The sequence below is a fragment of the Pongo pygmaeus genome, chromosome 19 (assembly GCF_028885625.2).
Source record: "Pongo pygmaeus isolate AG05252 chromosome 19, NHGRI_mPonPyg2-v2.0_pri, whole genome shotgun sequence".
NCBI classification, from domain to species: Eukaryota; Metazoa; Chordata; class Mammalia; order Primates; family Hominidae; genus Pongo; species Pongo pygmaeus.
The window spans coordinates 20,862,662-20,981,395 of NC_072392.2; the positions used below are offsets into that span (position 1 = coordinate 20,862,662).

A 118,734-nucleotide genomic window follows, 5' to 3' on the forward strand; every position below is an offset into this window, starting at 1 on the left:
ATGAGAGCTGGTCTCTCGCCCGAAAGGCAATAAGGCGGGAGGGGGAAATCTGAGGGCAGCGGGTTCTCTCTTGGGAGCGGGAACACGGAACGATGCGCAGCGAGGCAAATGCAGGCTGGGGAGAAGCTTTGAGTAACGGACGTGCGAGGATGATGCTTGTGCAAGAAGGAAATGACCGCTGTCCCGGCTCCGCGGGAGACGAACCCCGGCTTCCCGCCCTCAGGGACTAGGTCTCCAGGGAACTGGGACGGTCAGTGCCGGTCAAGTCGAGGCAGCTTCTCGCTGAAGGAAGAAGCAGGGGACAGGGAAGCGAAATGGGGAGCGCTAGGCCTCCAACTCCGTCCATCTGGCCATGTTTGAAGAGCCACAAAATGGAGGAGGGAACCCCTCAGAGCGTGCCAGAGCGGAGACGGCTCTCCGTCGCAGTCGGGGCGCTTCCGGCCGGGCGCCCTCCGCCTGCTCCTCCAGGATTCCTCTTCGCCCTTTCTGGAGCCGCCCCGGGGCGCTCTCAGCAGGATGGCCAACACCTTCCCTCCATCCCTACACCCCGGCGCCCCCAGGCCCGTGGCCGCGCCTGGCTCCCGCACTGCTCACTCCACCCCCTACATCCCAGCCAGCTGCCACAGCCGGGGAGAGGGCGGGGGCCGCGTGGGCGAGGCCGTGGACAGCGGCTGTCACGTGGGCCGCCCAGGCCAATAGGGGTGAGGCTTTGGGTCGAGCTCACTCCTCCGCCGGCGCCTCGGACTGGCAGTGGGACTAGGCGGGCGTCGAGGTCGCGGCTGAGCGAGCGAGCCCTGGGCGAGTGAGTTGTGGCTGTGGGTTGACGGTGGGGACACCCCCCGGAGGGAGGCGGAGGGAAGGGAGGCGAGGCCTTGCACCTGCATGCTTCCCGCCGCCCACGCCCCAGCGCCCCCCACGCCCCAGCGCCCCCCGACCGTGCATTTCTCTGCAGGACCAGGCCATGGAGCTCGAAGTCCGGCGAGTCCGACAGGCGTTCCTGTCCGGCCGGTCGCGACCTCTGCGGTTTCGGCTGCAGCAGCTGGAGGCCCTGCGGAGGATGGTGCAGGAGCGCGAGAAGGATATCCTGGCGGCCATCGCCGCCGACCTGTGCAAGGTACGCACGCGTGCGGCGGGGTGTGGGGAAGCTGGCCCCCGCTGCGCACTTGTGGACTGGAGCTTCGGCTGGGCTTTGTTTTTGTTTTTACATTTCGGATTACTCCAGCACTGGGAGTATGATCTCCAGCAATACAGATAAAGCTAAAGTTCCCGCAGACTTTCCCGGTCCTCTAGCACTCAGAAGGGCATATGTTACCTAGCCTCTGTGGTTGCTTTTCTGCCTTTTCTATTCTTGTCCATTTTTCTGTTACATTTGTGGTTCTTTTCCTTATGATGTGTAGGAACTCTTTGTATATTCTGGATTTAAGTAATTTGTCAATTTCTCATATTGTGGATACTTTCTTTGGGTTTCTTTTCTTTTTTTTTTTTTAAGCCAAACTTAGCAGTGGGAGAGTTATATACCAACTTGAGTAACTAATATTAATAAGTTCTGAATAACCCATTACCATCAGACCAGCCGCTGGGTCTGTTTCTTGCCTTTTATCTTTGTTTATGGTTTCTTTGTTAGACAGAGTTTTGTTTTTAAGTTATAGTTGCACTCAAATTTTTCTTCATAACTTTGTGTATTATTAGGTCATTTCTCCTCAAATTTTAATGCACTAACAGTCACCTGGGGATCTTGTTAAAATGCAGATTATGGTTCAGTACGTCGGGGGTGGGATCTGAGATTCCAAGTTTCTAACAAGGTCCCCAGTGATATCATATGCCTCTTTTGGAAGCACGCTTTGTGTAGCAAAGTTTTTATTGTTTTGATTTGTGTGTGTGGTTTTTTTGTTTGTTTGCTTGTTTTGTTTTGCTTTTAAGACGGAGTCTCACTGTGTCTTCCAGGCCGGAGTGCAGTGGTGCGATCTCGGCTCACTGCAACCTCCACCTCTTGGGTTCAAGCGATTCTCTTGCCTCAGCCTCCTCAGTAGCTGGGATTACAGGCATGCGCCACCACGCCCGGCTAATTTTTGTATTTTTAGTAGAGATGGAGTTTCACCATGTTGACCAAGCTGGTCCTGAACTCCTGGCCTCAAGTGATCCGCCTGCCTGGGCCTCCCAAAGTGCTGGGATTACAGGTGTGAGCCACCACCCCTGGCCTGTGGTAGCAAAGTTTTAAGTAGTGTTTTAGGGTGTAAGTATATTCCTGTATGTTTTCTGATAATATTGTTACTTTTTTTTTTTTTTAAAGAGACAGGGTCTCCCTTTGTTACCCAGGCAGTGACTCAATCATAACTCACTGCAGCCTCCAACTCCTAGGCTCAAGCAGTCCTCCTGCTCCAACCTCCCAGATACTAGGACTACAAGCATGAGGCTATCATCTTTTTTTTTTTTTTTTTTTTTTTGAGGCAGAGTCTTGCTCTTTGGCCCAGGCCAGACTGCAGTGGCGCTCTCTTGGCTCACTGCAAGCTCCGCCTCCCGGGTTCACACCATTCTCCTGCCTCAGCCTCCCAAGTAGCTGGGACTACAGGCGCCCGCTACCGTGCCCAGCTAATTTTTTGTATTTTTAGTAGAGATGGAGTTTCACCGTGTTAGCCAGGATGGTCTCGATCTCCTGACCTCGTGATCCGCCCGCCTCAGCCTCCCAAAGTGCTGGGATTATAGGCGTGAGCCACCATGCCTGGCCTATCATCTTGTTTTTACTTTTTATTTGCATTACATGTGTAGCAAGGCTTTGCTCTGGGTTTGTGATTTTTCCCTTCCCCACAATCCCCTCTATCGAAGATTATTTTAATAAGTCGTAATAGTGGTAGTACTAGTAGCAACTATAAAATTTATTTTAGAGTACTTTTGGTGGAAAGGGGCTGTGATATTAAATAAACAAGATGGGGTAATTAAGATTCTAAAAAGTCTGTGTCATTTAATCATACTTGAAGAACTAAATGTTTGTGTGAGTATGTGTGTATATAGGATGACTCAAGAAATACAATAAGTTCCCTGTCCTCAAGAGTTTTAAACTTGGTTGGGAAACAGAACATACACAGATGAAATGTGAGTGATAGTTATAAACCAGTGTGTTAAGGATGAATATTAAGATGCAGGTCAAAAGCATGATTGCTGTAATATATAAAGTGTGTTCAGAGCAGATCTTTATTATTCAAGGAAATCTTCCTGAAAGAGGTAATATTTAAGCCTGGCTTTTAAAGGGTGTGGATTACTAAAGAAGGATTTACTAGTGGTATTCTACTAGTGTTACTACTCCCTGAAATAATCTTTGATTTTTTTAAAAGAAATATATTAGAGAATTAGCAAGCCCTTATCAGGGGTGTGAAGGGTGCAAAAGGAGTCTGAATGGCAAACAGCTAGTCTGATAATGCCAGTTGTTGTCACTGCAAGTGTACCTGGCTTGAGTGTTTTGACATTCGGGGCCAAGTGTATCATACTTACTCTGCAAGATTAACTGTGATTCTCTTACAACAGAGTGAATTCAATGTGTACAGTCAGGAAGTCATTACTGTCCTTGGGGAAATTGATTTTATGCTTGAGAATCTTCCTGAATGGGTTACTGCTAAACCAGTTAAGAAGAACGTGCTCACCATGCTGGATGAGGCCTATATTCAGCCACAGCCTCTGGGAGTGGTGCTGATAATCGGAGCTTGGAATTACCCCTTTGTTCTCACCATTCAGCCACTGATAGGAGCCATCGCTGCAGGTCTGGTGCCAGCTTATGTCTATATACCTTTTTAGGGAGGCTTATTTTCTTATTTTTTTTCTCTCCCTTTCTCTCTCTCTAGTTTTTTCTCTGTCTTTCTCTTTAACGCCATTAAGGACTTTTGCCCTTACCTAACCTTGGCAAGGAAAGGGTAGAATTCTGTATGTTTTTATTCTTGCTACTGAAACTGTGACCATAATCCTGAAAATTGTCTCTCAAGTTATTAGAATCTGTAGGCACTTTTTCTCCATTTCCTCTCCCCCTTTTTTTGGCCTTCGTATCCTGCTATCGCCTGTCTTTTTCTCATATGCACCCTAATGTCTTATCTGTCACCATAGAGGTTGTAAAATCATGAAGACCTGTTGGCCTAGCATCTGTTCTTTTTTTTTTTTTTTTTTTTTTTTTATTATTATTATTATACTTTAGGTTTTATGGTACATGGAGGCTTATTTTCTTATATTAATTGGAAATTAAGGATAGTGGCTAATTAAATACATTTACTTTGGTGATTTGCCTTTATTTACACCACCAGTGTACTGAGACTTCATACATACCATACATATTTTTAAATGGGCTGCTGAGGAGATTTGTGTGGCTATGTTTTGAAGCACCTGGGGAATGAACCTGTGGGAGTGTAAAGGTGTCTGAGTCAACAGGCCCAGGAGTTTGGAGTCAGGCATCCATGTTCTAATATGGTTTCAGTTGCTGGCCCTGGCTTTGGATGAACCATTTGATTCTGTCTGACCAATTTCTTCATTCAAATAAAGACTATGAGAGTAATGCTAGCTTGGGTGTATAGCAAATGCCAGGAGATTAATTTCTCACTTTGCAGGATCCAGGTAGAGAGATGTATATTGAAATGGCTCACTTGCCCAATAATTCCAGAGCAGAAAGGACAATCTAAGGGCAGAAGTGGGAGAAAAGCGATAGAAAGCTGGAGGAGTGGGAAAGGCTGATGGAACCCATTGTCAGTGACCTGAAGATGAGGACAGCTAAGGAGTTAGCCTTAGAAGAGAAAGTGAGATGAGCTCTTATGCTAATTATGAGGATATGCAGCATTGAGAGCTGCAGAAATAATTGGGAGTACCTAGCCTGTACTTCCCACTGAACATCATTTTGGTAGCTATTAAAGTTAAATATTAGATGATACTGTTCTGCTTTTTACTTTGTTTAGGAAATGCTGTAATTATAAAGCCTTCTGAACTGAGTGAAAATACAGCCAAGATGTTGGCGAAGCTTCTCCCTCAGTATTTAGACCAGGTAAGAATTTCTTGACCCATCTCCAACATATGTGTTTACTGTGGAAAACACACATTTGATTTTCTTGCTATTGCATGTTATTGCCGGCCAGGGACCCAACTGCAGTCTCTTTAAGCCTTGAACAGTTGGCTTAGCAAAACAAGTTCAGTTCCAAAATACATGGAGTGTATTTTGTGTGGAGTCACCCAGCTCTTGGGGTTACACAATATACGTAGGCCCATGGCTTCATGCCAAACAGATTCTGTCTGTTTGGGATTTTGGGTTAATTTTTGAGCTAACATGATTTTAGATGTTTTCATTTAATGGATTATTTAATGAGGGACTGGTACTGTGCTGGGTGCTGACATATTTCTGTTACTAACAATCTCTTTTGTTCTAACAAAATGTACTTTTCTATGATTATATAAGAGTACTTTTTTTTTTTTTTTTTGAGATGGAATCTTGCTCTGTCACCCAGGCTGTAGTGCTGTGGTGCGATCTCGGCTCACTGCAACCTTTGCCTCCTGGGTGCAAGCGATTCTTCTGCCTCAGCCTCCCAAGTAGCTGGGATTACAGATGTTGTGCCACCACGCCCAGCTAGTTTTTGTATTTTTGGTAGCGATGGGGTTTCACCATGTTGTTCAGGCTGGTCTCGAGCTCCTGACCTCAGGTGATCCGCCCACCTTGGCCTCCCAAAGTGCTGGGATTATAGGTGTGAGCCACTATGCCCGTGTGTCTGGAATTGGTGGGTTCTCGGTCTCACTGACTTCAAGAATGAAGCCGTGGACCCTCGCGGTGAGTGTTACAGTTCTTGAAGATGGTGTGTCCGGAGTTTGTTCCTTCTGATGTTCGGATGTGTTCAGAATTTCTTCCTTCTGGTGGGTTCGTGGTCTCGCTGGCTTCAGGAGTGAAGCTGCAGACCTTCGTGGTGAGTGTTACAGCTCTTAAGGCAGCACGTCTGGAGTTGTTTGTTCCTGCTGTCCGGAGTTGTTCATTCCTCCCAGTGGGTTTGTGGTCTCGCCGGCCTCAGGAGTGAAGCTGCAGACCTTCGCAGTGAGTGTTACAGCTCATAACGGCAGTGCGGACCCAGAGTGAGCAGCAGCAGCAAGATTTATTGCAAAGAGCGAAAGAACAAAGCTTCCACAGTGTGGAAGGGGACCCGAGCGGGTTGCCGCTGCTGGCTTGGGCAGCCTGCTTTTATTCCCTTATCTGGCCCCACCCACATCGTGCTGATTGGTCCATTTTATAGAGAGCTGATTGGTCCGTTTTGACAGGGTGCTGATTGGCGCGTTTACAATCCCTGAGCTAGACACAGAGTGCTGATTGGTGCGTTTACAATCCTTTAGCTAGACATAAAAGTTCTCCAAGTCCCCACTAGATTAGCTAGACACAGAGCACTGATTGGTGCATTTACAAACCTTGAGCTAGACAGAGTGCTGATTGGTGCTTTTACAATCCTCTAGCTAGACATAAAAGTTCTCCAAGTCCCCACTAGATTAGTTAGATACAGAGTGCTGATTGGTGTATCCACAAACCCCCAGCTAGACACAGAGTGCTGATTGGTGCATATACAATCCTCCGGCTAGACATTAAAGTTCTCCAAGTCCCCACCCGACTCCGGAGTCCAGCTGGCTTTGCCTAGTGGATGCTGCGCCGGGGCCGCGGGTGGAGCTGCCCGTCAGTCCCGCGCTGCGCACCTGCCCTCCTCAGCCCTTGGGCAGTCGATGGGACTGGGCGCTGTGGAGCAGGGGGCAGTGCCCATTGGGGAGGCTCGGGCAGCATGGGAGCCCACCAGGGGCAGGATGGGAGGCTTGGGCATGGCAGGCTGCAGGTCCCGAGCCCTGCCCTGCGGGGAGGCGGCTGAGGCCCTGCGAGAATTCGAGTGTGGCGCTGGTGGGACGGCACTGCTGGGGGACCTGGGGCGCCCTCCTCAGCAGCCGGCCTGGGTACTAAGCCCCTCATTGCCCAGGGCTGGCGGCGCCGGCCGGCCGCTCTGAATGTGGGGCCCGCTGAGCCCGCGCCCACCCGGAACTCGCTCAGCGCCATGCACAGCCCCAGTTGCCGCCTGCGCCTCTCCCTCCACACCTTCCCACAAGCAGAAGGAGCCGGCTCTGGCCTCGGCCAGCCCAGAGAAGGGCTCCCACAGTGCACCTGTGGGCTGAAGGGCTCCTCAAGCGCAGCTGGAGTGGGTGCCAAAGCCGAGGAGGTGCTGAGAGCGGGTGAGGGTTGCCCGCACACTGTCACCTCTCACCCAGCCTATAAGAGTACTTCTGCTTTCAAAAAAGACATGTCTGTGGCGTGAAAACATGCCACACATACACAAAAAGTGCCCTCCTGAACTAGAGGGTGGATCCTCACACTGACTTAACATGCTGGCATTTAAGAATATCAAGAACTGAATAAAGAAAACGATCTGCTGAACTGCGGGGTAGTTCATCTGTCTGAGTCAGAGGTTCTTATGCCTTCCTGGGGAGGAAGTTATGATGCCACAAAGAAATTGGCACTGCTGAGCTCTACATGCAGTTGCTACAGGGACGAGTCTTCATTTAGCTTTAAGTGAAGTACAGCTTAAAAATATCTTACCTGTATTCTGCACATCAACTTGTAATGGCTTGAGGCCAGTTCTGGTTCTTGGAATGACATCGTTCTCTTTGTTAGAACCATTTTGTTCTAATAGCTGTGATGATCCAATCAAGAAAGATGAAATGGAAGACAGTGAGATGTCAAGGATTGAATAGGACATAGAACCAGAAGATAGAGGTTGAAGGTACTGCTTTGCCCCTGACCAGGGGTAAATTCTTCAATAACTGACTCTGTCCAGATAAGGAGGATAATAATGCCCTACCAGCTTCAGTTACCGTGTTAGGGGATCAATAATATATGCTATGTAGATTAAGCCATAGAAAAGTTAAAGCTTGAAACATTTGTTGGGCAGCTGAACCATGAAGTGAATGAAACTAATTCGCCTTCAAGTGGAAACATGAGATCCACAAGCCACCTTTTACTTCACACTTCCACCTTGGAATCTTGAATACATCTGTCTTCCTTGCTTGCCATCTGTTCTCTTACTTTTCATGCTGTTATTGTCCAAGATGTTCTCTCTTAGAATAGCTGGTAAAGATAGCACAATGCATAGATGGGCTCAGTCCACAGAAGCTACGTGAATTCTCCCAGTAACAGATGAGGAAATTGAGGTTCAGAGATGTTCAGTAGCTTGCCTAAGGTTGCATAAGCTAGTGAGTGGCAGAGCCCTGATTCAAACCAGATACACTTCAAAAGCAAGCGCTCTCAGCTACTGTGCCGTGTATACCATTCATTCAGAATAGCGTGGGCTAAGCCCACTCTGTGTTGTGAGACAGAGAACATTCAGACTAAGACATGCATGACCTGTCCTGTGGGAGCCACTCTTCACCAGAGGCACTTCTGCACACACCCGCATCTCATGCATTTTCCCTGGTCAAATTCAACCATTTGTTCTCCTTAGTGTCTTTGTTGCTGAGCTCATGTAAAAAAACACTGGAGTCTCCAGGTTGGTTATATGTGGGTTCATGCTTCCCAGATGCCATTGGACTGTGTGTTCTCTTGTCCTTGGTCAGCTCCCTCTTCCATCCCTCACAGGGACTGGTCTTGACACTCTCTGGGTTTTACTGAATGTTACATGTTTATATTGAAGAGATTGCTGATGTTAGACGTTAGGATTAATTTGGCAGTGCAAGAGTTTGTGTTTCTCTTTCTTTCAGGATCTCTATATTGTTATTAATGGTGGTGTTGAGGAAACCACGGAGCTCCTGAAGCAGCGATTTGACCACATTTTCTATACGGGAAACACTGCGGTTGGCAAAATTGTCATGGAAGCTGCTGCCAAGCATCTGACCCCTGTGACTCTTGAACTGGGAGGGAAAAGTCCATGTTATATTGATAAAGATTGTGACCTGGACATTGTTTGCAGGTGAGTCTGGCTCTCTGATTTTCTGAGATTTTCCCAGCACAATGGAGACTTTTCCTGACAATGTTACTCTTTGTACTTGAACCCCATACCTTATGGCTCCAAGATACATTATTAAGCTTTGGTGGTTGATGTCCTCAAGAGTAACAGGAGTCTTTCACTGTCTCTTGGCGCCACTGTCAAAAATGGTGAGCTGTAAGTCCTGACATCATGTGGTTGTCCTTAGGAATTTTAAAAAAGTTATATCTGTTCTCAAGGTTACAGCTAGATCTAGCAAGAAATTTTAACGTTCTTCTGGCCAGTGATCTGTGAAGTACATAATCCAAAGTATTGTGTGTGCCTAATAAAATCTTGAAATGCCCATTTGAGAGGGTATTATGCTGATCTCTTAACTGAGATCCTTTGTGGACAAAACAAGTGTTCCTCATTTTTTAACTGCGAATAACATCTTGCATCTGAAAATTAGAAAATAAGAGGTTTCAGGTTCTCTCTGCTAAATCCGGTTTAGCTACTAAGAAGTGCCAAATCATAGAACTGACTCTGTGCTCTGGGTGGCGTGGCTATCTCTCCCCTTCATGACTCTGTGCTCTGGATGGCGTGGCTTTCTCTCCCCTTCAGAGATTCCAGGTGAGGGTTCCAGGTTGGCTTCCTAAGTAGAAATCCATTTGTCAAAACCAGACACCCTCAGTTAGTGAATGTTTAGGGCATGGGTTTCTGCCCATGCATAGGAAAGGTCTTCCCAAGTGGGGCAGGGCTCCACAAAGAGGAGGGTGGCCTTAGAGGCTGGCTGACATCCTGCTTTATACCTGAACATCTTGCCGGCAGAGCCAAAAGCCACAACCAGGAGAGTCTGTACCAAACTCCAGTCGTCCAAGACTTTCCTTTGGCTGGACTGGGAGAGGGGAAAGGACATTGGGAGGCTGTTTCTCCTCTTTTCCTGCAGCAGGCAATGGCTTCACTGTTTACCAAGTACTGTTTCCCATGAGCTGACCTGAGAACTTCCCTGCTATGTAAAATATTCCACCTCATTTGGAAAATACTTTCTAAGTTCCAAACAACTGATTTAGAAATGAGTTTTTAACTTTTTAATAAAAATTGCCAGATAAATATATGAATCTATTTTAGTTGCAAGACATTCAAACAACACAATGTAACAAATGAATATTTGACTGAATTATATAGCTGTTCTGAATGTTTTCCCCTCAGACGCATAACCTGGGGAAAATACATGAATTGTGGCCAAACCTGCATTGCACCCGACTATATTCTCTGTGAAGCATCCCTCCAAAATCAAATTGTATGGAAGATTAAGGAAACGGTGAAGGTTTGTATGAAAAACATCTGATTCCACTGATTTTAATAAGATAAGGAGTCAAATTAACTATTCACAGGCAGCATCCCCATTTGTTTCTCCCTTCAGGAAAATTTCAAAATCATATGTGACTCAGTGAACTTACTGACTAATATGAAAATGCTATGTGTACCTTTCATAGAATATATGCTGGGAGCAAGGTTGCATTGGTGTTAAATCTACTTAAGCTATCTAGTTGATTTGTTGATGGTTAGTTGTGGCATATACTTTTTTTAAAAAAGTTAAATAATTGTGTGTCCGTGGTTTTGAGGGAATGTTGCCAACCCTTTAGGTATAATCAGAGAGACCCTTTGGCATATTGGCCATTGCTGCTGAAGGTTATCAGTTTTTGTGTATGTAGAGGGCCTAGGGTGGCCAGTAGTTTGGAGGAGTGACTTAATTAAATAACTACTTACAGTGTACCCTTTATATAGTTAACAATCTTTCAGGGTGTTTAAAGTAAATATCTGCAGTGAGGGAACCAAGGAAGACTGCATGGTAGAGTCCTAAGCCAAGACTTGAAGAAATACAGGATTTAAGTTGGTAGAAAGGAATGGGGGCTGGGCACGGTGGCTCATGCCTGTAATCCCAGCACTTTCCTAGGGGGGCAGATCACTTGAGGTCAGAAGTTCAAGACCAGCCTGGCCAATATGGTGAAACCCTGTCTCTACTAAAAAGACAAAAAAATTAGCTGGGGGTGGTGGTGCATGTCTGTAATTCCAGCTACTCAGGAGGCTAAGGCACGAGATTTGCCTGAACCCTGGCAAGAATCGCTTGAACCCGGGAGGCAAAGGTTGCAGTGAGCCAAGATCACACCACTGCACTCCAGCCTGGGCAACAGAGCAAGACTCTGTCTAAAAAAAAAAAAAAAAAATGAAGAATGGGATGACCAGATGACCAGTGTGACTGAGTTCAGCAGTGGGTGAGGATCATTAACCCCTCAGATGAAAGAAATTATTGGAGCAGTCACTGTTTACTCGACAGACGTTAATTGAGCACTAAAAGGAAGGATCAAAAACACCAAAGAGTAATGCATGTGATCTGAAAATGAAAATTGTTGGCCGGACATGGTGGCTCACGCCTGTAATCCTAGCACTTTGGGAGGCCAAGGCAGGTTGATCACTTGAGGTCAGGAGTTAGAGACCAGTTTGGCCAACATGGCAAAACCCATCTCTACTAAAAATACAAAAATTAGCCAGGCATGGTGGCACGCACCTATAATTCTAGCTACTTGGGAGGCTGAGGCACAAGAATTGCTTGAACCTGGGAGGTGGAGGTTGCAGTGAGCCAAGATCATGCTACCGCACTCCAGCCTGGGTAACGGAATGAGATTTTATCTCAAAAGAAAAAAAGAAATGAAAGTTGTCGCCGGTTGTGGTGGCTCACTCCTGTAATCTGAGCACTTTGGGAGGCTAAGGCGGGAAGATCACTTGAGCCCAGGAGTTCAAAACCAGCCTGGTCAACATAATGAGACCCTGTCTCTACAAAAGAAAAAAAGGTTAGCTGGGCACGGTGGCACATGCCTGTAGTCCCAGCTACTCAGGAGGCTGAAGCCAGAAGGATCACTTGAGCCCAGGAGTTCAAGGCTGCAATGAGCCATTATTGCATCACTGTGCTCCATCCTGAATGACAGCGTAAGACTCTGTCTCAAAAAAAAAAAAAGAGAGAAAATTGGCTGGGCACAGTGGCTCACTCCTGTAATCCCAGCACTTTGAAAGGCCGAGGCAGACAGATCACTTGAGGCCAGGAATTCAAGACCAGCTGGGCAACATAGCAAAATCTTGTCGCTACAAGAAATACAAAAATTAGCCAGGTGTAGCGGCGTGTACGTGTGGTCCCAGCTACTTGGCAGGCTGAGGTAGGAGGATCGCTTGATCCTCCTGGGAGGCGGAGGCTGCAGTGAGCCAAGAATGTGCCACTGGACTCCAGCCTGGGTGACAGAGTGAGACCCTGTCTCAAAAAAAAAAAAAAAAAAAGAGAGAGAAAATTATGTACCAGGAAGTTCAGGACAGTAGTTCACTATGTGTTCCAGGCAGAGTAACTTGGGGGATGAGGTGCTAGGGTCTTGACATGGGAATTGGACTATCATTTTTAGTCATAGGACTAAAAATGGATCCAGATGAGCACATGAAGGGAGAGTTGCCCATATTCAGGGTATGTGGGAAGAGAGAGTGGTTAAAGATACTTGTGAGATTGAAAATATTTGGGAATTGGAGAATGCTTAGTTGAGTGTGGTGATGAATTCAATTTCAAAGGAATAACGGCCTCTGCCTCCCTTTGAGGCATTTATACTCTTAACACAGTGGTTCTCAAGCTACATGTTACGCTAGGGAGCCGTTTAAAAGCAAGTTTGCAAGCCTTACCCTCCAAAGATTCAGCTTGTCTGAGGCCTCCAGGTGATTCTATGATGCACTCAGCATTGAAAACTACTGTCGGTGACTCTGGAGTCAGAGCCCAGGCACATGCATTTTAGCAAGCTGCACCAGTGATTCCGACCATCCAGACTTGAGAATTGCTCTTGGTAGAGGTTGGATGAACAATGTTCATTTTGATTTGGGATGAAATTGAGAACTCTCACAAGGCTTTGAAGTGATGCAGCAATTCAGTAATTTTGTTTGTTTTACAAAGTAAATATTGATTGTATGATTATTGACGTTCTTTTACCTTGGTAATTTACCAAAGGTGTATTTTGATCCTTCGGGTGGTTTCACCATCATGTGTAAGTGGTGGAAATATCAGTTCAAAGAAGACCAAAACAACAAAGTGGAGCAAAGATTGGCAAATGGGTTCTGTAAAGGGCTAGATGGTAAATATTTCAGGCTTTGCAGATGTTAGGGTCTCTGTTGTAACTACCGAACTTACTGTAGGGGGAAAGCAGGCACAGCCAATGTGCGAACAAATAGGCAACTCTGATGGAGAACAAGACTTCTTTCCCCAGCCCGCTCCCACTGTCAGCCCCAGGAGGTGAAGGCCCGTGTGTGGACTGTAAGAGATCCATAAGAACCTTTGGAACTATGGACAGTGACAGATCTCTGTGTGTGTGCATGCTTTATTTTCTGGTCCTCGACCTGCCAAAAAGCTGAAACTTGCTACTATCATACTACTGTTAAATTACTTGAGGGGTGGGGTGTTAGATTCTGTGAGGATATAAAACCAGATTGATTTGGGGGCATGGCTGGATTTTGTACTTACTGAAATTGAATTGTGGGTCTTTGTGACATTTATATACTCCTGTTGTTATAAATAGGAATTTTATGGAGAAAATATAAAAGAGTCTCCTGATTATGAAAGGATCATCAATCTTCGTCATTTTAAGAGGATACTAAGTTTGCTTGAAGGACAAAAGATAGCTTTTGGTGGGGAGACTGATGAGGCCACACGCTACATAGGTAATGGAAATTCTCCTTTTCCTCTGGGAAGATGGCAATTTGGCAGTTTTTGCTGACACTACTTATTAACACTAAATAAACTATTAAATATATAGCATTTAATTGTTAAAGTACTAAATCCTGCTTTCTGGTATACTGTACTTGTAGCTTTTGTTATAAACTATTTAAAATGTCTGTGTTTCTATGTATTGAATGATGCCACCAGCGTTGCTCCAGTTGTTCATATTTACACCTAACTACTTTTTTCCTCCTAACAATCCTGAGAAGCAGAATAGAACTTGATGTAATTATCTGTAGTTTGTGGATGGGAAAACAGCGCAAAGAAGGAAATAGCTTGGCTGCTATTCCACAATTAACCAGTGACGGTACCATTCCAGAAATAATGTTTTGGTCCATCATGCTTGACCTTATTATTTGTGTACCTTCTTTGTGCTTTTTCTTCTTTGCCTTGAATATGTATTACTTTGAATGTTAAGCACATTTTTCTAAAGTAACATATAAGGTGACAGAAAAATTAGACACATTTGGCTGGCAAAGAAGCTGCACCACCTAGCTTTACTTATCCCCTTTATCAGATAAGATGCTATAAGTTACCAAAAAAAAAAATCAACTTTAAAAAAACAAAACTTAAAAATGAAATAATAAGCAGCATTGATTCTCTTATAATTAGCAGTCCCGAGGTTCTCCTGAGCTAGATAATTCAGTGGCTCCGTGGTACCATCAAAAAACCCTGATTCTTTGTACTAGGATGCAAAAGAAAACAATCCTTGTGCCTTCTGTCTCTCTTGGTGGCAGCCCAGATTGAATTGGGGAATACATCTGTAGAAAAAAGAGAAAACAGACTCTACTTGTTTCACCTCTCTGTTCTCCCATCCTCAGCATGTCCACATTGCCCATTTCTAGGCTAATGAATGGTAAGAGGAAGGGGCTATCCTGACTAGCTTATAGACTAATTAGGACTTTCCCCTGACTTCAAGCTGGGATCATCTTACCTGAGCATGGCTATGCAGAGGAAGTAGACACTCAGCCCGAATTGGTTCTCTGACCTGAGGAAGATGTGGGCAATGGATTTGGAGTGGCAGTTTATATACCCCTGAAAGTGGTGCTGCAAGAAGCTGTTCCCAGCCACATTGCCAAGATAACCTATTAGAAACTGGGGGTAAAGGAAAAGTGCCAACTTGTTATTGTCAGATGACTTCTCTTGGTTGATGAGCCAGTTTCTTATTTACAGCATCTTTTGGAGTACTGCTAGTTGGTGACTTACATTGGCAGCAGATGCTGGGACACTTTGTCTAGCCTCCCCAGCATCTGTTTCACCCTCCTTTCTTGTGCCTCTTCCCCATGGTAGATGGAACAGTGAACTAAGGCTTAGGGAATTTTGACCATTTAAGTCTGTTTTCTTAATCTGTCTAACAGGGTTGTAATAAAGGTTAATGAGATCATATATATGAAAGCACTCGAGTTAAGAAAAATAGTATTGGTTTGATTCACAGAGGAGCTGTCTTTGCTCCTAGAAAGACCTGTCCATTCGAGACCAGCCTGACCCAACATGGAGAAACCTCATCTCTACTAAAAATACAAAACTAGCCGGGCGTGGTGGTGCATGCCTGTAATCCCAGCTACTCGGGAGGCTGAGACAGGAGAATCACTTGAACTCCAGAGGCGGAGGTTGCGGTCAGCTGAGATGGCACCATTGCACTCCAGCCTGGACAATAAGGGCGAAACTCCGTCTCAAAAAAAAAAAAAAACCTGTCCACAGAAAAATGTTAAGTATAATCTACAGTTAAATATATGCATGGCTGTGAACAGGGTTCAGTGTGAAAAAGATATATTTGAGTGTGTATCATTCCCTTGGTTTGCACAAGTATCCACAGGGTTGTGATTCACAGGCTTTGGAGACATTGAGTATTTGCACAGTTCATCCACGTGCTCAGGATTTTTCAATAGATATGACTTGGGTGGGAGAGGGGAAGGCATGGATAAGTGACCCAATGAAAGAGATGTAAGATGAGAGTTGTGCATTTTTGTCTAAGAAGCATTTTCATTTTGTTTATTTTCTTTTTAGCCCCAACAGTACTTACTGATGTTGATCCTAAAACCAAGGTGATGCAAGAAGAAATTTTTGGACCAATTCTTCCAATAGTGCCTGTGAAAAATGTAGATGAGGCCATAAATTTCATAAATGAACGTGAAAAGCCTCTGGCTCTCTATGTATTTTCGCATAACCATAAGGTAAGCTTTAGAGAGAACAGCTTGTTAGCATAAGCAACTATCAAGAGTCATGTTCCTTCTTTGCTGTAAAACAATGCAAAAAACAATATGAAACAATGATGGTTTCTTCTGTGTCATATCAGAGTCCACTAAGTGAGGTTGTGTTCCAAGGTTGCTGTCTTGGTTAATGAGACTCTGGGGTTATCACAGCATCCATTCCCCTCCTCCCTCGGGTTAGATCTGAGTCTGCAGGGTTGAGTGTCCCAAGGTTTTTGATTCACAAACATCTCCTGTATAATTGGAAGACTTATATGTGCCAGCATTAAATGCTTTTCTGATGTTAATCCACAGGCCATTGCTGAATAACAGCCTGCACAAAATGGCATTCACACCCACTGTATGGGATGAAGACCCTGACACTGTCACATAAATGGTTGTGATATGATGGATTTTAGTTTCTCACATGATGCTAGCTTCTTATTAGAGTGGTGGAACTGCATCACCTGGTTGAACAGTTCTGCCACTTTGTGCATGGCTCACTCATTCATGTCACTAGGTGACCAGCCGCTGCTAAGAGACAGTGGCCCAAATGTTTTCTGGAGAGCTTCTGATGGTAATGTATAGATAGTCATGTGACAGCTTTTGGAGCTTGTGAGGCTATTGAGATACAGATAGCTACAGGTATTTGAAGTGAGACCAAATGTGTGGGGCTCAGTAAAGACTGGGTTATTAACAAAACAATGGTTTGACATTTAAAACCATGGATAATGTGGGCAGGAAGGAACCCTGAAGCTGGCCACGGTATAAGTCAGGTGTGGAGCACTTCCCAGCAGTGGGTCACCCGAGGTCACTACAGTCCAGACTTGACGTTTGCCATGAAGAATTGTCAAGGGCTAGCTGGCACCCAAGGGAAATGACATTTACTAGTCAAGTGTTCTTGTGCTTTTCTGAGCCTTAGGCCAAACAACCATTTATTTCTTAAAAAATAGGATGCTAAATCTAAAGTCTTAAATATTTTTACATTTCATAAAGACTAAATAATACCTATTAATCATGTGTTATAATTTAAAGCAGAAATAAGAAAGAAATAATAACAGTTTTTAAAGCTGGAATATAGTCTAAGCTGTCCCCAAGAGCCTTTTGCTGCTGTGTTGGGGAGTACAACTCCAGGTTGTGGCTGAGTAGGCCCAGAGGTTTGGAGCTGCCTCCTTTTGTGCACTAGATGTGTGTCTGAGAAGTTGGGTATCAGTCACTTTGCTAAATTAACCACAGTTGAGATTGTTGGTCTATCTGGCATTGTGTCCCCAAACTCGAGAATTTTCACTGACACAAAGCCAGAATGTGTGTGCTTTGAGCACATAACTGAGCACACAGCCCTGTGTGTGGTGGGGCCATGAGTGTTCCCTAAGGGGCAACTTCACTGACCTGGACACCTTTGGTCTGTCCTCAGCTCATCAAACGGATGATTGATGAGACATCCAGCGGAGGTGTCACAGGCAATGACGTCATTATGCACTTCATGCTCAACTCTTTCCCCTTTGGAGGAGTGGGTAAGTCTTATTTTCTCCTGCTTATAGTGGATATTTCAAAAGCACCACCATTTCATGAGTGGATTGTGCGGGCTGCTGAAATAGCCAGCTGTTGCGTACCCTAATTGTCCTCTTCTGAGGGAGGCCTTTCCTGGTCACGCAGTTGACTGATATTCCTGCTTCCCCACCCACCCCTCCAGCATAGGGCAAATGTCTTGTCACTCTCTTTCTGTCAGCAGCACTGACTGACCACAGCTGTAATCATTACTTTGTTCACTTCATTGATTTTGTTGTCCTGCCACATTTAGGAGATTTGGGAACCAAGAATCAAGTCTCAAATTAATTAAGAAGATCTCTCTTTGTGTGTGTGTGTGTGTGTGTGTGTGTGTGTATGTGTGTTTAATGAGGTAGCAAATGAAAGGTTTGGAATACCAGGAACAGACAGAAGGTAGAGGGGTTTTCTAATGTGCCTTTGTTTTCTGCTCAGTTCTTACCTGCATTCCCCAGCCCTTTGTTGGGAGGAGCAGCCTCTCCTTGAATTGTTTTGTGAGTTGAGTAAAACGGGACTCCCCCCGTTCTAGAGAGGATGGGCAGAAAGAAATTCATTCCAAGTGAAGCTTTGTAGACATAACCTGATCCTTGCTGTTCCCTTTAGAACATGACCTGCCTGCCTCTCCTACATGTGAGATGACTGACTCAGCTTTTTATTTCTCCTTTGGGACCTAGGCTTTTCTACTATCTACTAGAGCTGTTACAAAACAGCCGATATGTAAACATTCTCATAACAGAAACCCAACCAGAAAAGCCACTGTCTTAAAGCCCTGTTCTATCCTCTCCCTTTATAATACTGTAAGTCAGTTGCTCCCTGGGATGCGATGGACCAGTTTGGCAGGACCATCTGTTCCTGGTTAAGGAAACCTTGTCCTATGACCAAGGAGCCTTGACCTATATAGCCATAGTTCCTTGTCTAGGAGGTAAACATATTGCCAGCACCCAGCACAGTGACTGACATGAGTGAGGGACAGGTGGGAAGAGGCCAAATCGGTAGGTATTGCCAGATCCAAATTGGAAATGGTGGTGGCTTGTAGAGGGCGGTAGCAGGGGAGATAGTGGAAAGGGAAGGGGGTATTTTTGGGATCAAGCAGCAGGATTGGCTGATGGAGTGAATGTTGGAGGAGGGGGCGAATGAAAGAGGATGACTCCCGGGATTTTGGCTGGAGTAAGTAATAGTTTTGTAGCCCAAATGCTTAAAAGATTGGACTCTGTTGTCTCTAGTTCCCCAGCTCACCGCATAGGATCCTGGCATCCACTGTGCTAGTGTAGTAATCAACTCGGTAATTGTTCCATATGGTGTCTCCACTGCCCTCTAATTGCAAATCTAAGTGACTTGGGTTCAGTCCGTGTCCTACTTGACAAGATAGTCTGTAGCATCATTGACTATACCATCTTATTTAAAGCAAAACAAGACTGGGCGCAATGGCTCATGCCTGTAATCCCAGCACTTTGGGAGGCCGAGGTGGGTGAATCACTTGAGGTCAGGAGTTCCAGACCAGCCTGGCCAACATGGTGAAACCCCATCTCTACTAAAAATACAAATGTTAGCTGGGCATGGTGGTGCGTGCCTGTAGTCCTAGCTACTAGGGAGGCTGAGGCAGGAGAATTGCTTGAACCAGGGAGGTGGAGGTTGCAGTGAGCTGAGATTGTGCCACTGCACTCAAACCTGGCAAACAGAGCGAGACTCCATCTCAAAATAAATAAATAAATAAATAAAAATAAATAATAAAATAAAATAAAACAAAACAAGCAACCTATTATATACCCACAAAAATTAAAAATACAAAAAGAAGATGCAAAAGAAAAAAACAGGTTTACTCTCTTAGCAAATTTCAGGCATATAATACATTATTATAGTGGCCATGCTGTAAAAAAATAAAAATAAAAAATAAAACAAGCCTTGACCCCCAAATGTAAAAGGAATACAGGCTTTTTAAGAAAACTTGGAAAAGATAGAAGAGCCCAAAGAATAAACATTTATATTACCCATAACCCCACTATGTAAAGATAACTGGTATATGTCTTGCACACATATGCACACACATATACACAGTCATCTGAATATTCTATTCAAAAAGGTATCATACTATATATTGTTCTCTACCCTGTATGTGACAGAATAGTGTGACACTTTTCCATGTCAATATTCTTGCATGTCATAATTTTAGTAACTGCATACTTTTCCATCATATGAATGTGGCATATTTAACCAACTCCCAGTATTAGATTTTTGTGATTTCAATTTTTTTGGTATTACGATTCTTATATAATGTATCTTTATGTAATCTCTGATTATTTCTTTAGGAAAAATGTCTACAAGTGTAATTACTCTGTTAAAAGGGCTTATACAATTTTCCAAATTGAAAAAAATGCTTTTTTCTTCTAATTCTCAAAGTAATATAGACACAGTGGCAAAAAGTCTAAACAGTTAAACTTTTTAATATTTTGGCATATAGTTTAGATTTTTCTTTTTTTTTCTTTTTATCGAGACTGAGACTCCCTCTCTGTCACCTAAGCTGGAGTGCAGTGGTGTGATCTCAGCTCATAGCAACCTCCAACTCCTGGGTTCTAGCAATTCTCCTGGCTCAGCCTCCCAAGTAGCTGGAACTACAGGTGTGTGCCACCAGGCCCAGCTAATTTTTATATTTTTAGTAGAGACACGGTTTTGCCATGTTAGCCAGCCTGGTCTCAAACTCCTGGGCTCAAGAGATCCACTTACCTTGGCCTCCCAAAGTGCTGGGATTACAGGTGCGAGCCATCACACCCAGCCTAGGTTTTTCTTTAGAAATGCTTATCTTTAAGACTTTTGATACATATTTCAAGTGCCTTTGCAGATTTCTGCCACTTTATATTCCCATGAACAGTATATGAGTGTTTACTTCCTTATATCCCCAATTCTGGATTATTCCATTATTAAATTTCTAGACAGAAAGAAAAGGGTCTCATTTCAATTTTTACTCCTTTGATTATTAGTGAGTTTGAATTTTTTTTTACCACTCTCATGAATTTTCTATTTATGTCCTTTGATATTTTTGCTGTGTTCACATTTTCCTTATTATTGGTATATAAATAGCCTTTTTTATAAGTAAGAAAATCCTCAGTCCTATCTGTAACACATATCCCTTTCCAGATTTTAATTTTTCTTTTAATTTTATCTATGATTTGAAGCGTTTATTTATTTAGAGACAGAGTCTCACTTTGTCACCCAGGCTGGAGTGCAATGGCGTGACCTCGGTTCAGTGCAACCTCTGACTCCTGGCTTCAAGCAATTCTCCTGCCCCACCCTCCCAAGTAGCTGGGATTACAGGCACCCGACACCACTCCTACCTAATTTTTTGTGTTTTTAGTAGAGATGGGGTCTCACCTTGTTGGCCAGGCTGGTCCTCAACTCCTGATCTCAGGTGATCCACCTGCCTTAGCCTCCCAAAGTGCTGGGATTACAGGCATGAGCCACCACATCTGGCCTAAGCCTGTGTGGCTTTTTGTTTTTTGGTTTCTGATTTGGAAAGTAGGCTTAGAAAAGCTTTCCCTATTTCATTATTATATAAATATCATCTGTAGGCTGGGTGCGGTGGCACACGCCTGTAATCCCAGCACTTTGGGAGGCCAAGGCACCTGGCTAACATGGTGAAACCCCGTCTCTACTAAAAATACAAAAAATTAGCCGGGTGTGGCGGCACCGCCTGTAATCCCAGCTACTTAGGAGGCTGAGGCAGTAGAATCACTTGAACCCTGGAGGCGGAGGTTGCAGTGAGCAGAGATCGCACCACTGCACCTCCAGCTTGGGCAACAGAGCGAGACTCTGTCTCAAAAAAATAAGAATAAAATAAATAAATAAATAAATAAATATTATCTGTAGTTTCCCTCCCTCCCTCCCTCCTTTCCTTCTTTTCTTTTCTTTCCATTTAACCATGGAGTTGGCCAAGCATGGTGGCTCACACCTATAATCCCAGCACTTTGGGAGGCCGAGGCAGGTAGATCACCTGAGGTCAGAATCTTGAGACCAGCCTGGCCAACATGGTGAAAACTCATCTCCACAAAAAATACAAAAAAAAATTAGCTGGGCATTGTGGCATGCACATGTAGTCCCAGCTACTTGGGAGGCTGAGGCAGAAGAATTGCTTGAACCTGGGAGGCGGAGGCTGCAGTGAGCCAAGATCATGCCACTGCACTCCAGCCTGGGCAACAGAGCGAGACTCCGTCTCAACAAACAAAAAAAACACCCTGGAGTTCACTTTAGAATGCCATACACTGCATGATGTAATAATTTGCCTTTTTTTTTCAAAGAGTAAACTATGCTGGCACCATTTTTTGAAATAATCATCATTATATCATCAGTACTCAATAAAAACACGTTTGGGTCATTCTTCGGGTTTTCTCATTGGTTGCATTATCTTTCTGGTTTGTTTTTTCCATCAGCCAGTACCACAGTTTCAATTACAGTAGTTGTACAGTTAGCTTTATAAGTGACATTTAGTAAGTGCTTATTGTATGCCAGGTACTACGGTTGAATCCATGCCTTTACTTTTCTTTTTTTTCTTGTTTGAGATAGGGTCTTGCTCTGTCACCCAAGCCAGAGTACAGTGGTGCAATCACGGCTCACTGCAGCCTCAACCTCTTGGGTTCAAACAATCTTCCCGCCTCAGTCTCCTGAATAGCTGAGATTACAAGGGTGCACCACCATGCCTGGCTAATTAAAAAAATTTTTTTTGTATAGAGGCGGGGTCTCACTATGTTGCCCAGGCTGTTCTTGAATTCCTGGGCTCAAGCAGTTCTCCCACCTCAGCCTCCCAACGTGCTGGGATTACAGATGTGAGTCACCGCACCCGGCCAAATGCACACATTTTAGAGACAGACAACTAATAAGTAGTAAAGCCAAGAAATGAGCCAAAGTTGTCTGGCTCCAAAACCCACATATTCAACCAATCCAGTAGTTTGCTCTTTAGGACAAAGTACTATTTCAATATCTAAAAGTAAAAGCTCCTCATTATTACTGTTTTTCGGTGTTTTCTTGCTTGTTCTTATCTAAATTTATTTTTCTAGATGATCTTTGGAATCACTACCTCCTCCTACTTAAAACAAACAAACAAAACCTTCTGAAATCCCCTAGGATTTTTATTAAAATTGATTTAAATTATTTTGGGAAAAATTTATATCTTTAAAATGTGGAGTCTTAATGGGAATATGTTATATCATCTCTTCATTTATATAGCCCTTTTATATCTTCCAACAAAACTTTGTAATTTCCTTCATGTCAGTTTTTTGCTTTTTATTTATTTTTTGAGACAGGGTCTCACTCTGTTGACCAGGCTGGAATGCAGTGTGGCACAATCATAGCTCACTGCAACTTTGAACTCCTGGGCTCAAGCAATCCTCCTGCATCAGCCTCCCAAATTTTTCCCGGTTTCTTACTACCTTGGTTATGTCTTTGGCTCGCCCCTCCCTCATTCTTTTTTTTTTTTTTTTTTTTTTTTTTTTGAGACGGAGTCTCGCTCTGTCGCCCAGGCTGGAGTGCAGTGGCGCGATTTCAGCTCACTGCAACCTCCGCCTCCCAGGTTCAAGCAATTCTCCTGCCTCAGCCTCCCAGGTAGCTGGGACTACAGGCGTGCGCCACCACGTCCAACTAATTTTTGTATTTTTAGTAGAGACGGGATTTCACGATGTTGGCCAGGATGATCTCGATCTCTTGACCTCGTGACCCACCCGCCTTGTCCTTCCATAGTGCTGGGATTACAGGCGTGAGCCACTGCACCCGGCCCCCTCCCTCATTCTTTACCCTCCCTCAGTGTTAGGGTTTCTCATGGTCTTGTCCTTGGGTCTCTTCTCACACCAGGCCTGCTTCATGAATGATTCCTTCCTGCGGCCTGGCCTTGGTAAACTGCTCCCTGGCCTCTGGTCACCTGTGTCTTACATCACACATGCCATTCCCTCTGCCCAGCTCACACTGCTCCCCTTTGTGCCTGTCAGTCTGTTGTACACACAACGAATTAGAGAAACTGTCACAGAGCATGGCTTTGTGGAGGGCAGAGATTTACACTTGCTTATTGTCACCCAGCTGGCAACCCTGTCGCCCTGTCTTACTTTCCACAGGCTTTGAGAAAACAAGTGGGTGAGTGGGGCCATGGATGAATGAAGCCACATGGGATGGTGGGAAGAGAGCACATGTAGCATTTAGATAGAGTCTGATCCAGGTTCGGGTTCTGGCTTTGCCACTTACCAGCCGTGTGACCCTGGGCAGGTTAACTGACCCTGTAAGCTCCCTTTCCCTCTCTGGAAATGAGGCTGCTGATAATTCACCAAGTGGGATTGTGGTGAGAATTATCTTAAGAGAATGATTTAAACTCTTAGCACAGTCCCTGGCATAAATGAGAGCCACAGCTCTAGAAGAGGTGCAAGTCCTTGTCTTGCTCATGGAAAGCATCCTGTTTGACAGGGACATTGACTTTTCCAGGGAAGTTGGTAAGGACTTCCTGAAAAGAGATACTTCAGCTGGCAGAGAAGTTCAGTGGGGTTCCCAGGCATTAGGGAGTGCATTTGAGCTTTCCTGGTCGTTGTTAGACAGAAGTAGCTTGCATCATCTACAGTGAAGCTTGTTTTGTCTGTTCCCTTTATTTCAGGTTCCAGTGGGATGGGAGCTTATCACGGAAAACATAGTTTTGATACTTTTTCTCATCAGCGTCCCTGTTTATTAAAAAGTTTAAAGAGAGAAGGTGCTAACAAACTCAGATATCCTCCCAACAGCCAGTCAAAAGTGGATTGGGGAAAATTTTTTCTCTTGAAACGGTTCAACAAAGAAAAACTTGGTCTCCTGTTGCTCACTTTCCTGGGTATTGTAGCCGCTGTGCTTGTCAAGGTGAGTCCCTATTACCCATGAGTGCCATTCTGTCTGGTCCTGGCTGGATGGCTGTCAGATGCATATTCTAGCAGGACTCTACATTAACTTGTAGAGTCTAAGACAGGGTCAGTGAACCACAGCCTGCTGGCCAGCTAGCCGTTTTTGTCACTAAAGTTATTGGAACACAGCCACACCCACTTGTTTAATCATCCACAGCTGCTTTCATGGGATGGTGACAGAGCTGAGTAGTTGCAATAGAGGCTGAATGGCCCTCAAAGCCTAAATTATTGCAGAAAAGTTTGCTGATCTCTGGTCTAAGAGGTTAAAACAGCGTAGAACTTGATTGCAGAATTCTGAGCTGTCTGATCAAAGCGTTAGCCCTTTGATCCTTTTGGTATTGGACTTTCCTTGTCACTTACAACTTTGTTCTTGAATGTGCATGAAATCAGCTTACCACAGAGGTGAAGTCAAGAACTCTGGTTTAACAGCTTTGGTGAGGGATATTTTATTAGGCTTGAGTTTTTTTCCTCCAAAGTTCACTATCTGATAAAGTTTATCTTCGGTGATTAGTCATTATAGAGATGGGCTTGCAAAGAGGCCTTCATGATAGCTGCCTTCTCAAAGCAGTTTGCGTATTTTGAGATGAAAGAGGAAATCTGTAATTAAAGTTAAGATGGAATGAGGAAGGCAATTGTGTCTGTGGTGCCCTCAGCCGTTCAACTGAGGATATAACATTGAAAATATTGACCATATCAGTGAAGAATGGGCTTGGAAAAGGCAATGGTAATAGTTGTGTTTATGTTTTGTTTAAAATTTGAAAGGGGGCCGGCGCAGTGGCTCCCGCCTGTAATCCTAGCACTTCAGGAGGCTGAGGCAGGGGAATCACGAGGTCAGGAGTTCAAGACCAGCCTGACCAATATGGTGAAACCCTGTCTCTACTAAAAATACAAAAATTAGCCGGGCATGGTGGCACGCACCTGTAGTCCCAGCTACTCGGGAGGCTGAGGGAGGAGAATCACTTGAACCCGGGAGGCGGAGGTTGCAGTGAGCCAAGATCGCGCCACTGCACTCCAGCCTGGGCAACAGAGCGAGACTCCATCTCAAAAAAAAAAAAAAAAAAAAAATTGAAAGGGATTTGGCTTGTCTTACAGTATCCCAACCTTAGTGGAATTGGAGATACCAGTTGCATTTGAAATCATTTGGGTTTTCTCAGAAATACCAAGCTGTGCTGAGGAGAAAGGCCCTGTTGATTTTTCTGGTAGTTCACAGACTGCGTTGGTCCAGTAAGCAGAGATGAACACCAGATTTCAAAACCCAGCCCTGTCTGTTAAGAGTGAGGTAGGAACTTTTTGTTTTCTTTCTATATGTAAGGTGGGCCAAGTTGGGGTATGTTTTCTAGGGTTTTTTGGTTTGTTTTTTTGTTTGTTTGTTTTTGTTTTGTTTTGTTTTGTTTTTGCCACAGTTGGAGGCTTAAGGGTTATCGAAAAAAGAATGGGCCGGGCGCAGTGGCTCATGCCTGTAATCGTAGCACTTTGGGAGGCCAAGGCAGGTGGATTGCCTGAGTTCAGGAGTTCGAGAACAGCCTGGCCGACATGGTGAAACCCCATCTGTACTAAAAATACAAACGTTAGCTGGGTGTGGTGGTACGTGCCTGTGTAGTCCCAGCTACCAGGGAGGCTGAGGCAGGAGAATTGCTTTAACCTGGGAGGCAGAGGTTGCAGTGAGCCAAGATTGTGCCACTGCACTCCACCCTGGGCGACAGAGCAAGACTCCGTCTCCAAAAAAAAAGAAAGAAAAAAGAATGTTTAACTTACTTATCTCTAGACATTTTGGACCTGGGCCCAGAGTATCAGGGTGTTAAAACTCCACTTATCCACAATTTTAAAAGGGTGAAGTGACTTGCTAGGAATCTAAGAGAAATGTGCAGAGGCAATGGCTTAGCTGCGTCCGGGTGAAGCATACATCATTTCTTGGAAAAGGGCAGCCGAGTGTGAGCCTCATTTCTCTTCCCCTTCTACTCAGCTCTCCTGGGGGAAGTGCCAGCTGACTAATTCGGACTTGTCGCCATCTAGGCACTGAACTCTTTATGTCATAATTTAAGAATATGTTTTTTAAATCACTAAGTAGTTTTGATTTGTTTTCATTTTTAAAAAAAGGTTTGACTTTGGAATTCATGGCAGCAAATGTCGTGAAATCAAGGTGTAGTATACAATTTAGGGGCTACTTTCTTTGCCTTCCTGAGGCTGGAGGTGTGATCGGAAGCTTACTTGGGTCTCTGGTCAATATCTGTCTCTTTTGTTCTTTTCCCAAGACCTCAGTTCCTCAGTTTGATAATGCGTCTTGGTTAGGATAGAATATTTTAGCCTCATGGAAAATATGGAGGCCCAGGCTGAGTCTGCATTCTCCAATCTTACCAAACCCCCAAGAAGCCTCCCTCAGGTGCAGTGCAGTGTGCCAGGCAGGTTCGAGTTCCCAAACGGTTTGGCAGGCATGTTTCTCTGTGAGGGTCTAGAGAAGCAGCAATATATAAAACCTTTAGCAGAAACAAAAAAATGTGGTTTGATTCCTGGCTCAATGACCTTGGGCAAGGCCTTTTCTGAACTCTTCCTTGGGTCTCAGCTTGCTCATCTACAGGGTGAGGGAGTAGGTGTCAGTGATTCCCCAGGCTACTTTCAACCCTCCCGCTCAATTCTCATTACTAATAGTTGTTAATATTTCTTTGGATTCAATCTGGAACTAGGTAGAGATTTGGTTTTCTTTTCCACTTTGCTGCTTTTCTGCTCCTTTATGAGCTTTTAATCCTCTTTTTATCAAATTACCTCTTATTTTAAATAAATGACTTTGAATCTGCACTGTATATTTACCTGAAGAGTCTATTTATTGTAATTACATTTTTCTGAAATGGCTTTTATGTACTTAATAGTTTCCTTATTTTGTTACACTCTTGGATTTTATTTTATTAATTACCTTATTAGAATTAGAAGGGATTTAGAGCATAAGTACTGTACACAAAGTAAAGTTCCAATAAAGCTTATAAGCTACAGAAGGCATTGTGGGAGATGTGGGTTTTAAAAGGTTGAGAAACATATAATGTTGATTAATTTCATTAGGGCTTTGACAACTAAATATGACATTTGAACCTTGAGATTGCAGCAGCCCTTCCTCAGTCTTCGATAGGAAGGATTAAATTCAGTACTACTTTTGAATTTTAGAAACAAAATTGTTTACCAGTTTTTGAATTCCACGTAGAGACTTCAGCTTCCTACTGAAAATGCTAGGATAATAAGTTAGTACTCTCATCTTCTGTCTCTACTCTGACATTAGCTAGTTGACAGTGGACAGAATATAGCCTCCATTATCACGTTGTCTCGCTGTTATTGTTATTGTTGTTTTTTGAGGAAGGGCATAATCCTTTAGCCTAAACCATGCTCCCTAGGCTTCCTAGGGATATGTAGTCCTTTTTTGTACAGTGCATGTAGAGTCTCTTCAGACAGGAGGTGTCTGAGTCCCAGTGCTGAGCTTGTGTTGCAAGGCTGGTTGTGGGTAGGTTTTTAAAGCAGCTGAGTAAACTGAGTCCCTTTTTCCTCTCTCCAGGCTGAATATTACTGAAGAATGATCCTGTTCAACCTCCTAGTGCCTCTACTGAATTATTCCTCTTTTAAATGGTTAATGAACCAATAATTTTTAAATCATACCAAAAATAGTAAGAAAATATGCAAACATTCTGTGATCAAACTTAAAAGTCATTGCCATTTATCATTAATAAAAGTTGCCATTTCAACCACATCCCAACATTACCTAATAGGGCATTCAGGGAACCTATCTTAAATTGTGCTTATCTAAATCTTTGAGCTTTGAGCTAGGAGAGGAGAATGTATTAGACTAAATACAAACTTTGAAGGGGTTGTAAGGGAGTCTCAGGACCTCAGTGAATCCTTCACTCCAGTTAATGGCACTGCCCACTTCCTGCCCCTGCTGCCACCATCACTGTGTGAAGCTTTGAAGAGCTTGGTACTTCCCAGGGCTACCAGCAGTCCTCTGTAGTCCAGAGAGGTGAGGTTAGATCTTGGTTCCCTGTGAGGTTTCAGGCACTAAAACTCTATGTGGGGGAGGGAGGGGTTACTCCTCCTCCAATGGGACTCAAGGACTTGACCTCCAGGAGTAGGCCCCTGGTCAGAAGTGCCATCTCACCAGTGGTCTTCATTCTTCCTCATTCATTCCTTGTCATCCTATGTTCTGTTTAGTTGCAACAGTCTCCTGTGACTAATGTCACTCAAAGCATCTTGTAAATCCTAGGGCTTCCTGGAAGTTAGTTGCCAAAGTCATGCAAGCATCACCTGTCATTCTTGTGTTGGAGTTATAGAATTCTACATCTTATAAAACCTAACTGGCATTTAAAAAATACTGTAGCTGGGCATGGTGGCTCATGCCTGTAATCCCAGCACTTTGGGAGGCCGAGGCGGGAGGATTGCTTGAGTCCAGGAATTTGAGACCAGCCTGGACAACATAGTGAGACCTCATCTCTATCAAAAAATAAAAATTAGCTAGATGTGGTGGCATGAGCCTGTGTTCCCAGCTGCTCAGGAGGCTGAAGCAGGAGGATCGATTGAGCCTGCGAGGCCAAGGCTGCAGCAGGCTGTGATTGCACCACTGCACTTCAGCTTGGGCAACAGAGCAAGACCCTGTCTCCGAAACAAATAAAAAATACTGTAATAAAAGTACTTATAAACATACTAATCCTCTCTCAGGACCCTAAAGTTGCAGGTTAGTAGGTCTTCAGGGACAAATCTGAAAGTTTCTTATTTCTGTAGTGCAAGTAAAATTTCACTTTTTGAAACTATAGAGAGATCCCTTTCTGATTAGCCTACAGAACTTAAAGTGAGGGAACCATTTCCTCTCACAGACAAAGAGGCCTTGGATATTAGGACTTTGGGGTTTGAGAGCGTCATGGGGCAGACAGATGGTGGATGGTCTGGACAAGAAGCGAGTAAGCCACTGCAGTTGGTCATACTGAAGGGAATTGATGGCAAGAGGATCCCCTGGGCAAGTCAGAAGTTACTCTCATCAGTCGTTCATGGTCACAACCTGAGGTACTCTGCTGAGTGGGCAATGCTGAAGAAGAGGCCTGTGAAACGCAGCGTTACCTGCTGGATAGGGCAGGGCAGGCAATTCTATGCCTTGGAGCTCCTGACTGTAGGGACTCTGTCCCCACACTCAAAAAGACTCAGCTCACTCAATGAGAGAATGTGATTTACTTTATAGAACGTATAATCAACTTTGTTGAATAATTTGTTCTATTAAGACTGTCTAAAGTATGTGATGTCTTCATCATAGTATGAAGTGTTGAAAATTAATAACGAGCCTAGTTTAGGAAAAAGCTGCTTAAAACTGTGGCTCTAAGAGAGTAATCATAAAATACCTTAGATAAAATTGCACTATGGAATTTTCATTGAGTATGTTTAAATTATTGGCTTGTCTACTAATACATATCTGCTTCAAAATGAACATATTTCATAAAATTGGCATCAATTTTAATGACGCTCCTGGTGTGGAACCTCAGATATACCCTATTGGAGACAATCATTTGGTCATAAATTCTCCCCAACTATAAATCCTTTTATGTCTTTATCATAGATGGTATTTGTCAACTTTTTTTTTCTCATTTTAAAATTCTTAGCTGAGAAGATTTTCTCAAACTTTATGTTCTGCTGTGTGTGTTGGGGGTGGTGGTTAGTAGCTATAGTAAATAGGTTTTTCCAGTGGCATCCTCCTACCCCCAGTTGCTGATCTAGAACAACTGTTTCTGTAAGCATATTCGTAGAACACTAATCCCGCAAGATTTTACACAAAAAAATGGTCCTGCCACCAGTCCTGTATACCACTGGCTTGTAAAGCACATCAGCAAACTAAAGGACCCAGGTCCTTCGGAACCTCTGAAGTGCTAGTGTGTGCAGCTCCCAGACTTCCTTGACCGCGGAGCCATTTACCTTAATACCTGTTAACTGTGGACCACACTTGGGCAAACAGTGGCATAGAGTCTTGAATTGCTTCTGTGATGACTTTGCTGTGCTCTGTTCCTACTTGTTTTGTGCCCTTATTTATATCATGTCACTACTAGAAGAAAAAGTACAGTAAGAACAAGTATTTCTCAAAGTCTGTGATAAGTGAAAATGCTGATGGAATGAAAGAACTGGAGAAAAGGGGAAGAAGAGTGTATGGACAGCCACCGCCCTGGTCAGGGTCTCACAGCACCTGTATCTTCCGGGAGCACACAGGGGTTGCCTGGACAGGGCCCACTGGTCCCCTTCTCAGAGCTTCACAGAGGCTTTGTGACAGACTTGAGCAGCAGGCTGTGCCTAGGAAATGTGTAATCTTTAATGTAACAGTGGTTTTTGTGATTTTATCTGCAGTCTCCCATTTGAAGCCATTTACATTATTCATAATAGTGGCAATCCCTGGACTCTGACTCGTGCAGTTGGCTGATGTCTTCTGTAGAGCAGTCCAGGTCACAGAAGAAAACTCCAGCTTGACCAGAACAGAATTATCAAGTCTGCTCTGTTCAGACCCCTCTGAGTGTCACCACAAGGAATCAGCCAAAGTTCTTTTTTTGAGGAGTGGTTCAAAGTGTCCACCTGCACTGGACCCCATTGGTGCTTTTGCAGGGCAGACCATGGTGTGTTTGCGTACTGGGGACAGCCACTCCTGGCTTTCTCTTTCCAAGCTTCTTTGCTAGTGCCTGGTGGCTAGGATCCTGACCGTGAGCCCCACCATCAGTGTGGCTGATGCCGCCCCCAGAGCAGCCCCACGGCGGATGACCAGCTGTTTTACTGATAGTCTGCTGGTAGGAGCTGAAAGGGTGTGGGCCTCCTCTGGAGTCCTGAAGAGGTCCACATGGCACTCAGACCTTGAATATGTTGTCAGGGTAATGCCAGGGGAACTGCCTGTAGCCACTGCGGAAGCAAACAAGAGCAAACTCAGCAGGTCAGGGGTCAGAGGGAGAGCTTTGGCCTTGGAATCGGGAAACCTAGGTTAACCACCTGTCTGTGTTTGTTACACCTCACAAAGGATGATGCCTATACAATAGAAAAATACCTGCTTTATCTACTTTACAAGCAAGATCAGAGGAGGAGATATGCAGGAAAGCATCTTAAACTGTGAATTTCACATGCAGATAACGCTTACTACTAGGATCTAATGAGGAGTGTTCTTGTCAGCACTTGGCCCTGTGATGATCTGTGGCTTCAAAAGCACGTAGGAAACACAATCATGTCTTACCGTATTCTCTCATGACAACTTACGCTCCCAGAGTTTTAGCTGGCTCACTACTGTCTGATCAAGGATTAGCCCAGGATGGATGAGGTCATGGAGACATCATCTGTATGAGCTTTGGGCCATTTGCACACACACCTAGCACTCAGGACCAGCCCTCGGGCAGAGCTGGGGCCATCACTTCATAACATGGACATTGGGCACAAACCAGAGAGATGTTTGTCTGCCTGATGGGGTGGAGAGAGGTGGATAGCAGGTGCCCTCCCAAAGCCAATGAGTCAAGCCAGGCTGGCTGACAAGCCAGGCTCCCCATAGGTTAAAAGTTGGCCTTCCGTCTTGAGCAGAGTTCAGTGGGGGAGATCATGAGCTCTTGAATCTGATGGGTTGATGCTCAGATCTTATGTCTGGCCTTTACAAGTTGTGGGATGAGGGAGGAAATACCTAAGTTCTTTCAGCCTCACTTCCTCATCTGAAAATGGGCATACATCTAGTTGCCTCTCAAGGCCAAAGACTTGGTGTGGGGCCTGGTACTTGCATGCCTGCTAGACAATAGATGTTGTTGTTGTCTTCCTGGTGCTTAGGACATCATTTTCATAATAATGGGAAGAAAAATAGCTTGGGCTTGTACAGTTTCCAATTGCATGAGGCACAGAGGGCAGACAAGAGCAACATGCCACTGACATTTATATGTGTATCAAAGTAGAAACAGCGGTGACAGTATTACCTGAAGATAGGACTGCTTTCTCAGGCCCAGATCTGGTTGCAGTGCTCTCTGCTCTCTGCTGCTGCTGCTGCTGGCCTGAGTGTTTCTTAGCCTAAAGGAGAAAGAACTCAATTGGGTCAACTTGCCAGCTCAACAGTTCACCCCTTCACTGCTAGCCTCACATTCTCTGTTTTTAAAACATTGCAAGCTGAAGCAGCATATACGCATGTATTCATAGTCGTGGGGCTTTTAGAAAGTATCATTTTAAGGCTGGGCATGGTGGCTCGCGCCTGTAATCCCAGCACTTTGGGAGGCTGAGGTGGGCAGATCACGAGGTCAGGAGATGGAGACCATCCTGGCTAACACGGTGAAACCCCGTCTCTACTAAAAATACAAAAAATTAGCCGGGCGTGGTGGTGGGTGCCTGTAGTCCCAGCAACTGGGGAGGCTGAGGCAGGAGAATGGCGTGAACCCAGGAGGCGGAGCTTGCAGTGAGCTGAGATCGCGCCACTGCACTCCAGCCTGGGCGACAGAGCGAGACTCCGTCTCAAAAAAAAAAAAAAAAACAAAAAAACCTGCAGCTTATACCACACTGCTGCCAAGTTCTCATGTGCTCTGGGCATTTCTGGCTGAGTAGTCACTCCACCTGCTGGGGTCAGGTGCAGGGTGTGTCTTGTGGCCAGGGTCAGCTGACCCACTTACCTCCTCTGCAGCAAGCTTCCAGTCCAGCCGGGCAGTATAAGCAACAAAGGCAGCAGTTGCCAGGAAGACACAGGCCAGCATGCCCAGCCAGAGGCCTGGAGGAGACAAGTGATGATGGGAACAAGGTCCGACGACCACCCAGGCCTCTCCCGACTTCCTCACACCACATACCCATGATTCTCATTCTGACCACAAAGGTCAGAAGGATGCCCAGTGGTAGGCCGATGATGTAATATGTGATGGCATTCACAGCGGCACCAAAGGCCTGCTTCCCAGTTCCTCTCAGAACTCCGCCATAGACACACTAGGAGGGGAGACAGAAATGGGCAAGAGGGTCATGATGATGAGACTAAGAGCAGGTGTCATGCAGCAGGCACTGTGCTAAGCCATTCGCATGGCATTGCTTCACTGAGTTCTCACAGCACTGGATGGGTGCCCTTATCTCCCTTTCTTCCCTGAGGGTGGCGGTCCAAGACAGGTCAGATCACTTGTCCATGTTACACAGAAGTAACTGTTTTGAACACAACCCTACAGCACCCAGGCTTCACCGCCACACCATATGGCCTCCCTAGAAAGTAAAGGTAGAATTGGTGGCCAGCAACCAGTTGGTCTGGGAGACTGGACTAACTTCACGTGATACAGAGGTGGTGTGGTGTTTTCCTGTGGCTACTGTAGCAAATTACTGCAAACATAGTGGCTGAAAATAACATAAATTTGGGCCGGGCATAGTGGCTCACGCCTGTAATCCCAGCACTTTAGGAGGCTGAGGAGGGCAGATCACTTGAGGTCAGGAGTTCAAGACCAGCCTGGCTAAAATGGTGAAACCCCATCTCTAAAAATACAAAAATTAGCCAGGCAAGGTGGCACTGTAATCCCAGCTACTTGGGAGGCTGAGGCACGAGAATTGCTTGAACCTAGGATGCCCCACTGCACTCTAGCCTGGGCGACAGAGCGAGACTTGGTCACACACACACACACAAATTTATTATTTTATTTTACAGTTCTGGAGGTTAGAAGTTTGAATTGGGTCTCACTGTGCCAAAATCAAGAGCTTGTTCCTTCTGAAGGCCCTAGTTGAGAATGTTTCTCTGCTTTTTCTAGCTTCTAGAATTCCTTCTGTATTCATTGGCTGGTGGCCCCACATCACTCCAGCCTCTGCTTCCAGCCTCACATCTCCTCTGATTCTCCTGCCGCCCTCTTCTAAGGACCCTTGTATTTACATTGGGCCCACTTGGATGACCCAGGATAATCCCCCTATCTCCAGATTCTTAATCACACCTGCAAAGTCCCGTTTGCCTTGAAACACTAACAGGTTCTGGGGATTATGATGTGGACATTGAAACTTGGGGGCCATTATTTTGCCTACCATGCATGGCAAACAGTGGTTGTTAGCTTATTCCGTATGAGACAAGCAGCCCTCACCCACTGCTGTCTGTGATTATGTCTCATCTCAAAAATGATAATTGCTCTGGAAAAAGTACTGTTTATTTCATTAGTCTCATTTTCCCAACATGATTCCAGATCTTCTGAACTACAGGCACAGCTCATCCTTGGTCAGGATTATTGGCCAATAGATATTTGGTTATTTTTATTTTGTTCCTGTGAGAGGTGGGGAGTATTTTGTGGTTTGTACACATTTGAACAAAGAGGTAATGCACTGGGGTTAGGAGATGTATGCCTCTTGAACTTTGTAATATGGTATGTATATTTCTGGTTATTATATGTCATGGCATGATCTTTTTTGGCTAAAAAAGACTTCTCCCAAACTATGATTGATGTACCCTGGACCAGTGTTTCTCAAATGGGGATGACAAATCCTGGGATGTTTTTGTTGTGACAACTGTGGGGGTGTGGTGGGGGAAATTGTTATAGCATCTAGTGGGTAGAGACCAAGGATGCTGCTAAACATCCTACAATGCTCAGGGGACCACCCTCCCCCCGCCAAACAAAGAGTTATCTGGTCTAAAGTGCCAGTAGTGCTGAGGTTGAGAAACTCTGATTTAGAGTATTGTGAATTAAAGTGGCAATTTCAGTGGCAGGAAGGGCCAGTGGCTTTGCTAGCCTGAGGTTGTGAGCCTGTTTAGGAGAAGCCATCGACCAGTGGACTACACGGGGATTTAAGAGGGAGTTTGATGAGGTAAAACAGCCAAGGGAGTGGGGAGGTACTGGTAAGTTCTCTACATATCCCAAGCTGACCAGAGGCTGTGCATATGGTGTAGCAGAGACCAAGCCTCCCACATGTTCCTGGACAATGGAGCCTGTCCACATGGACTGAAGAGACCAGTAGTACCCAGAAGAAAGTAAAAGCCAGGACTCACTTGAAAACAGCTGGAACTCTGAATATGTCTCTAGCCCACACATGGATCTGTCAGCAGAGAATGGAAGCCTTGCTAGCTATCAGAGGTGTTGAACACAGTCTCTGACCAGTAATTGACTGAACACTAAGCTCTGCAGACATGTTTAATCCTAGAAAGAACATTTTAAACTAGAAAGCTAGACTTAAAAATAAGAACAAGGGGGAAAAAACTGAGCAAGAGAGATCAGCAGCTGTACATTGTAGAGGAGACAGGAGTCACAGAATCAGTCTAAGCAAGTTACTTAACCAACACAATGACATTCCTTTGGTCTCACATGGAGCATTCTCCAGGATAGACCTGTGGTAGGCCAAAAAACAAATCTCAATAAACTAAACTTTAAAAATTTTTTTTAAGAGATGGAGTCTTGCTATGTTACCCTGGCTGGTCTTGAACTCCTAGGCTCAAGCAGTGCTCTAATCTCAGTCTCCTGAGTACCTGGGACTACAGGCACATTCCATCATGCCTGGCAAATTTTGAAAGACTGAATTCATACAAAGTATGTTCTCTGGCCACAACAGAATTAAATTAGAGATGCCTGCCAGAAATAAAACCCCAAATATTTGGAAATTAAATGCACTTCTAAACCATAAAGAATAAATCACAAGACAAATTTAAAAATATTTCGAACTTGAAAATTTTGATGAACATCAAAATTTATTAGATGCCACTAAGGCAATGCTTAGAGGGAAATGTACAGCTTCAAATGCGTATATCAGAAAGGGAGAAAGGTCTCGAATCAGTGACCTAATACTCTACCCTAAGAAGCTAGTAAAGAAGAACAAACTATACCTAAATAAAGTAAAAGGATAAGAATGTAAAAGATTAGTGTGAGCCAGGCATGGTGGCTCACACCTGTAATCCCAGCACTTTGGGAGGCCAAGGCAGGAGGATTGCTTGAGGCCAGGAGTTAGAGACCAGCTTGGGCAATATAGCAAGACTGTCTCTACAAAAAAAAATTAAAAGTTAAAAAATAAATAGATAAAAGATTAGTGTGAAGTCATTGAAATAAACAGCAGAAGACTAAAAGATGCATCTATTAAAAAAACTACTTTTCAAGACATAGTGTAAGATATAAATAGAAACAACAAAGTTAAGAAACAGCAGGGGATGACGTTAAAGTTTGTCTTAATTTTCTCTGCTTGTTGGTTTTTGCAATCAATATTTAGTTGTCATTAGTTTAAAAATAATGGATTATTGGCCAGGCACAGTGGCTGATGTCTGTAATCCCAGCACTTTGGGAGGCAAAAGCAGGTGGCTCACCTGAGGTCAGGAGTTCAAGACCAGCCTGGCCAACATGGTGAAACCCTGTCTCTACTAATAATACAAAAATTAGCCGGGCATGGAGGTGAGCACCTGTAATCCCAGCTACTCAGGAGGCGGAGGCAGGAGAATCACTTGAACCCGGGAGGCAGAGGTTGCAGTGAGCTGAGATCACACCATTGCACTCCAGCCTGGGCTACAAGAGCGAGACCCTGTCTCAAATAAATAAATAATGTTGCAAGCCTCATGGTAGCCTCAAATCAAAAACCTACAAAAGATACACAAAAAATAAAAAGTATATTACCAGAGAAAATCACCTTCACAAAAGAAGACAAGAAGGAAGGAAGAGAAGACCACCAAACCATAAAATAAATAACAAAATGGCAGGACTAAGTCCTAACTTAACAATAATAACATTGAATGTAAATGAACTAAAAACTCTCTAGTCAAAAGACATAGAGTGGCTCAATGGATAAAAAACAAAACCCAATGATCTGTTGCCTACAAGATGCACACTTCACCTACAAAGACACACATAGACGGAAAATAAAGAGATGGAAAAAGATATTGCATGCAAATTGAAACCAAAAGTTATCAGGAGTAGTTTATACTTAGACAAAATAGATTTCAAGACAAAAACGATAAAAAGAGACAAGGTCATTGTATAACGATAAAGGGGGTCAATTCAGCAAGAGAATATCACATTTATAAATATATATGTACCCAACACTGGAGCACCCAGATATATAAAGCAGATGTTATTAGAACTAAAGAGAGAAATATATTTCCATACAATAATAGCTAGAGATTTCAACATCCCACTTGCAGCACTGGACAGATCATCCAGACAGAAAGTCAACAAAGAAAGATTGGACTTAATCTGCCCTAGAGACCAAATAGACCTAATAGATATTTACAAAAGATTTCATTCAGCTGCTGCAGAATGCACATTCTTCTCCTCAACATATGGATCATTCTCAAGGACAGACCCGAGTCACAAAACAAGTCTTAAAAAATTCAGAAAAAATTGAAATCCTATCAGGTATTTTCTCTGACCACAGTGAAATAAAACTGGAAATCAATAACAAGGAATTTTGGAAACTATACAAACACATGGAAATTAATATGCTCCTGAATGACCAGTGGGTCAATGAAGAAATTAAGGAAATTTTTAAAATTTCTTGAAACAAATGATAATGGAAACAACATATCAAAACCTATGTCATACAATGAAAGCAGTACTAAGAGAGTTTATAGGAATAAGCACCTACATCAAAAAGTGGAAAAACATCTAATAAATAACCTAATGATGCATCTTAAAGAACTAGGAAAGCAAGAGCAAACGAAACCCAAAATTAGTAGTCTGTGTCCTGTGAGGCCAGCCAGAAACATAGAAAAGCAAGAGCAAACCAAACCCAAAATTAGTAGTCTGTGTCCTGTGAGGCCAGCCAGAAACATAGAAAAGCAAGAGCAAACCAAACCCAAAATTAGTAGAAGGAAAGAAAGAATAAAGGTCAGAGCAGAAATAAGTTAAATGGAAACAGACAGACCAAAAAAATACAAAAGATCAATGAAATGAAAAGTTGTTTTTTTGAAAAAATAAACAAAATAGACAAACCTTTAGCCAGACCAAGAAAAAAAAGAGAAAAGATCCAGATAAAATCAGAAGTGAAAAAGGAGACATAACTAATACCAAGAAATGCAAAGGATCATTAAACGCTACTATGAGCAACTATATACCAATAAATTGGAAAACCTAGAACTGGATAAATTCCTAGACACATACAACCTACCAAAATGCAACCATAAACAAATCTGAAACCTGAACAGACTAATAACAAATAATGAGATTGAAGCTGTAATAATAAGTCTCCTATCACTTCTCAGCCTTTTGGCTAAGATCAAGTGTAATCATAAGTCTCCTAGCAAACAAAAGCCCAGGACCCAATGACTTCACTGCTGAATTTTACTAAACACTTAAAGAACCAATACCAGTCCTATTCAATCTGTTCAAAAAAATAAAGGAGGGAGGAATATTTCCAAACTCATTCTATAATGAGGCCAGTATTTTCTTGATACCAAAACCAGACAAAGACACATCAAAAAAAAGAAAACTATAGACCAGTATCCCTGATAAACATTGATACAAAAATTCTCAACAAAAATACTAGCATACCAAATTTATCATGACCAAGTGGGATTTATCTCTGGGATATAAAGATGGTTCATCATATGCAAACCAGTCAGTATGATATATCAAGAGAATGAAGGACAAAAACCATATGATTTCAATTGATGCTGAAAAGCATTTGATGAAATTCAACATCCCTTCATGATTTAAAAAAAAAACTCAAAAAAACTGGGTATAGGAGGAACATTAACACAAAAGCCTTATACAACAGACCCACAGCTAGTATCATACCAAACGGGAGAATTGGAAGCCTTCCCTCTAAAATCTAGAACAGGACAAGGATACCCACTTTCACCACTATTATTCAAAATAGTACTGGAAGTCCTAGCTAGAGCAGACAAGAGAAAGAAAGTGCATCCAGATTGAAAAGGAAATCAAATTATCCTTGTTTGCAGGTGATATCATCTTTTTTGTTTGTTTGTTTTGTTTTTGGAGATGAAGTCTCGCTCTGTTGCCCAGGCTGGAGGGTTCAGGGACTTCTCCTCTGCCTCATCCTCCCAAGTAGCTGGGATTACAGTACACTGCCTGCACTACAAAGCCTGGCTAATTTTTGTTGTGTTTTTTTTAGTAGAAACAGGGTTTCACCATGTTGGCCAGGCTAGTCTTGAACTCCTGACTTCAAATGATCTACTCACCTCGGCCTCCCAAAATGCTGGGATTACAGGCATGAGTCACTGCGCCCCGCTGGTGATATCATCTTTTTTTTTTTTTTTTTTTTTTTTTTTAAGAGAGAAGGTCTCACTCTGTCATCCAGGCTGGAGTGCAATGGTGCATTCACAGCTTACTGCAGCCTTGACCTCTTGAGCTCAAGCAGTCCTCCCACCTCAGCCTCTCAAGTAGTTAGGACTACAGGCATGCACCGCCATACCTGATTACTTTTTATTTTAGTAGAGATGTACCACCATTCCTGGCTAACTTAAAAATCTTTTTGGAGAGATAGGGTCTCACTGTGTTGCCCAGGCTGGTCTCAAACTCCTGGCCTCAAGCAGTCCTCCTGCCTCAGCCTCCCAAAATGCTGGGATTACAGTTGTGAGCCACCATGTCTGGCCCAGATGATAGGATCTTATATTTGGAAAAACCTAAAGACCCCCACCAAACAACTATTTGAACTGATAAATCCAATAAAGTTACAGTATACCAAATCAACATACAAAAATCAGTAGCATTTCTTTATGCCAACAGCAAACAATCTGAAAAATCAAGAGAGTATTCCCATTTACAATAGCTACAAGTAAAATTCTTAGGAATAAACTTAATCAAAGAAATGAAAGATGGCCAGGCACGCTGGCTTATGCCTGTAATCCTAGCACTTTGGGAGTCCAAGGTGAGTGGGTCTCTTGAGACCAGGAGTTCAAGACCAGCCTGGGCAACATGGTGAAACCCTGTCTCCACAAAAAATACAAAAATTATCTGGGTGTGGTGGCATGCACCCATGGTCCCAGCTACTCAGGAGGCTGAAGTGAGAGGATCCTTGAGCTCAGGAGGTCAAGGCTGCAGTAAGCCATGATCATGCCACTGCACTCCAGCCTGAGTGACAGAGTGAAACCTTGTCTCGAAAAAAATAAGAAAGAAAAAGAAATGAATGATCCCTACAGTGAAAACTATAAAACATTGATGCAATAAATTGAAGAGGACACACAAAAAATGGATATTCTATGTTCATGGATTGGAAGAATTAATATTGTTAAAATGTTCATACTACCCAAAGCATTCTACAGATTCAATGTAATCCCTATTAAGATACCAATGACATTCCTCACAGAAATAGAAAAAATAATACTAAAATTTATATGGAACCATAAAAGACCCAGAATAGCTAAAGCCATCCTGAGCAAAAAGAACAAAACTGGAGGAATGACATTACCTAACTTCAAATTATACTACAGAGCTGTAGTAACCAAAACAGCATAGTACTGGCATAAAAATAGACACACAGACTAATGGAATGGAATAGAGAACCCAGAAGTAAATCCATGCATCTACAGTGAACTCATTTTTGACAAAGGTGCCAAGAACATACATGGGGGAAAGGACAATCTCTTCAATAAATAATGCCAGGAAAACTGAATATTCATATGTAGAAGAATGAAGCTAGACCCCTATCTCTCACTGTTTACAAAAATCAATTCAAAATGGACTAAAGACTTGAACTGAAGACCTCAAACCATGAAACTACTAGAAGAAGAACTTTGGGAAAACTCTCCAGGAAATTGATCTGGGCAAAGATTTCTTGAATAATACCCCCAAAGCACAGGCAGCCAAGGCAAAAATGGATAAATGAGAGCACATCAAGTTAAAAAGCTTCTGTACAGCAAAGGAAACAATCAACAAAGTGAAGAGACCACCCACAGAATGGGAGAAGATATTTGCAGACTATCAATCTGATGAGAGATTAATAACCAGAATATATAAGCTCAAACAATCTATAGAAAAAAATCTAATCCAATTTAAAAATGGACAGAAATAGAAAAAATAATCCTAAAATGTATAAGATCTGAATAGGCATTTCTCAAAAGAAGACATACAAATGGCAAACAGATATATGAAAAGGTGCCCAGCATCACTGATCGTTAGAGAAATGCACATCAAAACTACAATGAGATATCATCTCACCCCAGTTAAAATGGCTTCTATTCAAAAGGCAGGCACTAATGGATGCTAGGGAGGACATGAAGAAAAGGGAACCCCCCTTGGCTGGGCACGGTGGCTCACGGCCTGTAATCCCAGCACTTTGGGAGGTCGAGGTGGGCAGATCACCTGAGGTCGGGAGTTCTAAACCAGCCTGACCAACATGGAGAAACCCCTTCTCTACTAAAAAAATACAAAATTAGCTGGGTGTGGTGGTGCATGCCTATAATCCTAGCTGCTTGGGAAGGCTGAGGCAGGAGAATTGCTTGAACCTGGGAGGCGGAGGATGCAGTGAGCCGAGATTGCGCCATTGTACTCCAGCCTGGGCAACAAGAGTGAAACTCCGTCTAAAAAAAAAAAGGGGGAACCCTTGTACACTGCTGGTGGGAATGTAAATTAGTACAGCCACTGTGGAGAACAGTATGGAAGTTCCTCACAAAACTAAGAACTACCACGTGATCCAGCAATCCTGCTAGGTATATACTCAAAGGAAATCAGTATAGCGAAGAGATACCTGCACTCCCATATTTATTGCACTATTCACAATAGCCGAGATTTGCAAGCAACCTAAGTATCCATGAACAGATGAATGGATGAAGAAAATGTGGCACATATATACAATGGAGTACTAGTCAGCCATAAAAAGGAATAGGATCCTGTCACTTCCAACAACGTGCTTGGACCTGGAGGAAATTATGTTAGATGAAATAAGCCAGGCACAGAAAGCCAGACTTTGTACGTTCTCACTTGTTTGTAGGAGACATAAATTAAAACAATTGAACTCATGGAGATAGTGAATAGAATGATGGTTACTGGAGGCTGGGATGGATAGTGGGAGAGGGAATGGGGATGGTTAATGGGTACAAAAATATAGTTAGATAGAATGAATAAGATCTAGCATTTGACAGCACAACAGGGTAATTATAGGCAACAATAATTTATTATACATTTTAAAATAAAAGTATAATTGGATTGATTGTAGCACAAAGAAATGATTAATGCTTGAGGTGATGAAAACCCCATTTATCCTGATTATTAGGCATTGCATGCCATATCAAAATATCTCATGTACCCCATAAATATATACATCTAATATGTACCTATTAAGATAAATAAACAACCAGAGAAAATTAATAAAAACAAAAGTTAGTTCTTAAGATCCATAAAATTGGCCAGGCGCAGTGGCTCACGCCTGTAATCCCAGCACTTTGGGAAGCCTAGGCGGGCAGATCATAAGGTCAGGAGTTTGAGACCAGCCTGGCCAACATGGTGAAACCCCGTCTCTACCACAAATATAAAAATTAGCCAGGCGTGGTGGTGGGCACCTGTAGTCCCAGCTACTCAGGAGGCTGACACAGGAGAATCGCTTGAACTCGGGAGGCAGAGATTGAAATGAGCCAAGATCGTGCCACTGCACTCCAGCTTGGGCAACAGAGCGAGACTCCATCTCAAAAAAAAAAAGAAAAGAAAAAAAGAAAAGATCCATAAAATTGACCCACGCTTACCAAGGATCTGATCTTGGTAAAATAAAACCAAAAAATAAAGAGAGTTAGACATAGATTACCAAAATCAGAAATGAAAATGAGAGCATCACTGCTGACCATAAAGAAGAAAATTAAAGGAAATATGAAGAGCAACTTCATGCAAAGGAATTAAACAATTAAGGTGAAATGAATAAATTCCTAGAAAGGCACAAATTACTGAAACTAACTTAACAAGAAATAGGAAATCTGAATAGACCTATACCAAGTAAATAGATTGAATTTATAATTTAAACTCTTCTGACAAAAGCCAAAGCCGGCATGACCTTACCAATGAATTGTATTCAATATTTAAACAAATAATGCCAATTCTTCACAAACTCTTTTAGAAAGTACTGGAGGAGAGAATACTTCCAAACTCATTCTGTAAAGCCAATGTTACCCTTACACAAAAGCCAGATCAAGATAACAAAAAATAAAAATTACAAATACTCCTCATGAACACAGACTCAGAATTTTTAACAAAATATTAGCAAACCAAGTTTAGTAATATACAGAAAATATATACACCATGATCAAGAGAGGTTTATCCGGGCCGGGCATGGTGGCTCATGCTTCTAATCCCAGCACTTTGGGAGGCCAAGGCAGGCAGATCACGAGGTCAGGAGACCAAAACCATCCTGGCCAACATGGTGAAATCCCGTCTCTACTAGAAGTACAAAAATTAGCCAGGTGTGGTGGGATGTGCCTGTAATCCCAGCTACTCGGGAGGCTGAGGCAGGAGAATTGCTTGAACCCGGGAGGCAGAGATTGCAGTAAGCCGAGATTATGCCACTGCACTCCAGCCTGGCGATGGAGTGAGACTCTGTCTCAAAAAAAAAAAAAAAAAAAAGAGGTTTATCCCAGAAATGCAAGGTATAACACCTGAAAATCAATTAATACAAAACACCATATTAATAAAGAACAAAACCACATGATTATCTCAATAGAAGCAGAAAAAGCATTCCACAAAATCTAGCACCCAATCATGAGATGTCTCAACAAACTAGGATTAGAAGGGATCTTTCTCAACTTGAAAAAGGGCATTTAGGAAAATCCTACAGATAAAATTTAACACAGAAAGACTGAATACTTTGAATACTTTCCCCTTAATAGTGGAATCAAGGCTCAGATGTATGCTCTTTACACTTGGATTCAACATTGTACTGGAGAGCTGGGCACAGTGGCTTACACCTGTAAACCCAGCACTTTGGGAGGCTGAGGAGGGTGGATCACCTTAGGTCAGGAGTTGGAGACTACCCTGGCCAATGGTGAAACCCCGTCTCTACTAAAAAAATAAAATAAAATAAATAAAAATTAGCCAGGCACGGAGTTGCGTGCCTGTAGTCCCAGCTACTTGGGAAGCTGAGGCAGGAGATTCGCTTGAACTTAGGAGGCGGAGGTTGCAGTGAGCCAAGATCGCGCCATTGCTCTCTAGCCTGGGCGACAGAGCGAGACTCCATCTCAGAACAAAACAAAACAACATTGTACTGGAGGTTCTCCCCAAATTGGAAAGCAGAAGTAAAACTGTCTATTCACAGATGACATGATCCTACATGTAGAAAATCTTAAGGAGCTCAGACACACAAACTATTAGAACAAGGTCACAGGATAAAGGATCAATAATCAAAAACTCAATTGATTTTTTATAAACATGAACAATCTAAAATGAAATTAAGAAAACAATTTCATTCACAGTAGCATCCAAAGAATAAAATTCTTTGGGATAAATTTAACAAAAGAAGTATAAGATTCGTCCATTGAAGACTATAAAACATTGCCGAGATGAAGAAGTTCAAAATAACTAGAGACATTCTGTGCCCATGGATTGGAGGCCTCAATATTGTTAAGATGACACGTCTCTCCAAATTGATCTATAGATTCAACACAATTCTTTTCAAAATCCCAGCATGCTTTTTAGTAGGAATTGATAGGCTGATTCTAAAATACCTACAAAAATGCAAAGGACCTAAAAGAGTCAAAAGAGTTTGGGGACAGAAAAGAACAGTTGGTATATTAATAGTACCTGATTACAAAACTCCCTGTAAAGCTGCAGTAATTAAGACTGTCACAATGGCATAGCATAGACATAAATCAATGGAAAGGAATTGTGAATTCAGAAGTAAACCACTACATTTATGGTCAGTTGATTTTCAACTGTGTTTCCAAGAAAATTTAGTGGAGAAATGAGTCTTTCATGTGCTAACAAATGGTGCCAGGACAATTGGATATCCGTATGTAAAAAATGAATTTAAACCCTTACCTCATATTATACACAAAAATGAACTAAAAATGGATCAGAGGCCAGGTGCAGTGGCTCACACCTGTAATCCCAGCGCTTTGGGAGGCCAAGGCGGGTGGATCATGAGGTCAGGAATTTGAAACCAGCCTGGCCAACATGGTGAAACCCCATCTCTACTAAAAATACAAAAATTAGCTGGGCAAGGTGGCGCACACCTGTAGTCCCAGCTACTCAGGAGGCTGAGGCAGAAGAATCGCTTGAACCCGGGAGGCAGAGGTTGCAGTGAGCCCAGATTGTGCCACTGCACTCCAGCCTGGGCAAAAGAGCAAGACTCCATCTCAAAAAAAAAAAAAAAAAAAAAAGGGATCATAAACCTAAATGTAAGAAAGACTTAAAATTACAACTTTTTAAAGAAAACAGAGGAGAAAATCTTTGTGACCTTGGGTTAGGCAGAGTTCTTATGTATAAAATAGCAAAAGCATGAGCCATAAAAGAAATTACGAAATTGGACTACATTGAAAGTAAAAACTTTTGCAGCCCAAAAGATACCATTAAGAAAATGATTCAGTTAGACAGGAAGAAAACGTTTAAGAGACCTGTTGTACAACATGATAACTATTGTATACTTGAAAATTGCTAAGAGTGTATTTTAAATGTTCTCACCACAAGAAAATTAGAATTATGTAAGGTAATGCATATGTTAATTAGCTTGACTTAGCCATTTCACAATGTCTAAACATAGTGAAATGTTTACATATATACAGACATAGTGGCTGGGTGCATTGGCTCATGCCTGTAATCCCAGCACTTTGGGAGGCCGAGGTGGGAGAATGGTGTGAGCCCAGGAGTTCTGTAGTTAGCTATGATGGTGCCACTGCACTCCAGCCTGGGCAACAGAGTGAGACCTGTCTTAAAAAAAAAACAAAGAACAAAAAAACCAAAACAGCAAAAAAAAAAAGAAAAGAAAAAAATGTATACCATAAATATATTTATCTGTGAATTTAAAAAATAAAATTTAATTTAAAAAAATAAGCCACAGCCTGGGTTTGCAAATCATAAAGCTTGATAAAGGACTTGTATCTAGAATATATAAAGAACTCTTATAACTAATAATAAATGTTATGGGTTGAATTGTGTCTCCAACAAAAGATACTGAAATTCCTTTTTTTTTTTTTTTTGAGGTGGAGTTTCGCTCTTGTCATCTAGGCTGGTGTGTAATGGCACAACCTTGGCTCACTACAACCTCTACCTCCCAGGTTCAAGCAATTTTCCTGCCTCAGCCTCCTGAGTAGCTGGGATTACAGGTGTGTGCCATCACACCCAGCTAATTTTTGTATTATTAGTAGAGATGGGGTTTCACCATGTTGGCCAGGCTGGTCTTGAACTCCTGACCTCAGGTGATCTGCCCACCTCAGCCTCCCTAAGTGCTGCAATTACAGGTGTGAGCCACTGTGTTCAGCCAAAAGATGTTGAAATTCTAACTCTCAGTACCTGTGAATGTTACCTTATTTGGAAATAAGGCCTTTGCTGACGATCAAGTTAAGATGAAGTCATTAAGGTAGGTAGGCCCTAATCCAATATGACTGGTGTCCTTATTAAAAGAGGGAATTTGGGCCTGGTGCGGTGGCTCACACCTGTAATCCAGCACTTTGGGAGGCCGAGGTGGGCAGATCACGAGGTCAGGAGATCAAGACTGTCCTGGCCAACATGGTGAAACCCCGTCTCTACTAAAATACAAAAAAAAAAAGTAGCCACGCATAGTGGTGCGCACCTGTAGTCCCAGCTACTTGGGAGGCTGAGGCAGGAGAATTGCTTGAACCCAGGAGGTGGAGGTTGCAGTGAGGCCAGATTGCAGTACTGCACTCCAGCCTGGCAACACAGCAAGACTCCATCTCAAAAAAAAAAAAAAAAAAAGGAATTTGGACAGAGACAGACATGGAAGGAAGACTTGAAGAGACAGGGAAAAGATGACCATCTACAATCCAAGAAACCCCTGAGGCTACCAGAGCTAGAAGAGAGGCCCAGAACAGATCCTTCTTTAGTGCCTTCAAAGGAAGTATAAGTATGACCCTGCTGACACCTTGATTTAGGATATCTGGTCTCCAGAACTGTACGACAGTAAATTTCTGTTATGTAAGCCATCCAATTTTTGCTACTTTGTTATGGCAGTGCTAGTGTCTTAGTCCATTTTGTGTTGCTATAACATAATGCCATAGACTGAGTAATTTATAATGAACAGAAATTTATTTGGCTCATGGTTCTGGAGGCTGGGAAGTCCCAGATCAAGTGACAACATCTGTTGAGGGCCTTCTTGCTGTATCATCCCAACGCCTGAAGGGCAAAAGAGCACACAAGAAAGAGGGGAAGGGGGCCAGACTCATCCTTTTGTCAGGAACCGACTCTTGAAATAACTAACCCGCTCTTAAGATAATGACATTAAGGCTGGGCGCGGTGGCTCACGCCTGTAATCCCAGCACTCTGGGAGGCCGAGGTGGACGGATCACGAGGTCAGGAGTTTGAGACCATCCTGGCTAACACGGTGAAACCCCGTCTCTACTAAAAATACAAAAAAAAAAAAATTAGCCAGGTGTAGGTGGTGCATGCCTTTAGTCCCAGCTACTCGGAAGGCTGAGGCAGGAGAATGGCATGAACCCGGGAGGTGGAGCTTGCAGTGAGCCGAGATCGTGCTACACACTCCAGCCTGGGAGACAGAGCGAGACTCCGTCTCAAAGGAAAAAGATAACGACAGGGCTCACTTTGGGAGACTGAGGCAGGAGGGTTGCTTGAGGCCAGGAGTTCAAGACCAGCCTGGGCAACATCGTGAGACTTTGTCTCAAAAAAACAAAAAGACAACCAAAAAAAAGTTCTATCTCTCGACACTGTTACATGAACATATGAACTTCGGGGGACACATTCAAACCAAAGCACTTAGCAAGCAAATACAACCAGCTACCAAATATTATATTTTCATATTTTTAAAATTTGTTTTATTTATTTTGTAGATAAGAGACAGGGTCTTGCTCTGTCACCCAGCCCAGAGTGCAGTGGTGCAGTCATAGCTCATGGCAGCCTTGAACTTCTGGGCACAAGCTATCCTCCCACCTCAGCCTCCCTAGTAGCTGGGACTACAGATATGCACCACTATGCCCAGCTTTTTTTTTTTTTTTTTAATGTTTTGTAGAGATGTTATCTTGCCATGTCACCAAGGCTGGTCTTGACCTCCTGGGCTCAAGCCAACCTCTTTCTTTAGCCTCCCAAAGTGATGGTTTTATAGACTTGAGTCATCACACCTAGCCTACTTAATTTTTAAAATGGGCAAAAGACTAAAATAGAAATTTCACTGAAGGCTACATATGAATGAATAATAAGCACACAAAAAGGGGCTCATCATTAGAGAAATGCACACTGAGACCACAGTGACATAGAGGCATATCCCCACTGGGATGGCTGCAACAAGAAAGGAAAAGCCATCCAGCAGCTTGTTTTGTAGATATTGACAAACTGATTCTAAAGCTTATGTGGAAAGGGAAAAGACTCAAAACACAACATTTACAAAGAAAAGCGATGTTGGAGGAGTGATACTACCCAATTTCAAGAATTACTGTAAAGCTGCAGTAATCAAGACAGCATGGTAAAGTTGTGCACAAGGTCTTGTCTGTGGCATTATAGTCAACCCTAATGTCTATTAAATGGCTACTGTGTTTCAGACACTTTCATACATGTTAGCTCAGTTACTTCTCGTATCAGTACTTTTTTTATTATTTATTTTTTTGAGACAGAGTCTTGCTCTGTCATCCAAGCTGGAGTACAGTGGCGCAATCTTGGCTCACTGCAACCTCCACCTCCCGGGTTCAAGCAATTCTCATCCTCAGCCACTGGAGTAGCTGGGATTACAGACATGTGCCACCATGCTTGGCTAATTTTTGTATTTTTTGTAGAGACAGGGTTTCGCCATGTTGGCCAGGCTGGTCTCGAACTCCTGAACTCAAGTGAGGACCTCCTTTGCCTCAACCTCCCAAAGTCCTGGGATTACAGGCATGAGCCACTGCACCCAGCCTTGTATCAATACTTTATGTCAGGGTTGATTAAAAAAAATTCTTTTAATTTTGATAAAATACATATAGAATGTGCTGTCTTAGCTGTTTTTAAGTGTACAGGTCAGCAGTGTTAAGTATATAGCCAGCCCTCCATACCCCAGGTTCTGCATCCATGGATTCAACCAGCCATGGATCAAAAATATTTGAAAAACGATAATACAGCAATAAAAAAATAAACAGCATAGCAACTGTTTACATAGCTTTTACATTGTATTAGGTATTATAAGTAATCTAGAGATGATTTAAATTCATAGGATGGGCATAGGTTATATGCAAATTCTCTGCCGTTTTATATCAGGAACTTGAGCATCTGTGGATTTTGGTACCTTGCAGGGTCCTGGAACCAGTTCCCCAAGGATACCTAGAAATGATTCTATTGGTGAAACAATAGATAAAAAAGATCACTGGAATGGAAGAGAAAGCCCAGAAATAGACCCATACAAGTACAGTCAACTGATTTTGACAAAGGGACAAAGGCAACTGGAGAAAGCCCAGTTTTTTTTTCAAGAAATGGTACTGGAACAACTGGACATCCATGTACAAAATAATGAATTTAGATATCCTGTTTTACAAAAGTTAAAACCACAGACCTAAAAGCAACATGTAAAACTATAAAACTCCTACAAAATAATAGAAAGGTTAGGTGAATTTGGGTTATACCGTGACTTTTTAAATTTTTTTATTTTACTTTATTTTTAGAGATGGGGGTCTCACTCTGTTGCCCAGGCTGGAGTGCAGTGGTACAATCATAGCTGACTATAACCTTGAACTGTTGGGCTCAAGCAATCCTCCTGCCTCAGCCTCCCAAGTAGCGAAGACTATAGGTGTGCGCCAACCCCCCCACCCCCCAGCTAATTTTTAAAAACTTTTGTAGAGATAGGGTCTCCCTATGTTGCCCAGGCTGGTCTCAAACTCCTTGGTTGAAGTGATCCTCCCACCTCAGCCTCCCAAGGTGCTGGGATTACCAGCACTGGTATGCTGGCATGAGCTCTACTGCACCTGGCTGGCAGTTTCTTAAAAAGCTAAAAATAAAATCATTTGACCCAACAGTTCAACTCCCAGGACTATACTAAAAGAAATGAAAATAAATCCACACAAAGACTTCCACGTGAACGTTCTAAACAGCATTATTGATGATAGCAAAAACTAGAAACACCAAAATGTCCATCCACTGATAAATGGATAAACAAAGGCGGTATTTCCATACAATGGAACTACTCGGTAATAAAAGGAATGAAGCAGTGACGTATGCTGCAGCATTGATGAACCTCAAAAACAGTATGCTAAGGAGAAGCAGCCAGACACAGGACTGCATATCATATGACCCTACTTATATGAAATTGTTCATACAGACAGAAAGCAATGCAGTAGATTGCCCAGGGCAGGAGATGGGAGCAGGGATTAACTACAAAACAGTCTCCAGGAAATTCTGGGGGGTGATGTAAAACTAGATGGTGGTGATGGTTACATAACTCTAAATTCATTTAAAATCACTGAGTTGTATACTTACATATGAATTTTATCATATGTAAGTTATAACTCACTAAAAGTTTACAAAATATAAAAATAAGGCTCATGGAAAATATAAATTAAGAAAAAACTGACTAGCCAGGGGGAAAAATGATGGGCTGCACATACACAAGCCCTCAGGCCCTGGTAACTGTTCCCTGTAAACCCGACTCGGAGTTTCTTGGTAGCCAAGTGACTAGAGAAGTACTGCCCCCTGGAAGGGGAGGCATACTTAATTTCTTAAGAAATGCTGGGCCAGGTGCCATGGCTCATGCCTGCAATCCCAGCACTGTGGGAGGCCAAGGCAGGAGGACTGCTTGAGCCCAGGAGCTCAAGACTAGCCTGGACAGCATGGCAAGATTCCATCTGTACAAATCTTTAAAAAATCAGCCAGGCATGGTAGTGTACACCTGTAGTCCCAGCTACTCAGGAGGCTGAGGTAGGAGGATTGCTTGGGCCCAGGAGGTCGAGGCTGCAGTGAGCTGAGATGGCACCACTGCACTCCAGCCTGGGTGACAGAGTGAGACCTGTCTCAAAAAAAAAAAAAAAAAGAAAAAAGCAAAGCTATTCCTAGCTTTCAATTTCAAGAATGATTTCTCAGGTGTGGTCTCACCCAGACACTAGAGAAAAAGTATGAATAGTGTCTTTTAACAGTATCCAGGCCAGGTGCGGTGGCTCACACCTGTAATCCTAGCGCTTTTTTGGAAGCCGAGGCAGGTGGGTCACCTGAGGTCAGGAGTTTGAGACTAGCCTGGCCAACATGGTGAAACCCCGTCTCTACTAAAAATACAAAAATTAGCCAGGCGTAGGGGTGCATGCTTATAATCCCAGTTACTCAGGAGGCTGAGGCATGAGAATCACTTGAATCCACGAGGTAGAGGTTGCGGTGAACCAAGATCACACCACTGCACTCCAGCCTGGGTGACAGAATGAGACTCTGTCTCAAAAAAAAAAAAAAAAATAGTATCCTATGACAAAAGCAATAATGGGCTCCATAAAGTAGTTTTGTTTAATGTTCCTTGATAAAGGCCACAAATATGATGCCAGAACACAGCCCAGAGAAGGCATTTCTGCTGAGGCTAAGAACATGTGGCCCGAGCTTGTCGCTTTCTGAATGCCCAGCTATATTCAAAAATAAATCCTAGAATAGTTTGCGAACTGGATGGAGTACACAGAGGCCTTTGGAAAAATCCTCTGTAAATATGATTTCTTTCAGTAGATTTGTAATGAGTTGGTAATTGTTATGCAAGTGTTTTTTCCCCAGGTAGGGAAAGGGCTGGAGTGTGCCAGTGTTGCTAATTAAGGGCATATCCTTCTGCAGAGCTATGGGAATGTATGCAAGGGGTGTGTTCCTGAAGAATTCACTTAACTCCAGATGCAAAGTAGGAGAGCTATGAGTTCAAATTCTGCTTATTAAGCAAGAGTTTAGTGTTTTGCGTTTTGTTGTTTTCTCGTGTTTTTAAAAAATCATAGCTGGGCACAGTAGTTCATGCCTATAGTCCCAGCACTTTGGGAGGCTGATATGGGAGGATCACTTGAGCCCAGGAGTTCGAGGCCAGCCAGGGCTTGGAAGATAAACCTGGCAGCTCCTGAGGCCAGCCCTGCCTCCACCGTGCCAGCCTTCCTCTGGCCCAGGCTGGTGACTCAGGCCAACATTGGAAGGCCCACCAGGAAAGGATTCCACCTACCATAGTGTGACCCTGTCTCTACAAAAAATACAAAAATTTAAAAATTAGCTGGATGTGGTGGCATGCACCTGTAGTCCCAGCTACGTAGGAGGCTGAGGTGAGAGGATCACTTGAGCTCAGGAGGTTGAGGCTGCAATGAGCCATGATTGCACTGCTGCACTCCAGCCTGGGTGACAAAGCGAGACCCTGTCTCAAAAAAAAAAAAAAAAAAAAAATCACATAATTCAAATCTGTGTTAAATGACACCTGTCCTTTAGTGATCAAAGGAGCAGAAAGTCCAGTTCCTTCTATGTTCTGGGTGAGCTTGTTCCCTTGTAGTAATGTCCCTCTGTGCTGGCAACAGGATGTGGTTGCCATTCAGCTCCTGGCCAGCCTGGGGCACAGGTCAATGTCATGGTCCCAGCTCATGAGGAATCCGGAAGAAAAAGATTTGTGGCTTTACACTGCTGCAATTTTTCAGTTCTTTGCTAATCTGCATTCACTTTTGAGCTCGTGTAAATTGCAGAAGAAGAGGGAAGTCACTGTTTGAAATAAGAATGGAACTATTATCAGCAAATACTTTGGGCACTTACTATACAGTTAGCCCTTCACGTGTATTAACAAGTTCATCTCACAGCCCTGCGAGGTCTTGGGGAGGGCACAAGTACATAAATCATGTTCTGGGGAGTCAGGCTTTGGATCAAAGTGGTACTTACACAGATGGCCTCAAACACGTGAAAGACACTATAAACCGGCAAGACCTGGCTCACCAGGGCAATGACATCTCTGCAGAAGAAATGAGAAAGCATTAAGACACAGATGTATCCTTTGAGACCCATTTATATCCCTTCTGTTCCACACCCCACCCCCACAAGAAAAAGCTTTGGAATAGAGGTAGTTGCCCCACACAAATGTAACTGGCACTGCTAGCCCAGAGTTTTCTGTGTCTGTGGGTCACACCTAAAACTTCAGAAGAGCCCCCACAATTTTGGACTGCCCTTCAATTAGCCTCTTGTCTATGGACAGGCACTAAAGGCCTGAGGTGGACAGACAGAGGTTGGCTTCCTCTCAGTGAGAGCCAAGCCTGGGCTCTTTCTCCTTCCTTTGGGCCCAGCACTGAGCTAGGCATGTGATAAATCTGAGCACACACTGGGAACCACTTTGACATTTTCCAAAAGTCAGCACAGAAAACTGATTACCTACTCATCATTGGTAAAAATATGCCCCAGCTGATTTTTCAGGATGCTTATCAGGGTGCCCAGGACCAGGGAAATGCCAACTGGAAGAGACAAAAGGTGCAGCAATGACAGACCCCAAGCCAGGAAGCACCCTTGCTCAGATCAGCAAAGGGCTGGGCCTTACGTCAGTGTAAGTCAGCCCAGCCCTCTGCAGCCAGGTGCCTTTTGTCACAGGCCTTCATGTCCCCCGCATCTGAGGCGTTCATTTGGGCTAGACAGCCTTGTAGGAAGGGCAGTGTGGAGAAAGCTTCCACTCCAGTGGTTCTCAGAGTGGGCGGCACGCTGGCCCAGCAGCATTAGCATCACGTGGGAACTTGTTAGAAATAGATTCTCAGACCCTGCCTCCGACCTACTGAACCAAAGCCTGCTGGTGAGGCCCAGCAATCTGTGACCAGCCCTCCAGGGGATTCCTGCACAGGTTACAGCCTGAGAACCACTGCTTTCTCTACAGGGAAGCCGGTCTGAGCCTTCCGGTCTCAGAAAGCACAGCCATGATGTCAAGAGGACACGAGTGGCTCCTTCTCCAGAGTAGGTTGGCAGCTGCCAAGCTCATGGGGGTGCTGGGAGGGCCAGACTTGCAGAAGGACTCTGGACAGCTGGAAGGAGAGTGCTGGGCAGGAAGGGCCTTCAAAGAGTCAGGCTTTGCTCTAAGGTAAGTGGTAGAAGCCAGCTGTCTCCAGAAGAGTCCCAGAATCACAGCAGCAGGGAAGGAGTGACTGGGGATGGGGAGAAAGTGGTGAGAGGGACGCTTGCTGCTCAGGGAGGGGCAGCTGTCAGCTTATCAGCAGAGGCTGACCTGGGTCAGATGGCAGGTCCAGCAGGCCTGGAAGATAAACCTGGCAGCTCCCGAGGCCAGCCCTGCCTCCACCATGTCAGCCTTCCTGTGGCCCAGGCTGGTGACTCAGGCCAACGTTTGAAGGCCCACCAGGAGAGGACTCCACCTACCTATGCTGAGCACGCCCGAGACGGCCGAGCGCTTGGCCTGCACAGTATCCGCAGCCCCCAGAGCCATCCCCACTCGGACACAGACCCCGATGCTGAGCCCCAAGGGAATCTGGGATCAAAGATAAGAAAGCACTGTCAGTGGGCCCACCTTCCAACCCCTGGAGTCCTGAGCCAGCCTGGGCCAAGAGGGACGGGAGCGGGAAGGCAGAGCAGATCTCAGGCATGCAGCGTAAGAGGCATGTCACATTCTTGCTGCTGACAATGAGGCAGGGAGGGCTGGGGCTGGGAGAAGGGTGGGGGTACCCCCAGTGAGCCAACCAGTCCCACCACCACCTGCGCCATCAGAGGCAGCACAGGCAGGCGGGCCTTGCAACCGAAATCACTGTGTTGTCAAAATCAAATGAGTAAACAGATTTTAAAGAGGTGACTGTGGTCTTAGTCCCAGAAAAGCTCCCTGTAAGAAAAAAGAGATTTCAGCAGAAACCATTTGCAAAAATAAGAATCTCTAAATGGATTTTGTAATGTAGATTTTTGTGATTCCTTTGCTTAAAGCTGGGGTCAGGGATAACATGCAGATGCGTACCCGAGCGACATGGGCTGTGTAAGCAAGATGATGGCTGTGTCTCTGTGGGGAGTAGAGGGGAGGTGGGGGCTGTGGTGGAGGAGAGCCCATGGCCCTGCTGGGGACGCTGTCACCCAGCTCTGGCCAACTGCAGTGTGCAGGAATGTGGGCCTGCTGCTCAATGGAATGTGTTTTTTTTTTTTTTTTTTTTTTTTTGAGACAGAGTCTTACTCTGTTGCCTAGGCTTGAGTTCAGTGGCACAATCTCAGCTCACTGCAACCGCCTCCTGGGTTCAAGCGATTCTCCTGCCTCAGCCTCCCAAGTGGCTGGGACTACAAGGCTTGTGCCACCATACCTGGCTAACTTTTTATATTTTTAGTAGAGATGGGGTTTCAGCATATTGGCCAGGTTGGTCTTGAACTCCTGGCCTTGTGATCCGCCCGCCTCAGCCTCCCAAAGTACTGGGATTACACGCGTGAGCCACCGTGCCCAGCCTGGAATGTGCATTTTTAAAGAAAATCCAAAAATAAGATTGTGATGTGAAATCTCCCAATTTTAAAATAATACTAATTAATTTTTAAAATTCCAACATCTGTGAGTGAAATATCACCCTTGGTGGTCAGGTTTTGGGCACCTGTGTGTGAGCCCTGGCATAAGCTGAGCAAGGTCTGGACCTTGTGGGCACGAGAGGCCCGGGGGGGGTCCCTCGGGAGACAGAGACAGCTTCAGGTGACAGCCTGCCCCCCTCCTATGACACCTCCAGCCATCAGGTGGGGGATGTGGGGAAGGCACCCCTGCAGGAGCCTTACCATGTAGGTCACGGTGGCCACCTCATAGATGACAGCCTGGGCGGAGAGATCCACCACGCTGAGGAGCCCTAGAGGAGAGGCCCACCGTGAGCCCGACCCGCAGCCCCAGACACCCAGACCCTGCGCCGACAGGACGCTGCTTTGTTTTGGGGACTCAGGCTTTTTTTTTTTTTTTTTTTCGTTGATACAGGGTCTCACTCTGTTGCCTGATTTGGAGTGCAGTGACACAATTATAGCTCACTGCAGCCTCCACCTCCTGGCTTAGGTGATCCTCCCACCTCAGGCCCCCAAGCAGCTGGGACTACAGGTGGTGCCACCACACCCAGCTAATTTTTGTATTTTTTTGTAGAAACAGAGTTTCGCCATGTTGGCCAGGCTGGTCTCGAACTCCTGGCCTCAAGTGATCCTCCCACCTCAGCCTTTCAAAGTGCTGGGATTACAGGCATGAGCCACTGAGCCCGGCTGATTTTGAAGGGCAGATTGGTAACAATGACAACAAAAAGACATTCCTGCCTGGCCTTCAGCCTGTTAGGAAAATTCTGCCCAGTGACCCGGAGGCCTCTGCAGGCTTCCCTGTGTGGTCTGTCTTTCCAGATGAACTCAGGGTGGCAGTGTGAGGGAGGGGACAGAGAACGGGACCAGGGTCCGGCAACTCGAGTTCGGTTCTTGGCCCTCCCACTGATTTTCTATTTGTGGAGTTCCTCTGTTCTTGGGGCCCCGTTTTCTCATCTGCAAATGCGGGGCAGGGCAGGGGTTCTCACATTCAGGCTGCCTAGCGTCCTCACTTCACCGAGTGCTCTAATGAGCACACACAAGGCAGCAGGTGGGAGCCTCACACTGGCAAGCCCAGACCTCTGCTCACACCTGCAAACCAGCTCAATCTCTCACTCCTCCGTGCCTCAGCCACCTCCCACGGGCACCTGCTCCACCTGGCCCGTGCTGGGATTCAGGCACGAAAGGCCCAAGCCTGCCTCCTGGATGCTCACAGCCTAGTGGGGAGGCAGACCAGCAACAGACGGATCAGCCCCGCTGGGCAGTGGTGCTCTCTGGGTCCAAGCCTGGGGGGCCTGGCCAGTGAAGCTGGAAGGGGGCTGGTGAGCTGCCATCCTGGGGAGGGGGCTTCTGGGCTGGGTGAGCCGCCCACATGCCATTGCGCCCCCCCCATGCTCTTCCACGTACCCATGAGGAAGCTCCCAATCTCATAGGCCCACCACTCAACGCAGATCATGAGCATGCTGGGGACAGCCAGGGAGAAGAAGGGGCCCCAGTCCTGCAGGCACTGGCTGGACCAACCTGGAAACAGAGGCCCCGTGAGCTGACAGCCTGCCCTGCTTGCCCACCCCATTCCTGCTCCCCACTGCCAGGAGGCCCCTAAACCCCTTTGGCTCTTCCTGCTCTGGGGCTTAGCAGGCCTAGGCACTGGGCATTTTGCAGAGGGAATGCGGCTGGTCTAGAGCTGGTGTTGGGGCCTACGGAGGAGGAGGATGCAGGAACAGGGCACCAGGCTCACCTGGCCAGTCCACGGTGTGGCCCCAGGGCCCAGGGCATGGGTGTTGGTCCCCACTCCACCCTCAACAGTGTGGGATCTTGAGCAACTACCCAGCACTCTGCAGGCTCCATTTCCATCTGAAAACCCGAGGCCTTATAGCTGCCCTGCCTCCCTGGGGAGTTTTCAGAGGCGGCATGAGATCAAGGATGCTGAAGGGAAACACACCGCAGGTGCGCTGGGCAAGCTTGGAAGGGGCTCAGCCAGGGCCCTGCCCCACGTGAGACCCCAGGGGCCTGCAGAGCTATTCCTGAAATGCCTGGCAAGAGAAGGTCCTTGTATGGGATTGGCTCTCAAGAGGCAGAAAAGGACAGGCAGGCCCCTACACGCCTGCTGTTTCAGCAAATTACTTAACCTCCGTCTGTCATAATCTCCTCTTTGTAAAATGGGGCTAATGAGGTGGGGTGAGGTTTAAATGAATTCAGGAATGTTAGGCACCCCACGCACTGCTGATGCCTGGTATTCCACGGGTGTCATTGCTCTCACCGCCATCCTGAGAGCAGAGGCTGGGCAAGAAAGCTCCCTGGGCCAGGCTTCTGTGATGGACCCAGCAGGGCTCTGCATCGTGACACCTTGGATGGAGGGACTCTGGGCCCTTGGGTCTGGGGAAGCAAAGGGGAAGGGGCCGTGCAGGGTCCTGCACCTCCTCCAACAGGCTCCACTGCACCCTCTGCCTGCTGACCACCCTGCCTCAGGGCTGGGGCAGCACCACAGCTGGCCTGCTCAGCCTCCCAGAGCAGGCCAGGCCTCCCACCTGCCCACGTCTCCAGGTGCAGCTTCTTCAGCACAATGTAGAGAAGGAGGAAGACGGTCTGTGCAAACTGGGAGATGATGTTGGCATAGGCGGAGCCCCTGGGTAAGGAGAGAGAACAGGGCTGCGACTGATGCCAACTCTGCCACCACCCTGCCTGAGAGAGAGGTGGCTCTGGCGACCAGCCCGTGTGGGGCAGGCATGGCTGTGCTCTTCCCCCATCCTGGGATCAGACTCAACCAGGGCCCACAGGCACCTCTGGCCATGGTGGCTTTACCAAGGCAGCCGTGACTACAGTGTCCTGGGGGCCACCCTGCCAGTGCCCACTTCACCTCTCCTGGTGGGCTTGGGCAGGAGCGGGGAGTGGCTGTCCTCTCACCCGATCAAGCCTCAAACTGAGGTCCCCAAGGGACCATCAGGCCCCATAACCCTCCACTTCAGGACGGCACAGGCCAGGCCAGGATGGTGACTGACCTGTCTCCACCAGGGGTGGAGAGCTCAGTGGGCAGTGTCCCCTGACCAGGCCCCACCAGCCCCCGGGCTCACCTGACCCCCAGGTTCAGCACAGAAACCAGGGCATAGTTGGCCACACCGTTGACACAGTTGCCCACCACACCACTGAGGACTTGGGGCCAGGTGATCTTCTGAAATAAATGAAAACTGGCCCTGCTAAGGTGTGAGTGAGATGGATGGAGGGTGGACAAACCCAGGGTTTGGAATGGGGACTCCTCCTCCTGCCCCTTCAGCCATCCCTGATCAGGAGTTGGAAGAGGCTGAGACACACAGCCTGTCACCTGCCTCTGTGCGGGAGGTCAGGACGTGGCAGGTGGGTTGGAAGTGACCCCTTTCAAGAGCTGGTTCACAGATGGTGGAGAGAAGGGGAAAGCCCCAGGCCCCTCTCCCACTGGAATAGGGCAGTGTGCTGGGAGAAGGGCCTCCCCCCACACCAAAGACCTGTACCTGATTTTGCAAATATTTTGCCAGCAGATTGTAAAGAAAAATCACCTGTATGAAAAGCAAACCCAAACAAATCAACAATAATGACCAAAACCCACCAAATGAGCAATAACAGACATTCCTTTCCAGGACATAGTACCCCAGATTGGGGCAATTACTTCATCAAAGTATGTCTGGGACCTCTCAGGTGCGGCCAAAGCCTACCCAGCCACCTGGACTCGTGCTCGGGCCCGGCCTATGGAAGAGCCCCCCTCAGGGCTCCCTTCTGCCGCAGGGGAGACGAGCAGGCATTCTTTGGCTCTGAGAGAGTACCCTTTGCACACATGCTCATGGTGCACAGTGCCTGGTAGGCCTTCTGGCTGCTAAGCCAGGCTTCCATCAGCTTAGGAAGGTGAGAAGTGACCCAAGGGCCTGTTCACAGAAGGGCCCACTTTGGCTCTGGCCTTAGAGACAGGATTTGAAGGCGTGACCTCCGACGAGGGAATGGCAGGTACTGAGACATGCTGGCCGTGAGCAGCCTATGCTAAGCAGGTTCAAGACCCTACGGGGGTGGCAGGCCCTTCCCTGGCCGGGGAGGACCGCAGGGGAGTGTGGTTGGCAGTGTGTGTGTTGAGGGGCACTGTACCTACCCTTTCTCTCCTCTCTTAAGGGGAATAGAATAGGCATCAACTGAAACCTAGCCCAGGGCCCTTGTCCCATTCCTTCCTGTAGCTCTCCACTTCTTTTCAGCATAGTGTACTGATTAAGAGTACAGAGCTGGAATAGACCAGGTTCAATTCCTGGCTCTGCCTCTTCTGAGATGTGTGATCTTGGGCAAGTTACTTAATCTCCCTGAGTTTGTCTCCTCATCTGTAATTGGGATAATAATAGTGTGTGTGTGTACTTAATATACACTTAATATTTTACATACATAAATATTGCAAAGTTAATATTGCAAAGTGCTTACAAAATGATATATGGGACATTTAAGCATTCCAAGTGTTAGCCACTAACATAACTATGTTAGTGTTATTAGTCACTATTATTGGCAGTTAACTTTTGCAGCTGCATTTTATGGAAGGACCTTGGCTTATTTGACAAAGAAGACACCACAGTGACATCTTTATAGTGCATTTCCCCCCAACCCAGCCCCAATAGTGCTGGTTGACAAGATGCCATCACCTTGGTCCGAAAAGCCAAAGTATGGATTATATGGAAGACTCAGAGGAGAAGAGCAGCCCTATAAGGGGGTTTCCGTAAACCAGAAGAAATCTGTAACCAGCTAGGCCCCAAAAAGGTCATGGCACTGGCCTGGCAGAGAGGTGGGTGTGGCTGGGTCTGCTGGGACTGCACGCTGTTGGGGCACCCCACCTTCACCCTGACCTCTTCCCTGCCCAGCTCCCTTGCCCACAACCTTCCCCCTGGTGCCATGGAGGCTACACTGTCAGAAAGTGAGCACAGCCTGGTAGGGCCTGGTAGGACACAGAACTGCCAGTTGTAACAGGCATCACTAAGCTGCAGGTCAAACAGTGAAGCACTGGGCTGCGGAAGAGACATACAGATCTCCGGGTCACTGGACATACAATCACTGACCTAGATAGATGCACTGTTGATTAATTAACAAATTAATGCAGAAAGGAGAGAATATGTAATAAATGGTGTTCAAAAAAATTTTAGTTGGATTAATATCTTAAATGTAAAAATAGAAACCCTGGAAGGGTCCAAAAAAGTATAAGCAAATGTGTATATAATCTTGCAGTAGGTTAAGTCTTTTTTTTTTTGAGACAGAGTTTCGTTCTTGTTGCCCAAGCTGGAGTGCAGTGACACAATCTCGGCTCACTGCAACCTCCGCCTCCCGGGTTCAAGCGATTCTCCTGACTCAGCCTCCCGAGTAGCTGAGATTACAGACACCCGCCATCATGCCCACCTAATTTTTGTATTTTTAGTAGAGACGGGGTTTCACCATGTTGGCCAGGTTGGTCTCAAACTCCTGACCTCAGGTGACCTGCCCGCCTCAGCCTCCCAAAGTGCTAGGATTGCAGGTGTGAGCCACCGTGCCCGGCCAGGTTAAGTCTTTTAAGCTCGTTAAAGACATAAGGAATAGGACTTACATACACATTCACAAATCTTTTTTTTTTTTTTTTTTTTGAGATGGAGTTTCGCTCTTGCGAGGCTAGAGTGCAATGGTGGGATCTCAGCTCACTGCAACCTCCGCGTCCTGCGTTCAAGCGATTCTCCTGCCTCAGCCTCCCGAGTAGCTGGGATTTCAGGCATGCACCACCACGCCCGGCTAATTTTGTATTTTTAGTAGAGAAGGGGTTTCTCCATGTTGGTCAGGCTGGTCTCAAACTCCCAAACTCAGGTGATCTGCCTGCCTCAGCCTCCCAAAGTGCTGGGATTACAGGTGTGAGCCACCGTGCCCGGCTCAAAATTATTTAAGTCAGAAACATAAGCAGAATAAAAGGCAAATGACAAATTGGAAAATATTTGAGACAAAGGATTAAGATATTATTTAATAAGAAGTACAATACTTAGAAAAAGATTAACCCACTAAAATAAGCAAAGAGCTATTCACATAATAAATACATGAGAAAATGTTCAACTTCATTATCAGTAAAAGAAATGCAGGCCAGGCATGGTGGCTCACGCCTGTAATCCCAGCACTTTGGGAGGTGGAAGCGAGTGGATCACCTGAGGTCAGGAGTTTGAGACCAGCCTGACCAATATGGTGAAACCCTGTCTCTACTAAAAATACAAAAATTAGTTGGGCATGATGGCGGGTGCCTGTAATCCCAGCTACTGAGGAGGCTGAGGCAGAATTGCTTGAACCTAGGAGGCAGAGGTTGCAGTGAGCGGAGATCGCACCACTGCACTCCAGCCTGGATGACAGAGCAAAACTCTGTCTCAAAAAAAAAAACAAAGGAAAAAAGAAATGCATTTTAATACGGTTTCTAATTGGAAGAAATCTTTTAATAATAGTAGTCTACAATAATGGAAGTTTTTGCTGGTGGGAGTAGAAATTGGTAGTTTGGCAATATGTCTCAAAGCCATTCACTGAGCCATCCACTTCCAGTAATGCATTTCTGTAATTGATAGTTTCCTTGAAAATCATCTGTAAGATGATTCACAAAGATTTTTCTTTAAGAATATTTACCACAAATCTTATTTATAATAGTTTGTATTATAAATAGAGATTGTTTAATAAGCTATGGCCTAACTATGGGTACCAGATAACCTTTGGAATTAATATTGTGGAAGGTTATTTAGTCCTATAAAGAGACTAATGACATATTTTAAAGGGAAAAAGGATATTATAACCCAATATACACATACTGATCCCATTTCAATTTGTGTTTATGTGTGTGTTTGAATACCCACACCCATGAATAGAAATAATCCTGGAGGGCCGGGCGTGGTGGCTCACATCTGTAATCCCAGCACTTTGGGAGGCCGAGGTGGCAGATAACTTGAGATCAGGAGTTCAAGACCAGCCTGGCCAACATGGTGAAACCCCATCTCTACTGAAAATACAAAAATTAGCCAGGCATGGTGGTGCATGCCTGTAATCCCAGCTACTCAGGAGGCTGAGGCAGGAGAATGGCTTGAACCCAGGAGGCGGAGGTTGCAGTGAACCAAGATTGTGCCACTGCACTCCAGCCTGGGCAACAGAGCAAGACTCCATCTCAAAAAAAATCAAATCCTGGAGAGAGATAGTAACATATATTCTCTCTGGGTAGTAGAATTATAGGTGATTTGAATTTTCTCTGCCTCATGCTTTTCGTATTTTCTCCAACAAACATTTTCAAATCAGAAAAACATGTTATACTATTTTTTTTTAATTCAATTTGCACCAACTGCAACGGGAACTTCTGTCAGTCACCCTCATGGCCCAGCAGGAAGTCACAGCAGGATAGGGATCTTCCGCAGCAGATAGAGTGGGAAAGCAAAAAGCCAGAATTTAGGGGAATGTGATTCCATGCTCAGCAAACAGGGTCACCTACCGGAAGTCCTGGAATGAAAATCATTACATAGTCCTGAGTCAACCTGCAAGAGAGGGAGAAACTCCGGAGCTGACCAGGCTGTGGCCCGGGGAGGCAGGGCCCTCTCCCCTGTGTCCTCCAGGACCGGGTACTCGGCCGCTGTCCCAGGGTCTCAGCCAGGACTGTGAAACCTCAGCATCAGGGGCTGCTGCTTCCAGATGCTAAGCAGGTGCCAGGAGGGGCAGCCGAAGCACCCAAACACCCAGGCCTCAGGACGAGGGAACTTAAATTCAGAGTAACGTGGTTTGTAAGAAAAAAAGGTTATATCTTAAAAAGGAATAACCAAATGAAATGTACATAATATAAATGAACATGAACAAGGCATCCCTATGAGAGGGATTTATTATAAAATAAATTTAATAATAAACTATAGGCCGGGTGCGGTGGCTCGTGCCTGTAATCCCAGCACTTTGGGAGGCTGAGGCGGGTGGATCACGAGGTCAGGAGATCAAGACCATCCTGGCCAACATGGTGAAACCCCGTTTCTACTCAAAATACAAAAATTAGCCAGGTGTGGTGGCACGTGCCTGTAGTCCCAGCTACTCAGGAGGCTGAGGCAGAAGAATCACTTGAACCTCGGAGGCGGAGGTTGCAGTGAGTCAAGATCGCACCACTGCACTCCAGCCTGGGCGACAGAGCGAGACTCTGTCTCAAGTAATAATAATAATAATCTATAATTCATCAAAAAGTGGTTGTCATCTTTCTTCTTTTCGGAATATGGGAAAATGCACACACTTCATTTCTTCGAAAGCATCTGTAAAGCTCCAACTGTGTCCGGGCACACAAATGCAAATAAAATGCAAATCCCAAGTTGTTTCTTGCCTTGCCTCCTAAATTAAAACGGCGTTTGTCCGCCTCTGTCCCTGCTGGTCACTGCTGGAGCCGCAGCCATGGGGAGAATCCCCAAACCAAAGCCTGGAAGGTACCCGCAGGCACCATGCACTGTGAGCACTCGTGGCCTAGAGAAGCATGGGGTCTGAGGGCTGGGCATCTTCAGGGTTTCCCGCGGCGGCCCGGGTTTCCCAGGAGCCTCTGGGTCTCTAGCAAGCCCCACCTCCACAGCCGGAGCCCAGCGCACCTGGACACTTCCGGGTCCTGCCGGAAGAGCAGCAGGATGTGCTGGGTGTTGAGGAAGAGCGCCCAGCAAGGGAGGCAGCAGAGGAGCAGGACCAGCGCGCCCCGCTGCAGGATCACGCCCACGTGCTTCTTGTTGGGGCTGCCGAAGCTCTGCAAAACAGCCCGCCCCGCATCAGCCCTTTCCACTGCCCGGGACATTCCTAAACCCCGCGCGGGGAGCGGGCTGTCAGCGGCGCCAGCGGTGTGTGGCGGACCCTGCGGCCTCTGGTGACCACAGCCCGGCGCCCGCAGTCTGTAATGGCACAGCGGCCTTCCTGAGCCTGAGCCCACCACTGTCTCCACTGTTCTTCCAAAGCTCCAAAGAGGATGAAGGCACATGGGGCTTCATCACATGTCAGCGGCGGGTAAGTGGAGCCAGGACCAAGCCCAGGTGCACCGTGAAGCTAGAACCCCCAGGGAGAGGTGAGGCCTTGCCGCTTTGTGACCCCATGGCCACGTGGGCAGCCCGTGCTGGACTGCAGGCCCCTGAAAGCAGGGAGGTTCCTTCTGTGTCCCCTTGGCCTTTGACACATGCCTGCATGTAGGCAGCCGAACTTAGGAGTGAGGCTGGGGAACCGGTTGTCTTTCTCTACTTGGTGACCTCCTCTGGGGGCAAGAGGTCAGAGAACTGTCTCTACCATCTCCTCGCCTTTCTCCTGGCCCAGACTCTTTCAAAGGGGTGGGTCTGTTTCCCTGACAGCCTGTGGTCCTTGGAGGTGGAGCAGGGGCAGCTGACCCCAGGGCCCATCACTCCCAGATCACCTGGCTGCATCCCTCCCACCTGCCATCTCCATAGCACCTGTGGGATTGGCTCTGCCCTTGCCTGGCTTCCTGCCCAGCTCCCTGGGAGGCCACCTACCTGAGACATCAAGGTGTCACATGCTGAAGACAAACCAACTCCTACAGAAACTCCGCAGACATTGACAAACTGGTGCCACACACAGGAGGAAACAAGAGCTTGTCAGGCGAGGCCTGAAGAGAGGCCCCTGCCTCTGGGCTGAGCCAGGGTTGTGAAATGCTGCCCAGCAGGCAGCGGTGGCAGAGGTGGCTCTGCTCAGCAGCCTCATGTGCTGTGTGCCCCAGGGCCAGACCGCCTCCATCTCCGGCCCTCAGGTTCCACCTGTGAAGGCAGCTGTCCAGCCACGTGGGCTGTGTCTTCCCATCCCTGACCAGCCACCCAAGACGGGCCCACCCGGGAACCCAGTGGAGAACCTGAGGAGAGAACTTCCCTGCTCTGGGCCAAGCTGGGTACTCACGGCCACTGCGAGGGTCACCGATGCCAGCTCCACCTTGCCCAGGTGCCCGCAGAACACAGTGCTCACGATGTAGATCATAAAAGTCAGCACCTGGAACAGGAACTGGAGGACAGCGGCCAGGTCAGACTCGGGGCCACAGGTCCCCGCACAGCCGAGCCCTGCAAGACAGGCCTCTCCAGCTTTGAGTGCCCCACAGCAGTGCCCCGAGAGGTCACCTATGCCTGGGGAAGCCAGGGCTGGAGGTCGGATGGCCTGAGCCCAGCTCCCATTCTGCGTTCTGCAGCTGCAATCACGCCTGGCCTCCACATCCCTATCCAGAAGGGTCAGTGCCTGACACAGCGCAGTGCCTGGTGCCCTAAGCTTGACCCAAGTGTCTGATACTGCTATTGCGGTTCCTATTATAACAATAATTTGGTCAGGCCGCACACCCCCAAAAAAGGAGGGGAATTAAATACACCAAAATCTTAGTAATGGCTATTTCCAAGCACTAGGATTTGAGTTAAATTTCTTTCTTCTTTATAACTTTCATTTTTTTCTAAAAGTTTTACAGGAAGTGTAATTCTATTACTCCTTTTTGGTTTTTTTTTTTGTTTTTTTTTTTTTGAGACGGAGTTTCGCCCTTGTTGCCCAGGCTGGAGTGCAGTGGTGAGATCTTGGCTCACTGCAGCCTACCCGTCCCAGGTTCAAGCGATTCTCTGCCTCTCTCTCCCAAGTAGCTGGAATTACAGGCGCCCGCCACCATGCCTGGTTAATTTTTGTATTTTTAGTAGAGTCAGGGGTTTCTCCATGTTGGCCGGTCTGGTCTCCAACTCCTGACCTCAGGTGATCCTCCCTCCTCGGCCTCCCAAAGTGCTGAGATAACAGGTGTGAGGCACCGCGCCCAGCCCATTACTCTTTGTGATCAGAAAAAATAAATGTATTTAAAAACAGTTTCCCCTTTGGAAATGAAATGGGTAGCCGGCCCCTTCTTCCCCCTGCGAAGGTGCTGCAGGCTTCATGCATCTCCGGGTCCCATTTGTCCTGGAGCCATCTTCCAACTCAGGCTTTTGTGGGTTTCCAGCTGAGGCACACCCACCCCTTCTGTGTGGTGGCTGCCTGCTGCTGAGCACAGTCAGGCCCCACTGCCACTGGGGATTGTCTAGGGACAGCCTACAGGAGCCGTCCTGCTGTCCCCAGACTCTGGACCTGGCAGTCAACATGGGCAGTTTCTGGGGAAAATGTGAGCACATTTCTGGATCCTGCCTGCAAGGCAGACACCCTCAGCCTCTCAGCTTCCTCCACTCCCTACCTGCCCCCCAGCTCCTCCTCCTTACCAGGGGTCCAGAAAGGGCAAAGAGAGTCCACATCTCAGTCCCAAAGCCTCTGGGAACCAGCCTGCTGAGGGCAGGGCAGCAGCCCCCGTGGTCCAGGGGCACTGTGTCCTGGAGGCTGTCCATTCCTGGCCGGGGCGCTGGCTACCCTGCACGCCTGAGCGCCTGCATGGCCAGCTTTGTCCAGCGAGCCACCCCCTGCCTGGGCAGCCCATGTCAGTACAGCCTGGCTAATGAGTAAGGGGCAGGAGGAGGGGCTACCATGGCAACTTGTGGGATGAGCCCTGCCTCCCAGGGCACTGAGTCCCTGCTGCCCAGCCCACTGCCTCAGCCACTAGGGAGGACAGGATAGAGGCCTGGGCTCCTGGGAGTCACCCAGACCGATGCCTGTTGTGTCTGGTCTCCCAGAGGGATTGGCAGTAAGGCCTCAGCCGGAGAAGGTCCAGGGCTGCCTGCAGTGGCTGTGGGAGGTGTGCTGAGGTCAGGAAAGGGCAGCCTGGCTGGGGCAGCTGAGCCACTGGGTGTCCTGTACCCGGGCGTGATGGTGCCCACAAAGACTCCCATTTTTCAGAGGAATTGGTGGCCTGCCCGAAGTCACAGAGCAGGTGGTGGCAGAGCCTGAACAGCCCCCGGCCCTGCCTTTCCCTGGGAGGGGCGGCTTCCCAAGAGACAAGGGCCTGGCAAACCCCATGGCAGTGTGGTCCCTAGCCTTTCCTGCTGGAGGGGCCTGGGCCTGGGCCTGGGGATGGGGATGGGAGCTAGGACACCTTGGCAGAGTCCCAAGCCCCCCACTGCCTGTCACCCCTTTCAGCAGCATATCTGAGAGCCAGGGGTGGCAGTGCTTCCGAAAGCAGCTCACTATGCACGCCAGTCATTGTGCCCAGCAAGGCTGTGACTCGGCGTCCCACAGGCTCCTCTGTCACCTTCCCAAATTGCCCTCTCTGCTTTTCCTTGCAGGGATGGCCTGTGACTCCCCCCTCAACCTGCCCCAAGACCAGCAGGGCAGTGGGAACCAAGAGAGGCATCTAAGGATTGCACCGGTCACCTAGCCCAGTCCTGGATCAGGCTTTTGGGTGTGGGTTCAGCCCAGGAGAAGGAGGAGAGAGCAAGGGGGGCAGGAAGATGGCAGGCAGGCTGGCCAGCAGCTGTGGGAGGGCTGAAGACACCCCAAAGGCCCCACTTGGTTCCCATGTCCACCCCTGCAGCGGAGGAGTGGCTGGCAGGATTCTGAGATGCAGCCCCCAGAGCCACGAGGAGGAAGAAGCAGACCCTGAAGGACAGGAGGCAGGACAAATACAAAAAAAAAACGGGTGTGCTACACCCATGGGTGGCCCCAAACACAGGCACAGCCCCACCCCAGTCAACACGCAGACTTCTTTTTTGACACAGAATTCTGAAACGCTCCACTGGCAGCACCTGCATCAGGATCACCTGGGAGGTCACATTCCTGCCCTTGTTCTGATGGTTCCTATCACAGCACTCTCCAACCTGTGCACCAAATAGTACCTTTACCACCTGCCTAGAGGAAAGAAGACATTTTGTCACTGTCGTGATTGTGATGATGACACCAAACAGGAGGAAGTACAGGTGAAAGCTACAGCCCCCAGGCCAGGCTATTGCTAGTATGTCTGACTTCCCTCCTCCAACACCTTCTCCATGTCCTTCTCACCTTTGGCCAGTTCTCATGGTCAGCCTACCTCTTCCAAAAGGGCGGCTGCAAATCCTCCTGCATCCAGGGGACCTGGGCCTGGGGTCTCTGTTATGTGAAACCAGCTGCTTCCAGCTGACAGGGCCTCTGGGGAGAGCAGTCACCTGCTGGCCTTGGCCTGTCACCTCCTGTCACAGCATTGCAGTGAGCCCTGCAGCCTGAAGCAATACTTCCTGGGAGCCCATGGCGATGGGGGTGTTCAGGGAGCCCACGCGTGGAGGTGTAGGCAGAAGAATCCATCTCACTCCAGGTCACTTTTAATGAGGACAGCTGGCTCCCCTGCCCCCACCAAGCTGGAAGGTGTTCAGTGCAGACACCCCGCCATCAGCTCAGTGACATTAGGCTTTATCTGGAGCTGACCGGTGTTCAGCACTCAGCTGCACAGGACAAAGGTCGGATCATCTTCCTGAGGGCCAGTCCTAGGCTGAGCATCTCCAAAATCCCTTCTCAGGAACATTCCCAGGATTTTTGTGATAGAAGCCAATGCATTCCTATATTTTCTTCGGGGAGACACTCCCCTCCTACACTCCTCTCAGAATTTCAATCCCCAGGCCCCAGTGGGTTTGACCCTGGGGAGGAGCAAGGGCAATTACTGACTCCACTGCCATGCATTGGCCACCCCAGGCAAAGGTGGTGCAGGCAGAGTGGGGGGTGGGGGGAAGCCACCTCCTCCAGGTGAGGGGTGTCAGAGCTCCGTGAGTCCTCCATAGTCTCCCGGCAATGCCTTCAGGCCCTCCTTTTGTGGTGGTAACTGCAGACTCAGCAGCACCGCCCTGCAGCCACCTGCAGACTCAGCTCCGAGTTGGGTTTTCCAGGCTTCTGCCCTGGAACCTGAGATACTTTGAGCAGAGCTGCAGATGGCCCCTGTGCACCATCCTGTGGCTGGGGCGGGGGGGAGCCTCCGAGGCTTCAGCCTCTGCCCTCTCTCCAGAGCTTCCAATGCTGTCAGGAGCCAACATGACACCCTTCAGTCCTGCATCTTCTGTGGTCCCAGATACTGCACACAACAGACGGATCAGCAGCTCACTCTCAGGAACAGGGCTGCCAATCCCCTAGAATACACAAGCAAGTCCCGGCAATGCTGGACCCTTTCCCTTCTCAGCTGATCACTTGTTTCCAAGGCCCTTATTTCCTGGGGCACATGGCCTATTACATCCTCCCGATGCCAGTTGCCGTGTCAGCCACGTTCTCTGACGGAAACAGTAGAAATGAACTGGGATCATGTCAGCAGATGGAAGGGAGGAAGGGAGGAAGGGGGAGAAGGGATCATTATTGCCAGGTGATACAGAAGAGGGCTGAGCTGCCAGCCTTGAGAAGGGAGAAACATGCAGCCCCGGACTCTAGGGGTGATTCAGGGAAAGCTGACTCAGCCCAAACACCTTCAGTCCCAGAGACAAATTCCTGGAAGACTGGGGCAAGAGCCAACCTGAACAAGAATGGAGGTGGAAAGGGTGGGAAGGAGGGAAGCTGTGAGCTACCTGAAGTGGGGCATGGGGCCCCCCAGAGGGTGGGATGCTATGAAAGTGAAAACATGCCTACACACCCTGCCTCATTTATCTATTACTGCATGACCCAGGCCCCCCAAAATTGTTGTCTTAAAACCATTACCATCTGTGTCATGAGTCTGTGGGGCGAGTTGGGTGGTCCTTCTGCCTCCCCTAGTCTAGCTGTGTCTGCAGTCACTGGGGGCTGGCCCGGGCTGGCCTATCCTCCAGGCTCATGTCCAGGCCACGGTGGGTGCCTGCTATCAGCTGAGACTGTCAGTTGGAGCATCTCCACCTCCCCTCATAGGACCTCTCCATGCACCACGGGCATCTCAGCATAGAGAGACCTCCCCACGCACCACGGGCATCTCAGCATAGAGAGACCTCCCCACGCACCACGGGCATCTCAGCATAGAGCGACCTCCCCACGCACCACGGGCATCTCAGCATAGAGTGACCTCCCCACGCACCACGGGCATCTCAGCATGGAGCGACCTCCCCAAGCACCACGGGCATCTCAGCATGGAGCGACCTCCCCACGCACCATGGGCATCTCAGCATGGAGCTGGAGCAGAAGACAGGACATTCGATGGTGCAAGTGGAAGCTGCATACAGGTCAAGAGCCAGCCTGGGAGGTCCCCATGTCCCTCTGCCTCATCCTGTTGACCACAGCTAATCATGGACTCGCCCAAATTTCATAGGAGAGGGAACAGCCTCCACTTCTAGGTGGGAGCAGCCGAGAGGCCATGCCTTCTTTAACCAGCACCCTCCTCTTCCTCCTTTCTATTCCTCCCTCTCCATTCTCTCTTCTGCTTTCTCCTGTGCCATCCACTGTCCACACTTGGCCCCGAGCAAGGGCAAGCAGATAAAGACCCCTGAGATCAGTGGTGAGAGGACTCACGCATATCCAGGACCTCTTTGGGGAAGGAGGACCCAAAGCTACAAAATCCTAGGAATGGCAGGAGGCGCGGGGAGAGGCAAGGGAGTGGAGAGTCCTGGCAAGCCCCCAGCACACACCCTGGGATTAGGGAGGCTCCCAGCCAGCAAGAGGAAGCTTGACCCGGGGGAGCTGTCCCCCGAGCCCCAGCAGCCTTGCTGAGGCAGAGCCACGAGGCATGTGGGCGTGCCAGGAAGTCCCCCTCACTTGAGGGCTCAGGTCCTGCAGGCCCAGAGCCTGCTGGGGGCAAGGGCCAGATCCTTGGGCCTGCCTTCACGTGACTAATTTCCTGGAGTCCTGCCAAGTACAGTCTGGGTCCAGGGCCTCTGGTAACCTTTTCTCACTCGGTTACACCTCGCTGGGCCCAAAGGTGTTGTATTTGCCCTTTGGCTCCCAGAGACACACACCACAAGGGCTGTGGACCAATGTCCTTTCCTCCAACCCCTCTCCACTGCCTCGTGACTGCAAAACACCCATTCCTCCCTTGCGAGGGTGGGGACTCTGGCTGATGGCTCAGCCCCACATTCAGGGCAAAGGACAGTTGGGGAGGACCGAGCTGTCCACCCCCAGGTCTCCCACCGGACAGTGACCAACACCTGCTAAATCCCTGAGGCTCCCCTCCTCCACTCCTCCTCAACCATCTCATAGATTTTGGCAGCTGCCTCGCTCTCTCTGCCTCCACCTAGTACCCTCTCCCTCCATCTCTCACCCCTTCCTATCTTCCTCTCTCCCTCCTCCCACAAGGTCTCCCTGGGCACCTTCCAGGCGCAGGTGCTGCACCTCTAGAAATGACCAGGGCTCAGTCCCTGAGCTGACGTCACCCCTCCCAACCCTGCAGTCCAGGGGAGAGACAGAGCCAGCTGGCAAAGCCCTCAGCAAGTGGCAGCAAGACCCCCAGAAGACACTGCCAAGTGCTGGAAGATGGTGGGCCTTTCCATCTGGAGAAAAGCTATGATAAATAAAAATAAATATTACTCATCAATAAAAAGAAATGAGCTACCAAGCCACAAAAAGACATGGAGCAACCTCAAATGCATATTGCTAATCTAATTGGAAGAAGCCAGTCTGAAAAGGCTGCATACTGTACAATTCCAACTCTATGACATTCTGCAAAAGGCAAAACTATAGAAACAGTAAGATCAGTGGTTGCTGCGGGGGTTCGGGATGAATAGGTGGAGCACAGAGGAGTTTTAGGGCAGAGACACTATTCTGTAGGATCCTGTAATGGTGGATACCTCGCATTATTTCTGCAAACCCATAGGATGTACACCACCACTAGTGAACTCTAATGTAAATTATGCACTTTAGTTCGTAACAGTGTGTCAATATTGGTTAATCAGTGGTAACAAACGTACTATCCTCATGCAAGATGTCAATAGGGGAAACTGGTGGGGAGGTGGGGGTGGAGGTAGCGAGGTCACTGCAAACTTGTTCATTCTGTGCAATTCTGTAAATGCAAACCTGCTCTAAAACAGAAAGTCTATTTTTTTTAAATGGTACACAAAATAATAACAACGGGGCATTTCTTGAGATCTCTAGGGAACATGTCGCCCTCTTGCCCACGCATTTCATGTTGGATCCAGAATGCAGCAGCAGCACTTTTCACAACTGCCAAAAACTATGGCAAGCTCAAATGTCCATGCACTGATGAAAGGAATACCAAGATGTAGAATATCCAATAATGGAATATTATTCAGCCATAAAAAGGAATGAAGTATTGATCCACTAAAAACATGGATGAACTTTGAAAACATGATGCTATGTGAAAGCAGCCAATCACAAAAGCTCAGAAAGTGTGTGATTCCATTTCTATGAAATGTCCAGAATAGGCAAATCCATAGAGACAGAGAGTAGACGAGTGATTTCCAGAGGCTGGCAGGGAGCAGGCGGCGGGGGGTGCAGGGCACATAGGGTGACAGCTAAGCGGATATGGGGTTTCTCTGGGGGGTCATGAAAATGTTCTAAAATTGATTGTGATGCTGGTTGCACATCTCTGTGAATCTACTAAAAGCCATTGAATTGTATACTTTAAAAATGTGCATATGGCGGCCGGGCGCAGTGGCTTACACCTGTAATCCCAGCACTTTGGGAGGCTGAGGCGGGCAGATCACGAGGTCAGGAGATCCAGACCATCCTGGCTAACGCCGTGAAACCCCGTCTCTACTAAAAATACAAAAAACAAAAAACAAAAATTAGCCAGGCGTGGTGGTGGGCGCCTGTGGTCCCAGCTACTCGGGAGGCTGAGGCAGGAGAATGGTGTGAACCTGGGAGGCAGACTTGCAGTGAGCCGAGATCGTGCTACTACATTCCAGCCTGGGCGACAGAGTGAGACTCTGTCTCAAAAAAAAAAAAAAAAAGGTGCATATGGCATGTGACTTTTATCTGAATGAAGCTATTTATAGGTGCAGGGGGGGGAGGGATGCTGTAAGCTCTTTACACACCAAGGTTATGTATATGTTGGGACGGTGAAGAATTGCATGTGCAAAGATAGATTTTTACATTTTGGGAAAATGTATAAAAGAGGCTGGAGGCTCACCTGCAAGGCGGCCAGGATGGCGGCAAGAGAGGTTGTCCGTTCAGCCTTGTCATATTTGTGGGGAGCTGCCACCCCAAGCCCCGGGCCCTGGCAAATTTCCAGCAGGCGTCCCAGAGCCTGAATATTGCGCTGAAAGAAACTCCATTACCTCATCCAAATGAGAGCCTGAGAGCTTTGGCAGCAACCCTGGGTGGCAAATTTGGGTTTAAACCAGCTGCACTTTATCATCACTTAGGAAGCTTTCACCCCTCCTCAAAAAAAAAAAAAAAGAAAAGAAAAAAACCACTATCCAGGGCCCGCCCCAGACATTCTGATCGGAAATTGGCCCAGACAGCTGGGGTTTTTTTGCCTGATTTCTTTAACTTCTTATTGAAGTATATCATTTATACAGAAAACTGTGTACGTGTACAGCTCCTTGGATTTTCATAAAATAAATGCACTTGAGTAACCAGCAGACAGATCAAGAAATAGAACTTTGGTGGCTTCCAAGCCGCCTGGTTTCCCCTTCCAGTCACCGTCCCTTACCAAGGGTAGCCACTGCCTTGACTTTGGGCACCAGAGAATCATTTGCCAGGCATTCTTCTAAACCTCCCTCTCTGATGTGCAGCTGGCGCTGAGAGCCACAGGTCTGGACACATTCACCCTGGGGCTAGGGCGGGGCCCAGCTTCTCAGCATGTTGCTGCCAGATTTGATCCCAATTAGTGTCCTTGGCAAAGATGGAGGGGTGCAGTGCCATTGTGCTCAATGGTTACTTCTCAAATTAACAGGTACATGTCCTGACTTTCCTAGGACTACTTGATATGGGTGGGCTACTGAGCCTGGCTACTGTTGACTCTACATCTATTTGTCCCTGAGGTTACCCTTCCAGGCACTGGTAGGGCTGTCAGGTCTCAGTGACTTGATACTGCTTATCCCCGCCATCCCCTCCCAACTTGGTCAGCCCCCGCCAAGGGGAGGATTCGGGGTCTGTGAAGCCAGCCCGGGTGCGGTCCAGGGAGCAGGCGCTGGGGTCTTGGGCGCCCAGCCGCAGGGATCCCTCTTAACTCCACTGTCCTCATCGGGCGGAGACTGGCTGGCATGAAACACCGGGCTTTTTGAGGTCAAAGCGAGGCTTCGCCCACGCACGTGACACCGCCAGGGCGCGCAAAGAGGAAGCCCGAGCCCGGGCTGCAGGCGTTGGCACCGCAGCACTCAACTGGCCTCTCTCTAACCGCAGGCCCTAACTCAGAGCAGCCTCGGCGCGGGTGGCCCGGATACCGAGGCCTGCGGGGGACATCCGCCGCCTGGAACGCCCCGCCCGGTCAGCCAGCCCCTCAGGGGCGGCGAGCGCGCCCACCCACTCCCGGTGGACCCTGCCCTCGGGGGCTGCACAGGGCTCCCCAGGACGCGTGGCCCCCACACTGGACCCCCGGACAGGCCCTACCCACGGCCTGGAAGGCGTGGTCCTGTGTGCCACGTGACAGCCTCCGCGCGGGCCGCAGGGGGTTGGACACCTCTCCCAGCATGGACCAATCTTTTTTTTTTTTTTTTTAAGTTGAGACGGTTTGAATGGCATCTGTTCCTCCTAACCCGTGACGCCTGACTGACTGTGTGAGGCCTGTCGGGAGGTCTGCACTTCAGCTATCTCCCCATCCACAACCTCAGTGTCTTCATACTGACCCCACTGAACAAAGCCTGGCTTTACTGTCCTTCCTCATGGGCCTTGCTAGGAGGCAGACCCCTAGCCTGAGGGCCAGGGGAGCTTCCAGACCACCCAGCAGGCCATTTCTTGACCCATCAGACCTATGTCAGCCTGCGGGGAAAGAGGACGTCCCCACCTGCTCCTCATACCTGCACGCCCTTCGTGAGGTTGTTTGTTTAACCCAACTGGAATGAGAGAAAGGAAATACATAATTTAAGCTCACTTCAGATAGACTTGGATTACATTCTGATTCTGCCACTTTTTCGTTGTGTTAACCTTGGGCTAGCCATTTACTCTCTTTAGTTTGTTCCTTCCTTGTAATAAAATTACATATGATCCAGCAACTCCATTTCTATAAATACCCAAAAGAACTGAAAGCAGGGACTCAAAAAGGTATTTGTGCACCCATGTTCACAGCAGCATTATTCGCTACAGCCAGTGGTGGAAACAGCCCTAGTGTCCATCAGCAGATGCATGAGTCACCAAAATGCGGTACATGCATATGATGGAATACTACTCAACCTTAAAAAGGAAGGAAATTCTGACAGATGCCACATATAACGTGGCTGAACTTTGAGGACATTTGCTGAATGAAATAAGCCAGACACAAAGGGACAAACACTGTGTGATTCCACTTACCTGAGGGACTTAGAGTCGTCAAATTCCAAGAGACAGAAAGTAGAATGGTGGTTGTCAGGGGCTGGAGAGAAGGTGGGAGTTGTTTAAAGTGTAAATTGTTTCAGTTTTGCAAGATGAAGAGTTCTGCAGACTGCTTGCACAGCAATGTGAAGGTATTTAGCACTACTGAACTGTACACTTAAATCGGATAAGATGGTAATTTTTTTTTTTTTTTTTGAGACGGAGTCTGGCTCTGTCACCCAGGCTGGAGTGCAATGGCGTGAACTCTGCTCACTGCAACCTCCGCCTCCCAGGTTCAATCGATCCTCCTGCCTCAGCCTCCCAAGTAGCTGGGATTACAGGTGTGCACCACCACACCCAGCTAATTTTAGTATTTTTAATAGAGACAGGGTTTCACCATGTTGGCCAGGCTAGTCTCGAACTCCTGACCTCAAATGACCCACCCACCCCCGCCACCGGGCCTCCCAAAGTGCTGGGACTATAGGCGTGAGCCACCTTGCCCAGCCAAGATGGTAAATTTTACGTTGTGTGTATTTTATCACGATTAAAATAAAAATAAAAACAAACCTGACATAGAGTATTGGTACAAGAAGGAGATAGGCTAACATAGATGTAAGTGTCTGGAACCTAGAAGACATTTATCCAATGTTATGGTCCTTTTTTCTTTCTTCCTAAAATTCTGGGTCCTTGGCTCCTGATGTTTTAAAGACATAGACTAGATGAAACTCATTTGTAAGTAGCCCAAACATTACTTATATATCAATGAACACTGTAAAAGTTCTCAGGTTTCTTTTCTTAAGTAGGTTAAATAATCTGCATAACACATTTTGTTACATAACAAATCTTTTTGAAGAAGGAGTAAGAGGAGGAGAATGAGAAGGAGGAGGGGGGAGAAGGAGAAGATGACTCCTTTGGCTTGGAAAGAAAACTTTGGCTTGGTGTTTAGCATTTCATTTCTGCAAATTCCCCACAGAATACGTCTGAATGGTGTGTAGGAGTGTATGTGATGATGTAATGATATATGTAGGAATCGGAGCCTCTTATTATGTGCTAATTGTGCAGCACGAGACACATCTCATTTCATCTCATTTAATGCCAACCTTTTCAGGCAGATATACTTATTCCCATTTTGCAAATGACAGGATTGAAGCTCAGAGAAAGGAAGTACTTGCCCAAGGTCACACTGCTAGAAAGTGGCAGAGTCAGAATATGAGGCTGGGTCTGTCTCCTATCCAAGTGCACATCCTTTCTACTTCATCTGGGATGGCAGATAGCTTTTCTCCAGCCTGCCAGTTCTACTCTGTTGTACTACACTGCTATATTGTGAACTTCAGCAGATTCAGCAAAGCAAACAAGAGTGCGGTGAGCAACTTGTAATGTCTGCCATGGGCACTGGATAGAGGAGTAACAGTATATGTGCTTATGGAAGAACCTCTCCAACTTACATCACAGTGAGCACAGGTTTAGGAGCAGAACTAGAAAGAAAATATTTTTTTCTGTCTGTCTAGCAACTGTTGGCCTGAAAAAGAACTCAGTGTCCGAATGCTCAGGAAGGCCCAGCCTTCCTACTGTCAGGGTGTCTAGCTGGGGCTAGGTCTTCTCTGTCCTCACCCCCTTGCCTTCCCAAGGTAGGGAAGGTGTAGAAAATCCAGTTGGGAATTTCTGGTAAAAAATTCTACTCCTGGTGCCAATTTCTACCAGTCACCAACCCTGTAAACTTCTATCAGGCATACAAGCCTTGGGAAACAGAGAGCTGTTGTCTTGCTCAAGCACAAGTTACCAGCAACAAACATTTGTTTCCCAGCAGGTCACATGAGGACTTGTGAGATCATTTCTGGCCCTGGCTCAAATGGAAGATGTTCCATTAAAGCAGTTCCCGGGGACCAGGCCTAGGCAACGTTCCTAGGATGGGCAAGGCAGTTGTTTGGGAAGCTTGGCACCTGCACAGCCCCGCTGTCATATGAGGAAACGAAGGGTGTGAGCTTTCCCCCACCTGTCCACTTAGAAGCGTGGGTCAAAGCAGAGAAGAGGGGACTTCTCCTTCCCACCTGCCCTTGTCCTCCCTCCCCACCCAGGCTGAGGTGCCTTCTATTCCCCCTGCTCTGCTAAGAGGCTGAGGTCTGTCCGAGCTGTTGGCAGAACCCTAGAAAGTGCTCCCAGGTCATCCCAGGCCTCCCAGAGGCAGGGTCTGGCAGGGTGGAGAGCTGCCATCATGGCAGAGAACTGCAGCACCAGGCAGGGAAACCAAGGCAGGGCCCAATGGGTGTGGGTGAAAGCTGCACATCCAAAAGTACATGGCTTCCGCCAGGCACCGCAGATCCTGGCCCTGAGTGACGAGAGTGCCTGACCTCACGATTGCCAGCAGCTGCCTGTCCTGCAAGGCCTGGCCCTGTGCCAGGGCAGCTGCTTTGCGTGTGGCTGCCTCTCCTGCCCAAATAATTTCTGTTGCCTTTAGGAATGAAGGAGCTCAGGCCAAGCCCAGTTGGTGTTTTCAAAATTTCCTGTAAACAAAGGAAAAGATGAAGCTTATATAACACCCTTGGCTGGAGAATCAGCGGCTGCTTGGCATAGCTGAGAGAGAGGCCTGGGCGCAGACAGTGGTGTGTCCAGGCAGGAAGGGGCCTGGGTCATCCCTCTCAGGACTATTCTTTCTGAACCTTCTGCAAACTCTCCAGTGACCTCCAGGGCCCGTTTCAGAGGTCTGAGCAGCTCAGGCTTGGAAAACCACAGAGCTAGAAGGAGGAAGTGTTGGAAATAATAAGAACTAATATTCATTAGCCCCTGATTAGGCACAAGTGCTTTACCTGCGCAATCTAATTTAATCCACACCAACCCTAGGAGGCAAACACTGATGTAACCAATTAGTAGCTGAAAGATAGTCCCAGGGGTGGGCCAGCCACCCACGTTCACATGGTTGGGTATGATCAATCACTTGGCGCTCAGCTTCCCTTCCGCCTCCTGCTCGCAGCTCTCTGTGCAGCAGCAGCTAAAACCCACATTTCCCAGACTCCCCTGGGGCAGGGTTCCAGGGAAGAATGAAGTTCTGCACTTTAGATGCACTTGTGTGAGAGTTGGCTGCTTCGGGCCGGGCGCGGTGGCTCACGCCTGTAATCCCAGCACTTTGGGAGGCCGAGGAGGGTAGATCACAAGGTCAGGAGTTTGAGACCAGCCTGACCAATATGCTGAAACCCTGTCTCTACTAAAAAAAAAAAAAAAAAAAAAAAAATTAGCCGGGCGTGGTGGCAGGCGCCTGTAATCCCAGCTACTGGGGAGGCTGAGGCAAGAGAATCACTTGAACCCGGGAGGCGGAGGTTGCGGTGAGCTGAGATCGAGCCACTGCACTCCAGCCTGGGTGACAGAGGGAGACTCCGTCTCAAAAAAAAAAAAAAAAAAAAAGTTGGCTGCTTCAGTTGCTGGGTTTCCTGCACTAGTGATCTCTTATCCAGCAGCCGCTTCTGTGGGTATCAAGAAGCAGTTACAGTGGTGATGGCAGTGCCAGCTTCCCAGTCCCAGCTTCCCTTGAATTGAGCCCATGACAGGAAGGTTTTGTTTGTTTGTTTGTTTGTTTGAGATGGAGTTTTGCTGTTGTTGCCCAGGCTGGAATGCAATGGCAAGATCTCGGCTCATTGCAACCTCCAGCTCCTGGGTTCAAGCAATACTCCTGCCTCAGCCTCCCAAATAACTGGAACTACAGGTGTGCAGCACCACACCCAGCTGATTTTGTATTTTTAGTAGAGACGGGGTTTCACCATGTTGGCCAGGCTGGACTTAAACTCCTGACCTCAAGTGATCCGCCCACCTCAGCCTCCCAAAGTGCTGGCATTACAGGCGTGGGCCGCCGCTCCCGGCGGACAGGGAGTTCTTGACCTTCACAGTTGCAGGGTGGCCTCAGGTGGGTGGTGTGGATGTGCGCAGGGGTCTGCGCAAAGACTGGCATACGCGGGTGTCTACAGTCTGGAGGCCCTGCAGGCCCTGGGGAGGAAGAGACTTGGAGGGAGGAGGTGCTGGGAGGTCTAAGCAGAAGTCTCAGGAGAACAAGCCAGCCCTGTTCAGGAGACACTGGAACAAGGAGTAGACCAAGCGGTAAGAGGAGGATAGATAAGATGCTCTCAGATGTAAGGAACGGGAAATGCTTCAAAATGGCAAAATGGCAAAATGGCTTGAGGAAAGGAAAATTTGTTAAAGGGAAGGCGGCTCCAGCAGCTCACTCACATCCCAGAGAAGCCCAGGGGCATCATCTCCCTACTAAGCCGGTCTCAGCCCGCCGGCCTCGCCTCAGGGCTGTCCTCATGGCCACAAGACGGCTGTGCATTCCAAGTTCACAACCAGACATGCCACCCTCTGGTGGGAGAGGGGTCGCCCTTTCTTGTGCATCTGTTTTTATTGGTGCTATGATGTGAATGTTTGTGTCCCCCTAAACATTTGGGTGTTGAAATCCTTGTCCCCAGTGTGATGGTATTAGGAGTATGGGGCCTTTGGGAGGTGATTAGTGCCCTTACAAAAAAGGCCTGAGGGGCCGGGCAGGTGCCTGTAATCCCAGCATTCTGAGAGGCTGAGGCGGGCAGATCACTTGAGGTCAGGAGTTTGAGACCAGCCTGGCCAACATGGTGAAACCCTGCCTCTATTAAAAATTAGCTGAGCGTGGTGGTGCACGCCTGTAATCCCAGGACTTTGGGAGGCCAAGGTGAGTGGATCACTTGAGGCCAAGATTTCGAGACCAGCCTGACCAACATGGTGAAACCCCATCTCTACTAAAAATACAAAAATTAGCTGGGCTTGGTGGTACACACCTCTAATTCCAGCTACTCGGGAGGCTAAGGCAGGAGAATCGCTTGAACCCGGGAGGTGAAGGTTGCAGTGAGCTGAGATTTTGCCACTGCACTCCAGCCTGGGCGACAGAGTGAGACTCCATCTAAAAAAAAAAACAGAAAACAAAAAACAAACAAATAACAAATAACCCAAACATAGTGATGCCCTGGCTCTAGCCCAGAACATAGAATGAAAATCTCAGGATCCTAAGCATCATCATTTTTAAAGAAATTTTCAAAATTGAATTCTGTTAACAATGAGGGAGGAGGAACAGATTTGCACAGGCAACAGCAGTGTTTGCCATGCTCAGTCTAGGCAGTCAGTCCAGCCACTCAAGGTGACTCCAGAGAAATTTTGGGAAAGAAGGGGACTCAGAGAAGAAGCCACCCTGCTGTCCCCTGGGCAGGGCTGGCCCACAGCAGAGGCAGAACTGAGTCCAAGCCTGGCACCAGCCCTCCCTGCAGCCTTCTGGAGTGTGAGCTGGTGAAGTTCCTTTTTTAAACTTTTTGAATCTTAGTTTGCTGCTATTTCAACATCATCCTGACAGATTGGGATCGGGGAAATGTCACCCTCTCAGCCTTGAGCACCCCAAAGTGGGATGAGCAGAGAGGTAGCCAGGGAGTAGAGGGGAGTCCCGGCAGAGCAGTGAGGGCTCTGGAGCCAGGGGCCCCACATTCAAGGCAGATGGTGTGGGGACTGCCTGGATGGCAGCAGTTGGGGGAGAGGGGACAAGAGTCATTGCAGGTCAGGGTTGGAGCTCAGGGGCCCGTGCCTTACCTTTCCCTCAGGCAAGTCCTCAACCAATGGTCTCTAAACACTAGCACACCCCTCATGACCTGCATGGCGTGGCCTGGCTTTGTAGGGTAGTTCTCATGTCACTTTATTCTTGTGTTTATTGTCTTTCTCTGTCCGTGCAGCAGGGACATTTGCTGCTCAACAAGTAACGACTGCTCCTCCACAGTTCCCAGAACGCTTTCAGCTCTGGGCTGTGGTCCTGGCCAACGGGCTATGAGTGGAGGTGATCTGGGGTGGCCTCTCCAGTTCTCCCTTCCCTGCTTCGATGAACCCCTAGCCCTGCACTGAGATGGTGATGCCTCTGTCAGCTCCTCTCTGGTTGACCTTGTGGAGCAGAGCTCCCCCAACCTCCTCTGTAGCCGCCGCCATTCTGAGGTTAACTTGTTCCCGCCGCATAACCCTGCAGGTCCTGCCTAAGATGCTCCCATCAAGGTGAGCTCCTCGAGCGCAGTCCACGCCACGACTGCCTGCTGGAGGAACCCATAGGTGGGCGCAATCTTCCCTTCTGCTCTAGAACATCAGGAGACAGAGGGCATCAGCAATGCAACAGAGATGGAAGCCTTTTATGGCTTGAGACTTTGCCTTTTAGTTTCTCGTTTGGGAGAGACTCTGATTACATTTTCTTTTGTTTTGCTTTGTTTTTTGTTTGTTTGTTTTGAGACAGAGTCTCACTCTGTCACCCAGGCTGGAGTGCAGAGATGCGATCTTGGCTCACTGCAACATCTACCTCCTAGGTTCAAGCGATTCTCCTGCCTCAGCCTCCCGAGTAGCTGGATTACAGGCACCTGCCACCACACCCGACTAATTTTTGTATTTTAGTAGAGAAGGGGTTTCACCATGTTGGTTAGGCTGGTCTCAAACTCCTGACCTCAAATGATCCGCCCGCCTCAGCCTCCCAAAGTGCTGGGATTACATACATTTTTTTTTTTTAATCTGAGAATCTAAACACTGGGAGCAACCAATGGACTCAACAATGGCGTGCTATGGCTGTGGCTCCTGGGCAGAAGTAGGCCCCCTTCTGTGCACCATGCACAGCACGGCATGGATTGCAATGTGCAACCCGGAAATGTCACCTGCTGTCCTTGGTGACATGAGAGTTGTGATTATCCTTGGTCTTTATGTTTTGGACAATAGCAATTATGTGGAAAGGTTGAATCATAATTGGGCAAATTTTTTTTTCCAGCCCATTCCTTAATCCATGTCATAGAAAGAAAAAACAGTAGATTAAATCATGGTGTTGGGACTAGACCAATTTTGTTTAATTGCTGTTTTATTTTAAATTGAGATCTAATTTGGAAATAGAATTAGTTCAGAAAAGGTCAGACTTGGGGCGTTATGAATAAAGTAGGTAATATTGTAAATTGTAAGTGTCATACTAACAACACATAGAAAAAAGAGATGGAAGAGGATGAAAAGAAGAGGAAGAGGAGAAAGAGGTGATTATGATTCTCACCCATCTGCTCTAATTCTTCAGTTTGGAAAGTGCAGATAATGTCCTTGGGAACCCTCAGCTTTCTCTCCTCCATTCTGAATGTCTCCAACTGCGTCAATAGCTCCTGATGCAAAGGTTTTGAGGAGCCTCTGTGATGTCAGAGAAGACCAGATGCCCCAGAGCTGTGGCACCTGTGGCTGGCACCCGGAGACCTTGGCTAGGGACACTGATTCCTAAAACTCAGCTTCCTAATCTATAAACAGAGTGTGGTAGCTTACACCTGTAATCCCAGTACTTTGGGAGGCTTAGGCAGGAGGATCATTTGAGGCCAGGAGTTCAAGACCAGCCTGGGCAACACAGTGAAACCCTGTCTCTACAAAAAATTAAAAATTAGGCATGGTGGTGCACACCTGTAGTCCCAGCTACTGGGGAGGTTGAGGGGGGAGAATCGCTTAAGCCCAGGAGTTCGAGGCTACAGTGAGCCGTGTTTGTTCCGCTGTACTCCAGCAACAGAGACGGATCCTGTCTGTAAAATAAAAAATAAAAATAAATAAATTTTAACAAATGAGCTCACACCCTCACTGCACGGGGCCATTGTGGGGTGAAGGTGAAGGTGAGAAGGCAGCATGTGCCAGCCAAGGCTCCTCTTCCTCCCATCTTCAGCTGGGGGCAACTGTCATTTATCAGAGCATTACCTGGGGAGCCCTTACCTGGGATGCGTGAGGACAACAGGACACACTGTCTTTGATTAGGATGCTGTCTTTGTGGTTAATATGGTTTAAAACCTCTGGGCTGTTTTATCCCACAGTGGGATCCTATGAAGCTTGTTGTCATCTAAAATCAGGTAATTTCAGGCCGGGCACAGTGGCTCATGCCTATAAACCCAGCATTTTAGGAGGGCGAGGTGAATGGAACATTTGAGGTCAGGAGTTTGAGACTAGCCTGGCCAACATGGTGAAACCCTGCCTCTACTAAAAATATAAAAATTAGCCTGACATGGTGGTGAGCACTTGTAGTCCCAGCTACTCATAAGGCTGAGGCAGGAGAATTGCTTGAACTCAGGAGGTGGAGGTTGCAGTGAGCCAAGATCGCACCACTGCACTCCAGCCTGGGCAACAGAGCAAGAGAGACTCTGTCTCAAAATAAATAAATAAATACATACATACATACATAATAAAATCAGGTAATTTCAGATGAGATGATGGTGCGGGGTTGGGGGGCATTTAGAGCAACAAAACACCAATGATGTCTTTGAAACTCACTCATTTTTTCATTTACTCAACAAATATTTACGTAGCACCTTCTATGTATAGGCCACTGTTCTAGCCTCTAGAGATCTGGAGGGAATACAATGGACAAAGGTCAGCGCTTGCCTTCGAGTGGGGAGAGACAGGCAATAAACAGATACACAGACAAGACAAAGACTAAGGCAGGCGAGTGAGAGTGAATAGGGAAAGGAGGTGAGATTTGAGCTGGCAGAGGCTTGATGAGAAGGATCCAGGAGAAGAACAGTCCTGAGGAAGGGAAAGGTTTGCAGGAGCCCATGGGTGTTGATCCAGGAAATTCGTGGCAGAGGTCAGAGAATAAGGCAGGGCCCAGAGCACATGGCGCTTTGCAAGGCAATTTAGGGATCCTCAAGTGCAACAGGAAGCCATCATAACATTTTATTTATTTACTTATTTGTTTTTAGAGCTGGAGTCTCACTCTGTCGCCCATGCTGCAGGGCAGTGGCATGATCATAGCTCACTGCAGCCTTGACCTCCTGGGCTTAAGTGATCCTCTTGCCTCAGCCTCCTACGTTGGGACTACAGGTGTGCACCAGCATGCCTGGCTAATTTTCTCATATTTTGTAGAGATGGGGTTTCACCATGTTGCCTGGGCTGGTCTTGAACTCCTGGCTTCAAATGATCCTACCAGCTTGGCTTCCTAAGGTGCTAGGATTGCAGGTGTCAGCCACTGTGCCTGACCTGCTAATTGGCTCTATCCAGAAAACAAACCTCTTATATCTTTATGACAGGAGGTAATTTTGCAACTTGGACAGATATGCCCACTGGAAATTAGGCTTCTTCCCTCTTACAGGAACTAGAAGATGGGGGTGCATTTCAAAGAGATGACACCCCAGCCCTTGAGAAAGACGTCTGGCTCATAAAGATGACAAGAGTCTTATTTATTATAGCTTCTGAAAAGACTTACACACATTTCAAAGAGACAGAACTTACAATGACATGTTTTCCAAAGCAGGTGCTCTAAGACAAGGGAGGGGAGAGAAATCTCTTATTTTCAACAGAGAGAGTTAAGTCTCTTTTTTCTATTTTTTGAGACAGAGTCTTGTTCTGTTGCCCAGGCTGGAGTGCAGTGGTGTCAAAACAGCTCACTGCAGCCTCAAACTCCTGGGCTTAAGCGATCCTCCCACCTCAGCCTCCAAAGTAGCTGGGACCACAGGCATGTACCACCATAACCACCTAATTTTCTTATATTTATAAAATATAAGATGGCATCTCGCTCTGTTGCCCAAGCTGGTCTTGAACTCCTGGATTCAAGTGATCCTCCTGCCTTGGCCTCCCAAAGCACTGAGATTAGAGGCATGCGCCACTGTGCTGGCATGCCTCTTATTTTTGCATTTTAACTTTGCCCTAAAGGAGATTTTCGTATTGGGAATATCATCTGGGTGCACAGTGAAGAACGAACCACAGGGAAGCAAGAGTGGAGGAAAGAAGGCCACTCGGGAAGCATTTGCTGGTGCTCAGGCCAGGGACCTGAGGGTGAAAATGCAGAGTTGGACACGTTTTTGTGATAGTTGAAGGTGCTCCCCTGGGGGCTTGCGGAAGTCTTGAACTTGAAGGAAAGCTGGGAGTAAAGGCTGACTCCTAGGTTCTGGCCTCAGCCACTCTGCAGGGTGACATGCATTGGGAAAGGATGGCTTAGGCCAGGCCCGGTGGCTCACACCTGTAATCCCAACGCTTTAGGAGGCCGAGGCGGGCAGATTACGAGGTCAGGAGTTTGAGTTCAGCCTGGCCAATATGGTGAAACCCTGTCTTTACTAAAAATATAAAAATTAGCTGGGCGTGGTGGCACCCTCCTGTAGTCCCAGCTACTCGGGAGGCTGAGGCAGAAGAATCGCTTGAACCCAGGAGGCAGACGTTGCAGTGAGCCAAGATCGTGCCACTGCACTCCAGCCTGGGCAACAGAGAGAGAGTCTGCCTCAAAAACAACAACAACAAAAAAAAACAACAAAAAAAAAACAAGTGGCTTAGAGGGGAAAATCAAGAGTTCTCCTTTGGGCACGGAAGTGTTAATTTCCTATTGAGACGCCAAGTTCACAGGTCAAGTCAGTTGTCGGGTATATGAGTCAGGAGCTCAAGGTCAGGAGGGCCGGAGACTAACTTGGGAACACAAGCTGGTGAGGGAGAACTGGAGCACGTGGGGTCCGGGAACCCGGAGAACAGAGCCTTCGAGGGAGGTCGGGGTCAGACGGAAGGAGGTGGCAGGGCAGTGGAGATGCCCAAGGTGGCTGCGAGACCCTGGGGATCTGCCCACACGAGACTGTGCCTGCCTGGTCAAGAGCCAGGGGTTCCCTGCAGGACAGAGGTGAGGGAGGGTCACCTGGGCAAGCGGAAGTGAGTCGGGGCAGGAAGCGCTGTTTGAGAACAACCATTCAGATGAGTCTTGCTGGGAAGGAGCGTAGAGACATGAGGCAGTTGCCGCAGGGGGAGCCAGTTAGGAGAAAATATTATTTTGTTTTGTTCTTGGTTTTGGTTTTTAAAATTTTTTTAGAAACAGGGTCTCACTTTGGCTCCCAGGTGGCTGGAGCGCAGTGGCACCATCACAGCTCACTACAGCCTCGAACTCCTGTGCTCAAGTGATCCTCCTGCCTCAGCCTCTCTAGTAGCTGAGACTACAGGCACACACCATCGCACCCAGCTAATTTTTTGTTTTTAGTAGAGACAGGGTCTCTATTGCCTAGGCTGGTATTGAACTCCTGGGCTCAAGGGATCCTCCCAACTTGACCTGCCAAAGTACGGGGATTGTAGGCATGAGCCACCACTCCCAGCCAACATTTAGTTTGGCTCAATTCTCTCGGTATACAATAAGTCACAGGTGCACGCAGGAAACATCCAAACAAAACAAAACAAAACATAAGAAAACAGTTTCCTCTCTGTTCCTGTTCCCACCCCCTCACTGGAGGGAAGGAAGCACAGGTAACACTTAACGGCTTTTCTGGTTGCATTTGGGGTCTGGGGGACTTGGAATAAGGTGCAAGACACTAGAGAGTAGGAATGGTCCAGGACAGAAGGGGAGACTGAAGACGCAGGAGAGAGAGGAAGGTCAGGAGTGGGAAGGGGGTAGTGGTGGCGGGGCACGGGCCAGCTGGAGGGTGGGCTTTTGTTGGGAGCAGGCACGGCGAGGGTCCCAGGCAGGGCCGGGCACACCTGGTGGCGGCGGCACAAAACTCTATGTTTTCACAAGGAAATCTCAGCAAAAGCCAGGAGGGCTTTGCTGCATGATACCAGGAGAGTCTGTGTAGAGGACCCGGAGGGACAGGCCCAGCCTCAGCAGGTCTCCCCCAGCAGCCTCCCCTTACCTGACAGGCCCAGGCTGGGAGGCTTCCTGGCTCTGAGTCTAACCAGCCCCCAGAACACCCAGCTTCAGACTCCCCTTGCCGGACCCTGTCCTGGCTCCTCAGGCCTCTGGGGCGGGACTCTGGGCCAGCTGCTGCCCAACGCCATGCAGTTGAGGCACCGTGGGTGCTGGTGCTGCCTGGCCTCGGGTCCGTCGCCCCCATGAGCAGCACTACGACATAACCAGGCGTTTTGTGTTGACTACTGCATCGTCTCACAAAGTGGTCCCTGCCCCAGATAGTGAAGCTAGTCTGGGAAGAGCGAGCATCAGCTACCCGTATCTGAGCCACTGTGCCGACAAGGCCCAGCCTCCTCGGGCTGGACACACCAGAGATGGATCTGACCTCCCCGAGTCTAAAAGGAAGACAAGTGTCACCCTGACACCGTGCATGGCCTCCTGGCACAAGGCCCCACCAGCTGATGAGAGGCCTTTGCTGGTCCATCAGTGACCACACTGCGTGGGGCAGTGGGATCAGGCAGGACAGGTCGGTGGGTGCAGGGCTGCAAAAGAAGCGCCATATGCCTGCATTTGCTGAGTTAGAAAATTGTATTGGTCTCTTTATTGGTCTAGAAAGGGGTGGGGACTTGGAATGGTGAGGCCCGGGCCCATGTGGGAGTGGGGTGTGCACAGGTCAGCAGGTCAGCAGAGGAGCGGGGCGGGGCTGGGGCTGCAGGAGCGATTCTCCCAGGGCCAGGAGAGCCAGCGAGGGTGGTCCGAACTCGATGGGACACAGTATGGCCAGGCCAGGCGAAGCAACCCCTCCTCAGTGCCAGGTCATCTGTGAAAGGACACGGAGCGGGCAGTGATCCCCAGGCCCTGGTCCCGCACAGCCCGGTCTCCCCCACAGCCCCTTCCCCCTCTCACCTTGGCCGGGCTCGGGGGGTATCTGACCTTCAGGGCTTCATCATTCATCAGAGGCCTCACCAGGCAAGAGCGGCGGTGAGAGAAGGTCTCGAAGCTTTTCTTGCCGTGGTAGGATCCCATGCCACTGTTCCCTGCGGAGGAGAAGTCAGCACAGGGCTCAGTATCCTGCCCCCAGGACGCCCCAGGTTTCCCTCTCCACCTTGCTGGGTGTATCCCAGAACCACAGGGACAGGGAGGCAGAGCCCCAGCCACCATCACCCATCCTTCCCTCAAATCCTGTGGCCCTCAGCACCCAGCCCCAGGTTGTGGCCCTTTTCTGGGCCTCCTGAGGGTGGCCAATGTCTAGGGTGTCCCCAGGGCATCCACACTGTGGGAGTGCCCAGCAAGGGTCTAATCCCAGCTCTGCCACTAAATGGCTGTGTGACCTCTGGCCTGGGTCACCTTTCTCAGGCCTCCATGAAACAGGCCGGTGCACCAGGTGACCTCTAGGAACCTCTAGGCTCCCAGGTTAAGTGTGTCTGATGGATGGCACGCAGAGGCCAAGGTCCAAATGGAAGAGGTTAATGGGAGGCTGAGGCCCGGGCTGCAGGAGGTGGTCCCTCCCGAATTTGCTGGGTGAGTGTGCCCAGCCCTGGGGGCCCAGAGGGAGGCAAGGAGGCAGCAAGCTGAGCCCGACTCACCCACACCCCCGAAGGGCAGAGAGTGCAATGTGATGTGGACGATGACATCGTTGGCCGCCACTCCACCGCTGGATGTCTCTGCAATCATCTTCTTAATCACCTGCACCAGGACCCAGCCACTGACCTCAGTCTCCTGCCCACAGGATGCCCCAGCCCCCCACCCCACCCTGCCTGGGTACAGCCTGGAGCCACAAGGACAGGAGCAGGTGGAAGAACAGCCTTAGCCTCCGTCTCCTGCTCTTCCTGCAGATTGCGTGGCCCTCAGCACCACATGAGCAAAGGGTGACAGCAGCCACCCCCACACCTGTGTGCAGGGCCCTGGGCAAGGATCACTCATTCAGTGCCCTCGGGTGATGCTGCTGTCCTGATCTTACAGACGAGGTGAAAGGAGCTCAGAAAGATCCAGTGACTTGCCCAAGGTCACACAGCCAGAGAACAGTGAAGCTGCAGTTTGAACCCAGGTCTGTGGGCCCCAGGACCCTGGAGGAGGGCACCCCAGGCCCACCACCCACCTTGTCATTGCTGGAGAACACATAGAGGGCCAGGGGCTTCTCACGCTGGTTGATGAACTGGATGGCCTCCTCCAGGCTGCGCACGCACACGATGGGCAGCAGAGGCCCAAAGATCTCCTCCTGCATCACCGGGGACTGGGGGTCCACATCCGTGAGGATGGTGGGGGCTGAGGCAGGAAAGGAGCCAGAGTTGGACGGCGTAGAGACCCCCACACGGATGGAAAGTGCAAGCACCTAGACCCCTGCTCCAACCCTTTTCTAGGCAAAGCTGCCCAGGCTTGGAAAAGGGCAGGGACGAGGCCCCAGAGAGGTGCCCTAGGCACCTGCGTCCTGGATGCCATCTGAGCAGACCACTGGGGACAACTATAGGTTAACCTGTATGGAAGGACCCAAGATCTGTCTCCAGGAGCAGGCACTGCACCCGCCAGCCACCTGATGCCCTGCCAGAATTCTCTTGTCTCCTTGACAAACTCGGGGCCAAGAGGTCCCATCTGGTGACCCACAGCCTGGGCACTAGGGGCCCCTCACGGCTTGGCACATCTGGGGCTCCTGTGGCTTCTGCTGTCCCTGCTCCTGCTGCTGCAGAGGGGCAGCGAGATGAGGCCCCTCTTTCTGGGCCTTTGTTGGGAGAGGGGATTCTGAGGCTGGAGCAGGGGCTGTCCTCAGCCCCTGCCTGCTAGAGTCTACCCCAGGCTCCCTGGTGAAAGCAATTTATACCCATCCCGAGGTCATGTCTGCTTATCAAGTATCTGTGCCCACTTGCTGTGAACTTGCTGGGGACCCCTGCAGCCTGGGCAGGTGGGCTGTGCTCTTCAGGAGTCACGCACCTATGTAGCGAGTGGCCGCATCCCCGGTGCCCCCATAAGCCACCTTCTGGCCCTCAATCAGGCCCATCACCCTCTGGAAGTGCCGGGCACTAATGATTCTTCCATAGTCCCGGGATTTCTTGGCATCTTCCCCGTAGAACTCCTGCGGAGAAGAGGTGGGGGCTTCGGGTAAGGATGCAGAGCCTCATCCTGCCCAAAGGCTGCACAGACACAGGCCAGCAGTGTCTGTCTTTGGGTGGTGGGATTCTGGGTGGAGCTTTTTTCTTCTTCTTCATGCTTTTTAATCTTTTCCAAATAATCTATAGTGAGTGTGCATTACCTTTTTTTTTTCTCTTAGAGACAGGGTCTTGTTCTGTTGCCCAGGCTGGAGTGCAGTGGTGCAATCACAGCTCACTGCAGCCTCAAACTCCTGGGCCCAAGCAATCCTCCAGCCTCACCATAGCCTTCTAAGTAGCTGAGACAACAGGCATGCACCACCATGCCACCATACTTGGCTACTTTAAAAACATATTTTGTAAAGATGGTATCTTGCTATGTTACCCAGGCTGGTCTCAAACTTCTGGCCTCAAGTGATCCTCCAGCCTCTACCTCCCAAAGTGCTGGGATTACAGGTGTGAGCCACCATGCCTAGCTTGCATTATGTTTATATTAGAAGAAAATAAATCCAGTGTTTCCAAATCTGTAGAAGTCGGTTAAGGGGCCAGGCCCACCTTGTGCCTTACAGCCTCCCATCCCACCCCGCCAAGGGGCCAACACTCACTTTCAGTGACTTCTTGAGCTTCTCCACAATTTGGTTCTGGATCGAGGGGTCACAGAGCATGTAGTCAGGGGCCACACAGGTCTGGCCACTGTTCATGAATTTCCCCCAGGCGATGCGTCTGTGAAAATCCCAGACTGGACTAAATCCAAAAGGTTCCCCAGGAGCTGCATCTCGTTCTGCAGACCCTTGAGCTCTCTGGTCAGCAGAAGCCATCAGCTGCGACCTTGCCACCAGTGAGTCCTCCCAAGCGGTCTGCTCACTTCTAGACACTGGACCGAGCAGACCCAATGCCCCTGATCATGTTCACCGGCAACTGGTGGGGAATTTCTAGAGGCTGTCTGTTGAGGGCAACCTCCGTGCTCCCTGATCACACCCTTGCCCTGCACAGCCAGGTGTCACTGCTACTCGGGCCCCCCTACATCTCTGGGGGCCACAGATGTGGGATATGGAGGTGGTCAGAGCCCTGGCTAGGGTCGGGAGGTGCAGATACGGGTTCTGCCCCAGACCCCGAGCGGCGGTGGCCCTTCTGCCCTCTGGGCCTGCTCTCCAGAACTCAGATTGCCCTGCCCCATCAGAGGGCTGGACCCAGTACAGTTCCTTGTGTCCTGAACGTCCCACAGTTGCTTTTTCTGCAGCCTCTGCTTGGAGTACCACCTCCCCAGTGATGCGCACTCAGTGAACAGAGCTCAGCCTAGACCTCTCCCCCTCCAGGAAGCCTTCTGGGACTCCTCACATGTCTTCTGTGCATATGGTCCCCACCCTACCCCCATGTAAGTTTCTGCAAGGACCACTGCTCCGTGAGGCGGGGGTGTCTGTGTTACTCGGAGTGGACCCACAGCATGAGGTGCAATCATGTGTGCTTGGAAGGCAGAGTAAGGACCACTGCAGCCAGCAGGCCCGTGCCTCTCACCGGCAGGCCACGTCCAGGTCACAGTTCTTGTCCACGTAGCAGGGACTCTTCCCTCCCAGCTCCAGCGTGACAGGGGTCAGGTGCTTGGCAGCAGCCGTCATGATGATCTTCCCCACCCCCGTGCTGCCCGTGTACAGGATATGGTCGAACCTCTCCTTGAGCAGCTCCGTGGTCTCAGGGACACCCCCATTGATTACTGGGTACAGATCCTTCCATGCAAGGAGAGAGGGGAGGCTCAGCAAAGACCAAGCCCCTCCTCGCTCTTGCAAGTGTGGGTGAGTTGCAGTGGCCGAGACCAGCAGCCCCGAAGCTCAGCACCCCACCTTGGCGGGGGGGTGGCAGTAACTGGCAGTAGACTGCCTTTCCTGGCCCAGGAGCTCTGTTCACCGCAATGACAGAGGGCAGCTGCTAAGAACAATCCTCAGCCCCACCAGTAGCTTGGCCCCTTGCTGCAAGAATTCACTATTTCTCACCCCCCCAAGACCTGGCCCTAGCTCAGTTATGAGGCCATGGAGTTACGAGGCCCTGGAGGGCACCTCACCTTGTCCAGGTACTGGGGGATGATGGTAGCCAGCAGGCTCGCCATGTTCTCACTCAGCTCCGAGGGCTTGAGGACCACCGCGTTCCCTGCAGAGCACACCGAGCCAGGCCTATGCCCAGGGTACCTCACCAAGAGGCTCTGCCCTCCCAAGGACCACACCTGAAGCCTCCCCTCCATTGTGTGTCCTCGGGAGAGTGGATGGAAGAGTTGTTAGCAAACAAGCACATGTCATGGGGCACACCCAGAAGCACGCACGGGCAAATGACAGAGGGACACGCACGGGCACACGCTGGCCAGAGCTGCACCACCTGGCCCTCTGAGTTGCTGAGATGTTGGAGGAAAAGCAGAAAGGGGAGAGAGGCTCTGGGGGCCTGGTTGGTAGAACAGCGCTGGCCCATTCTAGGAAGGAAGCCCTGATGCATATTAGGTGACAGAAGCTCCAGCCCCCCAACAGGGGTGGGGGAAGGCAGGCCCTCTCTGTATCATCAGGTGTGGACACCTGAGCCTGACTGGACCTCAGGCACCAAGAGGCCCGGCTAAATAGCTTGGTCCCCACAGCCTCCTGTGACAGACCCAGCAAACCCTTATCTGACCCCAGGACTCTTAACACAGGCCTGAGCCCATCCTGGCTTGGCTCCGCGCTGGGAGACGGTGCTCCCCCAGCTTCCCCTCCCACAGGGCCATGCACCTGCAGCGATGGCGCCCACCATGGGCTGGATGGTGAGGTTGAAGGGGTAGTTCCAGGTGCCAATGACGAGGACCACGCCCAGTGGCTCCGAGTGGATGTAGAGCTCGTCCTGCTGAGTCTGGGGCGTCTTCTCCACGGGCTCATCCGCGGCCCATTCAGGGAGCTTCTGGATCATGTACTCGATCTCCTCTAGGACGTACACCACCTCCTCATAGTAGGCGTTCCATTCGTTCTGCAGCGACAGAGCCGGAGTGAGCTTCCAGGGCCAGGGCCCGCCTGCAGCTGGGGCGAGTGGGGAGCCCCACTGCTCAGCTGCCAGGGTGATGGGGGTCGCTCACCCAGCCCAGGGTGGGGGCAGCCGCAGAAGGCCCCCGGGGGAAGCAGAGCCAGGATTAGCCGTTGGACCTGTGGGTCTGAGAGGACCCCTTTCTGCCAGAGGGGGGCCCAGGTAGGTTTGGGGCCCCAGGGGAGAGAGCCGGTGAAGGGACCAGGCATGGGCAACAGGATGGATCCAGGTAGGGGGAATAGAGCCGGGCAGGGGAGAGTAGATCCAGGCAGTGGGAATGGCTCCGGGGAAGGGGGGATGGATCCGGGGAGGGGGAATAGATTCGGGCACTGGGAGCTGGATCCGGGTGGAGGGAGCCAGGCCCTTTAGTTGTCTGGAGGGGGATGCAGGACCAAGGGCTGCTGGGCGCTCAGGGCCTCCTGTGGGGAGCAGGGGTGAGAAAAGGAGATGCAGACGGCGGAAAACGCGTCTCTTTTATAAACTTGGGCTGTGAAGAGCAACACAGAAGCTGTAAAGTCAACGGAATGGGTTTCTTTGTTGTTTCTGGTTTAAGATGAGAAGTCCTGAGCGATTTCTTGAAAAGTGCAGCAGCAGGCCCGGCGCTGTGGCTAATGCCTGTAATCCCAGCACTCTGAGAGGCCGAGAACTCCTCCTGAGGAACTCCTGAGGGCAGGAGTTCAAGACCAGCCTGTCCAACATGGCGAAACCCTGTCTCTACTAAAAATACAAAATTAGCCGGGCATGGTGGTACACGCCTGTTGTCCCAGCTATTGGGGAGGCTGAGGCAGGAGAATTGCCTGAACCCGGGAGGCAGAGGTTGCAGTGAGCCGAGATCGCGCCATTACACTCCAGCCTGGGCGACAGAGCGAGACTCCGTCTCAAATAAATAAATAAAATAAAATAAAAATAAAAGTACAGGAGCGAAGAGGGTAGTCGGTGGGAGGATGGGCTCCGGAGCGCCGGACCCCAGGCAGGATGTGGGGACCGCAGGGGTCTGCAAATGCAGAGGTGTCTGGTTTTGCTCAGGGCGAGGGACGGAACAGCCCCTGTGAGGACTGGGAGGGAGCGGAGGGCCCCCCATGCCCTCCGGGGTGCCAAGCTGCTCTGGTTCCCGGTGGGGAGAACCAGGTGGTCCTGCGTGGGGCTGAGGAATGAGGAGGACCAGAAGTTCAGGGTGTCGGGGCAGCATGAGAGTTGAAATGGGGGACGGTGAGGGCGGGACGCGGAGGCCGGGCCAGGAGGAAAAGGCCAGAGGGCGGAAGAGGCGGCCGGGGCGCGCGGGGCGCGGCGGAGGGGAGGGCGGTGCGCCCAGTCTCCGCGACCGAGGGGCCAGGTGGCCCGAAGTCCTTCCTGAACCTCTCTGGGCCGCACTCTCCCCAGCCCCCCCGCCCCATCGCGTGGCCCCGACACTGTCAGAGGGCCGCAGCCCAGCCCGAGCACCTTGTGCAGGTCTGCGGCCAGCGCGCCCACCAGCTCCTGCTCCTGCTCCTGGATCAGGCGCCGCAGCGCCTCCAGCTGCTGGATCCGGAACTGCAGCGGGCGGGTCCTGCCCGAGCTGAAGGCGGCGCGGGCGCGCTTCACGGCCTCGCTGATCTTGCTCATGGCGCCTGGGGACAGAGAGCACCTGCAGCTGGCTGAGGGGCACAAGCGCGCCCCGCCTCCCACCCCGCCTGAATTCTATAGGAAGGGACTTCCCTGGGCTCGGCCTTGGGGAAAATGGCCTTCCCGCTGGAAGGTCCACTTTCTGCCTCGCCTCCTCCCCCGCTCCTCACTCAGACGCCTGGGCCCCGGCTGCCTTGCTAGCCCCTGAGAAGGTGACACCCACCGCAACTCGCGTCCTAAGCCGAACTGCTGCTGGGGGCTCTTGGCAGCGTGCTCGCGGCAGGGCCTTTCCCGGCCTTTTCCGCTCCCTTACTTGCTTGCAAAGCTGATGGCACAATCCCAGACCAACACCCCCCGAGCTCTGCACACGCAGTCAGCCACTCTCCAGATCAGATTGGAGGGGCGCAGTCCGCGATTCCGCACCCAAGCCGATAAAGAAAAACCCAGCACCACCCTCCTGGCTAAGCCATTGTTCTAAAAAGCGCTGGTTTCTTGGCAGAGCTGAACGAGGCTTGGTGTGTAAACCACGCGTGCCACACCTGGGAGACGCACGCCCATGCCCGCCGAGGATTCACAGAGCTGCAGATTTCCACAAAGAGGTGTGGAGGCGATTCCTGCTACCAATACACGAAACTATAGTGGCAAACTGCGATGGCCCTGCTGGGGGCAATTTGGCAATATGTGGCAAAAGTTTTTCAAACATATTTCTCTGTGACGAAAAGGTCCTACAGCCTTTCCTAAACATTCACGAATAAGAAAGTCATCACTGTTTTCTATAACAGGGAAGTATTGGAAACATCCCAAAGGTCGGAAAGAGGAGACAGTTTAAATGACTCCTGTCACACCCACATAAGGGTTAACTGTGCAGTATTTAGGGATTAGGTGGAGCAGGCTATTCAGCATGTTTGTAGGGGCTCTCTCTGCACCAGGGGTGTCTCAGGCACTGGGGTAAGAAAGAAAACAGGTTACAGGCCGGGCGCGGTGGCTCACGCCTATAATCCTAGCAAACACTTTGGGAGGCTGAGGTGGGCGGGTCACCTGAGGTCAGAAGTTCAAAACCAGCCTGGCCAACATGGTGAAACCCTGTCTCTACTAAAAATACAAAAATTATCTGGGAGTGGTGGCAGGCGCCTGTAGTCCCAGCTACTTGGGAGGCTGAGGCAGGAGAATTGCTTGAACCAAGCTGAGAGGAGGAGGTTGCAGTGGGCCGAGATTGGGCCATTGCACTCCAGCACTTTGACCAGGAGAATGGAGCCATAATCACAGAGTTCTCCTAATTAGATTAGTGGTAGGAGGTAAGGCAAGGTTAGTGAGATTTGCTAGAAGTCAAAAGGCCGTCAGTGGAAGCGGTATTTGAAGGGCTCGGGTAAGTAATATAATTACTTTTAGCGAGACTCCATCTAAAAAAAAAAAAGAAAGAAAAACAGAAAACAAGTTACAGAACAACAGATGTACCAGGCATGTGTGTGCGTGCGCGTGTGTGTGCATGTGTGTGTGTGCGTGTGTGTGTGCATGTGTGTGTGCGCATGCATGCTCTAACATGCAAGAAAGGACTAGAACGGTAGATCCCGACATGATGGGACAACTGATGGGGGTGGAATTATTGATGATCTGTTTTCTTCTTATGCAATGTTTGACTTTTTGCAATGAGCTTGTACTTTTTAAATTTTGGTGCGTTTTAAGATAGGCAATATGTGCTCATGAAACAAAATGTAAAATATAGCAAAGGGGCACAGAAAAAAGTCCGCCTCCCTCCTCCCTGCTCCATCAGCTGTCAGGTGCTGCCCCACAGAGGGGCCACTGTTACCGGTTCCTTACTCCCCTTCCTGAGATACTCAGCCCACTTGCAGACCCGGCATAACATCAGCAGAAATAGGGTATTTCCATTAAAAAAAAAAAACTCTATATATCATATGTGGTATATAATTATATTGTATATAGATATATGGTCCTGCCTACATTCCAGCGAGTGGCTTGCGATCCTTCCTCTGCTTCTACTCCCCATAGGCTGACCCCTAGCCCCAGGCTTTCTGCACAGGGAGGAGGGACCTGCTGGCAATGAGGGTGCTCTAAGCCTGGCCCTTCCATAGCCCCTCCCTATGATCTGACAGGAGGCTGGGAAAGCTCCCTCACTGGGACCTCCTCAGTCCCATGGGCCAGGCCCCTCCTGCTGACCACAATCCCGGAGAGAAGGGTCCTGCTTCTCTCCTGAGCCTTGTATGGTCAAACCAGGGCAGCAACCTTAGGCACCGGCCACCAAGGCAGGCAGCCCATGTGGGAAGAGCCTGGTGAGCGTGGGACGGGACTGGCCTTGCACCCCAGCATCGCCACTTGGAACTGTGGTCTCTGGGCTGGACGGCCTTCCCAGGCCTTCTGCGAGAGACAGGTTAACAAAGGTGCCACTTCACAGAAATGAGTGGACGCCATCATGTTGCAGCTGCACCCAAATGGGAGCTGCTGCAGCATGCACTGGGGGCCTCCCCAGAGCCCGTCGCCTCACACCCCACATTCCTGCACCCCGCTCCTCTCACCTGTGCCGGTGTTAACTTTGCCCCCCAGTGACACCCCCTCCCGTCCTCATTGCCTTCCATCCTCACAAAAGCTCTGTAGTGATGCCCATGAAGAAGGAACGGTTATGAGTGCATTTTACAGAGGAGGAAAGGGAGACTGAGAAACGCTCAATGCTCTGTCTGATCTCACAGTTAGCAGGTGGCATGTCAGGGTTTGAACCCACATCCATCTCTGTCAGCAGCTCATGCCTTTAGCACTCGGCTCTGCTGCCTTCCCTCCAGTCATGGAGTCTGACAGCCCATCAAGGCCTCTCACCCCACGGCCACCTTGGTGTCCCTGCTCCGCGGATCCCTGGGAGCTCTGCCTCCTGGTTTGGGGGATGGCAGAGCTGCCAGAGGTCCAGGAGGATGCTCCAGAGATGATGGTCCCAGAGGCAGGGACCAGCCACCTGGGAGATGATGTAGGACTCTTGACACTTAGGGCCCCTGCTCTGAATGCAGACTCCACCTAGACAAGAGAAAAAATAAGGAATGCAGGGAAGAGGATTACCTTTGACACAGCCTCTCCCGGTAACTGGGGCTCCTGGAACGGCAAGAGCCAAGAGGGGACGTATTTAAGGACCCTCCTTCCCACCCATTGAGCCGTTGGAGTTCCTGCCCAGGAAGTTTGCGTGACAAGAAAAAAAAATATTCAAATGTGGGGTGTGGCGTCCTCTGGACCTCTGCTCCCTACAGCCCAGGTTTTGGGGATTAGGTCCCGGGCTGTCTGCTTTTGTTCACTTCTGAAATGCGAGAATGTTTCTGAAGGCTTGGGCAGGGCACATCTCCAATCTTCAAAAGAGCCTATGTTTGCCCTGGGCGTGGGGGCTGCTGATTGATTCAGCCTGGTGTGGAGCTCTTCCAGCTTTCCAGACTTGCCGCTGCCAGATGCAGTTCTCTGAGTTCTCTGGTTACATAAGATCGGCAGGGGTCAGCCACGAGCCACAGTGAGAGCATGCAGCTCCCCCAGAACGCACCCCCAGCCACCGCTGCCCCAGGCCCTTCACATCCCCCAGTGTGCACAGGGCTCCATTGAGTCAGAGATCCTAACCCTGGGGAGCCACAGGTTGGGGACTTTTGATGGGGGTCTCCAATCCATAAATCTGCCCTCTGAATAGCTGAGAAGAGGGCCAAGAGGGGTCTGTGTGGTCACCGAAAACCAGAGACTCTTGGGAAGGAAGGAGTCTGGAAAAGCCCTTCCCACGCTGTCTGATCAATGTTCGCTGGGCTCCTGCTCTGCACCACGCTGTGGGGAGGAGGCAGGTGTGGAACAGACTCTCGGCCCCTCTCACCAGGCGCTTCCCGCCACCCTCACCCGCCCACAGGCAGGCTGCTTACCAGCATGGGGTCCCTGCTTCCCATTTCATTCGAGGAAAACACAAGGTTCCGGTCGTGGCCTACGAGTCCTGAGGATGTGCTCTGGCCCTCCTGCTTCTCTCCACCTGGAGCCCCCTTCCCCTACATTCACCCACATGGCTACCCTCCAATGTGCTGTGGAAAATAGCACAACGCTGTCCTCTTCCTCCATTATTTTTTCTCTGGAGCATTTATATCTTGTTTGCTACCTGTCCCTTAACTCCTGACAGCTAGAATTTGATTTGTTCACTGCTGTAATCGCCATACAGCATTTATAGTAGATGCTCAATAAATATTTATTGACTGACAGAATAAACAGGAAATTTCAAAATAATGTGAACACTGTAGTAACCAAGTAGGCAGAGGATGCTAGAGGGGCTGGGGTGAGAGTCTGTGGAAGGGAACATCATCTGAGCTGAGTGAGAAGCATTTGGGCAAGGAACAGCAAGGGGGCTTGGAAGAGCAGAGGCAAAGGCACAGAGGCTGGGAACATTATGTCACGAAAAGGTGCGATGTGTCCACTGTTGCCAGCAGGAGGTGTGGAGGTGAATGAAGCTCCTGGGGCGGGGGCTCATGGAGGCCTGTGGGCCAGGCTGGCTGTGGGGGTGCAGGGCGCTGAGGAGATTATCAGACAGACAAATGTCTGCTATTTTTTGTTTTAGAGAACCCCCTGGACAGGGCACAGTGTGAGAAAGGTCTAGCCCGAAGGCTGCAGCTTCCAGCAATGCAGGCAAGAAATGATGAGACCCCCAAATAAGACTAACAAAATGGGAAACATTCCAGAAACAGCAGAAAGAAGCATCTGCAGGACCTCGCACCTGTGCAGGGGCTGGACTGGGTGGTAGGTGCAAAGTGGGGTGCCTCCTGAGAGGGGAAAGACAGGGCCTGTGCCAGCCTCTCTTTTTCTGGCACGAGCCCTTTTCTGGTGGCAGCAGCTGATTATCTTTGCAGGCAACCCCTTCCTACTTGGTAAGATGGTCAACCAGGTGCCTGCTCCAGGCCAGCCATGGGTTGGGGTGGGCTCCCCACGAGGCCTCCCCGACTCTCCTGGGAATTTGGATCTTGAGTAGAGGGCAGAATGCAAGGACGAAGGCCACTCGGAGCTGACTCATCGTGGCAGCGGCCCTCCCCTGGGAGAAGCATGGAAGCAACTAGCAAAAGCCAGCAACGCAGCAGTGAGTACACGAAGTGACCAGAACAGTGCCTGGCGGGCCGAGGGCATCCTGGAAAGGTTAGGTGGCATGGGTGTCGTCAAAAGTGGCAGCAGTAGTGGTGGAAGCCTCAGAGCAAGGAGCCTAGAAGCAGTTCAAATCTATGAAGAACAAAATCCTTGTTTGCGTGTTTGGGTTTTGGTTATAGTTTCAGTAGTGGAAAAAGTGTGGGAATGTGGGTTGTGATAGAAACTTGCAGATACTTGCTTTTCGGATTTTCTTTTTTTTTTTTTTTTTTTTTTTTGAGACAGGGTGTTGCTCTGTTGCCCAGGCTGGAGTGCAGTGGTGCCATCACGGCTCACTGCAGCTTTGAATTCCGGTGCTCAAGCGATCCTCCCACCTTGTCACTACAGGAACCCACCACCATGCCTGGCTAGTTTTTAAATTTTTTGTAGAGATGTTGCCCAGGCTGGTCTCAAACTCCTGGGCTCAATTCATCTTCCCGCCTCAGCCTCCCAAAGTGCCGGGATTGCAAACATGAGTTAATCTTTGCAAGTCCTAATACTCCATCCTCAATGCCTCATCCTCACCTGGGCTGTCTACTCTCTCTCTCTCTCCCAGGCCACTGTTCTTGCCCTCTGCCTACTCTCCTTGAGTCAGGCTCAGCTGCCTTCTCCAAGTGGCTGCCAGAGAGATGTGCAGACGATGAGGACCTGAGCATGTCTCTCCCCTGATTCACATCCTTGGGTGGCGCCCCCTTGCTGTCGGGAAGCTTCCTCCCATGGCCTGTGAGCCCCTGCCTGGCCTGGCTCCTGGCTGCCTTGCCAGCCTCACTTCTCACCATTCTCACTGCACTCCAGTCCGCTGGCATTCCTTGACTTAACCAGGCAATTTCCTACCACAGGGCCTTTGCACATGCTGTTCTTGCTCCCTGGGACACTTTTTCTTCCACTCTGCACCAGACTAACTCTTATCCATATTCAGATTTCAGCTTCCCTGACCTCTCTCAGCTCTCAAAACCTTCCTTACTTCCAGGAACGTGTCACAACCTGCAATCATATCTTTGTGTGACTATGTGTTGATTGTTTTTCTTCTCTCCTTGTCCCCCCGTGGACTGGAATGTCCACAAAGGCAGAGATCTCAACTTTTGTTCAGCACCATATCCTGGCACAAGGGAGACCTCTGAAGTTACGGAAGCAGCCCACTATACCTAACCATCCCTCTGATGGAAAAGCAATCATCAGCAAGACGATTTTCAGCAAATTCACCCAAAGCTAGCAAAAAAAGTGTTGAATGAATGAATGAATAGCGAGTTTGCTTAAATTTCAAGGAACGTTTAGATTAGAAATAGTTGTTGGGAGGGGAAACCACTTTCTTTATACGAGTAGAAGGAGCCTGGGCAACATAGAGAGACTCATCTCTACAAAAAATTTTAAAAAGTAAGGAGGCTGGGCACGGTGGCTCACGCCTGTAATCCCAGCACTTTGGGAGGTTGAGGCGGGCAGATCACTTGAGCTGAGGAGTTCGAGACTAACCTGGCCAACATGGTAAAACCCCATCTCTACTAAAATACAAAAATTAGCTGGCCGTGGTGGTGCATGCCTGTAATCCCAGCTACTCGGGAGGCTGAGGCAGGAGAATTGCTTGAACCTGGGAGGCGGAGGTTGCAGCGAGCCAAGATTGCGCCACTGCACTCCAACTTGGATGAGGGCAGAGCGAGACTCCATCTCAAAAAAAAAAAAAAAAAAAATTAGCTGGGTGTGGTGGCATGCACCCAGCTACTTGAGAGGCTGAGGCGGGAGGATCACCTGAGCCCAGGAGGTCGAGGCTTCAGTGAGCTGTAATCATGCCAGTACACTCCAGCCTGGGGGACAGAGTGACCAGGTAGACCGTGTCTCAAAAAAAAAAAAAAAAAAAAAGAGAGTAGAAAGGAGAAAATTAGGCAGTGGGTCTCAGGGACCTCCCCATTGGTTAAAAGTGTTATGACTCAGGAAGACAAATGCTGTATGTTCTCCCTCATGTGTGGGAGCCAAACAAGTGGATCTCATGAAGATAGAGAATAGATTGGTGGTTACCAGGGCTGGGAAGGGTGGGGAGGTGGGGGAATGAAGAGAGCTTGCTTAGTGTGTACAAACACATATTTAGGTAGAAGGAATACGACTTAGTGTTCAGCCAGGCACGGTGGCTCACACCTGTAATCCCAGCACTTTGGGAGGAAGAGGCGGGCAGATCACCTGAGGTCAGGAGTTCGAGACCAGCCTGGATAACCAAGCAAGACCCTATCTCTACAAAAAATGTAAAAATCCGCTGGGCGTGGTGGCACACACCTGTAGTCCCAGCTACTCGGGGAAGCTGAGGTGGGAGGATCGCTTGAGCACAGGAATTGAAGGCCACAGAGAGCTGTAATCCAGTCACCGTGCCCAGCCAAGAGCAGTCAGTCTGTTACAAAGCCCTCTGTTACTGTTACAAAGCCCCTCTTTGGAGAGGCATGAAGTCAGCAGAACTGGCTGTGCCTGGGGCAATTTCCCCACTGTGTCCACACCTTCTGGGGACTTGTGGGAAAGGACTTCTGGGGCTTCTTCATCTCTTTATCTGCCACCAGTCATAGTGCCTTGGGTCAGAGAAGCTGACCTTGCTTGCAGCCTGCGGAGGTGAGTGCAAGCAAGGGGGAGCCTCCCCTAAGATGCTGCAGAGGCCCCAGTCCTCACCCCATCTCCCTTGGACTTTCCTGCTCCCAGGAAGCTGTAGCTCCCAGGCCCAGGCCCTGGCTCCGAGGAGGCCTCTGCCGAGTCAGGACAAAGGGCATCTTAGCGGGGCAGAAGGCCTGAGTGCTGGCTGGAGGGGAAGTGGGTACTAGGGCCATCCTGGCTAAGTCAGCCTGCCAGTCAGGATGGCAGCAAAGTGCAAGTCATGGTGAATTAGCACAGGCAGCCTCACAGCAGGAATGCCCGGCCCTCCTAGCCCAGGCGGAACCTGCCTGAGTCACTGCCTGGCTGCAGCCCCAGCTGCAGAGCCTCTGCAGACCAGCCCACACCCCGGCCGTCCTGGAAGGAACACAGCGGGCACACCAGAGGACATGCCAGGGCACGCTTGGGTTGGTACTGCCAGTCTCTTGGGGTCTGGGAAGCCCCATCCTGGATCTTAACGGACATTGAATGCACCCTCGTCACACATGAAATATAATGTTTACTCGAAAAATGCAAAGAAAATTTAAGTTTTATTTCTTCACAATAATCACACAAATGTAATTTTACAAACATAATACACATTGTTTAGCTCAGACTTTTTCTTTTGTACGTACTTGGTTTGCCCCTTTCTCAGTATGAGTGTCTCATCTGTAATCCACAATATTTTCCCTAAGTTTTTCTCAGTGCTTATTTAACATACACAAAAATGTACATGACACATTGGAAGCTGTCAGCATTTTAAAAGCAGAGCCTCATCATGCACCCTCTTCTGCATCTTCTGACCCCACTCCCTCCGGGGCGGCCGGGAGCTGTTGTCCATTCCTCCTCATGGCCGTGTGAAAGCAGCGGTAAGCATGTAGAATGTGCAAGCAACCACAATGTTCCCTGTGGATGGGAGACCACTTTGCCTTCCACTTTGGATCAATGCTCCATGGGCTGCTTTGCATGTCCTGGCGTGTGTATTTCTGCGTGTTAGATCCCAGGGATGCTGGCTTTGTCAGTCTTCACAGGTGTTGCCAGTGGCTATCCACTAAGGAGGCCCTAATGGGCTGTTGTAGTTCCAGCTGGCCTGGCAGTGTGTGGCACTCTGCCGTTTCACTGCCACCTAGTGGCTGGTGCAATCCTCACTGTGCAATGGCCATTGGCATTTGCCCATTTCTTGGAAGGGTTTGTGTTTTCCTTGTCAGTGTCTAGGAGCTCTTTGTATATTACAGCCATCTGTATCACTAGTATTTTCCTGAATCTATCATTTATCCACAGACTTTATTTATGGTATATTTTGTTATATAAAAGTTTTTATAAAGCTAAATAGAACTCTTTTGTTTTAGTTTAGATTAGGAGGGTCCTCCCTGCCCCAGGATTAATTCCTAATTTTCTGTTAAGATTTTTATTGTTTTATTATTTACTTTGAATCCATCAAGAGTTGATTTTACAAATGCAAATGGAAATGCACATTGATTTTCTTTTTCTTTCTTTCTTTTTTTTTTTTTTTTTTTGAGACAGAGTCTCACTCTGTCGCCCAGGCTGGAGTGCAGTGGCGCGATCTTGGCTCACTGCAACCTCTGCCTCCCGGATTCAAACAATTCTGTGCCTCAGCCTGCTGAGTAGCTGGGACTACAGGCACCTGCCACCACGCCCAGCCAATTTTTGTATTTTTAGTTGAGATGGGGTTTCACCATCTTGGCCAGGCCAATCTTGAACTCCTGACCTTGTGATCCACCTGCCTCGGCCTCCCAAAGTGTTGGGATTACAGGCGTGAGCCACCACACCGAGCCCACACATTGTATTTTCTTGCAGATGCACAGCCTGTGTGCCAACACCTTCCTGACCCTTTGCTGTGTGCCAGGTCTGAGCACTTCCACGTATGAACTCCTTTAGTCCTCACAAGTACCCAAGAGGCAGAAACTATCATTATTTCCATGAGAGATGAGGAACTGAAGAACACAGAGGCTAAGTGATTTGCATAAGGTCACACAGCTAGTGAGTGATTGAGCCAGGTTTCACCCAAGAATCTGACCTGGCATCCCCTTGAGGAGACTCATATCCTGGGGAGTCCTTCCCCCCCAGGTTTGCAAACATATTGCCAGAGTGTGGAATACAGTTTTCTCCAAATTCTGTTCTCATTCCTAGTCTTGAACGTGTCTGCTGTCCCCATCCCCCTTACCAGGGAAACTGCAAATCACGATGTGCCCAGGTCTGTCTCATCAGCGCTTGCAGAGACCAGTCCATGCGTGGGGTCGCTTATCCATTCTAAAAGAAGTATGAATGGGATGCGTGTTGGTTTCCTAGCTCATTGATTTCTGTTTCTATCAATTCCTAGTTTCTTTTTGGTGCTTAAACTATATAGGTCCTTTATTTTTGTTTTCCTATTATAACACAGAAGGAGTGAAAGTGTTTGCTTTTCCTCTGAATTTGCTGCTGGAGCTCAAGTGAGAGTTCGCCTTCAAAGATGCCCTCTGCATGTGTGAGGTCACCTGAAGTTCGCTGTCCCCTGATCCTCCTGAACATGAGGGAGAACTGGTTGGATCCCCCAGCTAAGTGGCAGACACTGGTTTTGGTGGCCATACGGGGCAGCCCGTGTGACAGGCACATGCTAAGGCCTGCCAGTGGAGGAGGTAGTACCTTTGAAGATGCCATTGACCACCTGGCCACAGACAGCCAGGGGCCTGGTAGCAGGGGGTGTCACCTGAGACAAGCCGTCCTGGATGTCCTCCAGCAACTCAGGGATAACATGGGCTTCAGGAGGGACCCTCTGGTCCAGCTGCCCCACCCAACCGCCCTTATTAGTTCCAAGTCCCTCTCCAAGCCTTTGCCAAACTCCCCAGACCCACTGCTCTCCTCCTTTTCCCACCCTGATTCCCCATCTTCCTTATCTCCACCATCCACCCAGGAGGCGTCTGCCACTGCTGACATGGCTGTAGGCTCCCCCTTGGTGCGAGAGGTAGGCTCCTGGAAAGGCCCTGGAAAGTCCCTGCCACCCACACCACCAATGGGGCTGCCCCCACCCCAGGAGTCTGGCCAGGGGAACCCATTTATGCTGTTCCTCTACCTGGCCCTCCTGCTGGAGCATTGCAACCACACCATGCGCAATGCACTGGATGACAACAAGCTGGCCGTGTGCTTTGACCGCCTCATGTGAAAACGCCACCTGGGGCGTGTCCTGTGCTGGGCCAGGGCTTTCTTTGCTGAATACCTGCAGTCAGAGGTATGGGACTTGGAGGAGGGGGCTGAGGCCACAGCTGCATCTCGATCAGGCTTTCTCCAGCCCACCATCAGCCACACCAGATTTCCATTCTTTGCCATGAGGGCCAACACATGAGAACCCACCTCCCTGCCTGCCAGCCCTAGACCTGCTGGAGCATAGAGCCCTTCCTCCCCAGGTCTAAGTATGCGGGGGCCTGCTCTGCCACTGCCCCAGAGGAGCCACGGCCTCTTTACTCTGTTTCTGTTGTTTTAACAACTATACTTTACACACATGAGAAAAAAAGAATCTCCACCTATTAAGTCAAATGTATTGGTTATTCTTTTATATCATTCCTTTTTATTGACTGGCCTGAGAGCTGTGTATTGACATCGCCCACTGTAACTGTATTTGGATCAAGCTCTTCTTACAATTCTAGTAACTTTGGCTTTGTGTAGTTAACCATCATTTTCTTAGTCCATATGAGTCTATGACTTTTTTCCTTTATAAGATTTGCTTTTCATCATCACATGTTCTAAGCTGAAAGTCCGCCTGTCTGTGGCTCACACTGCTGGCGTGCCACATCTGTGTCTTATCTGTCCACACATGGACCGCCCCCAGCCCTTCTCGACCTTGCTGTTCCGCATGCATCCCGTCAGTCCTGCATAGCTAAGGCTTGTTTTCAGACAATATCCTGACAGCCTCTCTTTGTGTAATGGCTGAAATACTTGGGGTTATCCTCTCCATTTCCCCCTGTATGGAGCAGTTTACTTCCTCTGGTTATTTCCTCTTGCCTCCAATGCTGTTCCTTCCACTTCCACTGGCTTGTCTGTGAGTTCTTCCTACCTTTTCGCTGTGTCGATGGGTTCTCCCGTCTCTGCTCCGTAATCACAGGTGCATTTCTCTACCCACTGTTTCCCACTCTGGGCTGCCCTCCTTTGCCAGGACACGAGCTTCAGACTCACCTCCGCTCCACTGCCACCCCAGGCCTTGGCTGTAGCATTTGGGATGGGTACCCCTACCCCTCCCCACCTCTGTGCCCCAAGGTTTTTGCCCCCCACTTAAAACTAAAAGTATACAGCCCTCCTGTACTTTTAGTTTTACACTATTATTTGGCCCAAGTGAGGTATGAATACAAAATGACTTTTTTCCCAATTACTGCCTCCCACTGTCCCTTGTCCAACCTTCATTATCCATCCCTAAGACACCCCAACAGCTCCCATCCCTTCCTGGCTTGTGTCTCATATCAAAACGCCAGGTCCAGGAGAATTTATTAAGCGGACCCTGGTGAATGCGCTTCTGCTCAGCCTGGATTGGGCCTCTGGCCCCGAGGAAGGGGACAAGGCCTCATTACCCCCCCCACCCTGAGTCTCCCTTTCCCTCTGGAATATCGGCTGGCAGGAGAAAAATGGGCAAGAGCAAAAGACTTCTGACTTAACTGGTGCTCCTGGGAGGTGCCGCTCTTCGCAGCCCCTGCAGTGCTTACCCACCACTGGGTTCCTGGAGAGGGAGGGAGATTCCTGCTGCCCCCCATACCCTCCGCCAAGTACCTTCCATGGGGCCCCTCACCTCGCCAGCAGGTCCCTGGCCATGGCATCAGCAAGGTGGCCCACCTAGCAAGCCTCCTGGGGTGCAGCTGGCCCAGAGGGAGCGAATGCATCATCCCCATGCAAGACACGTGTGCAGGCACCACACTCAGCCCCTCTCTGCCCAGCCATCTCTGTCTCATTCTTTTTTCTTGCTCAACCAGCTCAAATGACACAGACAGTGACTCAGCTAGTCCTTTGTATTAGAAGACATCCCAACGGGCAATGAAACGCCACCCCTTTCCTTGCAGGTACCCCCATCTCCATCAGGGAGTCCCTTGGAGCCCCATGGTTGGCGCAGAGTGGTGGGGAGCCCATCTGTGTGTGAGGGAGGCTCCAGGGAAGGAAGGAAAAAGGTCCCGTTTCTCTCCGGTTAGGTTCATGATTCCTTCAACTCTCACCAGCTCTCCAATGTCTAGTTTTCTGTTTCCGTGGCAGAGATGCTGGAAGATATGAAAGGGCCGGCTCTGCTCCCTCATCCTTGGGAGAGGTCTCCACAGGGCAAAGGCCCAGAGCACACGAAGGACGCACAGAGCCCAAGATGACGGCATTTCAGGTCAGGCCTGGGGACACCTGGTGATGGGTGGAGAGTGGGTGAGTCTCCCAGTGCCTCCCAAACTGGAGCACGCTCCATTCCAGCTGTGTCCATCCGCCCCATAATCACTGAGACAACCACAGAGCTCCCCAGATCCATTCAAAACCATCCACAAAATTCACATACAATGGAACATTATTCACCCTTAAAAAGGAAGGAAGACCAGGCAGCATGGCTCATGCCCGTCATCCCAGCGACCCAAGAGACTGAGGTGGAGGATCAAGACCGGGAGCTCAAGACCAGCCTGGGCAACATAGTGAGACACCCATCTCTACAAAAAAGAAAATTAGCCAGGCATAGTGGCACATGCCACCAGGGCTGCTTGAGCCCAGGAGTTTGAGGCTGCAGTGAGCTATGATCGAACAACTGCACTCCAGTGGTGGGCAACAGAGCAAGACTCTGTCTCTAAAAAAATAGTAAGGAGGGTGGGCGTGGTGGCTCATGACTGTAATCCCAGCACTTTGGGAGGCCAAGGTGGGCAGATCACTTGAGGTCAGGAGTTTGAGACCAGCCTGGCCAACATGGTGAAACCCCGTCTCTACTAAAAATACAAAATCAACTAGGCATGGTGGTGGGTGCCTGTAATCCCAGCTACTCAGGAGACTGAGGCAGGAGAATCACTTGATCCCGGGAGGCAGAGGTTGCAGTGAGCTGAGATTGTGCCACTGCACTCCAGCCTGGATGACAGAGCGAGATTCCGTCTCAAAAAAAAAAAAAAAAAAAAAAGGGAAGGAAATCCTGACATTGCTACAACATGGATGAACCTTGAGTGAAATAAGCTGGTCATCAAAGGACAAATCCTGTATGATTCCACTTACGCCAGGTACTTGAGTAATGAAATGTATAGAGACAGAAAATAGAATGGTTAGAATGATGGTTGTTGGGGGCTGAGGGGAGGGGAATGGGGAGTGAGTGTTGAATGGGGACAGAGTTTCAGTGTGGGGAAGATAAAAGAGTATGGGCCAAATGCGGTGGCTTACGCCTGTAATCCCAGCACTTTGGGAGGCTGAGGCAGGCGGATCACCTGAGGTCGGGAGTTCGAGACCAGTCTTGACGAATAAGCACAAACACATTGCCTGACCAGGTCTGTTCATGGAAGCCTGACAGGGTGCAATGGGTGGGGCGGAGCTAGGGTGCGATGGGTGGGGTGGAGCTGGGTCACCCTGAATGCAGGGCGGAGGTGCTTGGACTCTGTTCTGGGGGCAGTAGGGAGCACAGAGTAAACTTCAGGTGGACATGTATTAGTTGGCCTCTCCTGCAAATGACAAGCACCAAGAGAAGACGCTGCTTCGGCCCTCTGGGAGGAGCCCTGGCTCCTGTGGCGATGCAGGTGTAGGAGCAAGCTCGGGGCCTGGGGCCCGCTGCATGAGGGTGTGGTCTGTCTCCCTTCCTCTCCCTCTGCCTTTCCTGCCCTCCCTGCCCTCTGCTTGTCTCTGCACATCTGCCGCATTCCTCCTGCCTGCTGGAGGAGAAGCAGGAAGGAGACAGGGAGTGTCCACGGACTCCCATGCCTGTGCTCAGTGAGGCCCCACACACGCACAGCCCTAGCCCCGAGGCCTGCTTGCCACCAAAAGCAAGCATCTCAACACGTGGCCTAATGCCTTCCTCCTGCACGAATCCGTGGGGCCTCACTCCCCACTCACCTGTCATTTCGAGATTTCCGCGCTCCCTGCTCCTTGGCTGCCCCGCCCCACACCCCACCCCTCCTTCCTGCCACCCTCTCGTCCATCCATCCACCCAAATCCTGCCTCTGGGCCCTCTAGAAAGCCCAGTCCTCCTCCTCCCTTCCTGAACCCGCAATCTGTTTGCCCAAAGGACCAGGGCAGCTTCCCTGCGGCCCTCCTTCCCACGGGTGCTGCCTTTCTCCAGGCCCCTCATGCCTCAGGACCTGGGGTGGAGAGGGCTCCTCCAACCCCCGTGGTGCATCCAGGCCGCAGGACAGTGCTTGTCTCCACAAATCCCAGCTCCTCGGAAGCTCAGACCATGGCCCGAGGCCCGTCCTCTCTCCCTCTCCCTCAGGGAAGCCCACCGGGCCCTCCTCACTGAGATGCTCAGCCCCAGGGCCCTCGGCTTCTGATCTCATCTGCACGGACCTTTTCTTCCGTACGCCTTCAGCTCACGCTGCCAAGGTCCCACTGTGAGCGATGAGCTTTACACGGTGACAGCCCTGGTCAGGAGAAAAGTGCTCTCTCATAACTGATGATGCCTGTCTGGGACCAGCAGGATCAGAGCTGGAACTAAGGAACAAACAGTGGCAAACAAGTGCCTTATTTTTCCATGTAGAACTATTTTTTTCATATTTCTTTTGTAGTAAAAATACATAAAATAAATTCACCATTGTAACCGTTTTCAAGTGTAGAGCTCAGTGGCATTAAGCACATTCACACTGTGTGCGGTCATCAGTTCTATCCATCTCCAGGACTTTTTCATCTTCCCCAAACTGAAACCCTGTGTCCATTAAAAAAACTCCCCAGAGCCACTGGAAACCACCATTCTCCTCTGTCTCTACGAACCTGGCGACTCAGTGCCTCATGGAAGTGGAATCACAGAAAATTTGTCCTTCTGTGTCTGGCTTTTTTCACTCAGCGTGATGTCCTCAAGGTGCATCCCGTGTTGCAGCACGTCAGGATTTCCTTCCTTTTTCAGGTTGAGTAACATCCCACCGTCTGTCTACGCCTCATTTTGCTCCTCCACTCACCAGCCCATGGACAGACACTTGGGCTGCTTCCACATTTTGGCTATTGCAAATCACACTGCAATGAACATGGGGGTGCGAGGATTTCCTCGAGACCCTCTTTCGCTTCTCTCGGGTGTATAATCAGAAGCAGAATTGCTGGATCATGTGGTAATCCTATGTTTAACTTTCTGAGGAACTGCCAGACTGTTCTCCACAGCAGCTGCACCATTTTAACATTCCCAACCACCATGCACAAGGGTTCCAATTTCTCCACATCTTCACAACACTTATTTTCATGGAGGTAACTTAATCGCTACAGTAAACCGGCAGGTCTCAGAGTTTGCCGTCAGAAAAACAACTCTCTTCTTTTCTCTCCTCTGACCTCTGGAGCTAGTTCTTCCTGGACCTTGGGACGAGAACTGGGGCAAGTCCATGACGTTCCCAGTCCCTCTCCGATCATGAATAACAACTTGATTTCAGTCAGTTAAAAAAAATCGCCTGTTGGGGCCGGGCATGGTTGTTCACACCTGTAATCCCAGCATTTTGGGAAGCCGAGGCAGGCAGATCACCTGAGGTCAGGAGTTCGAGACCAGCCTGGCCAACATGGCAAAACCCCATTTCTACTAAAAATACAAGAAAATTAGCTCAGCGTGGTGGCACACGCCTGTAGTCCCAGCTACTCGAGAGGCTGAGGCAGGAGAGTCATTTGAACATTGGTGGCGGAGGTTGCAATGAGCCGAGATCATGCCACTGCACTCCAGCCTGGGCAACAGAGCGAGACTCTGTCTCAAAAAAAAAAAAAAAAATGCCCGTTGGGGTAATCCTTGGAGCCTCTTCCAGGTACCTCACCCAGTGGGCCTCTGCAGCTGCAGATGCTGTGGTGGGCAGGAGGCCCTATAGGCTTCTCAGCCTCCCCACCTTGCTCCTCCTTCTCCTCCCCCTCCTTGCTCCTCCTCCTCCCCCTCCTCCTCCTCCTCCTCAGCCTCAGTGAGCCCTGGCTCCACCAAGATCACAGAGGGAAGGTAGGCAAAGGGGCCGGGGAGCAGCTTTCTCGTCTCGCGCCAGTCTCAGGTGGTTTCCTCTGAGGTCCAAGGCTTGTTTGCTCACACAGCAGCTTTTGACAGCCTCCCACACCCTCTGTCCCCAAGGACTGCTGCCCTGGGCTCCCTTTGACGGAGGATACGCCATCTCTACAGATGGCTCATGCTCCTCCGCTGCCCCTTAGCCTCTGACAGACACCCCCTGCTTTCCTGCCAAGGCCCCCTTACCCCAAGCCCTGGAGCAGCCATGTTGGACAGGACCCCCAGCTCTCCCTGCCTGGGTCTCTGCCCACATCGCCCCCTCGGCACTGCTGCACAGCCTTTGGCCTACAAAGTGTTTGAGAGCAGCTGGCCAGAAATGAACTCTTGGCCATTTGATTTTTCAGGCATCAGACACCCACCTAGCATGTCCCCCAAGCTTCAGAAGATACATAGAAAAGCTCTCCCAAAGGTGCCACCAAGGAGGGGTGGCAGCAGCCTCAGCCCTCCATCGGAGAGGGACACTCAAAGCAGTCTCACCTAGCATCCCTCAAAAGCGGGGCTGGGGAAGGATAGCCAGCGCAAGGGCAACACTGAGTTGGGTCCTGGCTATTTCCGCGGAGGCGCCTGAGCAGTGGTCTGGCTGGTCTCCCCTGGCAATGGTTCACCCGGAGGACTCAGCACTGCTCTCTGCTGCTGGCAGGTTGAGCTTAGCAAAATCAGCCTGCTGGGCCCATGGGTAGCCTGCAGCTCCGTCACCATGGCAGGCTTATCCTGGGCTCACGGTGCAAGCACCAGGGTGGCCAAGGATGGAGGCCAGTTGACCTTCACTGGACAAGTCGTCCTGTCCACCTGGTTTGTCCTGTGCCCCTCTGGTGGGCGCTGACACTAAACACAGTACTGTCTGCTCACTGCCTGGGTTATCACAAGTCTTTTCCAGATCTCCTTTGCTCCAACTTGCCAATCTTGCTTCTTCTAAGCCCCTGACCAATCAGCAAAGCCATGCACCAACTGCCCACGTGTCTGTCTATCCTTCCCCTCAGCCTCTCCTCTCTATACAAAGGCTGTGCCAGGCACGCTGCTGGAAGCTCGGCCCACCTTGCAGACAGGGTCTCCTAGCATGTGACCTAGCTTCACCAATCCAACAGGTCGACACTGGACCTTAAAAGAGCCAAGACGTGGGGACCTCAGGGGTTTTTCTCTCTGACAGCAGTAGTGGTTGCCACAAGATCAAATTTCCCGAGAGGCAGCGGACACAGTGTCAGCAATGCAATGACGTCCTCTGCCTATTCCAGTTCTGCAGCTTCATTTCCGACTTTTTTTCCCCAGCTCTCCAGGCCTCCCCCAAAATTCTTACAAATAGCCTTTAAAAAAAATAACAAGTTCTTTTCTGCTTAAATAAGCCAAAGTTGTTCCTATGTCCCCATTTGTGCTAAGCTGCACAACATGGCCATAGGAATTCCTCCCATCCCTGTATGTACAGAGCTTTACAATGTGCCTTTACCATAAACCCCACCAAGAGGGGGATTTCTCCACCTCCTGAATCTGGACTTGGTCATGGGGCTCGCTTTGGCCAATGGGACTTTGGCAAATATGAGGCACGCAGAGACACGTAGGGTGCTGGTGCTTGCGCCCTGGGACTTGCTCTCTGCCTACCATGGGACACCACCATGTAAACAAGGCTGAGCTAGCCTGCCAGATGATGGCAGACAGGAGGCCAAGTCATCCTTGATGTCCCAGCTAAACATCATGCAAGTCTACAAACCCAAGTGAAGCTGTCTTAGACCACTGACCATCAGCCATGTTGACTCAGACCAGAGCTGCCTAACTCGCCCATAAGCATGATGAGAAATACTATGTGCTTATTATTTTAAGCCATTAAGTTTTGGAGTGGCTTGTTATACAGCAAAAATTAACTCATACACTTTCTAGCAACTGAGAATACTGATAGATACCCACATCCTATTGATCTCCAAGGCATTTTAACTCCTACTCATCTATTGAAATCATCCATCATTCTCATGTGAGTAAGTTTCATCTGGTCTCCCTGAATCCATCTGTGCCCCTCTCATCTTTTCTGCAACCTGCCAATCTGATTAAGCCACATCCCATGCTTAAAAATGGCTGCAAGGCCGGGCACGGTGGCTCACGTCTGCAATCCCAGCACTTTGGGAGGCCGAGGTGGGTGGATCACTTGAGGTCAGGAGTTCCTGACCAGCTGACCAACGTGGTAAAACCCCATCTCTACTAGAAATACAAAAATTAGCCAAACATGGTGGTGTGCGCCTGTAGTCCCAGCTACTCGGGAGGCTGAGGCAGGAGAATTGCTTGAACCCGGGAGGCAGAGGTTGGAGTGAGCCAAGATCACTGCATTCCAGCCTGGGCGACTGAGCCAGACTCCGTCTAAAAAAAAAAAAAAGAAAAAAAAAGGCTGCAAGCTCATCAACGTACCTCTTCCTCTCTCTCCTCTTCCCACCCAGACTCTCTGACCTGCAGTCACACAGTGACAGTGCTGACAGCCTGTGTTCTCTCGTGGGCTGAAATCCCCGACTTGCTCACATATACATAGACATGCTTAAAGCTGCACCTAAGCAGATCCATCTGCTTCATTTACATCTAGAGATGGGCTGTAAGAACATGAGCTCTGGAGGAAGCCTGCCTGAGTTAGAATCCTGGCTCAGGCACTCACCACCTATGAGAAATTAAGCAAGTTACTTAACCTCTCTAAGCTTCAGTTTCCTCATGGGCTGGCTGTGGATTCATATAAAATGCTTAGAACTGTGACTGGCGGGCAGGGCGCAGTGGCTCACGCCTGTAATCCCAGCACTTTGGGAGGCTGAGGCAGGTGGATCACCTGAGGTCAGGAGTTCAAGACCAGCCTGGCCAACATGGTGAAATCCCATCTCTACTAAAACTACAAAAATTAGCCAGGTGTGGTGGCAGGCACCTGTAATCCCAGCTACTTGGGAGACTTAGGCAGCATAATCGCTTGAACCTGGGTGGCAGAGATGCAGTGAGCCGAGATCACACCGCTGCACTCCAGACTGGGCAACAGAGTGAGACTCCGTCTCAAAAAAAAAAAAAAAACTGGCACAGGGAAGACATGCAGTGTATGTCAGCCATTATTTTCCACAAATATCAAATATATGTTGAGTACCTACTATCTCCCAGGTACTGTCCTAGGAGCTAGGGACACAGTAAGACAGTAAGGTTCCTGGCTTCAGAGAGCTGACATTTTAGTGAGGTGATAATAATAATGAACAAGTAAAAATACACACAAGATAATTTCCAAAAGTGATTACTGCACTGCAGAAAGCAAACCTGCTGGCCTTTGCACACGCTGGTCCCCCGCTCAGAACACTTCCTTCTCCGCCGGCTTCATGCTCCCTTCTTTCCTGACTTCCTTGGCTGGTCCGGTTCCCCTCCCACAAGTCCACATAACAACATCACCTACCTGTCTTCTGTAGCATTAGTTACAATTGTCATGTTGTCTTTATCAACATCCTATCTACAGTGTGTGCCCCATGAGGGCAGGCCATGCCCTGGCGTTCTCCCCTGTGTCATAGTATAGCACCAACTCACAGCAGGTGCTTAACAAACGGCTTCGAGGGCATGAATGACGCAGGAAAAAAAGACCCAATATCAAGCCAAACATCACAATTTCTCAAAATTTGTCCATTAGCCTCTGGCATAGGAAACATCCAGGGAAGAGAATTTCTTCCTACCCTAGACCCCGCCTGCCCCATATCAGTCCTTCTCCTGGCAGCAGGCCTTTTTTTTTTTTTTTTTTGAGATGGAGTTTCACTCCCGTTGCCCATGCTGGAGTGCAATGGCGTGACCTTGGCTCATTGCAACCTCTGCCTTCTGGGTTCAAGCGATTCTCCTGCCTCAGCCTCCCAAGTAGCTGGGATTACAGGTGCCAGGCAGCACACCCAGCTAATTTTTGTGTTTTTAGTAGAGACAGGGTTTCACCATGTTGGCCAGGCTAGTCTTGAACTCCTGACCTCAGGTGATCTACCTGCCTTGGCTTCCCAAAGTGCTGGGATTACAGGCGTGGGCCACCAAGCCCGGCCAGAATCTTTTTCTTCTATGCGCTAGTAGGCCTGAGGTCTTACCTTTCTCACCTACAAAAGCCCATCTAGAGCAGTCCTCCACATGGGGCACCCCCACCCTGCCGAGCAGAGGCAGGCCCCAGAAGGGACATGTGCTGAGGGCAGCCCTTCCCTCCTGGGGATGGCCCTTAGTTCTGCAGGTCCGAGTCTCCTTCGGGGCAAGCTCGCTCCCCAGGCCCCTCTCAAGGCAAGGGCAGATCTGACCAGCCCCAAGAGGGGATCGAGGAATCTTTGGGGCAAGACAGCAGAGCTTCTTTGGGGAAAAGGGACTTGAGGACTCACCTCACTGCTTCCCTTAAGAAGGGAGATGGGCTTCCGGGGAGCTGGGAGTCCCCATCATCTAGTGACAGGGGGGCACCAAGAGGGCAGCTCTCATGTTTTCTGTGAGTTTGTGCCTTTTCTGAGGTTTTCCTCAGACTCTCAAAGGGGTCCCTGATGGCGACCCCTTGGGAAGAAGTTACCTCACTGTCCCTTCTCCCCTCCCCTTTCTCAGGGAGAAAGAAAGAAACTGTCCTTTCTCAGGGAGCAGCCCGAGAAGCCTCACTGCCTGGAGGAGGGCGCCCTCTGCTGGTTGAGGGCTGGCCCGGGTCTGGCTCAGCCCACCGAGCGCTGCTGGCAGTGGGGCTGGTCGGGGAGACACATGGGGCTGGACAGGTGTGTGGGGCCTGACCTAAGCTCCTTCTCCAAGGGCAGAGAAGGCACTGAAGTGGGTACATGAGTCCCAGGGGTAGGGCCTGCCGCTGACAGTGCATGGCTGTGGGGGTCCAGAGGCACATGACCTCAAAAGAGTTTGTTTCAATTCAGACAGGCAAGGGCGAGAGTACACATTTCGTATTTAAAAAACAGAGGACAGAGCTAAAATATTTATAGAGGATCAGCCCCATGGTTTTTTGTCAGCACCACAGCAAGGAACCAGAACTTGGTTTTGCAAAAATCAATATGCTCACATAGCCCTGCTGAGAGACAGGGCAACAGCCCAAGGCCGGGCTCCCTGGCACTGTAGGCAGCTGTTTCTAGGAACAGGGGCATCAAATCCCAGCATGGCAGGGGGAGCTTCACTTTGCTTACTGCCACCATTTATTGAGCTCTTGCTAAATGCCAGGCACTGTGCAGAGAGCATTTTCCCCACACAGGTAGGATTAGAAGGTAGTAGTCCTCTTATCTTCTCTAATGGATGGAAAAACCGAGGCTCAGGATGGGAAGGTAACTTGTCCAAATAACACACAGGAAGATTAAAAGTAGAACACCTCATTTCTCAAAGAAGCAGAAAAACAAATATGTTCCAAAACTACCAATGGAGAAAAATTTGCATGCTGTAAACTAACATTTCATTAAATTCTGTTTAAGGCTGGATGCAGTGGCTCACGCCGGTAATCCCAGCAGTTCAGGAGGCTGAGACTGGCAGATCACCGGAGGTCAGGAGTTCAAGACCAGCCTGGCCAAGATGGTGAAACCCCGTCTCTACTAAAAATGTAAAAATTAGCTGGGCGTGGTGGCACAAGGCCTGTAATCCCAGCTAATGGGGAGGCTGAGGCAGAAGAATCGCTTGAATCCGGGAGGCAGAGGTTGCAGTGAGTCAAGATCATGCCACTGCACTCCAGCCTGGGTGACAGAGACTCTGTCTCAAAAAAAAAAAAAGAAAAGAAAGAAAACAATGGAAAATTCCAGAAATGAACAATTCCTAAGTTTTAAGTTGCACGCCATTCTGAGCAGTGTGATGTAGTCTTCTGCCATCCCACTTGGGACACAAATCATTCCCTTTGTCTGTCGTGTCCACGCCACATATGTGATCCACCCTATACTATGTGATTGTATAGAGAAAAACAGCATACATATATGGTTTGGCAGTTTCCAAGGTTTCAGACATCCACTGGGGTGTCTTGGAGCATAACCTCATGAATAAGGTGGGACTCTTGCAGTTGCCACAGAGACCAGACGGTCTTCAAAACCTAAAATATTTGTATTTTTCAGTACAGGAAAAGCTTATCAACCCCTGGTCTACATACCTGGTATCTTGGACCATCCTGCCCCAGACTTCCTCTGTAACAACCCATATAATGTTTCTATGACCATAGACGTAAAAGGAAACTGTGACCTTTACCAAAATAAGCAACTTATTTTTCACAAATTACTTATGTAATAAGCATCCTGTTTCCAGAACAGACCTCAGTTTTCATGTCTGTTCTGAATTGACATTTGTCACACTGCTGACTCCTTTGTTACTGAGTGAACGATATATTCTTGAGATCAACTTTCCTAAGAAATGTTATTTTAGCACATGTTCCATGGAAAGGAGGGTTTATGTTTCCAAAATACAGATGTGACAAAGAGGAAGCACATCTCATGGCCAATGAGGAGAAACAACAGAGTGGATCCTGAGGCCTTCTGTGTCCTTTCAGTCTCCCTCTGCTACTCCCACTGCTGGCCACACCAGCCTCAGGGAGGGACTGCCACGGGCACTTTCCACGGCAGCTCATTTAACTCTCGCAGGAAACCCGAGAGGCATGTTGTGTTTCTGTCTCTGCTTTACTGACAAGGACAGGGAAGCCC

The 118,734-nt window shown here is 48.7% G+C and overlaps 3 protein-coding genes and 2 pseudogenes across 10 annotated transcripts; 3 read left to right on the top strand and 2 right to left on the bottom strand.

Annotated features, from left to right (window-relative positions):
- The first annotated feature begins 488 nt into the window (after positions 1 to 488).
- ALDH3A2 (aldehyde dehydrogenase 3 family member A2) lies at positions 489 to 29,754 on the top strand. 4 transcript variants are annotated; one of them, XM_054458466.2, is made up of 12 exons: positions 692 to 802; positions 953 to 1,114; positions 3,520 to 3,751; positions 4,926 to 5,011; positions 8,731 to 8,939; positions 10,143 to 10,260; positions 13,535 to 13,676; positions 15,742 to 15,908; positions 17,338 to 17,437; positions 24,088 to 24,323; positions 25,519 to 25,643; positions 27,900 to 28,091. In XM_054458466.2, the coding sequence occupies exons 2-11, from the start codon at positions 962 to 964 to the stop codon at positions 25,600 to 25,602; spliced, it is 1,527 nt and encodes a 508-aa protein (XP_054314441.2). In that variant the 5' UTR covers positions 692 to 802; positions 953 to 961; the 3' UTR covers positions 25,603 to 25,643; positions 27,900 to 28,091. The 4 variants fall into 4 exon arrangements, with proteins under 4 accessions (XP_054314442.2, XP_054314441.2, XP_063512305.1 ...); XM_054458467.2 differs by lacking the exon at positions 25,519 to 25,643 and having other exon boundaries at positions 489 to 802; positions 27,900 to 29,754; XM_063656235.1 differs by lacking the exons at positions 692 to 802; positions 3,520 to 3,751.
- On the top strand, positions 14,407 to 14,497 carry LOC129018504 (small nucleolar RNA SNORA31; annotated as a pseudogene).
- A 908-nt stretch (positions 29,755 to 30,662) lies between the features above and the next one.
- SLC47A2 (solute carrier family 47 member 2) lies at positions 30,663 to 67,174 on the bottom strand. Of its 3 annotated transcripts, XM_054458458.2 has the most exons (18): positions 66,963 to 67,174; positions 65,650 to 65,751; positions 65,253 to 65,321; positions 64,356 to 64,504; positions 63,239 to 63,281; positions 59,262 to 59,306; positions 58,848 to 58,945; positions 58,305 to 58,402; positions 57,184 to 57,297; positions 56,005 to 56,072; positions 55,217 to 55,258; positions 54,634 to 54,742; positions 53,654 to 53,729; positions 53,167 to 53,236; positions 33,151 to 33,283; positions 32,980 to 33,074; positions 32,299 to 32,389; positions 30,663 to 31,255 (listed from the first exon to the last, which is right to left on the bottom strand). In XM_054458458.2, the coding sequence occupies exons 1-18, from the start codon at positions 67,083 to 67,085 to the stop codon at positions 31,035 to 31,037; spliced, it is 1,746 nt and encodes a 581-aa protein (XP_054314433.1). In that variant the 5' UTR covers positions 67,086 to 67,174; the 3' UTR covers positions 30,663 to 31,034. The 3 variants fall into 3 exon arrangements, with proteins under 3 accessions (XP_054314433.1, XP_054314436.1, XP_054314435.1); XM_054458461.2 differs by lacking the exon at positions 55,217 to 55,258 and having other exon boundaries at positions 58,848 to 59,053; XM_054458460.2 differs by lacking the exon at positions 55,217 to 55,258 and having other exon boundaries at positions 66,963 to 67,173.
- Positions 67,175 to 88,128: 20,954 nt separating this feature from the next.
- ALDH3A1 (aldehyde dehydrogenase 3 family member A1) lies at positions 88,129 to 98,467 on the bottom strand. Of its 3 annotated transcripts, none has more exons than XM_054458470.2 (11): positions 98,332 to 98,467; positions 95,110 to 95,276; positions 93,384 to 93,615; positions 92,696 to 92,781; positions 92,155 to 92,363; positions 91,245 to 91,362; positions 90,485 to 90,626; positions 89,658 to 89,824; positions 89,146 to 89,245; positions 88,466 to 88,596; positions 88,129 to 88,379 (listed from the first exon to the last, which is right to left on the bottom strand). In XM_054458470.2, the coding sequence occupies exons 2-11, from the start codon at positions 95,269 to 95,271 to the stop codon at positions 88,365 to 88,367; spliced, it is 1,362 nt and encodes a 453-aa protein (XP_054314445.2). In that variant the 5' UTR covers positions 95,272 to 95,276; positions 98,332 to 98,467; the 3' UTR covers positions 88,129 to 88,364. The 3 variants fall into 3 exon arrangements, with proteins under 3 accessions (XP_054314445.2, XP_063513079.1, XP_054314444.2); XM_063657009.1 differs by lacking the exon at positions 98,332 to 98,467 and adding an exon at positions 96,655 to 96,667; XM_054458469.2 differs by lacking the exon at positions 98,332 to 98,467 and adding an exon at positions 95,495 to 95,736.
- LOC129017519 (TBC1 domain family member 25-like) lies at positions 97,700 to 106,333 on the top strand (annotated as a pseudogene).
- The last annotated feature ends 12,401 nt before the right edge of the window (positions 106,334 to 118,734 follow it).

Coding starts and splice junctions, on each gene's coding strand:
- ALDH3A1 (XM_054458470.2), bottom strand. CDS start 95,271: ATGAGCAAGATCAGCGAGGCCGTGAAGCGCGCCCGCGCCGCCTTCAGC. Junction 89,825..90,484: donor TGCGGCCACTCGCTACATAG/GTGCGTGACTCC, acceptor TTCCTGCCTCAG/CCCCCACCATCCTCACGGAT. Junction 88,597..89,145: donor TCTGCCCTTCGGGGGTGTGG/GTGAGTCGGGCT, acceptor TCTCCTCCGCAG/GGAACAGTGGCATGGGATCC.
- ALDH3A2 (XM_054458466.2), top strand. CDS start 962: ATGGAGCTCGAAGTCCGGCGAGTCCGACAGGCGTTCCTGTCCGGCCGG. Junction 3,752..4,925: donor GATAGGAGCCATCGCTGCAG/GTCTGGTGCCAG, acceptor TACTTTGTTTAG/GAAATGCTGTAATTATAAAG. Junction 17,438..24,087: donor TTTCCCCTTTGGAGGAGTGG/GTAAGTCTTATT, acceptor CCTTTATTTCAG/GTTCCAGTGGGATGGGAGCT.
- SLC47A2 (XM_054458461.2), bottom strand. CDS start 67,085: ATGGACAGCCTCCAGGACACAGTGCCCCTGGACCACGGGGGCTGCTGC. Junction 56,073..57,183: donor GATTGGGAGCTTCCTCATGG/GTACGTGGAAGA, acceptor CCTCTCCTCTAG/GGCTCCTCAGCGTGGTGGAT. Junction 53,730..54,633: donor CTCGGGCGTGCTCAGCATAG/GTAGGTGGAGTC, acceptor TGTCTCTTCCAG/TTGGCATTTCCCTGGTCCTG.